The sequence below is a fragment of the Jaculus jaculus genome, chromosome 5 (assembly GCF_020740685.1).
Source record: "Jaculus jaculus isolate mJacJac1 chromosome 5, mJacJac1.mat.Y.cur, whole genome shotgun sequence".
Classification (NCBI taxonomy): domain Eukaryota; kingdom Metazoa; phylum Chordata; class Mammalia; order Rodentia; family Dipodidae; genus Jaculus; species Jaculus jaculus.
Genome location: NC_059106.1, coordinates 121,523,041 through 121,667,219, shown reverse-complemented (window position 1 = coordinate 121,667,219; position 144,179 = coordinate 121,523,041). Strand labels below are relative to the sequence as shown.

The 144,179-nt window shown below is 37.4% G+C and overlaps 1 pseudogene; it reads left to right on the top strand.

Moving 5' to 3' along the window:
- Positions 1–56,667: 56,667 nt before the first annotated feature.
- Positions 56,668–58,041, top strand: LOC101601651 (annotated as a pseudogene).
- The last annotated feature ends 86,138 nt before the right edge of the window (positions 58,042–144,179 follow it).

Here is a 144,179-nt window from a genome sequence, read left to right as displayed (position 1 = left end):
AACACATATTTGGGTAAAACACATGTGAGAAGTAAATTGTAATTTAAGTTATGACATATGACAGAGGTGATGAAATATAGCTTGTTCTATGGTGATAACGAAAGGAGTGAGAGTGCCTGTTGATTGCTGTAGAAATGAATCAGGAGTTATCAGAAATGCAAATCAACACCCTAGGAACTGTCACATCAGCTATGCTTTGTCTAGCAGCATAACCAAGATTTCAGTGAGGGGAAAGTAGGTAACACATTCAATTTCCCCTGGCTAGTTTTAACCTTACTTGCTAACATATCTGCATTGTATTTTAAAAGAAACTTTACAGTTATCTGCAAAAGAGAAGAAAAATGAAAAATTTCTGGATAAAAATTTAAGCAACAAATCAGTGTATGAAAACAAAGACCACAGTATGAAAAGCAAAGAAATTAATAATGATTATATTTCATATTCAATGCTCATCCCCTTTCTGAAGATGAGGAGTAAGGCACAGAAAATTTCACTCTACTAAGTTCATTTAACTATTAGAGGGTCAAGATGCTTTATCATGCATGATGTTTTGCTGACTTCTGAAGACTAACATAATTTGTGGCTTAACCTACATTATATAAATTCATACTGGAAGTGTTAACATGTAAAAAAGTGATGAAAGAAAATAGCAGTTGTGTCCCATTTGAGTCATGTGTTACGATGTTACCGGACTAATTTTCCTGTTGAGTCTCATTCTTGAAATATATTTAAACATTGATGATAGTCTAAATTCACAGTGTTATATTACATTAAGGTGATGTACAAAACACAGTCATATCTTGCTAACTACTTACAAAGGAATTCTAGCCAATGGTGCCTAATGTATTCTGCATGCTCAGTGAAACTGTATGTAAACATTCCATCAGCAGAACTAATGGAAGGACCATTGCACAAAAACATATTGTTTACTTTTATGTTTAAAATGAAAGACAATTTTGAGGTACTGCATTACAAACAATATTTGAAAAAAAATCCTATAAATGTGTTGTAAAGTAATGAAAAAAAACTCTTGAAATATTTGAACTCATCAAGATGGATAACAATATTGGGTGTAAAAATTGAATTTCAAAGATAATGAACTTATAAGATATGGTAATCAGGTCAAAAAATTTGATATTTATCTATCACTCAATGTTTGGAGAGATAGAGAGAAGAAACTCATCTAGGTCAGCTTTTGGGCATGGAGCTCATGTTTGCAATCTCAGTACTTGGGAGACTGTACAGGAGGATGGACTCACATTTGGGGCCAGCCTGAGCTATTGAGTGAGAACCTGTTATAATTAGCCATCTTTCCCCTGTACAAATACTTATTAACTTCTTCAAATCAAGAGAAACAATTCAGTTTAAACTTCATTGGTTTAAATAGTGCAGATAGCTTTAGACTTTATGACTAATTCTATACACACCTGACGAAGTACATGAAATTGTCATTTCTAGTATAAATCAAAAATAATAAAAATGTTCATTCTGGGGGAAATGAATGTAGTGGATGTTATTTCTTTATAGCCTTTATATTTCTAACTGGCCTCAAGTACTCTTTATTTCATGCCACCTGTCTGGCAGCCTAGAAAAAACTAGGAAGGAGAATGAGAAAATAAATGTGCACTGCATCTGGTATTTGTGTCCATTTCCTAGAATAGATGGAGCTGGGTTAATACATTTTTCTCTTTTTGTTATTAAGAACTCAGAATGAGGTCTTTCTATAAGAGGCCAGACATTCTACAAAGAAAAAGCTATTTCTTCCAGCAAGACACTTGAGAGGATGCAGAAAGCATATAAGGAGTGAATACCTGATTAAAGCTAAAAATGAATCAAGTCAACTTTGAGCAAATTGAGAAAAATGTATGAAAGTAAAGAACTAAGGATGAAGACCTGCTCTCCCCATTTATCTGTTGTCTAATTCAAAACTGTTGAAGTCTAAAAGCCTTAAGAGATTACAGAATTTGTGTATTGCATTCCATAAGTCTTATTTTACATATTTTATTATTTCCCAATGTAAAAAGAAAAGAGATTTATCATTTTTAAGTTGTGAAAGTGCATAAAAGATGAAGAGTAGAAGAAGATGAAAACAAAAGGAAGAGCAGGAGGGTGAGAAAGAAAGAGAATACCACCAGTATTCCAAAGGATAAGTATGGTTTTGTCTTCAACCTTTTTTTTTTTTAATCTGGACAGTTTTAAAATTTTCAATTGCCTCAGTTTATCTGTACTACTATAATAAAAATCCTGAGGCTGGATAGTTAAATAGAAAGGAAAATTATTCCTCACATCCCTGAAGGCTGTAGATAAAAAAAAATAATCACCTACATTAAAAAAAAAAAATCTTTTGAAGGCTCTGTTATGTTTTCCCACAACTACTAGAAAAGAAAAAAAAAAAAAAGAAAACTCTTCAAAAGTTCTGTGAATCACCTTGTAAAGTGTTAAACCCCATTTACAAAAGAGAAGCCATCATGATCTAATCACATTCTATAACCGCATCCAGTAATACTTTCATATTGATCACATATGGAATTTGTAGGTTAAAATTCCAGCCATCATACCTAAGAAGTTTGAAGTTTCTACCTTCAGTTTTAATAAGAACACCACACTAATTCAAAAATCTAAATTGCAGGGACCCTTCACAGTGTTCTTGAAAAAAATCTGCTAAAGAATGGCTAACTCCTTTAATATCAGTAAAAATCCAATGCATTTCATTACTGTGAAGTTTTAATCAATGCAAATTTCTGATGTTAAATTTAAATAATTTTCCATGTCACAAACTATAATTTGCATTTTATGAGAGAATGATTGAATGTTTATGTTTCAAAAATCTGACATCTTAGTTCAATAACCCTCCCTCTACCTTATTTTTTTTTAAATCGGCTCTACCTTGACTCTATATATCTGAGTTATGTAAAGTTCATATACAGATTTTAAATGTGAAATAATGAAATAGGGTACTTTATTAGATGTTCTCTTTTTTGAAAAGATATTTGCTTTATTTATTTTCAAGCAGAGAGAGGAAAAAAAGAGACAGAGAAAATGGTGTGTCAGAGCCTCTAGCCACTGCAGAAAAACTCCAGATACATGTACCACTTTGTGCACCTGGCTTTATATGGGTACTGGAGAATCAAACGCAGGTCATTAAGTCTTGCAGACCTTAACCTCTGAACAATCTTTCCAGCTCTAGATCTGTTTTCTTATATAACTATATATAACTATATATATAACTATATATATATATATATATATATATATATATATATATATATATAATTTCTTATATAATTATACAGAAATCATCAGGGGCTAGAAAATATTTAATAAAGATATAAAGATAAAAATCATATTTGAATATTTCATATTATGTTCTACATTGACATTATCAAGGAAATATCCCATGTGACTTCATTTGCTTCCTACATTAACCCCACAAACAGATTATACATACATATATATATATATATTGTGGTGGTTTGATTCAGGTGTCCCCCATAAACTTAGGTGTTCTGAATGCTAGGTTCCCAGCTGATGGATATTTGGGAATTAATGCTCCTGGAGGGAGTGTATTGTTGGGGGCAGGCTTATGGGCTTTATAGCCAGTTTCCCCATGCCAGTGTTTGGCACACCCTCCTGTTGCTGTGGTCCACCTTCTGTTGGCAAGGGGGTGATGTCCACCCTCTGCTCATGCCATCGTTTTTCCCTGCCATCGTGGAGCTTCCCCTCTAGCCTGTAAGCCAAAATAAATCTCTTTTTCCCAGAAGCTACTCTTGGTTGGGTGATTTCTAACAGCAATGCAAACCAGACTGCAACAGTAAAGTGGTACCAAGAGAGGGGTTGCTGCTAGACACCTGACTGTGTGGCTTTGGCCTTTTGGAGCTGATTTTCAAGAGGAAAGTGGAAGGACTTGAAACCTTGGCCTAAGTGATGCCTTGCAGTGCTGTAAGTACAGCTTGATGGACAATTATGGTCAGAGCTACAAGACCTGAATGCAGTAAGAACTATGGACTGTGAGGTTTGGCTTATGAGGGTGAGAAAGAGCTTTGCTTGGACTGGGCTAGCAGTTTGTGTGAGAAGCTTGCTCTTATGCCCATGTCCTGAGAAGTTGTGCAGGGTTGCTTTGTGTAGAAATGAACTGGTGTGTGCAGAGGGATATGGCACAGAAAGAAAAATCTTTGGGTGAACTGTTGTCCATTCAGCTGCAACTGATAGATTACGACCTTTGAGACTGGGCCAGCTGACCTGCGCTGGGGCAACAAGAAGAATGTAGACTCTTTTGAAGGGGCCTGAGTGCTCAAGGAGTGTCCTGTTCTTCAAAGTCTGCTTTATTCCCCCCCTGGATTAACAAATTGGCATCCTACCTGGTATCCTGGAGTATAAGAAATGCTGGAAAGAGGGTCATTGAGTTTGCAACACGGTCTTGTGTTTTGGAAATGGCCATGGGCAGTGTGAAGCGGGTTTGCTGGTTGCCTGCATAGAGACCCCATGGGGCCATGAGGATGAACTGTAGCTTGCAGTGGAGACCCAGTGGAGATGCCAGGATCATGAGATGGCTGCCGAGGAGCTGCCGGCCCTGATGAAGTTTCCCAGGACTGTGAGTAGCCTAGTTGGAGGGGCGGAATTGGAATGCCAGAGACTTGTTGCTGGTTAGAATTATCGGACTTGAAGATTTGTCACTGGCTAGAGTTGCTAGACTTGAAGCTACAGAGTTTGATGTTTGCCCTGGTTGTTTAAATCTTGTAATGGTTGAATGTTTCTTTGCTATGCCCAATGCCATCTATTGCAGTGTGAATATTCTGTGCCATTATGGTTTTTTTGAGGTTATTTTTTGGTATTATGGCTCAGTCAAACGATCTTGGACTATGGGGATGTATGAACATAAATGGGATTGATAAAAACTATGGGGACTTTTAAAGTCAGACTGAATGCATTGTATTTTACATCATGTATGGATATCAGTTTATGGGGCCAGGGGCGGAATGTGGTGGTTTGATTCAGGTGTCCCCCATAAACTTAGGTGTTCTGAATGCTAGGTTCCCAGCTGATGGATATTTGGGAATTAATGCCTCCTGGAGGGAGTGTATTGTTGGGGGCGGGCTTATGGGCTTTATAGCTAGTTTCCCCATGCCAGTGTTTGGCACACCCTCCTGTTGCTATGGTCCACCTTTTGTTGGCCAGGGGGTGATGTCCACCCTCTGCTCATGCCATCGTTTTTCCCTGCCATCGTGGAGCTTCCCCTCTAGCCTGTAAGCCAAAATAAATCTCTTTTTCCCAGAAGCTACTCTTGGTTGGGTGATTTCTAACAGCAATGCGAACCAGACTGCAACATATATATATACATTCAGAGAAAAAAATAGTCAATTCCTATCATTAAAGTTATTTAGGTAGAGACAAGTCTAGTAATGCAAGGTGAACTATTTTCCTCTCATCTATATCTGCCAATGATATGTGAGAAGGAAAGAGCAGTGCTATTCACAAAATAACCTATGTCTGGCTTAAACAGAAGATATTCACTAAGGTAGTAGATTTGAAACAAGCAAGTGAGTAAATTTAAATACAGACCTTCTGAGATTACATAATGCAAAGAACATTAAGGAAAAGAAATGGAGAAAAGAGAAGAGAGTCTCAGAGAAATGTAAACAAACACTACTAAAGATGAACATGCTAGGGGTAGAAAACATTAGAACATTTGAAGCAATAATGGCTGACGACCTTCCCAATTTATTGAAATTGTTAGTCTATATATCCAGGAAGCTCAACAAAATCCAAATGGGAGAAACAACAAGAGATTCAAATAGGGATGCATCACACACCAAACATCAGTGATACATATATAATTTTTCAAATATCAAGGAAAATAGGATCCCAACTAGGAGTTCAGGGATTAGTCTTCATATTGCTTCATATTGCTTGTGAAAAGTTTTAAAATTGTCCACAAATAATCTTATATTCAGCAAGCTAGTTTTCAAAATAAAGGCAAGTCTTGTAGCTATAGTTGTCTTCACACAAACATTCTTGTGGAATTTCTTCATGAGGAATGGAAAAACATCAAAACATGATTCAATGCACATATCTAAATAAAACACTGGTAATGGTCATTGTGATATAAATAAGATGTTTCTTTCTGCTTTGTTCTTATAGCTGAATCAAATATTAATTATAAGTTTTTTGGTTTTTTTTTTTTTTTTTTGGTTTTCGAGGTAGGGTCTCACTCTACCTCAGGCTGACCTGGAATTCACTATGGAGTTTTAGGGTGGCCTCGAGCTCATGGCAATCCTCCTACCTCTGCCTCCTGAGTGCTGGGATTAAAGGCATGAACATGAACCACCATGCCCAGCTTATAAAAAATTATTTTTATAGAATCTATGATTGTTTTTTATACCATCACGAAATATATTTGTAAAATCTTTACCATTAAGGAGATTAATCGATATTAGCTTCCTTAAAGGGCATAAAATAAAATTAGTAAGCATTACAATGCATCATTGAGGTGCAACATGTATGAATAGAACATGAATAAAATAATACAAATAACATAAAAGTTAATTGGTCTACAAGAGTTAGTATTTCTATGTGTAACTTGATAATCATCATAAAATAGACATAACATGTATAGAACACTTTAGCTATGACAAAACATATTTATTTCCTGTTTCTATCTTCTTTCTGACTCCATCAATGGATATGAGCGCTTTTATTATTATTTCAGTAGGTGAATCTGAATCTGGCTTTCCAAAGCTCATTTCTAGACCATGATGCTCTGTCTCCCAGTACAACTGAACCTTCAGACTCCTGAATCTGCCTCTGCATCCTAGTTCCAGGTAACTTTCCCGTTAATCCTCAACACTGCTAATTCCATTCTATTTTTAATCTACAACTTTATTTACAATAACTTTGCAAGCGCTGCATATTGGAAAACTCTATACTAAAACTTATAGTATATATATAGGATCCTTGTCAAGATATCAAGATTTCTAAAACTGTATTTCTACTCTTTCAGAAACGTTCAAGTTTTCAATGAGAAAACTAAGCTACTTAGCAAATAAGCCCCCTCCTATGATTCCACAACCTTGGAAAGGGTTTGGTAGTATGCAAATCTCTAAGACAGTGAGCCCCCAAAATGTATTCCCTAAAGATCATTCCAGAGTTGTTCTAGGAACAACCTGAGCTTGCTAGTAGCATACTGCTACTAGCAGTTACCTTTTTTGTTCATTTTTATTTATTTATTTGTTTGAGAGGGAGAGAGAGAGAGAATGGGAGCGCCAGGGAATCCTGCCACTGCAAATGAACTCCAGATGCGTTCCCCACCTTGTGCATCTGGCTAATGTGGGTTCTGGGGAACTGAGCCTTGAACCGGGGTCCTTAGGCTTCACAGGCAAGCGCTTAACCTCTAAGCCATTTCTCCAGCCCAGCAGTTACCTTTTAGATCATCTTCCTTTTGTACTTGAGAATAACTTTATTTGCAAGGCATTGGTTGGACAAACAAAAAGAATTATGTAATTTCTACTCAAAACTTCTCAATGTTAGAGAAGAGGGTAAGAAATATTTATCTGTTAAATTGAATAAATCAGTTTTTTCACTAAAAAGGGATGTGTTGGGCTGGAGAGATTACTTAGTGGTTAAGGCACTTGCCTTCTAAGCCAAAGGACCCAGGTTGGATTCCCCAGTACCCACGTAAGCCATATGTATAAGGTGGCACATGTGCCTAGAATTAAGTGGCTAGAGGCCCTGGAAACCCATTCCTCCCTCTCTCTCTCTCTCTCTCTCTCCATCTTTCTCTCTCTTTCTCATAAGTAAATGGGTAATATTTACATAAATAAGTAATGGTGTTTGTGTGTGCAGCATGAGTTGTATGGTGTATGATATGATGCATACGTTGCATGCAGTTGATGCACATGGCCATCTTCATGCATGCATGGAGGCTGAAGGGAAACATCAAGTGTCCTCTTCTATCACTCATCTATATTTCCTTGAGATGATGTCTCTCACTCAATCCACAGCTGTCAGTTTTAGTCCTCAATCCTCAGTGATTCTCTGGTCTCTACCCCTCACAGGAATGGAGTTACACATATTTCTGTTTACACCCAGCTTTTTGTTAAGGTAAGTGTTATGGGTCAAACTTGGGGGGTACCAACTCCTCTAAGGTTCTCATGTGTGTATGGTAAGTGCTCCTATCTTCTGGACTAACTTGCCAGCTCCTCTCACAACCATTTGCCATTTGTCCCTAGCAACACAGAAAATTTAGTGCAAGTGTATTTGTGACCCTCCCCACACAAAATAATCCTGTGTACTTATTTATGAAGGCATGCTCTATATTCATTGTTACCATCTGACCATGTTACTGTAGTCAAATTATGTTCAACATCAGTCATAGAAATTTATCCATAACATCACAGAAATATTAATTGTCTCATCAGGAATCAAACTTGCTGCACTAAGTTGGTTTGGGTGCTTAATTTTTTGTACTTCCTTCAATAAACATATTAATTTAATAACAACAATAATACAAAGATTTATAGGCATTGTTAAGTGGCTATTTCCTGTAGAGTTTTGTGGGTTTTTTTTCACCCTGTTTTCTCAACTGGTTAATTGTGCTTTATTTTCTAATAAGGAACTAGCTCATAAGCTGGGGCATCCCTGAGTTGAATACTGGGAATTTCTGGGCTGTTTTGTTTATCTGTCTTCCCAGGAGGACCTGTAAAAACTAGAATATCTTGTCCAGTAGTAAATAAGCAAAGAAGGCCCAACAAGGAACAGGAAAAAAATTAAGCCTGCTCTCAAGATAGAGCCTCAGCCTTAGGTGAACAAGTGTGGGTCTGAAGAGGCCACAGTTTGCTTCTCTCTGCTTAATGTGTTTTTACTGCAAAAACGGGTAATTTTCCCTCAGACTAATGCAAAAAGGTGTGTACAGGCAAGTAGATGAAAAATATAGTTTCACAGCAAGCTCTCTGTGTGTGTATGCATATGCAGATATATTTTAAATATAGGGCATAATGGTAGAAGTATATAAAATACAGAATCACTGGAAGCATGGTGGGTTCATACACAGGCATGTGAAAAATATGGCATCCATCTAGACAAGGTGGTGAACACCTTTAATTTCAGCACTTGAGAGGTAGAGGTAGGGGTATCACTGTGAGTTTGAGACTAGCCTGAGACTATATAGTGACTAGGCCAACCTGGGCTACAGCAGGGCACTACCTTGAAAAATCAAATATATATGTGGCATCCTATCAAGCAGTGTCACTGATTCTTGTTTTGTTTCCTGACCTAAATGCGTTTTGTGTTTGAATATGTCATGTACTATCAGGAAAATGACAATGGATGTAGGTTCCAGAATATTATTATGTACTTTGTCAGCCATTAAGATGCAAATTACAAAAGTAGGTAGTTGGAATTGTAAAAGATTCATCTGGGCACACATACACACACACACACAAAAAAAAAAAAAAAAAAAAAAAAACAAACAAAAAAAAACCTTAAAATAGCTCAATAGCTCACAGCACATTACAGCATTAAAGAAAAAAAAAATTCTGGTGTGTAACTCAGTGGTGGAGTGCTTCCTAACCATGAGCAAGACCATAGGTTCATACTCAGAACTGTAGGAAGAAAAGGAAAATATAAAGTGTTCTTAAGACAAAGGCAAAAATACCCCGAAAGCAAAATGGGCAAAGAAGAGAGTCTTCAAGGGAAGTAAAACCATTTATGTCACTAGTAATAAAAGAAACACCTTAAAACTCTCTAGGATGTGACTGAACAATCCCAGTGTGGTGAAGTTCCCTGAAAGAGCAGAAGTCCAGGCTCCACATAGGCAGTCAATGACAGTGCACTTGGTACTGTCCAAAACAGTAGAAATCTGCACAGAGCTTACTTCAACATTTAGAATTGGCTGAATAAATGGTTCCACCTTAGGAAGAATTAAAAACCATGCTTTTTAAAGGGTAGTGAATGATGTGATCAGTTAAATTGCAATGAAAGACAGGTAGTAATGCATACAGTGAATGAGAATAAAACTGTATAATTTTTCTGTGTGTGGATAAGTATATATGTATGATATGTGTGCATATAAATACATGCATGTGTGAAGGTCAGAGGACAATCTTGAGGTGTTTGTTCTCTTCTTCCTCTTTCTTTAAGTTGAGACAGGGTCTTTTGTTTTGCTATTGAATGTGTCAATCTAGCTTGCTCCTTCCCTCTCTCTCTCTCTAATTCTATCTCTCTCAAATAAATACATAATAATAAAATATTTTAAAAATTAAGTCAGTCGTGGTGGCACACGCCTTTACTTCCAGGACTTGGGGGGCAGAGGAAAGAGGATTGCCATGAGTTTGAGGCTACCCTGAGACTATGTAGTGAATTACAAGTTAGGCTGGGCTAGAGCAAGACCCTACCTCCAAAGTAAAGGAAAAAAAACAAAAATGAGGCAGGCTTTTGCTCTAGCTCAGGCTGACCTGGAACTCATTCTGTAGCCCAGGCTGGCCTTGAACTCACAAAGATCCTCCTACCTCAGTCTTCCAAGTGCTGAGATTAAAGGTTCCTGCAACCATGCCTAGCTAAAAATAAAATTTTAAAGTCAAGAGAGGGCTGGGAACCAAAGGATCCAGGTTGCATTCATCCAGAATCCATGTAAGCCAGGTGCTCAAAGGTGAGGCAAGCACAAGGTTGTACATGCCCACTAGGTGGTGCCAGAGTCTGAAATTCAATTATAAGGCTGAGGCCCTGGATGGCCAATTCTCTCTCTCTCTCTCTCTCTCTCTCTCTCTCTCTCTCTCTCTCTCTCAAATAGAATTAGTAAATAAATAAATAAATAAATATTTAAAAGGAAAAAAATAGGGCTGGAGAGATGGTTTATGGTTAAGGCCTGCAAAGCCTAAGGACATGGGTTTGGTTCCCCAGTACCAGGATGCACATAGTGGTACATGCATCTGCAATTCATTTTCAGTGGCTACAGGGAATGGCACAACCATATTCATTCTCTATCTCCTTGGAAATAAATAAAATATATTTTTTAAAGAAGAATAATAATTTTTAAAAAACAAGAAGAAAACTATATAAGTGGGCAGGGGGGTGCATGTCTTTAATCTCACCACTGGGTAGACTGAAGTAATAGGATTGTTTTTGTAAGTTTGAGGCCACCCTGGGTTAGAGTGAGACCTTACTTTGGAAAAAGAAAAGAAGCTGGGTGTGGTGGCTGAGGTTGGAGGATTGCTGTGACTTCAAAGCCACCCTGAACTACATAGTGAATTCCAGTAGATCAGCCTGGTTTAGAGTGAGAGCCTACCTCAAAATAAACTTTTTTTTTTGAGCATGTAAAGAACCAGGCTTGATGGCACATATCTATATTCTCAGCAGTCTAGAGGCAGAGGCAAGAGTAACAAGTTGAAAGTCATCCTTGGCTACATGACCAGTTTGAGGCCAGCCTGGGATCACAGGACCTTGCCTCAGGAAAGAAAGAAGACGTACAAGTCTAAGGAGCAGCCCAAAACATGGCAGAAGGAGTTCGAGTGGAAACACTGTGCATCTTAAAGCTATAGAGGAGGCTGTCTAAGGCTGAGAACTGAGAACTGCAAGGTGGCCTTATATACTCTTAAAACCTCTTGTCCCTTGTGAGTCATACACACTTAAATATTTCACATTAGTTTGTTCTTTGGGTCACATGAACATCAGGTGGTCCCTGTCATGACAGAAATAGTAATGTTCCCTTGTGTTTGGCAAGGCAACACAGTGATGCTCTCTAGTAGTTTCTGTATTTCATTTGCAGAGGAATAACATGGAGCACTTTTCAAAGACAATCGTTTAGAGCCCTAGTATATTACAGCTGGAAGGAATCTGGCCACTGGTTATATTTTGCTGCATTGCCCTGGCAAGGAATCCAGTATGATTGTGTTTGTGGTATCCAGCCTGCCCCTTTCTCAGGAGTAATAAAAGTCACCTACCAGGTCATAAGGGTTACAGTGTACTCACCAAGGCTTGTTCCAGTTCCAGATTGCACATCTGATTTGCTGCTTTGTTGTCCTCACAGGCAGTGGGAAGAAGTATAGCAATTGAATCTCTGTGGGGGTATTGTTAGATGAGGATGATAACATGAGATTGGAAGAAATTAGAAGCTTGAAGAATAAACCTCGAAATCAGAATCAGTCTACAATCAATGTTTTCCAAAACTCCATGTATGGGGTGTTTAAATTTTGATGCATCTTAGAAAACAGGTTGATGACATTGGAATCACACTTTGATAGCTGTATTAGAATGTAAGATGCAGTTAAAAATCTGAAAAAGAATTACCGAAGAGATTTTAAACACAAAGTAAATACGTATTCGTCACATTTTTTTGTGTGTTCACATGCCCCTCTATGAAAATTCATGATCCTTTTGAAATAAAAATATTCCATCTAGTAAATGAGTACTAATATACTACTCTAGAACAGAAAGCAAAATTTCTGAGCATCAAATTATTTATGCCATAAATAATTTAATATCTACATCTGATTTAATTATCAGCCATGGTCAATTAGCTAGTTTAGTCACAATGTGTAAATAATGGATAATTCCTAGGCTCTAGATAAAATTTTAAGAATTACTGAAACATCAAAAGAATTAATAAGCGGATCCATTTTCTCAACTATTCTGATAATAGAATAAAACATTATTATGATCATGTCGAGTAGATATTTTTATTTTTCAGTAGTTTATTTATTTATTTGAGAGGGGGAAAGAAAGACAAAGAGGCAGATAGAATGAGAGAGAATGGGTGCATCAAAGCCTCTAGCTGCTGCAAATGAACCTTGTACACCTGGCATTATGTTGGTGCTGGAGAATTGATCTCAGGTCCTTAGGCTTTGCAGGCAAGCCCCTTGACCAGTGAGTCATCTCTCCAGTCCAATATTTTTATTTTTAATTTTGTAACTTGAATTGAGCATAAATATTACTCATGGAATTTTCTTCCACATTTTTGAAAATATTAAGATTTCAGTAGTTTCATTTGTTTAAGTTTTAGTTGTAACTATCTTTAAATTTTAAAATGGCAGCTAATATCTGGATCCCATGTGCAAAACACTGTTCAGAGAGATTTTTCTTATGCATCCATTAAATTACTATATCAGACTTTATATAGAAGTGATCATAAGAAAGGAATGATAAATACTATCAACCAACTGGCTCATGATCACTCTAAGGAAATGTTAATAAGTCAATTTGGAAATTTCTTTATCATCCAGGTGGAAACTGGGGGAAGAGAGTTCTGCTGCGCTTAATGTCAGTCTCTGACCTCTGACTCACTCTAGTGCTAATTTCCACATTCCTTCAGGCCTAGAAAAAAATAGCCATTCAGCAACCGGAACAAGTAATGTTTGAGAAGTTAGTAAGGCATAAATTAGAATTCTGGCTTCATCACTCAGTCACTCTGAGATTTAAGTAGAAAAGTTTCCCTCTGCCTAAATTATTCTGTGAGTGGCAATGAGGTCAAATCTGCAATCTGAAAATTATATGATTTCACAGGAAATTCTTCATGGTATAGAATCTGTAATGCCTCTCTCTTCCTTTTTTGCTCTCCCTCTTTCTCCACCTGTCTGCCTACTTTTATCTATCTATCATATATATATATATATATATATATATATATATATATATATATATATATATATTTTGACATTCTTTGTAATTTAACTTTTTCCTCATATAGTAGAAAAAAAACTATTCTTGATTTGCTCTTTAAGTTTTGCAATTATCAGAAAATTATCAAACATGTTTATTTGGTCTGTTAAGACAGGGTAGATCTGGTTGACATTTTAAGTTGTTTTGATTTGTTTTATATATATATACATATATATATATATATATATATATATATAATATCCCTATATTTTTTTCTCTTCTTTGCTGTGTGAGTTGTCCTTTTAAAATGAATACTTAATCTCATCCTGAATAAAATCAGTGGGAGATTATTAAATGCTCACTTGAACCACAGCTTTGAAACAGAATGTAGCTAATTTGGTAGTTTGTTGTTTTTTTTTAATCTGTGCCACTCCTGAGGGAGTTTTATCACCAACAAATTAATATTTCTGTGGAACCATTTTGTCAATGCTAAATAAATATATTTTGTGTATTTTCAATATAACATTAGCTAAGGGAAGATTTCTCAGTCATTCCATATAATAACTGGTGTCTGAATAAACTATTCCCAAGATCCTAAAGGAGAGAAACTGTGTTTCTCCCTCCAGCATTACTGAGCCTCAGAGGATTTCTTCCTAAGGAAGCCTTGGTTCCTGCTGAGAATGCCTGCCTTTCCATAGAACAAAATTGAAGGCTTCCAAAGAGATACATTGTACACTACATTGAATTCTTCCATCATTAGGTAGAAATTTACATCGTGATTTTGCTAAGATAGTAAGTAGAATACCAAATACCATATACTAAGCGAGAACAGTTCCTTGGACAATGTCATATTTCAGAGCTCTTACTGAGGTAAACTCAATTAAAAAATTATACCCCCACACATGAATATTGGTGAAGGCAGAAAAGCATAAAAAGTGTAGGCCTTAATCCTTGTTTCTAACAAATGTTCTTGTGACGTTTGTTTTTTTCCAAATGGGCTGTGGTGAATGCTAACAACCTGGTCAGTTGCTACCTGTAACTAGAGACCTAATTTGACTTTATTACATGCAATTAAAATGATTCATGTCAAAGAAGTCAGAAAGACATTCTTTAAAAAAAATAATTGTTCATTTATTTATTTGTTTGAGAGTGACAGAGAGAGAGAGAGAATGGGCACATGCCAAGGCCACCAGCCACTGCAAAGAAACTCCAGATGTGTGTGCCATCTCGTGCATCTGGCTAATGTGGGTCCTGGGGAGTTGAGTCTCAAACTGGGGTTCTTAGGCTTCACAGGCAAGTGCTTAACCACTAAGCCATCTCTCCAGCCCAGAAAGGCATTCTTAAGTGCACAAAAGAATTCCCAAACATGGGCTTCAGATTAAGAAATATTGGGTATAAATCTTTCCTTACTAAGTACTTTCTAAATGTCTAAACTTAGCAACTTTTTCAACCTAAATAAGTCTCACCTTCTTGGGAATATAATGGGCTTGGTGACACCATAGTGTTGTTGTACAGATTCATTAGATGCGATACCATTAGCATAGTGTGCTTTCAGAATAAATATTAAATGGAATTCACTCTTTAGTCATGGAAGAGTGAGAACTATATATCTCCCTAAAGTTATAGCATTCAAACTGGGCCAGCATGGGAATGCAATTATATTAAGAAATGTGTCTGAGAGAGTGTGTGAGAATAGTCACAAAGGCCAAGTGAAAGCAAGGTATGTGCTAGATTTATATAACAACTCAATTCAGTTAGACAGAAGAATTCATGACTAGAATATTGTTAAAAATGCTGTTCTATGGCTGGAGAGATGGTTTAGTGGTTAAGGAATTTGCCTGCAAAACCAAAGGACCCAGGTTTGATTCCCCAGGACTCACATAAGCAGGCTGTTCAAGTTGACACATGCATCTCGAGTTCCTAGCAGTGTCTGGAGACCCTGGCACACCCATCCATTTATCTTTCTTTCTCTCTCTCTTTCTCAAATAAAAAAATACAATAAGGGCTGGAGGGATGGCTTAGCAGTTAATGAATTTGCCTGCAAAGCCAAAGGACCCTGGTTCAATACCCCAGGACCCAGGTGAGCCAGATGCACAAGGGGGCACACATGTCTGGAGTTCATTTTCAGTGGCTGAAGGCCCTGGTGCACCCATTCTCTCTCTTTCCCCCTTTTTCTCTGTCAAATAAATAAATAAAATTAAAATATTAAAATATAAAATAAGCCAGATGTGGTGGCACACATCTTTAATCCAAGCACTTGGAAGCAGAGGTAGGAGGATTGCCATGAGTTCAAGATCACCCTGAGACTACAGAGTGAATTATAGGTCAGCCTGAGCTAGAGTGAAACCCTACCTCAGAAAAATAAATAAATAAAAATTAAATTAAATTAGAGTTAAAAAAATGCTGTTCTATCAATTATTATTATAGCATATTAAAAATATCCACTGTGATTATATATTTGTCCAGTTTTCATTCTAGTTTGTTTTTTTTTCTTACTATGTTTTTATTATTTTTGTACTCAGTGACTACATTCAACTTGGTAGGTTTGTTAGCCTCCTTCCTGACCACTCCCCTCTGCAGGGGCCCTCCTTGTTGTGGAATATGGGTTGTGCTTTGTGGGGTTAGCCGTCAGTTATGTGTTAGAGGCAATGTCTTTGTGTATCATGACCCAAAGTGTAGCTCTGATGTTCTTTCCATCCCTCTTCCACAAATTTATCTGAGCCATGTTGGGTTCGTTTTAGGTCTGCTTCAGTGATGAGGTCTAGGGAGCCTCAGTGTCTCTGGATATCTGGTTTGGTAGGAGTTGATTGTTCTCTCTATCTCCTTCACTGTTGTGCTGGTACCAAGTTAACCAAGAAAACAGCACTCTTGCTTGTTTCCACAATTATTCTTAGTTTCAGCTATGGCCCTTTTGAGGTATGATGGGGTGGTTCTCTCCTCAGGATCTGTGTCAATTTGAAAAAAGAAGGAAATTCTCCAATGTAGAGTAAAGTTAGCACTAGATAAATGATATAACCCTTATTTTTTTTAAAGAAAGAATGTAATATGTGCAGGCCCTCTTCTAACCCACTCTTGGTGGCAGCTTGATGATGGAGAGCAGGCTTATTTTTGGATATAATTCTGACTTGTTTCCCAGATTCAGCATGGGTTCTATTAAAACAGAGCAGATCAATTAGCCAAATCAAGAGCAGTTGTTTCCCCACTATGGCTGTGTGCCACTATTGCACTTGTGTGAGCATCTTGTCAGGTTGTTTTCTGCAGAGTAGCTTATATCATGAGTTGCCTGGACAGATATTGGTTATGTTCCCCCAGTAGCTCATGTAGCACCTTCTAGCCCTAGATATGCTGTATGTGGATTGACTGCCTTCCAGCTTCAAGCCATGCCACTCTGTTATGTGCCAGCAGCATATGGTGTCTTCAGCAGTAGAATCTTACCGCTAACCTTTGGTGGTCATCAAGTACTCTGACAGAATTCTGTCTTCTTTTGGGAAACCTTGTAGGTCTCTATGATCAAGAGTTCATTTTGGATGATAGCCACATGCTAGGAGTTACAGAACAGTGCCCAAAGAGCAAAAGAAGGAAAAAAAAAAAGTAATATGAAAGAGATAGAGAGAAGAGGGAGAGTAAGAGAGAGAGAACAAGAGAAACTGAAACAGATTAAGGCCAGTCTTCATTGTACCCTCTCCAGGGCCTGTGAGTCAGGTATTTCCTCTAAGGGCCTGGTGAGGGTTCAACCATTTGGTCTGTCACTTAGGGTATAGAATTTTAGGGTACCATTGCAATTTGGGTCTAGTTTTGTGTCCCCCAATCCCCACCCGTATCCTTTCTTGCCTCCCCACCCACCCTATTGTCTTGTCCTTGAGATACTTGCTAGGTATGTCAGCATCTCAGGTAGATTCAGGTTAGGAGCTATAAATGAGTGAAATTATGCAGCGATTATCTTTCTGGGATTGGGTGAGTTCACTGAGAATGATCTGTTCAGGGTTTGACCATTTTTATTTAAATTTCATTGTATCGTTTTTCCTTACTGCTGTGTAGAATTCTATTGTGTAGATATACCACATCTTACGTATCCATTCATCTAATAATGGACATTTGGGTTGATTCCAGCATTTAGCTATTATGAATTGAGCAGCTATAAACATGGTTGAGCAAATCTCTCTGAGTTGAGCCATGGAGCTTTTAGGGTATTAACTGGGTCTGTCAGTAACTCTATAGTCAAGATATTAGGAGTCTCCATATAGCTTTCTACAGTAGTTGTACTATCTTACATTCCACCCCCATCACTGGATGAGGGTTCCTATTTCTCCACATCCTTGCCAGCATTTATTTTCATTTGAATTTTTTTTTTTTTAATTTTGCTATCCTTACTGGGGTAAGGTGGAATTTCATAGTTGTTCCATTTGCATTTCCTTGGAGATTAAGGATGATGAACATTTTCTTAAGTGTGTGTTTGCCATTTCTATTTCTTCCTCTGAGCACTGCCTTTTAGTTCTTTGCCCCATTTTGTGAGTAGGTTGTTGGACTTTTTATTGTTTAGGTTTTCGAGTTCTTTGTAGATTCTAGAGAATAGGCCTCAGTCAGTTGGATATTCAGCAAATATTTTCTCCCATTCTGTGGGCAATCTATTAATTCTGCTTACTATATGTTTGTCTGTGAACAAGCTTTTGAGCTTCATGTGATTCCATTGGTTTACTGATTATTTAAGATTCTATGCTACTGGGTTTTTGTTCAGGAAGTCTTTTCCCATTCCTATATCATGGAATGTTCCCCCTAATTTTTCTTCCAGTAATAGCTGAGTTTCTGGTATTATATTGAGGTCTTTGATCCATTTGGACTTGATTGTTGTGCATGGCAAGATGTGTGCACCAAGTTTCAATTTTCTGCATATGGCTATACAATTTGTCCAGCAACATTTATTGAAGATGCTGTCTTTTTTCCCGCTTATACTGTTGGGGCCTTTGTGAAATTTCAAGTGGTTATAGTTACTTGACCCAAAGCACAGATCCTCAATTCTATTCTATTTGTCTATATTCCTCTTTTTATGCCAGTACCATGCTGTTTTTATTACTATGGCTTTATAATATGGCTTTAGATAAGGTATAGTGATGTCTCCAGAGGTGTTTCTTTTGCTGAAAATTTAGTTTGTATATTTTGTGTGCATGCTATAGGTACATTTTAAAGTTTGTATATGTGTTCTCATACTGTGATAAATAATTAGCTTGATATTATCTTTCATAATAGAAATTGACTTCAGTTATATGTACTGAACTATAAATACCTTATTTCATGCAAGTTTGTTGAAATTGAATGTTGTGTATTCTAAAACAGGTTAAAATTAAACTAGACATCCTCATGGAAAATATATCTGGAATATGTTCAAATATCTGAAAATAAACTTTAAAATCTTAAATCATGTCTAAGCTATAATCATAAACTTAAATTAAAATGTTTTCAAAGAGCTTAGTATATCCTATCATTATATATGATTATATGATAGTTACTGAGTTGTTTTTAAACCAAGTATGCTCCTGTTTATTGGCCAAGAATATTTGGAAATTTTAAAAGGGTATTAATTAGAAGAGAAACAATGAAAAATTTAAGAATGCAATAAACAAAATATGTGCATGTCTTTATTTGCAGGTCTGATTTATTTTACTAAACATAATAATCTCAGATCCATACATTTCCTGCAAACAACATAAATTCATTCTTCTCTATGGCTGCTGAATTAAATTCCATGTACATACATACCATATTTTATTTATTCATTTTTTTATGTTTTATGTTTATTATCATTATTATTATCATCAAGATGTTTCATATGGATACATCAGGTTTCAGTTCCCTCTTTTCCCTCATACTTGCCCCCTTTCTGTTGGGAACACTCCTCAGTGGGGTTGTAGGTATTCACCATAGGGTTGTAGTTATGCCTTGTAGAAGCAGTAGTCAGTTATTTCTTTTGTGGGGGAGGAGGGTGAATGCCTCTAGGCATATTGTCTCAACCTGTGGATCTTACAATCTGTCTGCCTCCCTTCCACAAAATTCCCTGAGCCATGGTGGGTGAGTTTTAAGTCTACTTTCATGAGGAGCTCTTAGGACTCTCTGGATCTCTACTTTGATAAGTGCTACATATCCTCATGGTCTGTCTCCTCCACCGTGGTGCTGATTATCAGGAACAGCATGGAAGCAGCACTCTTGCTGTTCTGCCCAATTCCTCTGTGGATTTTGCTGTGGCTTGGCTCAAGTGTGCGGGGAAGTTTCTCTCCTCTGGTTTTGCTACCTTTCTGTGCTCCCTATATGCACACCCTCCAGCTCAGGGTACCTGGAAATTCTGTGCATGTCTTTTATAATGACAACTATAATGCGTTCTGATTCCCTAAAATTAAATTTACCCTATCCTTAGGTTTAACTTAAATGGTTGGAATTTTTGAGTTCTCAATTCTCCCTAAATGACTCTTTAGATTCAGCATTACCTGAATCAGTGTCTTAGCATATCACCTTATAAAAATTGCTAAGAAAAAGAACAAGATTTTGTAGAGAAAAAGAAGTTTCTGAGACAGGAACATATTTAGGGAGCTCACACATCCTGATTTTCAGACATTGTAATCTAATTACACAGTACTGCCACCAGATTATTATATAGGTCAATAGCTCTGAAAACTGGACTGTAGAAAATGATCTATATATGGTTTGTTGACTTCAAAGTCATTGTTAAGGTAATTTGTTGTTGAAAAGACAGTGTACTCAGTGAATGGTACTTGGACAATGGGATGTTCATGCAGATTTCAAAGAAATGACATAATATATAAAAAGAAAAATTATGCTTAAAATTATAGATAATTCAGTTTGAAAATAATAGTTCAATTCTAGATAAGCCTTAAGTCAAATAAAATATGTTAATTGGAATTAAAATACAAATTTGAAATGTAATATAAATTGTATGATCATATTTGGAAAAAAAATTAAAGAAAAGTGACTTGAAGGAAGCTTACCTTAAGGCAAAGATGTTTTCTTTTTATATTAAATTAAGAAACAAAGTATCTGAGAAATATAGTATGACATCTCATATGTATTTCTCAGATACATCTGTCATGATTGATACTAAATAGCAGGAATATGGAATGGAGACATCTTTTTAGATAAAACAAGTTCAATCTTTCAATTTTATAAGAATTTATATAGGTACATAAAACATTTTAGATCTTCTTCCCTTTGGTTGCTCTTTAAAAGAAATGTATATGATGTTTATTGTATAGCTGGTAGAAATCCACTTAACCTTTGTCAACTGCAGTTTCTCCTGTAAAATTAACATAGAATCTTTAAGCTTTATAAGTTCACACCAGAGAAAAATATGACTGTAATATAGAAAGTCTTGAAAGTCTCAGAGGAATGGTAAGTACATAAACACTAACCATTTGTACAAAGTTATCTAGTGAAAGAATCAAAACTGTCTAGGGGAAAAGTGGGGCCACCAAGAGGGGAAGAAAGTAGAAGGCAGGAAGAATAATCTCAACAATCAATATGCATTGTACAAAAATGCCTTTGTTCAACACACCGTGTCCAGTGACTATACATAATGAAACTTTATGCAAATAAATTAAATTTTCTTCAGGAAAATAACATATGAATGCAGATTATAAGCATTTGATTTTGTTCAGAGTACAATAAATAAATACATGTCAAAGTTACCCCTTTTTTCTCAATCGCTGGAGCCAAAAAAAAAAAAAAAGTTAACCTTGTAAAATGGTTTAAGATTCTTATTAAGGTTAAATTTTCACAGGGAATTATGATTATTTTTAACATTATATATCTACATTTTAATAACTCTGTATACTTGGAGATGGGGCAATATTTCAGTCAGTTTGTTTATAGGGAAAGTATATGGACCTGAGTTCAATCCTCATAACCTACCTAAAAAGCCAGGTATGGTGGAGCACACTTTTAATCCTAGCCTGGGCGTGGGAGACAGGGACTTTCTGGCCATCTAATCAATCCTACATGGAGATCTTCAGGCCAGTGATAATAAGTCTCTTAAAATGATATACAGCAGCTGAGGAATGAGATCTGAGGTTTTACTCTGGCCTCTGTCCACATGTGCATGAAAATATACCTGCACACATGAACATATACATCCACATACACACAGTGCATTCACATATACAAAAGAATAGCTGTAAATATACATATGACTATACTTTTAGAATCATTAATAAGTGTAAACTAAAAATCGATTATAAAGTTTATAAAAGACATCTTAAAATTGTATGGAAGCAAGTTAACAGAGTTCATATCTAGTTTAAATTTTTACCTTTTATAGGTCATAACTCAATCTCTGACAGCTCTTAAGTACTCAGAAATCATCTGTAAATATATGAACAAAAGTCTGAATGAACTATCATATTTTTGTATAATAGCCTTGTGGCAAGTTTAAATTTCCAAAACTGTCACACAGAGAATGTGTACTCAATGTGTCTAAAATAGACCCCTAGACTTCCTACTTATGGTTAGACTCATTTAATGACTGTGTGGCTTGTAGCTATGTAAATAGGAACTGAATATATACACTAGAGGAATAAGGACATAGGTGCAAAATAAATTTGATATGGTCCCAATAGGTTAAGAAAAAAATATATGCCATATAGCAATATGCTTACAAACAGTAACACTGCTAACATCCAATACTATTCCAACTGAGTTTCCAAGCAATAGTTGTAAGTGTAGCTAACTCTTTCAACATAGAAATGATGGAATATGGCTTATTTATTTGTTGGTTTATGCATAAAATTCACTTAATTCTTATACAAGTCCTGTTCATAACACAAGCTTTCATTTGAGCAACTATAGCACCATGAAAAAGTATGGGAGGTGGAGCAGGTGAGAAAGTTTAGCACTTAAGGAACTTACCTGTGAAGCCTAAGGACTCATGCTTGAATTTTCAGGTCCCACATTAGCCAGACTTATAGTGACACAAGTGCACAAGTTCACACATGCACATAAGGGGCAACATATGTCTGGAGTTTGACTGCAGTGGCTAGAGGCACTGGCACACTAATTTCTCTATCTTTCTCTCCCTCTCATAAGAAGGCCAGTGGTTTGGGCTTAACTCAGAAAAAATATGTGAGGCCAAATTCTATAAACACATCAGGAAACACAATCTCTACATTTCCAGTAAGTGATGTAGAGAATAAAATATTTCTGGGAAAATATTTCATATGTATATTTATAGCTATTCGTTTGTATATGTAAATGCACTGTGTGTATGTGGATATATATGATCATGTGTGCAGGTATATTCTCTAAATATTTTCCCCATAATTCTTTCTATAAAATCAAAACCACAAAAATAGTTGATTCTTTTAATCTAAAACTAGCATGCATTATAAATGACATTTACATATTCACTGGTAATATTAAAATTCAATGTGTGGGAGATTATTTTATTAGTTATGTATATACTCAGTATGTAAACAGCCATATTGGTACCATCCTTAGCCTCCTCCCTGTCCTCCCCACTCCAAAAGGATTTGTTTTAGGTTTACTTCAGTGATGAGTTCTTGGGAACCTTTGTGTCTTTGGATATCTGGTTTGGTAGGAGTTGAGGGTTCTCTATGTCAATCTCCTTCACCCTGGTACCAGGTTTACAAAGAAAGCAGCACTCTTGCTCATTTCCCCAGTTACTCAATGGTTTTAGTTGATGCCCTGGTGAGGTGTGATGGGTGAAATCTCTCCTCAGGTTCTGTGTGAGAGATTTTGATGTAGACTTCACACTGCACTTCCTTTCATTTCAGTTTTTCAAAAAATATGGTTTGCATACATAATTGAAATTCATCACTATGCAGTATATATTTGTACATATATATGTATGTGTATATATGTATACACACACAGACACACAGACACATATATACAGACATAAATTCACTACCCACTTTCATTTTTATCATGTGGTTTAAACACTTTAAAATGTATTTATACATAGTTATAGCATTTTAGTAGAACTTCCACCCAAAGTCCAAAAACAATGATTTTCATAATATTCCACAAAATAGTAAACATTTCCCTAAAATATATCAACTAAAATATGTAAACACATATTTTATCACATATGTTTTTCCTTGAACATAATTATATAATCTGCTAATATGTAGAGGGAATTAGAAGATGCTCAACTTACTAGACAGAATCTCCCACCTCAATTCATGAAGCTTAGGACATAAGATATCAGAGTTGTGGCCTTTTTTCTGATGGAAAAGATAGAAAAGATTCTGACTTACATAATCATTGCTTCTTGTGCTCATAAATTCATTTTTTAAATATAGAAATTCAAATAAATCCTTCCACCACTAATCTTCATAAGAACTAGTAAAATCTGAAAATGTTTTCTATTCTTCTTATTAAGTTCATGCACTTGAAAGTGTATGTTAGAGAATGAAATGCCACTGCAGCTACAATTGACTGCAAATAAAACATGATCTCATCTCTGGGGATCTCATGCAATGGAAGAGATTATATGCCACAAACTTGAAGTTGTTCTGCTAAGAATAAAGTACTTCTCAACAGGATAGGAAAAGAGACAACCCTGGCTCTTAAAATGTTTATGTTTGATGCAAGCCACAATATTTCAAAACAGTTTTTTCAATGAATGGCATATGCTACCTTAGCACTTTCATTAACTATTTAAGTTAGCTACATGATTAAACCAAACCTTCATTAAAATAGGAGGTACTTTTTCAAATTACATGGGCTGGGGCTATAACTCAGTTGGTAGTGTACTTGCTTGGCATTTATAAAGTCCTGGACTCCACCCTAGTACCTCAAATACCTGACATAGTGACACCCACAAAATACACACAAACACAGTCCCAACACTTGGGAGGTGGTACAAGGAGGATGAGAAATTAAAGGACTTCCCTAACTACAAAGGAAGGAGTTCAAGGATGGCCTGGGCTAAAGGAGACCCTTTGTCAAAAACAAAGCAAAACAAATCAAAATGACAGGCTTTGGTCACGATGGTGATAATTGTTGCATGGTCTCACTCATCTGTGGATCCTAACCTGAATCTGTCTAAAATGCTGACATACCTAATAAGCATCTCGAACACCAGATAATAGGGAGAATAGGGCAGGAGGAGAGGGTGAGGGTGGAGGTGAGTGTGGGGACATAAAACTGGATCTTAATGGCAATGGTACCACAAAATTCTACATTCTAAGACAGACTAAATGAATAAACCTTCATCAGGTCCTTAGAGGGAACACCTGAATCACAGGGTCCTAGAGAAGGTATGGTGAAGACTAACCTTAATTTTCTCCTTTCTCTCTCTCTCTCTCTCTCTCTCTCTCTCTCTCTCTCTCTCTCTCTCTCTCTCACTCTTCTCTCTATCTCGTTTATATTACATATTTTTTCTTCTTTCTTTTCCTTGGCTCTGGCCTGTAATTCCCAGTACCAGCATGTGGATAACATCCACAATAAGCTATTGATCAGAGAGACCTACAAGGTTTCCCAAAAGAAGACATATTTCTGTCAGAGTGCTTGCTGACCACCAAAGGTTAGTGGTAAGACTCTACTGCCGAAGACAACATATGAGGTTGGTACAGAACATGGAGTGACCTGACTGGAATCTGGAAGAGAGTCAATCCCCAGACAGTGAGCTTATCTAGTATGAGAAGGTGCTACATGTGTGACTGGGGAAAATGACCAACATCTGTCCAAGTAACTATTGGTCTAAGCTACTCAGCAGCAAACAACCTGACGTGATGCTCACACAATCATGGGTTACAAGAAGGCCTACACGTATTAAATTCTCTCTAAAATAATAGTGGCTATCCCATTTATCTGGTGCTGATTTCACTTTCTGTTGGAGAATTTTCTTCTCTTTTTAGGATGAATGCAGATCCAGAAGACAAAATCAGCCCATCATATTTCAACAGGGCCCCAGCTGAAACCAAGAGTAATTGGAGACATGATCAAAATTTCTGCTTCATTGCTGAACCTAGTACCACCATAAGAGTGAAGGAAATAGACACAGAGAACATTCTACTCCTACCAAACCAAATATCCAGAGACACAGAGGCTCCTAAGACCTCATCACTGAATTAGAGCTAAGATGAACCCAACATGGCTCAGGAAAATTTGTGGAAGAGGGGGAGGGAAGATTGTTAGAGCCACATATAGGGTCATTATGCACAGAGACATTACCTCTTACCCATAACTGGTGGCTAACCCCATAATGCATGACCTTTGTTCCCTAATGAGGAAGGTCCTTTTGGAGGTGGGAAGACAAGTAGGAGGCTAATGATGATACCAACATGATTATACATACACTGCATACATAACTAATAAAATAAATAAATAAATAAAATGGTTCATCAAAAAACAACATTCCAACAAATTACAAATAATATAAACTATGTCTTTACATTTCTGTTCATGTTTATATAAGCTGTATTCTAACATCTCTCTTCCTACATGTATACATGTATATTTTTTTTCTATTTTTGAAATGCAATGAAAGCATAGTGACAGTAACAAATATATAGAAACATTGATGTGAGGGGGACACACACGTGTACTCCCAGCATTAGGGAGCTGGTGGACTATAAAGTTTACAAAAGTCAGACAGAATGTACAGCTCAGTCATCTTTTAATAGATATGATCTCTAAATTACAAAAAAAAAGTTAACAAATGGTATTCTCTCTGTACTGAAATGAAATAAACAATAGAATAAGCAGACAAACAATTGGAGAAAAATATAACTTACTTCTATATTAAGAGTTTGATAGCAAGCATATATAAAAGACTTAAATAACAAAACTCAAATAAAATCTTATTAAAGAATGGGAAATGGCCGGGCGTGGTGGCACATGCCTTTAATCCCAGCACTCAGGAGGCAGAGGTGGGAGGATCGTCGAGAGTTCGAGGCCACCCTGAGACTACATAGTGAATTCCGGGTCAGCCTGAGCCAGAGTGAGACCCTACCTCGAAAAACCAAAAAAAAAAAAAAAAAAAAGAATGGGAAATGGCTTCAATAGACATACATTTCAAAAGGTGACATACAAATGGCCACTACATGGTCAATGAAAAGAATGCATAACATCACTAGTTGTCAGGACACACAAAGAAATCACAACAAGTTATTAACTCAACCCAATTAGAATATCTAAAGTCAAAACAATAAGAACTTTGAGAGCAACCCAGAGTCTAAGATGTTCCAGTGATCATCTCCCCACAGAGAAACCAAGTAAAACGATTATCCATGCACCAATCAACACTTACACTTACTAGTTTTAATATAAGAATTAGAAAAGATACATTGATATAGGTGGGGGAACAGGGATCCCTATGTCATCCTTCCCCACTTCAAGAAGCAGTGTGAAGATCTTCACAACTTCTGGGAGGAGATAATTAAGTCCTTTCATTAGATTTAAGCTTAATACCAGGCTGGTTATAGTGAAACCTCATTCCAAACAGGGCCCCATCATTCCTGGCAAAAGGTAAATACTTGCAGATTAAGCCTCTGGACCTTTCTGGTCAGGTAGCAAAGTTATTGTTCTACCATCTATTCTTCAACCTGGATATCAGAATGACAGAATCCCAAGTAGGGAGTATGATAAGAAAGAAAACAGAGCACTTTGCTTCAGAGTTCAATTTCAGCTCACAAAAAAAGCTAGGCCTGGACCCAAGCACCACACATGGATCTTTATACTCAGATTAGAGCTTGCAAAAAGAGCCTCTATGTTTGCCCTAATATTAACAAAAAAGCCAACATAATTGTACAGCATACATGAGCCTGACCCACTGTCTAAATCTATGGAGGAATCTACAGCTGTGTGATGCTAATGTGATTTGGCATGCAGTCAGCTTGGATTTACAAATGACTGCTTCCACCATCCTTCCAAACATGGGCAGAAAACAAGGAGCCATGCTCAAGCCAGTGTGCAGGAGGGGTGGAAAATGAGCTTTGAATTCTATGCCAGACTTGTAAACCTAGTATCAAGCAAATACAATTTCTGCTCCCAGAATAGTATCTCCAAAGAGACCTTACCATAACAAGGTTACAAATGGGGATCATCAGCTCCTGCCAATTGAACTTGTTTCCTGTTCAGCATAACCTGAGGCTAGATGTAAAGGTCTCAGGCCACAATTCCACCTTAGTAGCTCGGAGACCACAATAATGCATTCTTTGGCCCTTGCCTTCAATTGTACAATTTATTCAATGATTTGAAGATTTGGGTTGTCAGCTACCTTTGTAATCTTGGTGACCATGGGAATGCCCGACAGCATTCTTTTAATAACTCCAAGCAAGGCAATATGGAGAATATTCTCCTTGGGGGAAATGAAAAGAGAGATATGCATCATGTCTTTCATTAGTAACCTGGGGCTGGATGACAAACCATGAATGTGGATGAGGGTTTTGCACCTATTTTGGCATGTATTCAAGTTATTCTGGTCTATGCCTGTTATAACTTAAATACTAATGACCTGAACATACTCACATGTTAAATACAAAGTCTGAAAGTGGGTACATTATTCTAAGAGTTTGTGGAAGATTTAGAACATATAACTGGGTGAAGTAATTATGAGTACAATTATTGCAAATATATTGTTCCTGAACAAAATTCATCTTTCTGTTCATATTAAGAAGTATCTCTGCCACACATCCTGCCACCATGATAGTCAACACAAGTGCATAGGGTCAAGTAAATATGAACTAAGCTTCTGAAAACATGAGCCAAAAGAGATACTTCCACCCCCAAACTTGTCCTTCAGTTCGTTTGGCAAGAGTGACATAAACGTAAATGATGTAATGCAATCATGGGTTAGATGTAAATCTGGACTGGAGTACACTCTAATGCTGACATGAAGGACACACCAATAGCTGATTCACAGTAAATCTGAATTCACGGTGCCATCTAGAGTTAAAATGGTAAAATTCTTCAGAGAGTTGGAGAAAATAAACAAGCTGTTTATAAGAATAATCAGAAGCAAAAAAAAAAAAAAAAGAGTCAAAATGTGGAGTTTAAAAGAAGCATACAATGCTTAAATATTTAGATGACAACATAAGGCAACAAGCATGATGTGATTATCTTCATCAGGTAAGCCATACCCTCATCTAATGAATATCACGGTGTTAGAAACTGATCATGTGACAGGTGACACCTAAAAGCTCTTGGAATAAGGTTTCAAATAGCATTTTTTTTTAATTTAATTTATTAGTTTTCTTTTCAGCAAATACAGCCAGTTTGGTACCATTGTTTAGGCTCATCTGTGATCTACCCCCTCCCATTGGACCCTCCTTATTGATGTAAAAGGGTCGTGCATTGTGGAGTTAGCCCACAGTTATTGGTACGATAAATGTCTCTGTATATCATGACCCAACATGTGACTCTGACATTCTTTCTGCCCCCTCTTCCACAAAATTTCCCTGAGCCATGTTGGGTTCACTTGTGGTCTGCTTCAATGCTGAGGTGTTGGGGGCCTCTGAGGCTCTGGCTCTCTGATTTGGTAGGAGTTGATTTTTCTCTGTGTTGGTCTCCTTCCCCTTTGTGCTGGTATCTGGTTCAAAGGAAAACATCACCCTTGCTTGTTTGGCCTATTGTCCTTACTTTCAGTTGGGCCCCTTTTGAGGTATGTTGGGGCAGCTCTCTCCTTAGGATCTGCATCTCTCTGAAAAAGAGAAGGAGATTCTCCAATGGAGAGTAAGTTAGTACCCGGAAAATTGAGATAACACTTACTTTTTTGATAGAGAGTTTGATAGGTGTAGGCCCCTTTGTAGCCCATCATTGATGGTAGCTTGATATTGGAGAGTGGGCTTTTGTTTGGGTATGGTTCTGACTTGTTTCCCAGCTCCAGCTATGGGTCTAGTACCACAGAGGGGAGCAGTTAGCCAAATCAAGAGCAGTTAGTTCCCCACCATGGCTGTGTGCCACTATTGCACTTGTGTGGGCATCACATCAGGTTATTTGTTGCTAATTAGGTTAGACAATGAGTTGCTTGGACAGATATCGGTCATTTCCCCCAGTCGCCCATGGAGCACCTTCTGGCACTGGACACACTGACTGTCTGGGGACTGACTCTCTCCTGGCTTCCAGCCAAGCCATTCCATTTTATGTGTCAGTTGTGTATGGAGTTTTCAGCAATAGGGTCTTACCACTGGCCTTCGGTGGGTCATCAAGTACTCTGACAGAAGTCTGTCATTGTTTTGGGAAACTTTGCAGGTTTCTCTGATCAAAAGCTCATTGTGGATGGTAGCCCCAAGCTGGTAGTGGGGGTTACAGGTCAGTGCCCACTAAGAAATTGAGGAAAAACATCACTAATATACAAGAGTTGGAGAGGGGAGAGATAGAGGGGAGAGGGGGAGAGGGAGGGAGGGAAGATGTAGAAGATTTAGGTTAGTCTTGATCCTACACTCTCCAGTGTCTTGTGGTTCAGGTGTTTCCTGTAAGGGTCTAGTGAAGGTTCAGCCATTTGGTCTGTCTTTTAGGAAGTAGAATTTTATGGTATCATTGCTGTTTGGGTCCAGATTACTGTTTTCCATTATTGCCCTTCGATGTCCTCCCTGCCCTCCCCATCCATCCTATTGTCTAGTCCATGAGGTGCTTGCTGGGTATGTAAGGTATCTTGGCTAGATTCAGGTTAGGTGTTATAGATGAGTGAGACTATGCTTCAATTTTTTTTTTCTGTGATTTGGTAAGTTCACTGAGAATGATCTGTTCCAGGTTCAACCATTTTTCCTCAAATTTCTATGTGTCGTTTTTTCTTACTGCTGTATAGAATTCCATTGTGTAGATATACCACATCTTCGTTATCCATTCTTCTAATGATGGACATCTGGGTTGATTCCAGCTTTTAGCTATTACGAATTGAGCCACTACAAACATGGTTGAGCAAAACTCTCTGGCCTGTGGTTTTAAGGTTTTAGGGTAGATGCCCAGTAAGGTAATAACTGGGTCTGTTGGTATCTCTATAGTCAACTTTTTCAGGAGTCTCCATATTGCTTTCCAAAGTGGTTGTACCATCCTACATTCCCACCAACATGAGTGTTCCTTCCTCTCCACATCCTTGCCAGCATTTATTTTTGTTTGATTTTTTGATGTTTGCTATCGTTTTGGGGGTAAGGTGGAATCTCATATTTGTTTTAATTTGCATTTCCCTGATTATTTGGAATGATGAACATTTCCTTAAGTGTGTGTTTGCCATTCGAATTTTGTCATCTGTGAACTGCCTGTTCATCTCTTTGTCCCATTTCATGAGTGGGGCATTTGACTTCTTACTGTGTAGATTTTTGAGTTCTTTGTAGATTCTAGAGATTAGGCCTCTGTCACAAATATTTTCTCTCATTCTGTGGGTATTCTTTTGGCTTTGCTTATTATATGCTTGTCTGTAAAGAAACTCTTCAGCTTCTTATGATCCCATTGGTTGAGTGACTGTTTAAGAACTTGAGCCACTGGGGTTTTGTTCAGGAAGTCTTTTTCCATTCCTATATCATGGAGAGTACTTCCTAAATTTTCTTCCAGTAGTATTTGAGTTTTTTTTTTTTATTATTATTATTTGTTAGTTTTCTTTTAAGCAAATACAGGCAGTTTGGTACCATTATTTAGGCTCATCTGTGATCTACCCCCTCCCATTGGACCCTCCTTGTTGATGTAAATGGGTCGTGCATTGTGGAGTTAACCCACAGTTATTGGTATGATAAATGTCTCTGTATATCATGACCCAACATATGACTCTGACATTCTTTCCGCCCCCTCTTCCGCAATAAGATAGGAGAAGAAAATAAAAGGGATACAATTTGGAAAGGAAGAAGTTAAGTTAGCTCTATTTGCTGATGACATGATTGTATATTTAAGAGACCCGAGAGACATTGTTATTATTTCAGAATGGCTTGTTAAAGCCAAAAGATTATTGTTAAGCCCCATGGTACAAACAAGGCAAAAATCAATAATAAACTCATGGTGGGGGGATGTTTCAAAACTTACTGCATGAATAAATTTCTGAGCCACAAAGAAAAACTTAGAAAACAAGGAGTAAGGAAACCATGATCAATAGCAGTAGAATGAGGCCTAGGAAAAAAATATATGCATCAATAAGTACCTTAAGTAGGATTGATTAAATTAGGGAATTAAAAGGCATGGGTTTTCTGAACAGATTAAGAAATAATAATAATAATAAAAATAATAATTAATAAGCCAAAAGCACACTACTTATAAGAAGATCAGTCCACTCAAAATAAAGGCCTATAGTGAAATGAAAGGCTGGAATAAAATATTCCATGAAAATGAAATCCAAAAGAAAGTGGTAGTAGCCATAATTACATGAAATAGAATTTAAATCAAAGGCTGCAGACTGAGAAGCTTGTGGTCTCTGACACAATCCTTACTCCTGTCCAGTGCCCAGCTCCAGGAAAAGATACAAAAGCAGGGGATTTTCCAACCTTATCAGCCTCCCTAAAAAATCAAGAAATCTGAAGCAAAGGATCTGATGAAAGGAACACAGGTAGGACCAGCTGAGCAGTTCCACTACAACTCCAGGCTTTCTGCACTCTTCCATCTTACAACAGAGAGAACTGTGATCCTCCAGAGAATGCATTTAGCTCCTTGTTGCTGGGCATCCAGCATAACTGATCAGAGTACCAGATGAATAACACAACACAGAGGGATGGAGGTGGACACTCAGCATAGGTGAGATTGGAATCTACCACAAAAGGGAATGAGGCTCATTGACATAAAAGCAGGGACATAGGTCTTCTCTGGAAGTGTTAATCTTTCTTTCCATGTCAGGGCAGGTGATGGGTTACATATTTGTGGTTGGCTTTACCATTCTCAATTAAGCTGTATTTTGGGGTTGACTGTTGTTGCATTTGATGCTTTCAGATTCATAGGGCCTTCTTTTTCTTCTGTCATTATTGGGGGCAGAATCTGATTCAGACAGGCTGATCTGGAATCCATTTCAGAGCAGAAATCTCAGCCTCACAGCTGAAAGAATTAAGGGTGTAGAGCAACAAACACCCTTAGGGATTTTTGGCTTTATAAGGTTATCTATTTGTTTCAATCCCACACTTGCATAAACTGTGCTGGTTTTTACTGAATGTGTATATTGCTCATTTGAATTTTAGAATTTTCCAGTAAATTTCTCCACCCAGCCCATTAGAATAGTTGAATAGCAGGAAAACTCAACACCTAGGATTATTTATTTGGTTGGATTGGAATACAAGAGCAACACATAGTACCTTAAATGCCTATTCTGAAGGTACATAAAGTTGTATTTCCAAATCTAAAATATTAGAAAATCTAAATATCAAATCAAGTCAGAATGCAAAATTTGTAACATCATAATACAGGGAAGACAAAGAATCAAGATAATACAATCCCACAAAAAGTTATAAATACATTATAAAGGATCCTAATGAGACTGTTTTAGATGAAATACCTGACAAAGATTATAAAAAAATGCTATTATATATCCTAAAAGAAATCAAAGAAGAAAACAAACTCCTCTAGGAATTCCAGCCAAACGCAGAAAACCAGCTTACTGAAATAAAGAGATTATTATAAGACATGAGTAAGGAAATAGAAACACTAAAGAAAAACCAGACAGAAATTCTAGAACTTAAAAACACAGTCAGTACAATACAAAGCTCTGTGGAAAGTCTCAACCAGTATAATGGATGAGGGAGAGAACAGAATATCTAAATTAGAAGATCAGGTGGCAGATCTAATACAGTCCAACGAAGAGAAAGACAAACTAGAGGGAAGATGTGAATGTGAATTTCAAGATAAGGGGACATTATGAGAAGATCAAATGTAAGAATTGAGGGTATAGTAGAAGAAGAATTTCAATCCAGAGGCTTAGTAGGCATTTTCCACAAAATCATAGAAGAAAAAATTCCCCAAATTGGGAAATAAATGCCAATGAACATATAAGAAACTTTTAGAACACCAAAAAGACAGAACCAGGGAAGAACCTCTCTTTTCCATGTTATAATTAAACTCCAAAGCACACAATACACAATAATTGAAAGCAATTAGAGAGAAAAAGCAAGTCACCTATAAAGGAAAGCCCACCAGGATTATAGCAAATTACACAACACAAACTTTAAAAGCCAGAAGGGCTTGAAATGATGTATATAAGGTTATGAGTAATAACTGTCAAACAAGATTACTTTATTCTGCAAAGCTATTTATCCAAATTGAAAGAGAAATAAGAACATTTTACAACAAAAACAGGCTAAAGGAATTAATGATAACCAAGCCAGCACTACAGAAAATACTTGAAGCAATCTTTTATGTTAAAGAGAAAGTAAAGCACACATATGAGGTAATAGGAAAAATAAATACTCAAACAACAATTAAAATAAGAGAGTAAAGGAAAATAGGAAACACTACAAATCAAGATAAACAGCAAGAATAAACAAATACCTTTCAATAATAACTCTTAATATCAGTGGCCTCAATGCCCCAATCAAAGGCTCAGGCTTGCAGACTAGATTAAAAGGCAGGATCCTGCTCTTTGTTGCCTCCAGAAAACTTATCTTTCCATAAAAGATAGGCACTGTCTTAGGGTAAAAGGATGGAACATGGTATTTCAAGCAAATCAACCTCAGAAACAAGCAAGGATTGCTCTCCAAATATCTGACAGAATAGACTTCAAACCAACATCAGTGAGGAAAGTTAAAGAAGGCCACTTTATACTGATTAAAGCATTACCCAACAGGCGGGAAATACAATCCTAAATGTATATGCACCTAACATGGGGGTCCCAATTTCATCAAGCAACCACTATTAGACTTAATGTCATAGATAACAGCAAACACAATTGTAGTGGGTGACTTCAATATTGCACTGTCATCAATTGGCAGGTCATCCCAACAAAAAGTAAACAGAAAGACATGATATCATGGAACAAATGGACCTAACAGATAGCTATGGAACACTCCATCCAAATACTGCAGAATACACATTTTTCTTAGCAGCACATATAACATTTTCCCAAATAGACCATATTTTAGGACACAAACGAAATCTTAACAAACAAAGGAAAATTGAAATAATCCTTTGTACTCTATCTGACCACAATGGGATTAAACTACAAATGAGCAACAAGAAAAACTACAGAGCATATAGAAATTCATGGAGACTAAACAGTATACTATTGAATAATGAGTGGATCATTGAAAAAATGAAAAAGGAAATGAATAAATTCATAGAATCAAATGATAATGAGAACACAACATACCAAAACCTTTGGGACACAATGAATGTAGTCCTAAGAGGGAAATTTATAGCTCTGAGTACCCATCCTATATTGAGAAATTAGAGATCTCACAAGTAAAAACTTTACTGCTTCACCCTAAGGCCTTGGAAACAGAAGAACAAAGCAAACCAAATACCAGTAGATGGGGATAAATGATAAAGGTGAGGGATCATAAACAATATTGATAAATCCTTACCAATTCTAACCAGAAGAAAGAGAAGAGACAAAATTAATAAAATTGGAAATGAACAGGCACCATTGCAACAGACACCAAAGAAATTCAGAAAGTCACACGAATAAATCTCCCTCATGAATGTAGATTCAAAAATTATCAACAAAAAATTGCCAAGTAGAATACAAGAATATATCAGAGAGATTATTCTACCCAACCAAGTATACTTTATCCCAGGGATGGAGGAATGGCTCAACATATGCAAATCAATAAATGTAATACACTACATAAATGGACTGAAGGACAAAAATCACAGGATCATCACATTAGATGCAGAAAAGTCATCCAGCAAAATCCAACATTGCTTCATGGTAAAACTCCTTCAGAAACTGGAATATAAGGATCATATCTCAACATAATAAAAGCTATTTATGACAAAACTACAGACAACATAATACTAAATACTGAAAAACTTGAAGCATTTCCACTAAATTCAGGGAAAAGATAAGGGTGTCCACTGTCCCCATATTTATTTAATATAGTACTGGAAGTCTTAGCTATATCAATGAGGCAAGAGACACTCATAAAAGGGATACAAACTGGAAAGGAAGAGATTAAATTATCATTATTTGCAGATGATATGATTGTATCCATAAAAGGCTCTACCAGCAAACTATTAGAGCTGATAAGTACTTTTAACATCATAGCAGGATACAAAATTAACACACAGAAATCAGTAGCTTTCCTATATGCCAACAACAAACATGCAGAGGATGAAATCAAGGAATCTCTTCCATTCACAATTGCCTTAAGAAGAAGGGAAGAAAGAAAGAAAGAAAGAAAGAGAGAGAGAGAGAGAGAGAGAGAGAGAGAGAGAGAAAGGAAGGAAGGAAGGAAGGAAGGAAGGAAGGAAGGAAGGAAGGAAGGAAGGAAGGAAGGAAGGAAGGATGGATGGAAGGAAGGAAGGAAGGAAGGAAGGAAGGAAGGAAGGAAGGAAGGAAGGAAAGAAGAGAAGAGAAGAGAAGAGAAGAGAAGAGAAGAGAAGAGAAGAGAAGAGAAAAGAAAAGAAAAGAAAAGAAAAGAAAAGAAAAGAAAAGAAAAGAAAAGAAAAGAAAAGAAAAGAACAAAACTTGGAATAATTCTGACCATGGAGGTGAAGGAGTTCTACAATGAGAACTTTAGAACACTCAAATGAGATATTATTGAAGACACTAGGAAATGGAAAGGCATCCCATGTTCTTGGATTGGAAGAATCAATATTGAGAAAATATCAATCTTACCAAAAGCATCTACACATTTAATGCAGTCCCCATTAAAATTTTAATGACATTTTTCACATAAATAGGAAAAAAAATCCTAAGATTCATTTGGAAACACAAAATTCCTAGAATAGCCAAAACAATTTAGAGCAACAAAAATAAGGCTATTGGTATCACCATACCTGATTTGAGCTATATTACAAATCCATAATATGAAAAACAGCATGGTAATGGCACAAAGACAGACACATAGATCAATGGAACAGAATAGGAGACCAAGATGTTAATCCAGGCAGCTACAGCCGTCTGATTTTTGACAAAACAAAGCAACATTGAGAGCTGGAAAAGTTGTTAATGTGCTTGCCTGATAAGCCTAATGACCTGGGTTTATTCCTCAATACTCATGTAAAGCTACATGCAAACAAAATATACAAAATCTTTGATACAAGCAACTTAACATTGTTGTGTCATGAATTAATAGAAAATCTGAAGATCAATAATTCTCTAAAATTCATCAATAGTATGAGTAAACAGTGGATCCTGCAAGCTAAAAAGCGAACAAGGTGGAAAAATGTACCCACCAGTACAATGATGTCACATAAGCTATGGGGGTAATCAACTGCTATCTGTTTGTATATGAGGCCCTCTCAATGGGAAAGCACTCATGCCTGGTACTGAGAAACCAAGTCAAAAGCCTATGGTTTGGAACATCACACTTCCTAGTGTGAACTATTCACTGTTCATTGGCTAAAAGAAGAGGTTATTTTTATAAAACTCTTTCTTATGTGTATGTTTATGTCTGTTATCAACTCTCATTGTTAGTAAGAGAATCTGCTTTTCGTTTTTTAAAAAAAATATTTTATTTATATATTTATTTGAGAGAGAGAGAGAGAAAGAAAGAGGCAGATAAACAGAGAGAGAATGGGCATTCCAGGGCCTTCAGCTACTGCAAACAAACTCCAGAAGGCTGCCTTGTGCATCTGTCTTTATGTGAGATCTGGGGAATCAAAGCTGGGTCCTTAGGCTTTGCAGGCAATTGCCATAACCTCTAAGCCATCCCTTCAGCCCGAGAATCTGCATTTTACAGATTGTGGTGAATAACAGGGAGAACTAAGACTCATTACAATGTCAAAAGAAGGAAGGCCAGTGTGTAGCACTGGATGCATCATATTGATACACCTTCTTGCCATACCTCAGGAAACATTACAGAGTAAATTATAGATAAAATGTGAGTGCAGGTATCACTTCTAGCCAGATGATAAGGAGGTAAACACTGGGAGATAGTGATAGACACTGAGAAGGCTCAAAGCTCATCAATACAGAAATTAAGAGGCTTCTCAAAGCTCAACACTAAAAGAGACTTATAACACACCTCTCAAGGAACATTGTGAAAGAAGGCACAGAAGAATATAAAAGACACAGTATAGGAAGGGGTACTGTGAGCCACTGCCCTCCTTATATCAACTGACTGGTGCATTTATGACTCTACTGTGGTTAACTGTGCCCCCACTGAAAAAGGTTCCTCAGTAGAATGGGAGTAGTAAGAGGAGGCATGGGAAGATGGCCAATTATCTGTATGTTCATAAAGTTCTCAATAAAAAACATTGTAAAAATCTAAATGCATTAATGTTTTCAGAGCATTTCATTTGCAGTGGCTGGAATCCCTGGCACACCTATTCTCTCTCTCTCTCTCTCTCTCTCTCTCTCTCTCTCTCTCTCTCTCTTTCTCTCTCTCTCTCACTGTCTTTTTCTCTCTCTTACCCCATTGTCTTTCTAATAAACAAGTAAAAATATTTATAATTTTTAAAATAAAAATACCCACATATGGCATGAAAGTTTTAATTTATGGCAATAGTATTCAAACCATGTGGAGGGCAGATTCGTGCTAAGGAGCAAAACAGCCAAGACACTACCTGTATTCATTCAACCCAAACCTGGAATTATGTTGGTATCTTTGTGTTAATTGTAGCAACAATGTGACTACTATAACAGAAAAAAAGTAAATGAAGAAAACGATATACACAGATGTAGCAAAAGAGTAATGTGGATAGATAATGTTATTGCACTGAAGCATACTGACAAACTCTTAAGGAAATGGAGAGCAATAGAGGTACATATGCCATGAAAATTGTCACTGCTTAATAAAGATTCTGGCTAAGGTCATGTCTCTCCAAAGATCATCTGTTAATTCAATGTAATTTTAAATAAATTTTCAACACATTTTGTAATTGGAATATTCACACAGAAACACAGTGAGAAAAGATGACTAATTGGCAGGAAATAGGTACAAAGTCAAATCAGATATAACTATGAACAATAATTCTATTAAGTTCGTGCAGTGGTCAGAAAGGTCTAGATAAATTTAGTAATGAACAGCATAAAAAGTCCAAAAGCAGACAAATGGATATAAATGAATGAGAAAAAGACAGAAGAAGAACTGCAGAAGACACTGGCAAAGGAATATGTCAAAGGTGTCAGAACAAGAGCTGTCAAAAGGAGTCAAAGAGGGCTGGAGAGATGGCTTAGCGGTTAAGCGCTTGCCTGTGAAGACTAAGGACCCCGGTTCGAGGCTCGGTTCCCCAGGTCCCACGTTAGCCAGATGCACAAGGGGGTGCACGTGTCTGGAGTTCGTTTGCAGAGGCTGGAAGCCCTGGTGCACCCATTCTCTCTCTCTCCCTCTATCTGTCTTTCTCTCTGTGTCTATCACTCTCAAATAAATAAATTTTAAAAAAAATTTTAAAAAAAGGAGTCAAAGAAACCACAGTTCTAATTCTCATATTACCAAAAACCTAAGAAAAAGAAAGTAAAAACAATTATACTTTGGTTAAAGAGAAAAAAACAAATACATAAACCTTTTTATTTATTTATTTTTATTAGTTTTGTATTCAGCAAATACTGGCAGTTCGGTACCATTATTAGGCTCATCTGTGACCTACCCCCTCCCCACTGGCCCCTCCTTGTGGAGGAATATGAGTCTTACATTGTGGAGTTAGCCCACAGTTATTGGTACGATAAATGTCTCTGCATATCATGACCCAACATGTGGCTCTGACATTCTTTCCGCCCCCTTCTGCAAAATTTCCCTGAGCCATGTTGGGTTCATTTTTGGTCTGCTTCAGTGATGAGGTGTTGGGGGCCTCTAAGGCTCTGGCTCTCAGATTTGGTAGGAGTTGATTTTTCTCTGTGTTGGTTTCCTTCCCCCTTGTGCTGGTATCTGGTTCATCAGGAAAACAGCACCCTTGATTGTTTTGCCAATTTTCATTAGTTTCAGCCAGGGCCCTTTTGAGGTATGATGGGGTGGCTCCTTAGGATCTGCATCTATCTGAAAAGGAGAAGCAGATTTTCCAACAGAGAGTAAGTTAGCACCAGGACAAATGAGATAACCCTTATTTTTTTTATAGAGAGTTTAATAGGTGTAGGCCCTCTTGTGGGCCATGATTGATGGTACCTTGATATTGGAGAGTGGGCTTATGTTTGGATATGGTTCTGACTTGTTTCCCAGCTCCAGCTATGGGTCTAGTACCACAGAGGGGATCTGTTAGCCAAATCAAGAGCATTTGGTTCCCCACCATGGCTGTGTGGCACTATTGCACTTGTGTGGGCATCACATCAGGTTATTTGCTGCTATGTGGGTTAGACCATGAGTTCCTTGGACAGATATTGGTCATTTCCCCCAGTCGCCCATGAAGCACCTTCTGGCAGTAGACACACTGTCTAGGGACTGAATCTCTCTTGGCTTCCAGGCATGCCGTTCCATTTTATGTGTCAGCTGCATATGGTGTCTTCAGCAATAGGGTCTTACCAGTAACCTTTGGTGGGTCATCAAGTACTCTGACAGAAATCTGTCATTCTTTTAGGAAACCTTGTACGTTTCTCTGATCATAAGCTCACTGTGGATGATAGCCCCATGCTGGTATTGGGAGTTACAGGTCAGTGCCCACTAAGAAAATGAAAAAAAAAAAAAAAGATAACTAATATACAAGAGTTAGAGAGACAAGAGGGAGATGGACAGGGAGAGGGAGGGAGGGAAGGTGTAGAAGATTTAGGTTAGACTTGATTCTACCCTCTCCAGTTTCTTATGTTTCAGGTGTTTCCTTTAAGGGCCTGGTAAAAGTTCAGCAATTTGGTCAGCTTTTTAGGTAGTAGAATTTAATAGTACCATTGCCATTTGGGTCTAGATTAGTATTTCTCACCCCTTCAATTCCCTCCCCTCCCTCCCCATCCATCCTATTACCTAGTCCATGAGATGCTGGCTAGGTATGTAAGGTATCTTGGGTAGATTCAGGTTAGGTGTTGTAGATGAGTGAGTCTATGTGGTGATTTTTTTTCTGTGATTGGGTAAGTTCACTGAGAATGATCTGTTCCAGGTTCAACCATTTTTCCTCAAATTTCTTTGTGTCATTTTTTTTTTTCTTACTGTTGTATAGATTCCATTGTGTAGATATACCACATCTTAGTTATCCATTCTTCTAGTGATGGACATCTGGATTGATTCCAGCTCTTAGCTATTATGAATTGAGCCACTACAAACATGGTTGAGCAAATCTGTCTGTTCTGTGGTTTGAAGGATTTAGGGTAGACGCCCAGTAAGGGAATAACTGGGTCTGTTGGTATCTCTATAGTCAGCTTTTTTAGGAGTCTCGATATTGCTTTCCAAAGTGGTTGTACCACCCTACATTGCCACCAACACTGGATGAGTGTTCCCTATTCTCGACATTCTCACCAGCATTTATTTTCATTTGATTTTTTGATGTTTGCTATCGTTTTTGGGGTAAGGTGGAATCTCATAGTTGTTTTAATTTGCATTTCCCTGATTATTTGGAATGATGAACATTTCCTTAAGTGTATGTTTGCCATTCGAATTTTGTCCCCTGTGAACTGCCTGTTCAGCTCCTTGCCCCATTTTGTGAGTGGGGTGTTTGACTTTTTACTGTTTAGATTTTTGAGTTCTCTGTAGATTCTAGAGATTAGGCCTCTATCAGTTGGATAACCCACAAATATTTTCTCCCATTCTATGGGTAATCTGTTGGCTTTGCTTATTGTATGCATGTCTGTAAAGAAACTCTTCAGCTTTAAGATAATGAGCTAATGGGGTTTTGTTCAAGAAGTGTTTTGCCATTCCTATATCATGGAAAGTACTTCCTAAACAATCTTCCAGTAGAGTTCGAATTTCTGGTCTTATATTGAGGTCTTTGATCCATTTGGATTTGAGTATAGTGCATGTTGAAATGTGTGGATCAAGTTTCAATTTTCTACATGTGGTTATCCAGTTTGTCCAGCACCATTTGTTGCAGATGCTGTCTTTTTTCCACTTTATATTGTTCAGGCCTTTGTCGAATATCAAGTAGCTATAGTTGCTTGACCCAAAGTCTGGGTCCTCAAGTCTATTCCATTGGTCTATACTCCTGTTTTTATGCCAGTACCATGTTTTTTTTTTTTTTTTTTTTTTTATTACTATGGCTTTGCAATATAGATTTAGATTAGCTATGGTGATGCCTCCAGAGGTATTTATTTTGCTGAGGATATGTTTGGATATGGGAGGCCTTTTGCCTTTCCATATGAAATTTTGAGATCATTCTTTCTATCTTTATGAAGAACACTATAGGGATTTTAATTGGAATTGCATTAAATCTGTATATTGCGTTTGATAGGATTGTCATCTTCACAATGTTAATTCTGCCTGTCCAGGAGCATGGGGGGTCTTTCCATTTTCTCAAGTCCTCCTCTATTTCTTTTTTGAGTGTTTTCATGTTTTTATTGTATAGATCTTTCACTTCCTTGGTTAACATTATTCCAAGGCATTTTTGTTGTTGTTGTTGTTGCTATTGAAAATGGGACTATGTCCCTTATTTCTTTCTCTGTATCTTTGTCATTTGCATATAGAAAGGCTACTGAATTTTGTCCATTGATTGTTTATCCTGATACTTTGCTATAGGAGGGAATCAACTTCAGGAGTTTTGGGATGGAGTCTCTTGGGTCTCTTACATATACAATCATGTCATCAGAGAATAGTGCTAACGTAACTTCTTCCTTTCCAAGTTGTATCCCTTTTATTTAGTTCTCCTGTCTTATTGCTTGAGCTAAGACTTCCAGTCCTACATTGAAAAGCAGAGGTGAGAGAGGACAACCCTGTCGTGTTCCTGATCTTAATGGGAATTCCTCCAGTCTCTCTCCATGAAGTATTATTTGAGCCTTTGGAGCTTTGTATATTACCTTTATTATGTTAAGATATGAATCAACCATGCCATTTCTCTTCAATGTTTTGATCATGAAATGATGTTGTATCTTGTCAAAGGCCTTTTCGGCATCTATTGAAATTATCATGTGGTTTTTATGTTTAACCTTGTTTATGTGGTGTATTACATTGACAGATTTCAGTATGTTGAACCAGCTCTGTTTTCCTGTGAAGAATCCCACTTGGTCAAGGTGGATAATACTTTTTATGTGTTGTTGGATTAGGTTTGGGAGGATTTTGTTCAGGATCTTTGCATCAAAGTTCATTAGGGAAATAGGCCAGTACTTTTATTTTTTTGTGGCATCTCTGCCTGGTTTTGTAATTAGTGTGATACTAGCTTCATAAAAGGAGTTGGGTAGGTTTCCCTGTTCTCCAATTGTGTGGCACAGTTTAAGGAAGATTGGTTTAATTTTTCCATGAAAGTTTGATAGAATTCAGCTAAGAAGCCATCTGGTCCTGGACTTTTCTTTTGGGGGAGGTTTTTTATTATGTTTTCAATCTCCATGAGTGCGATGGGTTCATTGAGGTGATTAATCTTCTCTGAGGTTAGCTTTGATAGATGGTAAGCATTCAGGAATTCTTCCATCTCCTCTATATTATCTGGTTTTGTGGAATAGAGGTTTTTGAAATAAGTCCTGATGATTCTCCCAATTTCACTGGTGTCTGTTGTGATTTCTCCTTTTTCATTTTGATATTTGTTAATTTGAAACTTCTACTTTTTTTTTTTTTTTTTTTGCTTGATCAAATTGGCCAGGGGTTTTCGATCTTGTTTATGTTTTCAAAGAACCAGCTCTTTGTTTTGTTAATTGTCTTAATTGTTTCCTTGGTTTCCAATTCATTAATTACTGCTCTGATTTTAATTATATATTTCCTTCTGGAGCTCTTTGGGTTGGATTTTTCTTGTATTTCCCAGTGCCTTTATGTAGATAGTTAGGTTATTGATTTAGGATCTTTCTGTCTTTTTTTGTTTGTTTGTTTGTTTTTTTATTAACATTTTCCATGATTATAAAATATATCCCATAGTAATTCCCTCCCTCCCCACCCCCACACTTTCCCATTTGAAATTCCATTCTCCATCATATTACCACCCCATTACAATCATTGTAATTACATATATACAATATCAACGTATTAAGTATCTTCTTCTCTTCCTTTCTTTACCCTTTATGTCTCCATTTTATCTTACTGGCCTCTGATACTAAGTATTTTCCTTCTCACGCAGAAACCCAATCATCTGTAGCTAGGATCCACATATGAGAGAGAACATGTGACACTTGGCTTTCTGGGCATGGTTACCTCACTTAGTATAATACTTTCCAGGTACATCCATTTTTCTGCAAATTTCATAACTTCATTTTTCTTTACTGCTGAGTAGAACTCCATTGTATAAATGTGCCACATCTTCATTATCCACTCATCTGTTGAGGGACATCTAGGCTGGTTCCATTTCCCAGATATTATAAATTGAGCAGCAATAAACATGGTTGAGCACGTACTTCTAAGGAAATGAGATGAGTCCTTTGGATATATGCCTAGGAGTGCTATAGCTGGGTCATATGGTAGATCAATCTCTAGCTGCTTTAGGAACCTCCACACTGTTTTCCACAATGGCTGGACCAGATGGCATTCCCACCAGCAGTGTAGAAGGGTTCCTTTTTTTCCACATCCCCGCCAACATTTATGATCATTTGTTTTCATGATGGTGGCCAATCTGACAGGAGTGAGATGGAATCTCAATGTAAGTTTTAATCTGCATTTCCCTGATGACTACTGACGTAGAACATTTTTTTAGATGCTTATATTCCATTCGTATTTCTTCCTTTGAGAACTTTCTATTTAGCTCCATAGGCCATTTTTTGATTGGCTTATTTGATTCCTTATTATTTAACTTTTTGAGTTCTTTGTATATACTAGATATTAATCCTCTATCAGATATATAGCTGGCGAAGATTTTTTCCCATTCTGTAGGTTGCCTCTTTGCTTTTCTCACTGTATCCTTTGCAGTGCAAAACCTTTGTTATTTCATGAGGACCCAGTGATTAATCTGTGGTTTTATTGCCTGAGCAATTGGGGTTGTATTCAGAAAGTCTTTGCCAAGACCAACATGTTGAAGGGTTTCCCCTACTTTTTCCTCTAGCAGTTTCAGAGTTTCAGATCTGATGTTAAGGTCTTTAATCCACTTGGACTTAATTCTTGTACATGGCGAGAGAGAAGAATCAATTTTCATCCGTCTGCAGATATATATCCAGTTTTCAAAACACCATTTGCTGAAGAGGCTGTCTTTTCTCCAATGAGTATTTTTGGCATTTTTATCAAATATCAGGTGGCTATAGCTACTTGGGCTTACATCTGGGTCCTCTATTCTGTTCCACTGATCTACATGTCTGTTTTTGTGCCAGTACCATGCTGTTTTTGTTACTATGGCTCTGTAGTATAGGTTAAAGTCAGGTATGGTGATACCACCAGCCTCATTTTGTTGCTCAGTATTATTTTAGATATTCGAGGTTTTTGTGATTCCAAATGAATTTTTGAACTTTTTTTCTATTTCCATGAAGAATGCCTTTGGAATTTTGATAGGGATTACATTAAATGTGTAGATTGCTTTAGGTAAGATTGCCATTTTCACAATATTGATTCTTCCAATCCAGGAACAAGGGATGTTTCTCCACTTTCTAGTGTCTTCTGCAGTTTCTCGCTTGAGTGTTTTAAAGTTCTCATTGTAGAGATTCTTTACTTCCTTGGTTAGGTTTATTCCAAGGTACTTTATTTATTTATTTTTTGATGCAGTTGTGAACGGGAGTGATTCTCTGATTTAATCCTCTGTGTGTTTGTTGTCAGCATATATGAAGGCTACTGATTTCTGTGTATTTATTTTGTATCCTGCTACATTGCTGTAGGTCTTGATCTGCTCTAACAAATTGCTAGTAGAGTCTTAAGGGTCCTTTATGTATAGAATCATGTCATCTGCAAATAATGATAACTTGATCTCTTCCTTTCCAATTTGTATCCCTTTTATGTGTGTCTCTTGCCTTATTGCTATGGCTAAGACTTCCAAGACTATATTAAATAAAAGTGGGGATAGTGGACATCCTTGTCTTGTTCCTGATTTTAGTGGAAAAGCTTCCAGTTTTTCCCCATTTAGTAATATGTTGGCTGTAGGTTTGTCATAAATAGCCTTTATTATATTGAGATATATTCCTTCTATTTCCAATGTCTGTAGGACTTTTATCATGAAGGGATATGGATTTTGTCAAATGTTTTCTCTGCATCTAATGACATGATCATGTGATTTTTGTCCTTCAACCCGTTTATGTAATGTTTTACATTTATAGATTTGTGTATGTTGACCCATCCCTGCATCTCTGGAATAATGCCTACTTGGTCAGGGTGAATGATATTTTTGATATATTCTTGTATTCTGTTTGCCAATATTTTGTTGAGAATTTTTACATCTATGTTCATGAGGGAGATTGGTGTGTAATTTTCTTTTTTTGTTCTATCTTTGCCTGGTTTTGGTATCAGGGTGATGCTGACCTCATAGAAGGAGTTTGGTAGAATTCCTTCTTTTTCTATTTCCTGGAAAATCTTAAGAAGCAATGGTGTTAGCTCTTCCTTAAAAGTCTGGTAAAATTCAGCAGTGAATCCATCTGGGCCTGGGCTTTTTTTAGTTGGGAGTTTATTGATAACTGTTTGGATCTCCATGTTTGTTCTATTTAAGTGATTAATGTCATTTTGATTTAATTTAGGTAGGTCATATAGATCAAGGAAATCATCCATTTCTTTCAGATTTTCATACTTTGTGGAGTATATGCTTTTATAGTATGTCCCTATGATTTTTTGAATTTCTCTGGAATCTGTTGTGATGTTACCTTGTTCATCTCTGATTTTATTAATTTGTATCTCTTCTCTCTTTCTTTTGGTCAGATTTGCTAAGGGTTTATCAATCTTACTTATCCTTTCAAAGAACCAACTCTTTGTTTCATTGATTCTTTGGATTGTTCTTTTTGTTTCTATTTCATTAATTTCTGCCCTAATCTTTACTATTTCTTCCCGTCTACTGATTTTTGGTTTGCCTTGTTCTTATTTTCCCAAGGCTTTAAGGTGTAGCATTAGGTCATTTACTTGCGACCTTTCTAATTTCTTAATATAGGCACTTAAGGCTATAAATTTACCTCTTAGATCTGCCTTCATTGTGTCCCAGAGATTTTGGTATGTTGTGTTCTCATTATTGTTTGACTCTATACATTTTTTGATTTCCTTCTTCATTTCTTCATTGACCCATTCATCATTTAGTAGTGTATTGTTTAGTTTCCATGATTTTCTGTATGATCTCTAGCTTTCCTTGCTATTGATTTGTAGTTTGATTCCATTGTGGAAAGATAGAATGTAAGGAATAATTTCAACTTTCCTGAATTTGTTAAGATTTCCTTTGTGTCCTAATATATGGTATATTTTAGAGAATGTTCCATATGCTACTGAAAGGAATGTATATTCTGCAGCCTTTGGATGAAATGTCCTGTATATATCTGTTATGTCCATTCCTTCTATGACCTCATTTAGTACAGATGCCACTCTGTTTATTTTTTTCCCTGGATGACCTGTCAATTGATGAGAGTGGGGTGTTAAAGTCACCCACCACCACTATGTTTGGTGTTATCTGTGACCTTAGTTCTAATAGTGTTTGTTTGATGAATTTGCCAGCCCTCATGTTAGGTGCATATATGTTTAGAATTGTAATATCCTCCTGTTGGAGTGTGCCCTTAATCAATATAAAGTGACCTTCCTTATCTTTCTTGACTAACGTTGGACTAAAGTCTACCCTGTCCAATATTAGGATAGCAACCCCTGCTTGTTTTCTTGGCCCATTTGCTTGAAACACCGTCTTCTAACCTTTCACCCTAAGATAATGTCTATCCTTTGTAGAAAGGTGAGTTTCTTGGAGACAACAAATTGTAGGATCCTGCTTTTTAACAAAGTCTGCAAATCTATGTCTTTTGGTTGGGGCATTGAGGCTATTGATATTAAGAGATATTATTGAAAGGTGTGTATTTATGTTTGCCATTTTTTTGTTTTTTGTGGTTCTGGTTCTACCTGTGCTCTTTTCTGTTAACTAGTATTTGAGTATTGCTTGTTTTTTCTACGTTCCTTATATATGTGCTTTTTCTTTTCTTCAGCATGGAGGATTCTATCAAGTATTTTCTGTAGAGCTGGTTTTGTCTTCAAATACTCCTTTAACCTGCTTTTGTCATGGAATGTCCTTATTTCTCCATCTATTTGAGTGGATAACTTTGCAGGATAAAGAAACCGTGGTTGACAGTTGTTATCTTTCAGAACTTGGAATATATCACCCCAAGCCCTTCTGGCTTTAAAAGTTTGTGTTGAATAATCTGCTGTAATCCTGATGGGCTTACTTTTGTAGGTAACTTGATTTTTCTCTCTAACTGCTTTCAATATTTTTTCTTTGGTATGTGTGTTTGGAAGTTTGATTATAATATGGCGAGGAGAGGTTCTTTCAAGATTTTGTCTGGCTGGGGTTCTAAAGGCTTCCTGTATCTGTATTGGCACCTCTTTCCCAATTTTGGGGAAATTTTCTTCTATTATTTTGTTGAAGACACCTACTATGCCTTTGGATTGGAATTCTTCTCCTTCTATTATGCCCTGAATTCTAATATTTGATCTTTTCATAGTGTCCTGAATATCTTGAAATTCCCACTCATACTTTTCTATAAGTTTATCTTTTCTTTGTTGGCCTGTATTAGATCTGCCACCTGGTCTTCTAGCTTACATATTCTATCCTCTCCTTCATCCATTCTACTGGTGAGATTTTCTACAGAGTTTTTTATTTCATTAACTGTGTTCTTCATTGCTAGTAATTCTGACTGTTTTTTCTTTATTATTTCTATTTCCTTATTTATGTCTTGTATTGCCTTCTTTATTTAATGAAATTGGTGTCCTGCATCTTCTTTGAATCCTTTGATTTCCTCTTTAAGTTCCTCTTTGACTCCTTTGATTTGTTCTCTGACTTTTTTGAACATATTTACAATCATGCTTTTGAAATCTTTTTCAGGCATTTCCTCTAACTCATTCTCACTGGAGGTCATTTCTGATGCATTAATACTTTTAGGTGGATTTATATCGTCTTGCTTTTTAGTGTTTCTTGTATTATAATGTATATATTTTTGCATCTTGGATTAAGTTAATGCTTGGATTTTCTAGCTATCTGGGTATTCTTAGCTGTATCAGTTGATTTGATGTTATATCTTTTCAGGGTAGGATCTTAAGGTGTTAGATGTGGCTCTTAAGACTCTGAGAGTATCTACAAAGGTGCTCCTAGGGGTTGAATTTCCCTGCTATGGGAGTATTCAAATAGGCTGAGTGGAATAAAACATAGCTAGATTCTAAAAGTTAACTAAACACTGTACCCATTCAGTCAAAAACAGCCCCAAGTATGTATACCAGAGTAGTTATTATAACAACCAGATCCTCTATCAACATAGAGGTTACGATTTCTGGTCCGTTGAGGGATCCCAGTCAGCTTGTGACCAAGTGAGACCCTTCCCTGGTGCAAACCCAGTTACCTTGGATGATTTTGGTCTCAGTCAAGTTGCTGCCTGGGTTGTTGGGCTGTTGTTGTGGTTTCTGGAGCTGGGCACTGGGTTTTCCTGCAGGGCAAGCCAAGCCTGGCAACTGTGGCCCTGCAGATCAGCACCCCCGCTGCTGGCACCGCTGCTGCGAAAGCTGCCTCTGCTGGGTCTGTCAGCAGCTCCAGCTGCTGCTGCTGGGCCCACTGCTACTGTTGCCTCTGCTGCTGCTGCTGCTGTAGCTGCCACTTCTGGAGCCACTGCTGTTGCTGAAGCTGATGTTGCTGTGTCTGCTGTTGTTACCCCTCTGGGTCTGCTGCTGTTGGGGCCACTGGTACTGGTTCCGGAGCTGCTGATGTTGCTGCCGAACTCTGCTCCTTCTTGGGTCCCGCTGTCGGCTCAAGTTGGCGTGGCTGGGTCCCGGACTGCTGTTCTGTTCACTGGAGCTGAGCTCAGACAGTGGGGAGGTGATGGAGCCACAGCTGCTCTGGTTCGCTCGCTGCTCCCCGTGTTCTACCTCATGGTCTGCTCCTCTGTTGCTCACTGCCGCTCTCCCTTCATGTTTCCTGAGTTGCGGAGAGCGCGGTGTGAGTGTAAGTTCCCGCACCTGGCTTTTCCTGCAGGTGGAGCCGAGTCTGGTGGCTTTCTGGTGCGATCCACCACCGCCAAGGTTGGCGGAGCTGCTGGGGCCGCTTTTGCCGGCCTGTGTGGGCTCTGGATACTCTGGATCTCTCCTACTTCTCCGCTGCTGCTTCAATTGCCTATACACCTCACTTTTTAGTAAAAGTGTGTATTTTGCTGAGTTTTTTTGGTCTTCCTTCCCCCCAGGCTGCTTTGGTGTGGTACCTACACCACCATCTTAACCGGAAGTCCCTTTTTCTGTCTTTTTTTTATGAAGGCATTGAGTGCTGTGAATTTTCCCCTGAGGATGGCCTTCATTGTGTCCCATAAGTTTTGGTATGATGTGTTCTCATTGTCATTCAATTCCAGGAATTTTGCAATTTCATTTTTTATTTCATCCACTTTCCATTTTTTGGTTTAAAAGTGAGCTGTTCAGTTTCCAGGTACCATTGAGATTCTTGGTTTGTCTTTTGTTGTTGATTTCTAGCAATATAGCATTGTGATGTGATATCATGCAGGGAATTATTATCTTCTTAAATATGTGGAGGCAGTCTTTGTGACCCAGTATATGGTCTATTGTAGAGAATGTACCATGGGCTGCTGAGAAGTCTGGATTTGGGATGGAAAGTTCTGTAGATGTCCATTAGATCTATGTTCTCTATGGTTTTGTTGAGCTCTCTTACTTCCCTGTTGAGTTTCTGTTTGGATGATCTGTCTGTTACTGATAATGGTGTATTGAAGTCCCCAGCTATGATGGTGTTGGTGGTTATTTCTGTTTCATTGTCACGTAGGTATTGTTTTATGAACTGTGTTGCCCCTGTGTTTGGTGCATACAGATTTAGGATTGTTATATCCTCTTGATGGATCATTCCCTTGATAAGTAGGAAGAGGCCTTCTTTGTCTATTTTGATTATTTTTGGTTTTGAAGTCTTTTGTATCTGATATTAATATGGCTACACCTACTTGTTTCTTATTCCCATTTGCTTGAGGAGGTGAACTTCGATGCTTGGCTTATGAACTTTCTAAGGGGAGGGAAAGACTGCAGAGAACTTTGTTGGAACTGGGCTATTGGCATAAGGGCTGATTGTGTCCTGCTTCCCAGGCCCAGAGAGTTTGATCAAGGTTAAATTTGTAATGGACTGATGTACTTGGCTAGAGATATTGGACTGAGAGACTTAAGATTTTAAGCTGGAAAATTTTAAGCAAGTTAAATTTACTTGCACAGAGACTGGCTTTAGATTGCTAAAGCTGCTATTATCAAACACATTAGCAATCTTAAAGGACCATGGAAAGGATGCCTGAGGAAAGACTATCAAAGAAATGCAAACACTTTTGGAAAGAGTTGATTGGAGAAGGAACCTGCTTTTCAAGGCTATTTGTTTCATCCCTGAATTAAGAATATGGCTGTGTCCTACACACCTGGTATTGGTTTCAGAAGCATGAAAAATGCAAGGAGTATTCGTGAATTGTACATGCTTCCAGGAGCTGTCACTGAGATGTGGCATGAGGTAGGGCCCGATGCCCTGATAGGCTGAAAAAGCCTTTGGAAAATGTGAGGAGTGGTCATGAATTGCACATGGTTCCAGGAGCTGCTGCTGAGATGCAGCATGAGGCAGGGCATGATGATAGGCTGATAGAGCCTTTGGAAGATGGACCTTGGTTTGCCTTAAGACCTCAAGAAGTTTTGGATATACCAGGACTGTGCAAGGGCTACTGTTGGCCTGGGATGGAAGTGTTCCCTGGCTACTCTGCTCAGCTGGAGGGACGGAATTGGAAAATCTGGAGACTTTCAGTCTCTGGTTATGTTGAACTTGAACTGCAGAAGTTTGATGCTTGTTTGACGGTGGTTGAGTTTGCATTGTTTTAGTCTTTCCTTGCTATGCCTTATACCAGTTGAAAATGTTTACTCTGTGCCTTTATAAGTTAGAAATGTTTAACTTGTTTGATTTTACAGGTCTTAATATCTTAAATTGGTCAAGACTGTGGGGACCTTTAAAAGTGAACTGTGTACAATTTACAATGTGTAATAGTTATAAATGTATTGGGGGCCAGGGGTGGAATGTGGTGGTTTCAATAGAATTGATGGCCCCCAATATATTCAGTTCTTTATTGTTTGTAGTTTTCCTCTGCTGGCTACCTGGCTGGAGGCAATGTCTCTGGGTGATCTTAAGTTGTGGTGGTGGGTTTCTGATTTCAATTTACAGATATGAAAACTGTGCTTAGCTGGAGTTCTTGAAGTGTGCTGTGGCTTTTGACCTTAAACTTGTACTTCTCTCTCTCTCTGCTTAGACCTGTGAAGGCAGGCCAGTTTCTTCTGCCATTATGGAACTTCCCCTGGATCTGTAAGCTTCAATAAATCCTTTCCTCGATAACTGTGCCTGGTCTGAAAGTTGATCTCAGCGAACCTTAATCTGTCCACCACACCCACAATTCCCTTATGTTCTGTTTACAGGAACTTTTGAACTTACTGAAATTTTTGAACTCTTGAACAGTTTCTTCCATCTTGTCTTCCAGATCAGAGTTTCTATCCTCCACTTCACTGACTCTATTCTTGAGAGCCTATAGAGAGTTTTGGACTTGTTCAATTAAGTTTGCATTTTATACTACTTTTCTATGTATCATTTCCATCCCTCTGTCAAGCTCCCTTTTCACATCATTTTCTGATTTTTTTTATGATTCTTGGAATTCATCCTTGAATTTCTTTATGTCTTCATTTAGTATGGCCAGCTGATATTTAAGGTCTTTTTATTTTCATCTTCCTCAATCTTTTAACTCTCCTTGAACTACTTTCAATTTCTTATCAATTTATTCTAGCTTAGTGGTGGTAGCATCCACACAATTATCAGTCCTTTGTTGCTTTCCTGTAAGTTCTAGCAGTAGGTTGATTAGGGTTGCACTGCTCATAGCTTCAGTTAAATATTCTGATCCTAATGACTCTTCTATGTTTTGGTTAGATGTATTCATTGTAGGACTGGGTGATCTAACTGGATTTTCTTGCATTTGATTTTCATGTTATTTCTTTTGCGCTGTGGTCTGCCTATGACAGTGGATGGGCAGGTAGGTGGATGGATCAGCCTGGGCCCTAGCGCAATGGAAATCTGAGGCAGCCTGGGGTAGTTGCCAAGCAGCCTGGGCTTTGGCTCCCACTTGCCAAAGCTGCCTAACTACAGGGGCGCCAAATTTGCCTGACTTCTCAAGTGGTAATGTGCCAAAGCTGCCTAGGTTTGAGCTTGGAGGGGGACTGAAGTACCAACACTGAAGCAGCACAATCTCTGGCTGGAAACACTTGGACCCGGAAACAGTCTGCGCTCCCCGCCACAGGACAATGGAGGATGGCCGGCAAGGCAGACAGGTCGGGGATGACACCTGAGCTAGTGCAAGCAAGAGAGGCAGTCTGGGCTTGTGTGGCAGTTGCCATGGGACTGGGCTCACTGAACATGCAGCGGCAAGTTTGAAAAGCAGTTTAAGCTTCCTCATACAGGATTCGATCTGCGCACGATCAGTGCACAATTGGTGCACAATCAAAGTGCTGCAGTGGGCATGGAGGCTATTTGTTTGAGGGGTGGGCTACCTGCCAGCAAGGGGATCCATGATTCCATGTTTTTTTTCCCCCCCTCTGTGCCCTCCCACTGACAAGAAGACCCAGAAAACCCTTAGTGTCTTGCCTTTCTTTCCCCAGGATTTGCAGCACAGCTATGCAGTCGCCATCTTGGCCAGAATTCTTCCTACATAAATCTTTTAAAGTGGTATACAGATAAAAGACATATGGGACAGACATTTGATATACTTAGGAGATATACTAGGAGAGTTGATTTTTAGAAAAAGTGACCATTGGTGACCTTTTTTGAGATGTATTTTGGAAAGCTGATTTATCTTTTTTTAATATTTTTATTTGTTATTTATTTAGAAGCAGAAGGAAGAGAGAAAGAAAAAAAAAATGGGCACGACAGGGCCACTTACCCCTGGAAATAAATTCTAGATTCAAGTGCCACTCTGTGCATCTGGCTCTACGTGGGTACAGAATTGAACCAAGGCAATCAGATTTTTGCAAGCAAGCATCTTTAAACAGTCAGCCATCTCTCCAGGCTGGAAAGCTGATTTCCTAACACAAACAAGCACACATGTAAAAACAATCACATATGCTATTAAGTGTTCATTTATTTTGACATTTAACATCATAAAATGAATAGTTTCTATGTATCTAATAGTATTTAAAAATGATTTTAAGTACCCGAAACCTTCCTAACCCATAGGAACTGATTGAATCCATCATGAAACCACAGTGATTGCCATAACCTCATTGATAAGGTCCCCCAGGATAAGAAGGGTTGGGGCTTGGGGTGAGAGGTAATAGTATATAATCTGTTATATATATTAATTATTAAACATGTTTAATTATAAACATTAATTATTGAACATGTTCAGGTACATGACTAAATTGATACAGGATCTCAGCCTTTCCAGAAATAACAGTTGTAAAAATTTCATATATTTGCTGTAAGCTTCCCAAAAAACCTTAATTTATTCATGATTTAAAATGATACTAAGAATTTGTTTCCTCATGAGACAGACATTCTTTACCAAAAGCACCAACATTAAGAACTTTTGAGTTTCAGTCAATGAAAAGTCAGTAAGCAAGCACTTCTCAGAGGAGACTTGATTTTTAAATGATCTGTAGCCTCAGAACTTTGTTCAAATTCATATGTCAAAATAATTGCCAATTACTGCATGACATGAACTGCTGTTGTGTAGAAGATAAGTCTGAGATAAATCATTAGGGCATGAATTAAGGTTGTGACAATGGTGAAATACAAAGGAGAAGCCAGGTTCAATGATGTTAGAAAAACAGGATTCTTTTCCTCCTAAAAATCAGCAAGTTAAACCTTCCTGACCCTTGCATGCTCCATCAAGAGATCTGACAATCCCTCCAGCATGATTATCCTTTTCCATGGACTGTTGAAGTACTAAAGGACCACTGAGATCAAGTAAATTACTATTCCCCAATAAGTCTTTGATTTTCAGTGCATAGGCCATTTTTATTTATTTTTTTCTCCTTCAGGGAACAAAAGTCCAATGGAATTACTTTGTCAAGGCTATCACCATCCTTCCATTCATCTAGCCATGTAGAATACATTCTTATTGGCTAATTAACAATTTGGACATGATTTTCATGTCCTACAATCATCACCAAGGAATGTGGTACAAGTCTAGGTCTTTTATTATTTTTTTAATTAATTAATTAATTATTATTATTCATTATTTATTTTTGGTTTTTCGAGGTAGGGTCTCACTCTAGCTTAGGCTGACCTGGAATTTACTATGTAGTCTCAGAGTGGCCTCAAGCTCATGGTGATCCTCCTACCCCTGCCTCCTGAGTGCTGCGATTAAAGGTGTATCCCACCACACCCAGCTATCTTTTATTATTTTTTGTAGTTTATTTCTAAAAGTGTCTGTAAAAATCTTTCAAGGTAGATATTCTTATAACTTGTGATTTCTTAGTGTAATAAATGCTGTTAATGTGTTTTATTTTACACATAATTTTGTATTTTTATTATTTAAAAAAGTAACTGCTTGCAATTGTATAACATTAGAAGAACATTACATAAATACTAAATGTCATGTCAGAGGAATTTACCAAAATCATATTGAACTTGTTTCTTTCCTCAACAGGGCTGGTATTTACTTAGGTTGCCTTCTTAAGAGCTATGTCATTTTCTTGCCTTTTATACAGAAAGACATCTAATATATTTAACTTCTTAATAATTAATATAATTTCCTATTGTAACTGCTATAAATAAAAAGGCAACAAATAAAACATTTATATATATATATAAATATAATATATATTATATAAATATATATAAGAAACATTATATATATATATATATTATATATATATTATATATATATATATAATATGTATATATATATATTAGATATAATGTTTCTTATTTTTATCATCAAAATGTAGAACTGCTATTTTCGGTACATGTACAATATTCACAACTGTAAACTTACATTTCCAATTCTCATCTATGAATCTATGCAAGAGTACATACCATGCTAGATATATACCCATCTTAAAATCATCATTTATTTTGGGTGTGTGCAGCACAAAGTGAATAGGCCAGACCCCTATTTCCTAGCTCCTCCCAGCTCCCTGGAATGGGTTCCCAGCACCGAATGTTGTGCTGGCAGGTATGGTTCAGAGTGAGTAGGTCAGATCTTTGTTTCCTGGTTCTTGCCTCTTCTCCGGTCTGGGTTCCCTGCATGAGATGGTGTGTGGGTGGGCTGGCACTGTGCAGAGTGAGTGGGCCAAACCCCTATTCCCTGGATCCTCCCTGTTACCTGGTTTTGGTAAATCCTATTGTGCCTTGCTTAGGGAGGGCTGGTTTCTGTGTGGTTTGTGGAATTAGGCCTTTTGCTCTGATATCCCCAGTGACCACTGGGTATCAATATCCCTTTTAACCTGAGTCAGTGGAATCATGGTTCCAAGGAAGAAAAAAAAAAAAAAAAACAACTTTCTTCCTCTTCAATAAAATAGTCTTCCTAAAATGGGTAGACAAAAATACAAAAAAGTCAACAAAAGTCAGAAAATGGAGAGTTCTCCACCAAAGATTCTTAGTCCTACAATGGAAACCTCCAATGAAATCACAGAGAAATCAATAGAAATTCATTAGCAAAATGATAATACAGCAAGCAATGGGACCTAGATCCAAAGAATCACTGAACTGGAAGTAAACCATCAAAGAACGAAAATCATATCAATAAAATTGAACAGAATTGGCTCTTAAAGCATTCAGCTTTGAAAGTTGGTGTAACTTGATTGCAGAAAACATTGGAATACTCAAAAGAGTTAGGAATGAATTGATTGTGAGTCAAGAAATAAAAGATCTTGGTTTATGGGAAAACAGGTCTAGGGAACCAGGCAAGAGATAAGAAGTCAGATCATCCTTTGATTGCTGCACTGTGTAGTGCTGTGTTTTCTGAAGTTTCCTCCAAATAGGAAGAAGACCTCTGAAGAGATATTCGAGCATCTGCAGAACATAGTGGAAAGAGTTTTTTTGGGGAGAATTATGTTCACTGAGGGGAAGTTGTTCAGCTGCCTTTAGAGTTTGTGAAACAGCTGTGTTTAAAGATACAGTCTGAAAGACCAGAGTCTTTTTGTGACAAGGACTTGGACACACTCAGTGGTTTTGCAATGTATCTTCCCAACTTAACCAGACTTCAGACCTACCACTTTGCAGAGCACCGGCCAATTCTGTGCATAGAAATCAATCCAAAATGTGGGTTTATTCCTTTCTCTAGTGATGTTGCCCATGAGATGAAGCATAGGGTGTGTCATTACTATATGCACCAGCACCTCAAGGTGGCAAGTGGAAAGTGGAAGAAGATAAGTAAATACTGTCCCCTCAATCTCTGCTTGGGAAACAAACAGCATAGGCACTTGCCTTGAAGAGTCTGCTGCAGGAGATGCAGAATAACTTGAGGATATTTAAGAATGGTGAGCTGATCTATGGTTGTGGTGATGCCCAGAGCCCTGCGGCTGACTTGAAGGACCTCAATCATCACCTGCAGTCCTTCTGCTTCCCTTCTAATGGCCTGGCCAGTGGGCCTCAGTGTACTAGGGCTGTGATCCAGGAGCTGGTACATGTTATCACATGAGTGCTGCTGAGCAGCTCAGAAAAAGGCCGAGTGGGTACCCTGAGGCCAAGGCTCCGAGGCCCATGTGTCTGTGAAGCCAGCCCTTTCAGCAGGAGTCTGAACCACCAAGGAAAAAACACCTCAGAGCACTCAGGGTTACTGAAGGGCTGTCTTCTATGCAAAACCCTCCAGGTGCAGATGTTGGACCTGATGGACATTGAAGGCCTCTACCCTCTGTACAACTGTGTTGAGCGATACCTGGAGGAGTTTCCTGAGGAGAGGAAAACATTACAAATATATGGGCCTTATGATGAAGTCTTTTACCAGAAGCTGTTGGATCTGTCCACTGAGGGCGATGGGACGGTGGCTTTCACATTAACAAAGGTGCAGCAGTAACGAGTAGCCATCACTGCCATGGTCTGCTCCATCATGATTGCACTCTCTCCTTGTCTACAGGATGCAAGCTTTGATCAAAGGCCTATGTCCCCTCATCGAGGTCCTGGCTGGCCTTCTCTGTGTCTGTGCTAGGCTGCGACCTCAAGCACTATGAGAGCATTCCTCACCAACATGAACTGGACAGTAAGATTATGAACTATTAATCAAAGACTGTGCATGCCAAAGATGATGTTGTGAGGCCTACTTGGTTCAAGGAATGTGAAGCCTGCACATTAGATCTCCATAAGGTCTAACATTTTCCTCCTGCAGTGTCTTTGAAACTTGAATGTGAAGGTTGAATGACAGAGCAATTTTCTGTTGTTTTGGGTGATTTGGCTATGAATGTTTTTGCTTTTAACCCCTGTTGAGATGAAATTGCCTCTTGGAAACAAGGAATTGAAGAGCACTAGAAACATCTTCCATGATATGAGTGCTGTGTCTCAGGAAGTCGCCATGTTCTTAAAATGGAAATGTCCGTTAAGCCCTGGGGGAAAGTTCCTTGGTAGTTCTTCCTTCCAACCAGGGCTTACATCTAATTCTCTAATGCAAAAAGCCTTATTTTTAAGACCCAACATTTGGATCTGCCATCAGACTGTTGACAAAGAAACTTGAATGGTCACGAGCATCTTATAGTTTGGATTTTTTTTTTTTTTTTGATGTTTGATAGTATTTTATTTTCCTCTCATGTCTCCTTTTTTTAAAATTTTTTATTAACATTTTCCATGATTATAAAAAAATATCCCATGGTAATACACTCCCTCCTCACCCCACTTTCCCCTTTGACAATCCATTCTCCATCATATTACCTCCCCATCTCAATCATTGTACTTACATATATACAATACCAACCTATTAAGTACCCTCCTCCCTTCCTTTCTCTTCCTTTTATCTCTCCATTTTAACTTACAGGCCTCTGCTACTAAGTATTTTCCTTCTCACGCAGAGGCCCAATCACTTGTAGCTAGGATCCACATATGAGGGAGAATATGTGGCACTTGGCTTTCTGGGCCTGGGTTACCTCACTTAGTATAGTCCTTTCCAGATCCATCCATTTTTCTGCAAATTTCATAACCTCATTTTTCTTTACCACTGAGAGGAACTCCATTGTATAAATGTGCCACATCTTCATTATCCACTCATCAGTTGAGGGACATCTAGGCTGGTTCGATTTCCCAGCTATTATAAATTGAGCAGCAATAAACATGGTGGAGCACGTACTTCTAAGGAAGTGAAATGAGTCCTTAGGATATATGTCTAGGAGTGCTATAGCTGGGTCATATGGTAGATCAATCTTTAGCTGTTTTAGGAACCTCTACACTGATTTCCACCATGGCTGGGCCAGATTGCATTCCCACCAACAGTGTAGAAGTGTTCCTCTTTTTCCACATCCCTAACAACATTTATGATCATTTGTTTACATGATGGTGGCCAATCTGACAGGAGTGAGATGGAATCTCAATGTAGTTTTAATCTGCATTTCCCTGATGACTAGTGATGTAGAACATTGTTTTAGATGCTTATATGCCATTCGTATTTCTTCCTTTGAGAATGCTCTATTTAGCTCCATACCCATTTTTTTGATTGGCTTGTATGATTCCTTATTATTTAATTTGTTGAGTTCTTTATATATCATAGATATTAATCTTCTATCAGATATATAGCTGGCAAAGATTTTTTTTTTCCCATTAGCAGGTTGCCTCTTTGCTTTTTTCACTGGGTCCTTTGCAGTACAAAAGCTTTGAATTTCATGAGGTCCCAGTGATTAATCTGTGGTTTTATTGCCTGAGCAATTGGGGTTGTATACAGAAAGTCTTTCCCAAGACCAATATGTAGAAGGGTTTCCCATACTTTTTCCTCTGGCATTTTCAGAGTTTCCGGTCTGATGTTAAGGTCTTTAATCCATTTGGACTTAATTCTTGTACATGGCGAGAGAGAAGAATCTATTTTCATCCTTCTTCAGATATATATCCAGTTTTCCCAACACCATTTGCTAAAGAGTCTGTCTTTTCTCCAATGAGTATTTTTGGCATTTTTATCAAATATCAGGTGGCTATAGCTACCTGGGCTTACCTCTGTATCCTCCATTCTGTTCCACTGATTTACACGTCTCTTTTTGTGCCAGTAAAATGCTGTTTTTGTTACTATGGCTCTGTAGTATAGGTTAAAATCAGGTATGGTGATACCACCAGCATTATTTTTGTTGCTCAGTATTATTATAGATATTCGAGGTTTTTGTGATTCCAAATGAATTTTTGAACTTTTTTTCTATTTCCATGAAGAATGCCTTTGGAATTTTGATAGGGATTACATTAAATGTGTAGATTGCTTTAGGTAAGATTGCCATTTTCACAATATTGATTCTTCCAATCCAGGAACAAGGGATGTTTCTCCACTTTCTAGTGTCTTCTGCAATTTCTCGCTTGAGTGTTTTAAAGTTCTCATTGTAGAGATCCTTTACTTCCTTGGTTAGGTTTATTCCATGGTACTTTATTTTATTTTATTTTTTTTTGATGCAATTTTGAATGGGAGTGATTCTCTGATTTCATCCTCTGTGTGTTTGTTGTTAGCATAAATGAAGGCTACTGATTTCTGTGTATTTATTTTGTATCCTGCTACATGGCTGTAGAATTTTATCAGCTGTAACAATTTGCTAGTTGAGTCTTGAGGGTCCTTTATGTATAGAATCATGTCATCTGCAAATAATTATAACTTGATCTCTTCCTTTCCAATTTGTATCCCTTTTATGTGTGTCTCTTGCCTTATTGCTATGGCTAAGACTTCCAAAACTATGTTAAATAAAAATGGGTACAATGGACACCCTTGTCTTTTTCCTGATTTTAAAGCTTCCAGTTTTTCCCCATTTAGTAACATGTTGGCTGTAGGCTTGTCATAAATAGCTTTCATTATATTGAGATATGTTCCTTCTATTCCCGTTCTTTGTAGGACTTTTATCCTGAAGGGATGTGGATTTTGTCAAATGCTTTCTCTGCATCTAATGAGATTATCATATGATTTTTGTCCTTCAGTTCCTTTATATAATGTATTACATTTATCGAATTGCGTACATTGAACTATACCTGCATCTCTGGGATAAAGCCTTCTTGGTCAGGGTGAATGATCTTTTGGATATATTCTTGTATTCTGTTTGCCAATATTTTGTTGAGAATTTTTGCATCTATGATCATGAGGGAGATTGGTCTGTAATTTTCTTTTTCTGTTCTATCTTTGCCTGGTTTTTGTATCAGGTTGATGCTGGCCTCATAGAAGGAGTTTGGTAGAATTCCTTCTTTTTCTATTTCCTGGAAAATCTTAAGAAGCAATGGTGTTAGCTCTTCCTTAGGTGTGTGGTAAAATTCAGCAGTGAATCCATCTGGGCCTGGGCTTATTTTAGTTGGGAGATTATTGGTAACTGTTTGGATCACCACGTTTGTTATAGGTGTACTTAAGTGATTAATCTCATTTGATTTAGTTTAGGTAGGTCATATAAAGCAAGGAAATCATCCATTTCTTTCAGATTTTCATACTTTGTGGAGTATATGCCTTTATAGTATGTCCCTATGATTTTTTGAATTTCTGTTGTGATGTTACCTTTTTCATCTCTGATTTTATTAATTTGTGTCTCTTCTGTCTTTTTTTTCGGTCAGATTTGCTAAGGGTTTATCAATATTTTTTATCCTTTCAAAGAACCAACTCTTTGTTTCATTAATTCTTGTGTTTTTGTTTGTTTGTTTGTTTCTATTTCATTAATTTTTGCCCTAATCTTTATTATTTCTTCCCATCTACTGATTTTTGGTTTTCCTTGTTCTTCTTTTTCCAAGGCTTTAAGGTAACACATTAGGTCGTTTACTTGCAACCTTTCTAATTTCTTCATGTAGCCACTTTAGGCTATAAATTTACCTCTTAGAACTGCCTTCATTGTGCCCCAGAGATTTTGGTATGCTGTGTTCTCATTATCGTTTGACTCTATAAATTTTTTGATTTCCTTCTTGATTTCTTCATTGACCCATTCACCATTTAGTAGTGTATTGCTTAGTTTCCATGATTTTGTGTATGCTCTATAGCCTTTCTTGCTACTGATTTGTAGTTTAATTCCATTGTAGTCAGAGAGAAGGCAAGGAATTATTTCAATTTTCTTGAATTTGTTAAGATTTGCTTTGTGTCCTAATATAAGGTCTATTTTAGAGAATGTTCCATGTGCTGCTGAAAAGAATATATGTTCCAGGTGACTCTCTGTTTATTTTTTCACAGGATGACCTCTCAATTGATGAGAATGGGGTGTTAAAGACACCCATTAGCACTGTGTTTGGTGCTATCTGTGACCTTAGTTCTAATAGTGTTTGTCTGATGAATTAGGGAGCCCCCATGTTAGGTGCAGATATGTTTAGGATTCTAGTGTCCACCTGTTGGAGTGTACCGTTAGTCAATATAAAGTGACCTTTCTTATCTTTCTTGACCAATGTTGGACTGAAGTCTACCTTGTCAGATATTAGGATAGCAACCCCTGATTGTTTTCTAGGCCCATTTGCTTAAAACACCATTTTCCAACTTTTCACCCTAAGATAATGTCTATCATTTGTAGAAAGACGAGTTTCTTAGAGAGAACCAATTGTAGGATCCTACTTATTAACCCTGTCTACAAACCTATGTCTTTTGTTTGGGGCATTGAGACCATTGATATTAAGAGATATTATTGAACAGTGTGTATTTAGGCTTGCCTTTTTCTTTTTTTCTGGGGTTCCAGTTCTACCATTGCTTTTTTGTGTTAACTAGTATTTGAGTATTGCTTATTTTTTCCAGGTTCCTCATATGTGTGCTTTTCTTTTTCTTGAGCATGGAGGATCCTATCAAGTATTTTCTGTAGAGCTGGTTTTGTCTTCAAATACTCCGTTAACCTGCTTTTGTCATGGAAGTTCCTTATTTCTCCGTCTATTTGATTGGATAGCTTTTCAGGATAAAGTAACCTTGGTTGACAGTTGTTATCTTTCAGAACTTGGAATACATCACTCCAAGCCCTTCTGGCTTTTAAAGTTTGTGTTGAATAATCTGCTGTAATCCTGATGGGCTTGCCTTTGTAGGTAACTTTATTTTTCTCTCTACCTGCTTTCAATATTTTTTCCTTGGTTTGTGTTTTTGGTTGTTTGATTATAATATGATGAGGAGAGGTTCTTTCCAGGTTTTGTCTGGCTGGGGTGCTAAAGGTTTCCTTTATCTGCATTTTCACCTCTTTCCCAATTTGGGGGAAGTTTTCTTCTATGATTTTCTTGAAGATGCCTAATATGCTTTGTGGTGGAATTCTTCTCCTACTATGCCCTGAATTCTTATGTTTGATCTTTTCATAGTGTCCTGAATATCTTGAAATTCTCACTCATACTTTTCTATAAGGTTGTCTTTCTCTTTGTTGCATTGTATTAGATCTGCCACCTGGTCTTCTAGCTTAGATATTCTGTCCTCTCCTTCATCCATTCTACCATTCTACTGGTGAAATTTTCTACACATTATTTTTTTTTTTTATTTCATTAACTGTGTTCTTCATTGCTACTAATGCTGACTGGTTTTTCTTTATTATTTTTATTTCTTTATTTATGTCTTGTATTGCCTTCTTTGTTTCATTAAATTGGTGTCCTGCATCTTCTTTGATTTCCTCTTTGATACATTTGATTTCTTCTTTGATTCCTTTGATTTGTTCTTTGACTTCTTTGTACATGTTTACAATCATTCTTTTGAAATCATTCTCGGGCATTTCCTCTAACTTGTTCTCACTGGAGGTCATTTCTGATGAATTAATACATTTAGGTGGATTTATATCGTCTTGCTTTTTAGTGTTTCTTGTATTATAATGTATATATTTTTGCATCTTGGATTAAGGTAATGCTTGGATTTTCTAGCTAGCTGGGTATTCTTAGCTGTATCAATTGATTTGATGTTATATATCATCAGGGTAGGAGCTTAATGTGTTAAGTGTGGCTTCTAAGACTCTCAGAGTATCTACAAAGGTGTTCCTAGGGGTTGAGTTTCCCTGATATGGGAGTATTCAAGTAGGCTGAGTGAAATAAAATACAGGTAGATTCTAAAAGTTAACTAAACACTGTACACATTCAATCAAAAATAGCACTGAGTATTTATGCAAGAGTAGTTATTGTAACAACCAGATCCTCTATCAACAAAGAGGTTACGATTTCTGGTCTGTTGAGGGATCCAAGTCAGCTTGTGTCCAAGTAAGAACCTTCCCTGGTACAATCCCAGTACCTTTTTGGATGATTTTGGTCTCAGTCTAGTTGCTGGCTGGATCGTTGGGCTGCTGTTCTGATTTCTTGAGCTGGGCACTGGCTTTTCCTGTGGGGCAAACCGAGCCTGGCAACTGTGGCCCTGCAGATCAGCATCCCCACTGCTAGAACTGCCACTGCTGCTCCTGAAGCTGCTGCTGGATCTGGCACTGCTGCTGCTAAAGTTGCCACTGTGGGTCTGTCACCTCTGCTGGGTCCACTGCTTCCCCTGCTGCTGCTGCTGTTGCTTTAGCTGAAACTGCTGGCTTGTGCAGGCTCTGGATCTCTTCTACTATTCCACTGCCGTTTCCTATACACCTCACTTTTTAGTAAAAGTGTGTATTTTGCTGAGGTTTTTTGGTCTTGTTCCTCCCTCCCCCCCCCAGGCTGCTTTGGCATGGTACCTAAGCCACCATCTTAAACAGAAGTCCAGATTTTTGAGAAATACTACTGGAACTTTCCCAGCTGTTACTGATCATTGTTTCAATGCAAGCTGCACACCAGCACAGGGGTTTTTTTTGGGGGGGGGGGAATCCCTGTTGCAGAGAGTGGTCAGGGTTATCATGGATCTAAGTTCTGAGTGGTCTAGACTCTGGGTACCTGTGGAGGTACCACAGCCCATAGCTCTGTAGAGGGGGCAACAGGGAGCACAAGATTCAGGTCAGGACAGACACCACTCACATGAGCATTGACTTTGGTTTTGCTTTGTGACTTTTTTCTTTGACTCTAGAGGGAGGTTCTTCTTTACCTGAAACTGCTACTGTAGAAGCTGGAAGCAGGAGCTATTGCTCGCCAGGCTCATTGGGTGTGCTCTGCAGCCCAGTGTTGTCCTGCCTTGTTGCTGTCTTGGGGGGATTGAGGAACAAGGTTTCCCTTCTTCCCAAGCCACACTCTCCCATCTGGTTTGCCTTGAGGAATGTTGGGTATCTGGCCCAGGGCCACTGTTCCCATCTGGGCTGCTGAAGGCTCCTAGATAGCGCCTAGAGGATTCTTATTGGGGTCACCAAAAATGTGCCTGGCTGCTATGAAATCTTTGGGAATCTTGGCTTCATTTTTTTTTCACTCTATGGTAGGTTATACAGGCTGATTATAAATATCATTGTTTTGAGGGACTAATGAAGGCTTATTGTAACATATAATATTAGCAAAACCATAGAATTGTATGAAAATGTTACATGAAAAATGAGGAAAATATTTTGCTGATTGTAAACTTTTGTGGAAAATTTTGTGATAATTTGAGAATTATGCTTGTTTGAATCAAGCCAAAAAAAAAGGAAGATCTCAACTATCAGTTGGTTAAGCTTAAAGAAGGCTTGACCAAATGCAGCATCAAGAAAATCATACTTGAACTGAAATTAAACCTCAAAAAAGGGATGGACACAATGCAAAATAACACAAGAGAAGAAAAAAGAATCATATAGAAAAATAAAAATCCTCTCTAAAACCCCTCAACAACAGAGTTACTCATGTGGAAGACAGATCCTTTGAGCTGGAAGACAAAACAGAAGAAACTGATCAGAAGGCCAAAAACTTTACTAAGTTCAAAAAAATTATGTGAACAGAATATGAAGGAACTTTGGAACACCCTCCAAAAACCAAAAATCTGGGATGGAGAAATGGCTTAGTGGTTAAGCACTTGCCTGTGAAGCCTAAGGACCCCGGTTCGAGGCTTGACTCCCCAGGACCCACGTTGGCCAGATGCACAAGAGGGTGCACACATCTGGAATTCGTTTGCAGTGGCTGAAGGTCCTGGCATGCCCATTCTCTCTTCCTCTCTCTATCTGCCTCTTTTTCTGTCTGTCACTCTCAAATAAATAAATAAAAATATTTTAAAAAACCCAAACATCTGAATCATGGGCATACTAGAAGGAGTGAAAATACAGACCAGAAACATAGAGAACACTTTAAACAAAATTATTGAAGAAAATATTCCATATCTTGTAAAAAAAAAAAAAAAAGAGGCCCATCCAGATACAAGAAGCCCATAGAACACCAAAAAGACAGGACCAACAAAGAAACTCTCTAAGGGGCATGAAAATTAAAGCCCTTAACAATGAAAACAAGAGAGTGTTAAAAGCAGCAAGAGAGAAACAACTCACAACATACAAAAGCAACCACATCAGAATTACATCAGATTTCTCAATGGAAGCCTTGCAAGCCATAATAGCCAGGAATGGAACACTTCAAAGTCTAAAGAATCTATGGTTTCCAACCCAAGCTACTCTATCCAGCAAAAGTACCCCTCATAATAGATGGTGAAAGGAAAACTTTCCATGAAAAAAGTCAACTCTATGATTACATGAACACAAAGCCAAACTTAAAGAAAATACTTGAGAGAATACGTCATATAGAATAGTCAAACAACCAATCTCGAGTACAAATAAGAAGATCACAATAACCAAAATTAGGCCAGGCTCAACAAAGTACAAAAGACAACAATGCATCAAACTCCATAAAACACACCATCATCACATGACTTAATTCAAACCTCACAGTAATAACCTTAAATATTAATAGACTTAACTTACCCATCAAAAGACACAGGTCATCATCATGGATCAAAAAACTGGACTCTTCTATCTGCTGTCTTCAATAAATCCATCTCACCACCAAAGATAGATGCCTCCTGAGGGTAAAAGGTTGGAAAATGATATTCTAAGCAACTGGGAATAAAAAAGCAGGAAGTGTTACTATATTAATATCTGATAAAATAGACTTCAAGCCAAAAGTAATCAAAAAGGACAAAGAAGACCATTTCTTAGTTATCAAAATATATATGCACCAAACACAGGTGCACCACAGTTTATAAAACAAAATCTACTTGACAATAAAATAGAAATAAACAGCAACACCATCATAGTAAGAGACTTCAATACTCCATTATCACCAATAGACAGATCATCCAAGCAGAAAATCAACAGGAAAATAATAGATCGCAACAACATTATACATAAAGTAGATCTATGTACATTTATAGAACTTTAAACCAACTATCCAGAAGACACATTCTCAGCAGCCCATGGAACCATCTCCAAAATTGACTATATATTAGGCCATAAAGAGTGCCTCCAGGGCTGGAGAGATGGCTTAGTGGTTAAGCGCTTGCCTGTGAAGCCTAAGGACCCGGGTTTGAGGCTCGGTTCCCCAGGTCCCACGTTAGCCAGATGCACAAGGGGGCGCTTGCGTCTGGAGTTCGTTTGCAGTGGCTGGAAGCCCTGGCGCGCCCATTCTCTCTCTCTCCCTCTATCTGTCCTTCTCTCTGTGTCTGTCGCTCTCAAATAAATAAATAAATAAAAAAAATTAAAAAAAAGAGTGCCTCCATAAAGTCAGGAAAACTGAAGTAACTTCCTGCATCATGTCAGATCACAATGCTTTAAAGCTAAAACTTAACAAGAGACACATCGAGAACTCCACCAGCTCCTAGACAGTAAACAACACCCTTTCTAACAAGGAGCAGGTCATAGAAGAAATCAGAAAATAATTTGTGAAAGTCCTAAAATTGAATGAAAATAAAAACACATCAAACCAAAATATGTAGGACGCAGTGAAGGCTGTCTTAGGGGAAAATTCATAGCACTAAATTTCTTCATTACAAAAACAGAGAGATCCCAAATTAATAACCTGACTGTCCACGTAAAGGATCTGGACAAAAAAGAAAAAAAAAAACAACAACAACAACTCAAAGAGCTCCAGATGGAAAGAAATAACAACAGTAGAGCAGAAATCAATGAATGAGAAAGTAAGGAAACAATTTAAAAATCAATAAACCAAAAAGCTTGTCCTTTGTGAAAATAAACAAAACAACACTGATAAACTCCTGGCCAATTTGATCAAGCAAAAGAAAAAAAAAAAAAAAGAGAGAGAGAGAGAGAGGAGTATCAAATTAACAAAATTATAAATGAAATAGAAGAGATCACAGCAGTCATCAATGAAAGTGGAACAATCATCAGGGCATACTTCCAAAACCTGTACTCCACAAAATTAAATAATCTGAACAAAATGGATGAAACCCTAGACACATGCTACTTATTAAAACTAAACTCAGAGCAGATTAATCTGTTAAACCTATCACATCCATGGAGATTAAAATGGTAATCAACCCCCCTCCAAAAAAAAAAAAAAAAGAAAAGTCCAGGACTGGATGTCTTCTCAGCCAAATTCTATCAATCCTTCATTGAAGAATTGAAACTAATATTTCTCTAAATTGTTTTACTTAATTAGAGACCAGAGATTCCTACCGACTCCTTTTATGAAGCTAGCATCACCCTAACACCAAAACCAGGCAGAGATACAACATGGAAAGAAAACAATAAGTGTATATCCCTGATGAACTTAGATGAAAAAATCCTGCATGAAATCCATGCCAACCAAATTTAGTAATACATCAAAAGCATTATCCACCTGATTGAGTAAGCTTCATGCAGGGATGATTCAACATATGAAAATCAGTCAACATAATAAACCACATATATAAACATACCTATAAGAACTACATGATCATCTCTATATCATACTAATAACTGGGGGCTAACTCCACAATGCACGACCCATTTTCAATAATAAGGAGGGTCTAATGGGAGGGGGTAGATCACAGATGAGCCTAAATAATGGTACCAAACTGCCTGTATTTACTGAAAAGAAAACTAATAAATTAAATTTAAAAAAAAAAAAAAAAAGCATTTGATAAAATACACCATATCATGATCAAAACACATGAAAGAATAGGCATGGAAGGTGTATATATCAACACAATAAAGACTATGTATAAAGCGCTTGAAGTCCAAATAATACTTAATGGGACAAATTTGAGGAATTCCCACTGATAATGGGAACAATAGAGGGGTGACCTCTCTCACCACTGTTCTTCAATATAGTACTATAAGTACTAGCAACAAACACCAAGACAGTAGAAAAAAAATAAAAGGGATTCGAATTGGAAAGGAAGAAATCAAGTTAGCCCTATTTTCAGATGACATGATCCTATATGTAAGTGATGTGAAATTCTCCTCAAAACTTCTAAAGGTGAATAATTCTTTAAGTGGCAGGAAAGACCTCCCATGCTCTGGATAGGTAGAATTATATTGTGAAAATGAGAATATTAAAAAAAGCAATATACAGATTTACTGCAATACCAATAAAAATGCCAGCATCATTCTTCACAGACATTGAAAATATGATCTCAAAATTCATATGGAATGGAAGAAAGCCTTGGATATACAAATATATCCTCATCAGGAAAAAAAAAAAAAAAACACCTTTGGTGGTATCACCATACCCAATCTATAGCTATATTACAAAGATATAGTGACAGAAACAGCATGGTACTAGAAGAAAAAAATAAATAAAGATAAACCAGTGTAACAGAATTAAAGACCTAGACCTTAGGTCAAGTAACTACAGCTGCTTGATCTTTGACAAAGTTGCCAATTATGAAGACTAGAGAAGAGACAGCATTGTCAACAAATGGTGTTGGGCAAATTGGATGACCATAAGTAGAAAGATGACATTAGACCCACTCATTTTGTCATACACAAAAATCAAGTCCAAATGGATTAAAGGCCTCATTATAAGACCTCAAACTCTTCAACAACTGGAATTAAAAAAAAATAGGAGGCAGGCTCCATGATATAGGACTGGGAAAACACTTCCTGAACAAAACTCCAGTAGCCCAGTAATTTAAACAGTCACTCAACCAATGAGAACACATGAAGATAAAAAGACTTAACACAAACATACCATAAGCAGAGCCAGTAGATTACCCACTCAAGGAGAGAAAATTTTCACCAGATATACCACTGACAGAAGCCTAGCATCTAGAATCTACCAATAAATAAAATAATAATAATAATAATAAAAATAATAGTAATAATAAAAATCAAACAACCCACTCCAAAAGTGGGACAGAGTACTAAAGTGGGATTTCTCAGAGGAAAAATTAAAAATTGCTAATGCACACTTCAAAGCATGTCCATATTGCTTTCCAAAGTGGTTGTACCACCTTACATTCCAAACAACAATGTATGAGTGCTCCTATTTCTCCACAACCTCAGCAGTATTTATTGTCATTTGATTTTTTTTTTTTTTTTGATGTTTGATATCCCTATTGGGGTAAGGTGGAATCTCATAATTGTTTTAATTTGCATTTCCCTGATGATTAAGGATGATGAACATTTTCTTAAATGTGTGTTTGGCATGTGTATTTCTTTCCCCGTGAACTGCCTGCCCAGCTCTTTGCCCTATTGTGTGAGTGGGTTGTTTGACTTTTTATTGCTTAGGTTTTTGAGTATTTTGTAGATTCTAGAGACTAGGTCCTTGTTACTTGGATATTCAGCGGATATTTTCTCCCATTCTGTGGGTAATCTATTGGCTTTGCTAATACTATGCCTGTCTCTAAAGAAACTCTTCAGGTTCATGTGATTCTATTGGTTGAGTGACTGTTTAAGATCATGTGTTACTGGGGTTTTGTCCAGGAATATTTTTTTCATTCCTATATCATGGAAAGTTCCCCCTATATTTTCTCCTGGTAGTAGCTGAGTTTCTGTTATTGTATTGTGGTCTTTGATCCATTTGGATTTGAGTGCTGTGCATGGTGAGATTTGTGCATCAAGTTTCAATTTCCTGCATATAGTTATCCAGTTTGTCCAGCACCATTTGTTGAAGGTGCTTTCTTTTCTCCAGCCTATATTGTTAGGGCCTTTGTCACATATCAAGTAGCTGTACTTGGTTAACCCAAATCTAGGTCCTCAATTCTATTCCATTGGTCTATAGTCCTGTTTACATGCCAGTACCATGCTGTTTTTATTACTATGACTTTGCAATATAGCTTTGGATCAGGTATGGTGATGCCTCCAGAGGTATTTCTTTTGCTGAGCATATGCTTGGATACCTGAGACCTTCTGCCTTTCCATATGAAATTTGAGATCATTTTTTTCTATCTCTTTGAATAACAAGTTTGGGATTTTAATTGGAGTGGAATTCAATCTGTATATTGCCTTTGATAAGATTGCCATCTTCACAATGTTAATTCTGCTTATCCAGTATCGTGGGAGGTCTTTCCATTTTCTCAAGACCTCCTCAATTTGTTTTCTGAGTGTTTTTATGTTTTCATTGTATAGATCTTTCACTTTCTTAGTTAATGTTATACCAAGATAATTTTGTTGTTGTTGTTGTTGCTATTAAAAATGGGACCATGTTCCTTATTTCTTTCTCTGTATCTTTCTCATCTGCATACAGAAAGGCTACTGATTTTTGTGCATTGATTTTGTATCCTGCTACTTTGCTATAGGAGTTAATCACCTTCAAGAGTTTTGGGATGCAGTGTCTCTGGTCTCTTATGTATACAATCATGTCGTCAGCAAATAGAGCTAACTTAACTGCTTCCTTTCCAAATTGTATCCCTTTCATTTCTTCCTTATGTCTTATTGCTTGAGCTATGACTTCCAGTACTATATTGAAGAGCAGAGGTGAGAGTGGGCAACCCTGTCTTGTTCCTGATCTCAATGGGAATTCCTCCCATCTCTCTCCACTAAGTATCATTTGGCCCTTAGAAGCTTTGTATATTGCCTTTATTATGTTAAGATATGAACCAACCATGCCAATTCTCTGCAATGTTTTGACCATGAAGTGATGTTGCATCTTGTCAAAGGTCTTTTCTGCATCTATTGAAATGTTCATGTGGTTTTTGTGTTTAATCTTGTTTTCTGATGTATTACATTGACAGGTTTCCATATGTTGAACCACCCCTGCATTCCTGGGATGAGTCCCACTTGATCAAGGATGACAATACTTTTGACGTGTTGTTGGATTCAGTTTGCAATGAGCTTGTTCAGGATCTTTGCATCTAAGTTCATCAGGGGTATAGGCTGGTAGTTTTCTTTTCTTGTGGCATCACTGCCTGGTTTTGGAATTAGGGTGATACTAACTTCACAAAAGGAGTTGGGCAGCTTTCCCTGTTCTCCAACTGTGTGGCACAGTTTGAGAAAGATTGGTTTGAGTTCTTCCATGAAGGTTTGTTAAAATTCAGTTGAGAAGCCATCTGGTCCTGGACTCTTCTTTTTGTGGAGGGTTTTTATTTCTTTTTCAGTGTCAGTGAGTGTGGAAGTTTTGTTTAGGAGGTTAATCTGCTCTGAGTTTAGCTTTGAAAGATGATATGTGTCCAGCAATTTATCCATTTCCTCCATTTTATCCAGTTTTTGTGGAATAGAGGTTTTTGAAACAAGTCCTGATGATTCTCCCAATTTCACTTATGTCCATTGTGATCTCACCTTTGTCATTTTGAAAATTGTTAATTTGAAGTGCCTCTTTTTTGCTTGATCAAACTGGCCAATCTTGTTTATTTTTTCAAATAACCAGCTCTTTGTTTTGTCAATTTTCTTAATTGTTTTCTTATTTTCCAATTCATTAATTTCTGCTCTAATCTTAATTATTTATTTCCTTCTGGAGCATTTTGTGTTAGATTATTGCTTTTGCATGCCTTTAGGTACATAGTTAGGTTATTGCTTTTGGATCTCTTTGTCTTTGTTATGAAGGCATTGATTGCTATGGATCTTCCCCTGAGAACCACCTTCATCATGCCCCATATGTTTTGGTACAATGTGTTCTCATTGTCATTCTTTTCTAGAAAATTTCCAATTTCATTTTTTTTATTTCATCCACTATTCATTTATTGTTTAAAAGTGTGCTGTTCAGTTTCCAGGCACAAGCTGACTATAGAGTTACCAACAGACCCAGTTATTCCCTTACTGGGAATGTACCCTAAAAACTTTAAGCCTCAGTCCAGAGAGATTTGATCAACCATATTTATCACAGCTCAATTTGTGATAACTAAGAGCTGGAATCAACCCAGATGTCCATCACTAGAAGAATGAATAACTGAGATGTGGTATATCTATGCAATGACATTCTACACAGCAGTAAGGAAAAATGAAATTTGAAGAAAAATGGTTGAACTTCAAACAGATCATTCTTAGTGAACTTACCCAATCACAGAAAGATAATTGCTGCATAGTCTCACTCATCTACAGAACCTAACATGAATCTACCCAAGATGCCAACATACCCAGCAAGCATCTTGTGGACTAGACAATAGGGTAGGTGGGGAGGGAGAGTAGATCGAGGGAGAGGTGGGGGACACAAATCTAGACCCAATGGCAATTGTACCATAAAATTCTACATCCTAAAAGGCGTACAAAATGGTTGAGCCTTCACCAGGCCCAATTGAGCCACAAGGATAGGGTATGATGGAGATGACCTTAATTTTCTACATCTTCTCTCTCACTCTCTCTCTCCTCTCTAACTCTTTATTAGTTATCTTTCTCTTCCTTCTCTCAGTGGGTACTGACCTGTAACTCCCAATACCAGAAGGTGGCTACCATCCACAGCGAACTTATGATTAGAGAGACCTACAAGGTTTCCTAAAAGAAAGACAGATTTCTGTCAGAGTACTTGATAACCCACTGAGGGTTAGTGGTAAGACCCTACTGCTGAAGACACCATATGCAGTTGACACATAAAATGGAATGACATGGCTGGAAGCTAGAAGAGAGTCAGTCCCCAGACAGTCAGCAAGTCTAGTGCCAGAAGATGCTACATGGGTGACTGGGAAAAAATTACCAATATCTGTCCTAGCAATGCATGGTCTAACCTACTTAGCAGAAAGTAACCTGTAGTGATGCTCACGCAAGTGCAATAGTGGCACACAGCCATGGTGGGAAACCTACTGCTCTTGACTTGGCTAAGTGATCCTCTCAGTGGAACAGCTAGAGCTGGGATCAAGTCAGAACCAAATCCAAACATGAGCCCATCTGCATTATTAAGCTACCACCAATTGTGGGCTACAAGAGAGCCTACAGCTATTAAATTCTCTGTTAAAAAATAATAAGGGTCATCCCATTTGTCTGGTGCTAACTTTACTCTCCATTGGAGAATCTGCTTCTCTTTTTCAGATAGATGCAGATCCTAAGGAGAGAACCACCCCATCATACCTCAAGAGGTCCCCAGTTGAAACTAAGAATAATTGGCGAAATAATCAAAGGTGCTGTTTTATTGGTGAGCCAGGTACCAGTGCAAGGGTGAAGGAGATCAACACAGAGAACAATCAACTCCCACAAAAATCAGATATCCAGAGACACAGAGGCTCCCAATACCTCATCATTGAAGCAGACCCAAAATGAACTCAACATGGCTCAGGGAAATTTGTGGAAGAGAGGCAGAAAGAATGTCAGAGCCATACATTGTGTCAGATACACAGAGGCATTTCTCCTTCCCATAACTGTGGGCTAACTCCACAATGCATGACCCATATACCTCAACAAGGAGAGGCCAGGGAGGGGCTAAATAACAGTACCAACTTGACTGTATTTACTGGGTACAACACTAATTAATAAAAATAGATAAATTTTAAAAAACGTGTCTAACATCCCTAACCATTAGGGCAATGCAAATTAAATCAACTATGAAATTTAACCTTATACCAGTAAGGATGGCAAACATTAAAAAAAATAAATAAATGAAAACAAATGTTTGCAAGGATGTGAAGAAATAGAAACACTCATTCACTTTTGGTGGTACAATCACTATGAATATCAATATGGAGACTCCTGAAAAGGATGGAGATAGAGTTACCAACAGACCCTGTTATTCCCTTACTGGGCCTTTACCTTAAAAGCTCCACACCTCAGTTCAGAGATATTTGCTCAACCATGTGTATAGCTGTTCAGTTAATAATAACTAGGAACTGGAATCAACCCAGGTGCTCATCACTGGATGAATGGATAACCAAGATATGGTATATCTACATGATAGAATTCTACCCAGCAGTAAGAAAATAATGATGCAATGAAATTTGTATAAAAATGGTCAAACATAGAACAGATCATACTAAGTGAACTCACACAATCACAGAAAGACAATTGTTACATGGTCTCACTCATCTGTGGGTCCTAATCTGAATCAGCCTGAGCTGCTGACATACATGAATGACATCTCCAGGCTTAGACAATAAAGAGTATAGGGCTTGGGAAAAAGGGAAGGGGGTGGGAGGAAAGCAACACTGAACCCAAATTGAACTGGTACCATAGAAACCTATATCATGTGAATTAGACTAAAGGGTGGAACCCTCAAGAGGATTTGAGAGGGCACATCTAAATTGAAGGGCCCTGTAGAGGGTGTGATGAAGCCTAACCTTAAGTTTCTCCTGTTTCTCTTTCCTCCCTGTTTTTTTTTTTTTTTTAATCTTTTTCTTTTCCCTTAGCATTGGCCTGTAATACCCTGTACAAGGATGTGGATAACACCAACACTGAGCTGTTCATTGGAGAGACATACAAGATCTCCAAAAAAAAAAACAAGACAGACTTCTGTCAGAGTCCTTGATCACTCACAAGAGGTAAATATTAAGACCCTACTGCTAAAGATACCATTTTCTGTCAGCAGGAACTATGGAGAGACCTGGTTGGAATGGAATCTAGAAGAGAGCCAGTCCCCAGACAATTAGCCCATCTACTACTGGAAGTCACTATTTGTGCTACAGGTGGAATGTGGCCAACATCTGTCTGAGCAACTCAAAGTCTTAGCTACTTAGAAGCCAATAACCTGATGTCATGCTCACACCAGTGTAATATTGGCACACAGCCATGGTGTGTAAACAATTTCTCTTGGATTGGCTAAAAGATCCACTCCGTGGAAACCATATCTGGAACTTGGAAACAAGTCAGAATCATATGCAGATAATGATTTTGCTTTCCATTGTCAAGCTCCCACTAATCTTGGGCTATAAGAGGGTCTACACTGTTTAAATTCTCTCTAAATTAATAATGGTTAAGCCATTTGACCAGTGCTGATATCACATTATGTTGGAGAATGTGCATCTCTTTTTCAGATGGGGTTGGTACTAGAGGAGATAAATGACCCATTGCACTTCACCTTGGCCCCAGCTGAAACTACAGAGGAATTGGAGAAATAAGAAAGAGTGCAGAATCTTATATCAGCACAATGGTGAAGGAGATAAACACTGAGAACACTCAACACCTACCAAAAGAGAGATGTAGAAAGTCTCCTATGTGCCCATCACTGAAGTTGATTTAAAATGCATCCAACATAGCTTAGGGAATTTTATGGAAGAGGTGGAAGAGAGATTGTTAGAGCCACAAGTTGGGACATTTTGCACAGAAATATTCCCTTTCCCTGACTGCTGCCCACACAATGCATGGCCCACAATCCCTGTAGGGTTGACCTGCATCCCTAACAAGGAGGGCCTCTTCAGAAATGGGCCAGGAATGAGGGAAAGTATGGAACCAATATTTGTTGTTTATATACTAAGTATGCCCATACCTAATAAAAATACACTTTTAAAAATCATTTATTTGTGTGTGTGTGTGTGTGTGTGTGTGTGTGTGTATGTGCACGTTCATTCACATGATTGTATAATAATTTAATAATGCAGGGGGAAAACTAAGTATCCTAACTTGTATTTTTTTTTTCTGGTTGATCATATTGTTTACCCATCATATCCATTTTCTTCTCTCTTTCATGTTTTTCAAAGGCCAATATGTGTATATAGAGGACTTTGTAGGTTTAAAAAAATAGCACTTAATGCAATGATTTTCTTGTTGTTTTAATGCAATATTTATTTTCAACCCATTTATTGATTATTTTTATGCATGAACATAATTCATTTTGATGCTAATATCTTCCCATTACTACCTTTTGTTTTCCTTCCCCTATCCCAAGTCCACTGAATCTTTTTTTTTTTCTTTCCACATAGTCTTTCTTCCAGTTTGAAATAAATTATTTTGCCCTCATCCATGATGAAATATTGATGGTTCAAATATGAAGGTCTTAGCCAGGTTATGATAGTCACTGTGAGGTCCTACTTGAAATGTATACTTCATGTTCAGAACACAGCTTTTCAGAGTACACCTCTCCATCCCCTGGCTCTTACAATCTTTTTGCTTCTTCTTCCACAATGCCCCCTGAGCCTTGGAGGTCATGCTAGAGATATGAGATAGTTTATTTTTTCCCCATGAGTACATGGGAGGGACTCATAATGTAGTGAAAGCAGGCCTCAAACTCAGAGCAATCCTCCTGTTTTAGTTTCTTGAGTTCTGTGATTACAGTCATGCTCTAAGAGTCCAGCAAGGCGTTATACAAAAGCAATCTCACTCATCTTCCTAAGTAACTAGCTGCCTTTTGAGCTTATGTCAGGAAGAACAGAAAGTGCTTGTGGACTTTTTGGTACCTGCTGGTCCAGTCAAAGCTATGAACCAGGGTAAAAACATTTAAGAGCTAGGGATAGATGACCCAAGAGCCAAAGTCTGTGTCCTCAATATCAATTTGACATTTTTACTTCCATGTGAAAGAAAAAGTTTTGCTCACAGTGACCTGTACTTCCACTTTACTTGTAAAGTTCTTTCACCAAGGAATTTTGTAGCAAGTGTTCTGTAATAGAATCTGAAGTTATTAATTTCCAATTATACTGTGGTCTTCATTTCACTTTAGCATGGGAGTTGAGAAAGATGGTGCTGAGAATCCTTCCCTGTTTAATTTAAAAAGTGGATAAATTTAATTTGCTTAAATCACATTTCTCCTAGGGAAAGGGCAGAGACAATCTCATCAACGGCAGAGATCAGTTTTTGCAACTGGAATTTGTTCTGTCTAGAAAGGCATTTTCAAAACAGAAATGAGTACAAGGAGGTAGAACAATAGCAGCTACCAATAGGGCTTTATTTTTTTTTCTAAGTTTATTTACCAATTGTGTCTTGTATAAATCATTAGAAACCATTATTTTACTGTACTAAATTAATTCCTTTCCTTCAAAGGAGTAAATTTTATTATACAGTAAATTTTGTACTAACCTCTTTGTAAGTTATGTCTAATGATATTAGTCAAAAATCACAACATGGAATTTCATGATAAAAGTAATTCCATAGTTGACCTTGTCTCATTATCTCAATTGCAGCCACCAAAAGAAATAGCCAGTGAAGAATATTGAGCTGTCTTCCACAAAAACTGTACCTCATACAGGACTATATTATATCCATTGTTGTAACCCTGTAGCCTAACTTGACACTTGTCATCCATCCAGAGCTAATTTTTAAGTATAAGCAATGCATTACTGAGAGTCAGACTGCCTTCACATATAGTATATAACTCAGAGTAATGTCATAGCAATCATGTGACTGCTATTACAAAAACAATTGCTAGCATATGAATAACAAGGAGGGTAGTATGTTTAATATGACACAGTGTTCTTTCCATGTTGCCTTTCAAAATAAATTTTAGAACAAATGAAAAATGTTATCAAGAGACAAAAGCATGACATAGTTAAATAATACTTGTTTTATGGCTGGAGGATTTTAATTCATGTTTTATTTTTTTCAAATTAATAGTATTATTTATTATTATTCTTCAAATTAATAGTATTAATAGGATACTGAGGTTTCTGTTGGAGAAAGGTATGTAGGAGGGCCAGGCGGTCATGTGGAAAGATACAAAGTTACAGTGTCTGGTAAATACTGAAATCCCAAAGAGCAGTCAATATCATGGTAGCATGTATACAGCTCTTGGAGGACAAAATGATCATTTATTGACCAATAATGAAATGAAAACTAAAATAATTTCTTTTAACATTCATTGATGACCTAGTGCTGACATTATTTTTACATCTTGGATAAGTAACATAGATTTATCTGAGCCCTTCTGAGCGAGAGGGAGGCGAAAAAGAGAGAGAGAATGTGTGTGGTCTTGTGGAAGACATGGAATTCTGCCTTTAGGTCTGCTGAAAATACTTTCTTCTCTTTCTGGTCCTTCTCTACTTTCCAAGAATCCTCTTCTTTTCTTCTTAAACTCATCATCATTTTTCTTATGCTAGGGCTGTGATTTGAAATATTTTAAGCATGTATTTCATAAAAATTTAATCTATAGCTTAGGGATGTAGCTCAATTGGTGATGTTTATCTTTGACAATGCCCTGGTCTTAATATATAGAAATGAAAAAAATAAAAATGTTTGGTAGCACATACCTGTAATCCCAGGACCTGGGAAGTAGAGACAGGGGGATCAAAAATTAAAGGTTATCCTCAGCTACATAGTAAGTTCCAGGTTAACCTGGGCTAGGAGAGCTTGTTTCCAAAAAACACAACTATGGGTTGGAGACATAGCTTAGCAGTTATGGCACTTGCCTGCATGCAAAGCCAAAGAACCAAGGTTCTACTACCTAGGATCCACTTAAGCCAGATGCACAAGGTGGTACATGCTTCTGGAATTTGTTTGCAGTGCCGGAAGATCCTGGCATGTCCATTCTCTCTCCCTCTCTCTCTCTCTCTCTCTCTCTCTCTCTCTCTCTCTCTCTCTCTCTCTCTCTCTAACAAATAAATATAAAAAAAATCTAAGACCAAAATAAATATCAGAAAGCCAGAATAAGAGTGAAGCAAGCAAAAACTTTATCAGAGGTGATGCTGTGCAATAAGGTGGTACCAATGGATTCTTTAACTAATATAATCAGCATTTATGCAAAATCTTAAAACATATAAAACAATCCACAAAGAGCTAATGCCAAACTTAAGTTTGCAATGAGATCCAAGCCTGCTTACCTGGCTCACCACATCTTCATTGGGACTACAACAATGCTTCAATTATGAACAGCTGTGTACCTTGGGGCCAGAGTTTTTGCATGTTTCATTATTTACTGTTTTAAAAGACAGGAACTCTTAGCCCAGACTTATCTAGATCTCACCATGAATCCCAGGAAGGTCTCAACATCACAGTGATCCTCCTGTCTTACCATCCAAAATGGTGGATTACTGGTGTGAGCCAGAAACCCTGGCTTTTGCTTTTAATATCATGCTATATGTTGTTTATATCAATTTCTGAGTTTGGCACCACCTCGATGTTATGTCTCACTTCCTTCTACCTAGTCTTACCTGCCTAAGGTTAAAAGAGTAACCAAAGAGAAAACAGCTGAAAGAGTAGCTGTTGATTTGCACGTGAGATTTCAGGTCCAAAGTTTCCTCAGTGAAAATGGGTTGGCTCCTTCTTCCCCCTATCCAACTGCTTGAATAACTCACACCCATACTTCAATTATAAATGGCAGGAAATTCACACTGGCGAACTTCTATCACAAAGTGTTTAGATCCTTTCTTAGGGGAAGAATACATATCAGAGTAGTTGAGTTCTAGTGTCAACACTACTAATAAAATGGAGGTAGAATTTTAGTAACAGCTAAACAGTCTCTTTCCAGATACATCACGAATCTGAGAATGCTATTATTTTGTCCCCTTGGCACTACTGTCTTTTGTCTCCTATTTTATTGTGTCATAAGTCATATATAACTGTTCACATACAAATAACACAAGCACAAAAATAGTGTGTCAGACTGAAAATACAATCTGTGGAGTCTCATTTTTCAGGCTGGAATCTTCCTAATTTAATATTAAGGGAATATCAGAATGACAACATACCCACATACATTTTCTCCTCAAAAATTCTTTTTGGGAAGAGGGGAACAGCGACTTCAAGTGTGGAGCATATTTTAGCAAGCCATGTTCCTTTCCAGGGAATGGCTATAAATTTTATACCTGATACTGGTCAAGAGATGTCCTCACATTCCTTTATGTAATATATATCCCTATGAATGCACTAGGAGATATTTTTTAGATACATGCCAAAGTATAGACATGAGGAGGCCTTGTCTTCTCTCTCAGGCCTTCTCTCTACACACATATACTGTCAGAGACAGCTATAAAGACCACAACTTTAGTTAAAAGACTCCCAAGGTATTTTCTTTGAATATAATTTTTCTCAACCAAACGTTACTTAGCATTTGTTCTAAAACCTCTAAAATTTCAATCCTGGGAACCTTGGCAATATAATACCCATAATTAGAACATGTTTCCTCCATTCATCTTTCTAAGAGTCTTGTCAAAAGAAAATGGTACCCAACATTCTTAAGTAGAACTATAAAAACTTTAGGGACTTTCATTTTCAATGTACCACAGACCAGAAATTACTTCAGTTTCATGGGCAATTTGGGAAGCTTTTATTCTTGGAATTAAATCAGACTGCTATATCACTAACCTAGTGCACAAAATGAGCACATATCCAATAATAAATTTAACATATATGTATCAATATAACAAATATACTAAAGTTAACTTTTTAAATAAATTAGAAGGATATGATCTACACAAGCAGTATATACTTGCATAAGTCAATTAATTTAGACTCTTAGTTTCCCAGGGTTCTAAGAGGTTTAGACATTGGTTATATTTCCCACAGAGGATCATGATAAGTTTAGATAATTTACAGGATTCAGCCAACTATAATTGAACTACTTAATTGTATAATTCTATCTTCAAAGAGGACAATGGGATGGTACAAGGACTATCTATGTCATACTGTCTAAGTTGATAGGGTCATGAATGAAACATTTTCCTGTCTTAGAAAAAAATGTTTGGAGGAGAGCTTATGACTATTGATACTGAAGTATCACAAGAAGTGATTTCTCAGAAATTGCTGCAGTGGTTTATGTTAATATTCAGATTTTAATGAAAGATGGATATTATTTGGGAATGGAAATAGACTGCCTGCATGATCATGAAAAGATTGCAACAAGTATGAGCATCTGCAAGGATTGATCTCCTTGAGTATGCAAAAGACGTCCCTTGCCTCACCACCGAGCTTGCTTCTTTCTATATATTTTTAACTCATAGTAAATTCAATCAACTTTCCTCAGTGGTCCATATAACCTCCTATTTTGTTGTCTGTATATTTTGTAAACTTGTTCTGAGCCTGTCTATGTGAAAGGCTGATAAATAAGTAGTGAAAATATTTTATTTGCTATGTTCTTACTTTCATGAACTAAAAATGTAGTGATGATAAATGACAGGTAAATGGTCAAGGGCAAGTGAAATTAGGCTGCAGCCTCTTTCTCTTTGTATCAGTTCATGCTTGCTGACATTATAGCATCATAGTTAGCAACTCATTGGAAGAACAAGACTGCAAACTCTCAGAGAATTCCATATTTCTCTGAACAGGGCCTTGTTTAGTCAATGTGAACCTAGGTATAAAACTGCCCAGGTTAATCCCAATTTGGTCTTCTGCCTTTATCCCTGGAGGTATAAATTATCAATTATATTCCATGGCAAACCTAAAATATTGATTCACTTTTTCATTAAATTTACAGAAATTTGTAGAATACATACCTGGTGCTGAACACTGCCCTTAAGGTAAGTCCTAGGAAACATACTGAATGCAGACTCAGAGTTTCCATCTGCCCCTTGCTGTCCCAGTGATCTTGACAAGGTCACTGACTTTCTATATCCTATGACTCTTGCCTTGATTATCAATAGTACTCTCCTCACTCTCATAAATGTTACAAATCATAAATTATGCTATAATCCTAAGGGAATTGTGTAATGATGAGTGTTTAGCACATGTGTGCTAAATTAATAAAGAACTGGAGATCTATCATGAGAATACCTCAATATTAACTCCAACCTTTGGGAAAAAAGGACTGGAGTAGAGGAAAAATCAACAACGAATTTCTCAACAGCAGCATAATGAAGTATCCCCTTAGATGGGTTCCATCTTGAAGGTTTAGTTTCCAATGTAAACAAGGGTGCAGAGATGTTTGGGGGAAGTGATTAAATTATCAAATGATTATGACTGGTGGGTTGAAAATTTGAATAGCTCATTGGGGGACAGTGCAATTGTATAAGATAGTGTCTCCCTGGCAGAAGGCTGTTACAGGGGAATGTCCTAATGAATTGAAACAATACTCCTTGCTCTACCCCATTTCTAATCCTTCTTTGGCTTTCCAGGGACCATGAGATGAGTATCTTTTTCAACTTCCTGCTCCTGATTCCATGACGCTCTGCTTTGCCACAAGACTCACAGTACTGAAGCCAGCTGACCATGTAGGGTAACCTCAGAGACTGAACTAAAACTTTCACTTGTATGTAATTTTTTTTCATGTATTTGCTACATCAGTGAAAAAAAGTACTTCATATACTCAGCACCCAGTGATCTCTGTAAGCAACTTTCCTCCAGTGATTAATTGCTTAGCAGGTCTCTGCAGGCAGAGGTTTTATTTCTGTCACAGATAATCCCAGATATGAATGCACACACACACACACACCACACACACACACACGCACACACACGCACTGATTTGAAAGCTATAAGAATCCTTTCTGAAATTTTTATTCTAATGTCAAAAACCTAGATTATTTTATTATTTATGTGTGACAAACTTTTATTAAAATTTTTGATTTTCATATTTGTGATTGACTTACAAATAATGTCTTTCTTTCTTATCCATCAGAATGTATGTTAAAAGTAAAGGTAATTGTACACAGTGAAATTATATTTTGGCAAGTAAATTGCTGACACATAATCTGAGTTTTGTATAAACAGAACTTTCTGTTTTTTTGTTTTGTTTTGTTTTGATTAGTAACTAAAGTTCTGTCCCAACATGTTCATCTGGTTCCCTCTTGGAATGTAATGAGAGCTCCCATAATACAGTGTCATTTATTTTGATCTGAGAAAGAATAAATAGACTAAAATAAATGATATTCGAATGGAATTATTACAAAATTCAGGCTCACTTAATTCTGAGTCTTTATTCAAGTTAATGTGCTTTAAAAAATTAGCTTTATTTTGTAAGGTCCTCTGGATTCACAAGTTGCTTGGCTGCTTTGAGTGAAGTCATTCTCCTGTACATAGATGATTTATATTCTGCCTGCTTCCAAACTAGACTAGAGGCAGCTTGCCACAAAAAGCAAGTGTAAATGTAGTCTGAGAAATGAACAGAGACAAAGATATCATTGTAGATATAAAAATGCCCATAGGAAACTTAAAATGAAACTGAAAAAAAATAAAATTTATGAACAAAGAAGATGACAGCTGTCAGCAACCAATTGGAAATTTATTCAAGACTCCCTAACAGCCAAGATAAAGGGGGAGCAGAATTGATTACATAGCGACTAAGTCTCCCAGGTGTATTCCTGGGGGTATTAATCATGCTCACTTCTAGCAGGTTGCCTATCACAGACAAAGTCGAGGAATGTAGGGTGTCAATCTTGGCTTCAGTGTTCTCTTCAGAGGATGTGACAGTGACAAGTCCATGTATTGTCTCTCAGTAAACCTTAAAGAGAAATGGGAACTTAAATTCTCTAAGTGATAATAATTCAACAAGAAACAATGATCTCTTCTGTCTTTAACAGTGAGTATTCTGGAAAAAAAATAATCACCTGGTTTCTCAAAATATCATTTTATTCATTTCAAATATGTTAGATTATAGCAATTCTGTGGATAGATCTATCACTTTCGAGAACTCTATGGCCCTAAAAATGGCATACAGCTTTTAGTCCCCATAATTTTTATTCTCGTGTTCATTAAACTGTAGGATGAAGGTCAGAATAAAAACTCCACAAAATCATCATAGGCACAGCTATCACTGGGCATTGGAATCAACTTTTCTCAAGAACTTCTAAGTCAAGGCAAGTCCCCAGCACACCTGAAATAGCTTTTATTCTACCAAATCCTAGAGGAATATATCCCAGTGAGCCTTAGCTGCCTTGGACAGACAGGCTTCTGGAGGGCAGCCCTGAGGCCCTGGTCAGCGACTGTGAAGTGTAAAGATGAAGGAGAGTAAGGGATTATCAGAACAGACATGTTGCCAGCCTGCTCCATTTGATGGCTCTCTCCAAGTGTCTTTTTCTCTCATGTGGATTCAACACTGCAATAAGCTGATACACATTAGTTTTTTTTTGTTGTTGTTGTTGTTGTTGTTTTAAGAATCAGTCAGCCATTTCCTATTTTGAGCTTCTGTATCCTGACATTCTAGGCAGAAGCAGATTCTTTGAAAAATGCAGTCTTCTTTCACAATGTATGTATCCTTGGAAAGCTTCATCAGTTTATACTATCACAACATATTTAATAAGGACATTTGTAAGTGCTATAAGGGACTACATGTGGCTTTTTTTTTTTAATTTTTATTTGTCTATTTGAGAGAGACAGACACAGAGAGAAAGACAGATAGAAGGAGAGAGAGAGAATGGGCGCGCCAGGGCTTCCAGCCTCTGCAAACGAACTCCAGACGCGTGCGCCCCCTTGTGCATCTGGCTAACGTGGGACCTGGAGAACCAAGCCTCGAACTGGGGTCCTTAGGCTTCACAGGCAAGCACTTAACCACTAAGCCATCTCTCTAGCCCTACATGTGGCTTTTTGACATTATTATCTCATTGGTTGTTCTCAAAAGCATTGTCAAATCACACTACTTACTGTGTCTCCATTTTACATACTTAGTATTTTTTTTTTTCTTTTTTGGTTTTTCAAGGTAGGGTTTCACTGTATCTCAGGCTGACCTGGAATTTACTATGTAGTCTCAGGGTGGCCTCAAATTCATGTTGATCCTCCTACCTCTGCCTCCTAAATGCTGAGATTAAAGGTGTGCACCACCACAGCCCATACTTAGTCTTTTATCATATGTGTATGTGTGTGAGCACATGTGTGTTTGTATGGGACTTTCACATATGTGTGAGTGCACATACACATGTATGTATTTTTAAGTGAGAATGCCCCAGATTCAGATGCCTTTATCTTTCTCACTCCCTCAGATTTATTTCAATACAGGGTCTCTCATTAAGCACAGAGCTCACTGATGTAGCTAGGCAAGACAGCCAGCAAGAACTGGAATTTGCCTGTCTCTGGCTCCCTGGTCCTGGGATTCCAGTTACATGCCACCATTCCTGGCTTGCAGCAAGTGATTTATGAGTGAACCCTTTCCTCATCTCCTGTAAACTGACAGCCAAGGCAGAATTCTAACGTTACGCTAGGAAATTACCTCAGTGGATGAAAACCATGTTGTTCAGGCCTGAGGACCTGGATTCAGAATAAAACCAAAATAAAAGATGGATGCTCTAGTGCTACCATCTTTTAATCCCAATGTGTCTCTGGCAAAAGAAAGGGGTGTCACTCAGAAGCTCACAGGTCTATAGGCTGGCAAATGCAGCATTGAATAACATGAACAACAGGTAATGTCGCCTGAAAATGTTGTGGAAACCAGAAACATCATCCAAGAGTTGTTCTTGACTTTCATATGTGGACCATGTTCCCACACTCATACACAGGTACATGCACACACACATGCACATGCCATATGCGCACATAAACACACATCCAATTTTTCAAGTTAACAGTTTACTTATTAAGAAAGACTTTCCCTTATATCTTATCTAATGTAGCAACCTTATGTTACTCCATATCCCATAGATCCTTTTAACCAACTCCTAGAATTTATCACACTTGGTATTTGTTCATTTTTCTGTGTTTTCTCCAAAATGGTACATACTTGAGAGGAAATAATTTTATCTGGCATGTGTCCCTGTATCTTTGGGCATTATACTCTAACAATACACAAAACAAGTTGTTGAATAAATAAGTGAATGGATATATGCATAAATAAATTTCTTCTAAGTACAGGCACTTAAAACACTCCTTCCCAGGATCCATTCGATTTTAGTTTATTTTTCTGCTTCAAAAGGCAAACATTAAGCAAATTATGAATGTCTCTTCTGTGCTAGAAAGAGTTTATTTCAAATTGAGAGCAAAAGCATAACATCATTTTCTATAGGTCACCAAAGACACTCTTAATATATTCTCAAACTGAAGGACGACTTTGGAATTTATGTGGCCACTTCATGATATTTAGCTCTTTGATGCTTGAAGTCTTTTAGCTCTATTTGATTCAAAGCATGACTGAAGGCTTAAGAGAAAATGAATTGTGCCAATAAATATTTACTTTCATCTCTTCTGTACGCCTACAGAATTGCTTCCACAAAACTGTTTCTAAGATGGAAATTAGTTGATCATTTGAAATATTTGTAAACAGGTAAGCAAGAAAACATTTCTAAGGTACAATAGTCATTTATCTGCTTTAAAGTACCACGTATGAATTGCTTAAAATGTAGGAATCAAATCTTTATGAGTTCAGATGCTTAAGTTAAAAAAATAAATTAATCTAATGAAGATGGTACAGTACATCTCCCTTCCACTTTTTGAGGAAAGAAAGTGTTTGGGTCATTGTTGCCTTAGAGCTTTAAGCACTTTTTATTCATGGCTTCTATATCACTGAATATATACATGCATGCAGGTGCATGCACACACACACAATTTTCCTCTCAGTAAATTTTACTATGGTTCATGACATAATTCACTCACATCCTTCCTAAGGAAGTCTTCTCCTTTCTCCTTTCCACAGTGTACAAATTCCTCTTCCTACCATCCCTCCCCTTTATAAAACATATTTCTATCACATTTACTGCATACTACTATTTTTATCTAGCTAGCTAACTTGCTGTCTTATTTACACTTAGGGATGAAAACTTGGCTGAATTGTCAGGGGTGGTTATCTCCTTGGGTCTTGCTACCTTCTAAAAAAGAAAAACAGATTTTGGTATGCCTCACTCTCTGGTGCAGGAAAACAGTCATCATTTAGAGGTTTTTTTGTTTTTTTTTTTTTTTTTTTTTTTTGAGGTAGGGTCTCACTCTAGCCCAGGCTGACCTGGAATTCACTCTGTATTCTCAGGGTGTCCTCGAACTCACGGCGATCCTCCTACCTGCCTCCCAAGTTAGCACTTGGATTAAAGGCATGAGCCACCACACCCAGTTATCATTTAGAGTTTTAAGGATGATGTACTATAGAGTTTATTTGGTCCAGTTTGTTTGTTATTCTGTGATTCTCTTGTATCTGGCTGTGTTTCTCTTTTGAAAGGGTGAAAAAGCTTTCTTAAATAATTTTGTTGAATATGTTCTCCATGCCTCTGGCCTGAATGTGTTTCCCTTTTTGTATACTAGTGATCCAGATATTTGGTTGTTTTAGGGTACCCACAATTTTCTCATATTCTGTTCACATGAGCTTTTAAACTCATCAAACTTTTGGGACACCTGAACAATTTTTTCTGTCTTGTCTTTCAGATCTGAGTTCTGTCCTCCACATGATTTAATCTGTTGGTGAGTGCTTTTAGAGAGGGTTTATAAAAGCTCTATTTTTTTTCTTTTTACTGCATTTTTCTGTGTTGTATCTGTCCCTTTGTCAAGTTCCAATTTGAGGTTGTGGTTTGATTTTCTAGATACTTCTTGGAATTCTTTCTTGTATTTGATAATGTCTTCAATGAGGTTAATAAGCTGGTCATTGAGATGCTCCATTTGTTTAACCACCTTCAATTCATATATCTCTGTTTTGAAGTCTCACTGGTTTTCTTCAACTAAATTAAGCCTAGTGGCAAGAGCTGTGTGCTATCAGGTATGGCTCTGGTGTATTTAATTTATGTGATTGCTGATTGTTTTATGCCTTGCTTCCAGCTTAGTGATTTGATTAGTCAGAGTCACATAGCTTATTGTGCTTTCATTTTCAATTCTGTTCCTTTTGTCTCCTCCATGTTTTCAATGGAGACTTCCACTGTGGGACTAGGCAATCTTGGTAGAGATCTCATAGTTTGTTTTACATTTTGTGGCTATTGTTTTTTGCATTAGGGTCTACCCATCTCTAGGTAAAAGTCTTGTTTTATTAAGGAGGAAATAAGAATTTGCCCTTGCAGGATTTTCAGTGAGTGTTCTGTTTGGGGATTGAACCGACTGAAGAGAAATGACATCATATTCACAGATGTGCAGGTTGTGGAGGTGGCAAGTAAAATCAGCCCCAACAGTATGTGAGTATGGGGACTGACACCCAGTCATAGAAGTTTGGATATTCCAGTCTAATGTGTTGTCTCCAAGCTTGAAGAAGTTGTTGGAACCTCCTGTAAGGGGTCCCAAACACGCCTGTAGCTGGCACTTCCTAGTCTATGCCCAGCCAGGCCCCAAACACGTTGGCAATCCTCCCCTTGTCTGAGTTCCCAGGCCCCAATCAAGCCAGTACCTCACCCTATCCCAGTGCCAAAAAACATTCCTGCACCTTACCTACTACCCCAAGCACAGGCCCCAACACCCTGCACCTCACCAAGTCTGAGCTCTGGCACCTCACCTGGTCCCTGGGCACATACCCTAAACATGAATCCCTAAAAGGATTTAGGATGAGGTTTGTTGTCCATTGTACCTGTAAGTCTCAAGAGTCTCCTGTAGAAACAAGCTCATGAGTTCACTCTTAAATAATTTCCTTGTTTGGCCCACATTCCTCATACTATCCTCCAACCTGTGTGTTGAAATCAACTCTCCAAATCAATTTGTATTCAAACTTTTGCTTCAAATTAAGATAAACATCACAGAACACACACACACACACACACACACTTATAGATTCACTTTATGAGAGGACAAACTATTTTCTATTTCTCCTTTTCTATAGTTATTTGGAGATTTTATTTAATAATCCAAATTTACATAAAATACCTTACTATAGAAATGTTATTTTATCTCTAATTGCTTTCCTCTTTGCACATTTCAACTACATTTTTTGTATGCTTTTATTCAATCTTATCCTTTACATAACTGACTTATTTTCTGAAAGCTAGTTCTATTCATTGTTACTTCTAATGTGGTATTAACGATTACAACATCATTCATTTGGACTTTTCTCTTAGTGCTAATATTACTATTTTGTCAGATGTTTTAACTTTGGATCTCCTATCGAACATTTTCAATTGAACTCATACAGTGTTCTTTGAGAAGCTGAGAATAAGTAGTTTATTAAGAAGTCTTTGGGCTGGAGAAATAGTTCATAGGTCATTGCATTTGACTGCAAAGCCTAATGGTCCAGGTTTGATTTCCCAGTACCCATGCCAAACCAGATGCACAAGGTGGCACATACATTTACAGTTCATTTGCAGTGGCTAAATGTGGTGGCATGCCCATTCATGCCTATAATCTTTCTCCCTCTCTTTCTCTGTATCTCTCTTTCTCTCTGTCTCTTTCTCTCCCTCTCTCTTTCTCTCTCTCAAATAAATAATTAAGAATTTTAAAAATAAGAAGTCTTCTTGGGTACAGCATGTGTGACAGGCAGAGTAACAAGTCAGGATTGAGCTGAGGATAAGTCAAGTTCTAGTATAGTTTGAAATGAGTCAGTCAGCTGAAATTCAATGTCTTCTATAAGATCCAGTTGGCCAGCTCTTAATGCTGCCACCTGGGTCAGTAAATGAATATTGTCTAATCAGTAGAGCTTGAATTTGTGCTGATTTTTTTTTTTTTTAGTTTTACAAATTTTTGTGCCATTTTGGTCAATCTATTTCTCTCATTATACACAAGATCAAAGATGAGATTTGTTTGCTTTTCATTATAACATCAAACCTAGCAATTTCAGTACTCTGTATGTGCTCAATAAATTTCTGTTAAATGTACTATTTGAGTAAATTAAATGGAAAAATAAAAAAGAAAACAGTAACAAAGTCATTCTAATTACCAAAGGTTCATTAGATGTCCAGATTCGTATGTGACCACGGATGCTTATCCCAAAAGTCTTTAAATGCAAATGTTTCCAAATATTAGCACACACATGAAGAAGGCCTGCACTGTTCCATGTCTACACAGGAAAGAGGACAGAATATAGTCCCCTGTCTTGAGAGGTTTTCTACCTGAGGGGAAAAAAAAGTATGATTCAGAGCAACCAAGCACCCCAGGAAGCACCTGTCACTGTACCAAAAAGTTCCTGTAGATCCACCACTCTGAGGAATATTAAGTGAGTGGATGGGAAAATGTTCCCATTAGTAGTTTTGGGTTTGTAATGGAGTATTTGAACACTTTATCATTAAGTCTACTTATTGCTAAAGCACATTTTTGCTTTTTTAATTTGTTCCATCTTGTGGAAGGACATTGTGAAATCACCTGAAGGAAATTAACCTTTTAAATTTTGTGCTGTCATAAAAAGAACATCTAATTTATACTAGCTTTTAAGAAATACTTTATTGATGAAATCTGCACAGACAAATTTCCTTCTTCTAAATTTGCATGTTTTTAAAGCAATCACAGATTTTACACATTGCCAAATAAATCTATGTTCCAGCTTACAAAAGTTCAACTATCTTTAATGGAAAATATTTGAAATATATTTATGTTCCAGTAACCTGGAAAATATCTCACATTGTCTATAAAAGACAGGGGATGTCAAAGATTTTGAAATATTTTCCAGGAAGAAATTAACAGTCTGAAAATGTCTTCATTTTGTTCTTGAAAAATATCTTGATTTTCCTCTTTGGGAAAACAACTGAGTGCTCACTTCATGTGTTCTGGCAAACAGGTCTTTGTCCCTGGAGCTCATTTTCTTCCCAAACACTTTATGTCCCTTTTGACGTCTTTCCTCTGCTCCCACGGAAAATGTTCTATTGCCATTGGTGGCAAATTTCACCCCCCATTTAAAAGACCACTTCTCATTGGAATGGTAGTCCCACAAATTAACAAATAAATATCTCCTTCCTCTGATTAACAGCATTCTTTTATCATAAAGATATATTTGACAAATAAAATAAGAAGTTCACTATCATGTCATTAATCATGTATTAGAAAATAACCAGTGTGTGAAATAATTTCTGAAAAGTAAAATGAGACATTCTGACATCATATACTAAAAAAACCTCTTAGTAGCATTTTTAATTTCTAACATTAAAGACCATGAGTCTTCTTGTGATGTCGGATTGACTTACTGAAGTATTTAACCCAATTGGCCAGTTTCACACTGACTTATAAACTATAGAAATTAAGATTTTTGGTTGCATGCAGCGGAAGCCACGTAGGCATACTTTAAATAGTACACTTTGACATATATGCCATAGTTTGTGCTTCTAATCCTTGCCACCATATACTGACAAGGACTGATATGGATACTTCCAGGTACAGCTCTTGATTCTTTCTTATCCATCTCCTCCTTTCTCCTTCTTTATATTTATGATAGTATGTAAAAGTAAATAATACCATATAAAGAATGCCTTGGCTGGGTGTCTTGGCATGCAGCACTTGACAAGCAGAAGTAGGAGGATAACTATGAGTTTGAGACTGAGACTACATAGAGAATTCCAAGTCAGCCTGGGCTATAGTAAGAATCTATTTTTTTTTTTAAAGTATACCTTGCATCCTACTTTTTGTTTCTAACCACTAAGGTTATGCCTGGACATTTCTGGCACCCTGAACCCAGAGCCTTATGTCCCACTTGCCCTGTGGAATATGTCAGAGATGCTCTGTACAACTAAAGAGGGGAAAACAAATTAGACCTGAGAATACTAATGTGAAACCTGGTTTCAATAGGTTCAGAAACTCCAGAATGTGTGACTATGCAAGGAAACAAGTGTGATGATAATTCAAACCCACAGGGGAGAGGAAATAAATAAATAATATAAATATAAATATAAATATAAATATAAATATAAATATAAATATAAATATATATATATATATATATACATACATGAATCACCTTATAAACGTATAAAATATAAAGCTCTCTGGGAAGTAGTAAGATGAAGGAAGGCACCTTCATGTACAATGACCCTGAGACCTCTATAGGAATCTTCTCTTCACTTGGAATGTTATGTTTATTTAAAGAATTGATTTTCTCACTGGTGTAGTCAGGCAAGCAAAGCACTGGCCCAGAGAAAGGTCTGATATCATGGTCATATTGCTTCTCTATCAGGCCCTCTTCTCCTCAATACTGCACTCAGTTCCAGTACAATTCTTGGTCTCTAACTGCCTGCACTATCCTCTCCTACAACATTTCTCACACTGTTTCCTTTGCAATGAGTCTGATTGTCTCCCCCTGGCCTGGTTAGCTTCCACTTACCAATCACCTTCTATATCTGCCTGACTAACAAAACTGCTCCCTGTTCTGGGTGAGTAGCCTGCTGAAGACTAGGGACTCAAGGTTTTTGGTTGGAATCCTGGAGGTGATGTGACAATCTGATTTTGTATGCACTCTACAACATGTCAAACTATATCAGAGTTATTTTTGTTTATTTTTATTTTTATGTACTTATTTGAGAGCTACAGACAAACTGAGAAAGAGGCAGAGAGAAAGAGAGAGAACATCAGGGCCTCCAGCCCCTGCAAACAAACTCCAGATGCTTTTGCCACTTTGTGCATCTGGCTTATGTGGGTCTTGAAGACGCAAGCCTCCAACCAGGGTCCTTAGGCATCTCAGGCAAGCACTTACCTGCTAAGTCATGTCTCCAGCCCCAGAGTGCTTTTTTAAGCTTGTTTGTTTCTTGCCAAAGCTGTTCAGAAGTTATACTATAAGTCTGACACTAGCTGATAGACTAATACATTGCCATGTTGCATTAAAGCCAAAAGAAAATTCATAAGCCAATTCTGTACTTGTAGTAGATAAACTAACAGAAGCAGAAGAGGCACTTGCTTTTCTCCAGTTCCAAATTTTGAACAACAAATAATTAAAAAGAATAGCTAAACTTCTTTTGAAAACACAACAATGAAGTGTTCTTTGTATTTTAACAAAGAAATAAGTTTATGGCTAGAGAGATTGTTCAGTGGCTAAAGACACTTCCTTTTTTCAGTTTTACTTATTTATTTTAGAGAGAGAGAGACAGAAGGAGGAGAAAGAGAGAGAGAGAACGGGCGCTCCAGGGCATCCAGCCACTGCAAACAAACTGCAGACACATGCACTATCTTGTGCATCTGGCTTATGTGGGAACTAAGGAATCCAACCTGGGTCCTTAGGATTCACAGGCAAGCACCTTAACCACAAAGCCATCTGTCTAGTCCCAAAGGTGCATTCTTGCAAAGCCTCATAGCCCCAGTTTGATCCCCCAATACCCATGTAAAACCAGATGCACAAAATGGCACATGCATCTGGAAGTCATTTGCGCTGGCAAGAAAAACCTGCTGTGCCATATTCTCCCTCACTTCTTCTTTCTATTTCTCTATCTCTTAAAGGTAAGTTAAAAACATTTATAATTTTAAATGGGAGATGGCTAAGTGGATAACTCACTTGCCCACTAAGCACAAGTACTTGAATTTGGATCACCAGATTAAATGTTTTTGTTTTTTTAAATAGTCAGATACTGACTGATGTGGGCATCCATAATTCCAGCATGCCTACATAAAGATGAGAGGCAGAAGAAAAAATTACCGGGAAGGTTGTTGGAGAGCTATGCTGGTATACTCAGCAGCAAACAGAATAGCCTATCTCAGGCAAGGTGGAAGGCAAGGACCAACACCCAAGGTTGTCTTCTGACCATCACACGTATACTGTGGCATAAACCATCCCTCCATACACACACACGTGTGTGAAAGTCTAAATTCCAAAAGTGATAAAATGGGAAAGGACCTAGAATAGCATGGATATTGATTGATAACTGATTCATATAATTCCAAATGCCCTGCTTCCCAAAAATAAATCCTATACAAAAATGTTAGCAAGAGCTGGGCATGGTGGCACATAACTTTAATCCCAGCGCTCATGAGGCAGAGGTAGGATTACCACCATGAGTTTGAGGCCACCCTGAGACTACAGAGTGAATTCCACGTCAGCCCGAGCTAGAGTTGAGGCCCTACCTTGAAAAGCCAAATATATATAATTGAGCATTAATAAAACCACATGTGACATCTGGTTATCAATACTAAGAGGCAGAGAGTCAGCAAGTCTGACAGTAGATCTTGGAATGGTAGGCATGTAGATGCATGGGTAATATCCGAGAATGATGTACATTAAACCAACCGAAAGACTATAGCTGTAAACATATTAAAGCTAAAAAAAAAAAAAAAAAGGAGGAAGGGAAAATAACATCATTGATTACTGAATACACTGTGCATGAAATCAAAGCACACCACATAAAACTAGCAAAACAACTAGTAAAAGGTTAAAAAAATAGCAGTGATGGAGGGTGGAAAGATGGCTTAGTGGTTAAGGAGATTGACTACAAAGCCAAAGGAGCCAGGTTCAATTCCCTACTGCCCACATAATGCATATGGTGATGCATGCATCTGGAGTTTGTTTGCAGTGGCTAGAGGCTCTGGAGCACCCATCCTCCCCACCTCCCATCTCTCTCTCCCTAAAATAAATAAAGAAAATATTTAAAAAAATAGAAAAAAATACAGGTGATGGAGAGCCTCCACTTGAACAAAAATAAACCTGACTAAATACCAGAACACAGAGAGAAGAAAACAGAGAAGTATGCAACTACATTGAACACAAAGAAAAACTCAAGTATAGAAATTCAAGATAAAATATTTATAAGTATTATAGTCATAGAAATATGGGTGTTATAGCTAAAATAAAATATTATCTTTGCATTCATAATAAGGTACACTTATTTATTATTTTTAAACACATGTAAATTAACAACACCCAAATGTTGGAGCATGATCAAAAAAGTTGTTATATGATTTTGATCCCTAAATAAAAAAAACTCCATAAATTAGCTAATAGTGGATATTCAGCATATAATATAGTGTACAAAAATATACAAAGTTTTATATCTTTTTTGTAAAATTGAATGCAAACTAAGCAAGCATGTATGCATTACTTGTTATACTAAGCAACAAATTACAAATTTAGCAACTCATGCATTTTTTTTTCATTTCTCTTTATTAATCTTAGTTTCTCTGGGATGGGGATCCAGGATCAGAAACTATCCTTAGGGTTTTACTAGTCTTAATTTGAGGTGTCAGGCAGACTTCTTTTAGGAGTTTAGAGCCGTCTTCTAAGTTCATGTGGTTTCTGGCAGAGTTCTTTGAGGCTGAAGGACTGGGGTCCCTCCTCTCATGCTGGCTATAAGCTGCACCATGTTAAGTACCTGTTGGGTACCGTGGTTCTTGCCATACAGCACTCAAAAGCAATTTCACAGTACAGCAGAAGTGACCTCAAACTGCCAGGAAGGAAAATCTCTGCTTCGGTCTGTTTCTTCCCTCTTCACTACATATAACCGTGAAAGAAGTAACTATCTGAAACACTGCTGCTATATTTTTACTGACTATCAGCAAGTGAAAGAATTTATCTTAAGGCATGGAAACTCACATCTCCAATCCATGCACTTGGGAGGTAGAGACAAGGGGATTGAGAGTTTTAGGTCAACCTAAATTGCTCAATCACATGGTAAGATACAATGCAGATATATCAACCTATAATTTTATTATAACAGTGAAAGAAGTAACTATCTGAAACGCTGCTGCTATATTTTTACTGACTACCAGCAAGTGAAAGAATTTATCTTAAGGCATGGGAACTCACATCTCTAATCCAGGCACTTGGGAGGTAGAGGCAAGGGGATTGAGAGTTTTAGGTCAATCTCCGTTGCTCAATCACATGGTAAGATCCAATGCAGATATATCAACCTACAGTTTTATGTGAGAGAGAGAGAAAGAGAAAGAGTATTGGTGGGCCAGGGCCTCTGGCCACTCTAATCGAACTCTACATGTGTCCTTGAGTGCATGTGTGATCTTGTGCTTGTGTCACCTTTTGCATCTGGCTTATTTGGGTTTGGGGGAGTCAAACATGGGCCCTTAGGATTAACAGGGAAGTGCCTTAACCACTAAGCTATCTCTGCAGCCCTCAATCTATATTTTGAAATATTGTTAAAATTTCTATCTATGTCACTGTAATCTTGTTCCTTGACCCTTTTTCTTTTCCAACTTGCATTTTAAACTGATTTTAAGCTGTTTCTTTAACTTAATAGAAATGTATTATGCAAATGCATGGCTAACTCACTGAAGACAGTTCTAAAATTCTACAATATAATATTTAATCTGCTTCAGATCTAATAAACATTACATGCACATATGTGTACATACAAAAATACACACAAAGAGGAATAATAAACCATGAATTTATATCCCTGGGTCCTCAGAAATAACATTTAGGAACAGGAGACAAAGTGGCTACTTGTAGGAGGTATGTAGCCTCAAAATGAATAATGAACAAGAGAACAAGTGAAAACCAAAACACAGATGATACAGATAAGTAAGCAATATAATTGGTAAAATCCTAAAATTTAGAATGACAAATAATTAAATAAGTTGGCTGGAACTAGAAAAGTAGTATTTCAAGCATCTTAATGAAATAATTCAAGCATCAATCATAAGTAAATGTTAATTGTTAAATAAATGAGATTTTTATATTCACATACACTCTAAAATCACTTTCTGAAAATGAGAAAAGGGAAAACCATTACCTTTATTAGACATTTATTGTGTACCCAGTGTGTTCCTCACATGATGTCCAGAGAAGCTCTTACTTATGTTGCATTTACCTGAATATATTAAAATATTCAGCCAAATCAGGCAAACATATCAAGCAAGTCCAAGTGCTGTGTAGCATAGTCCACCAAATTTAAACATTCCTGAAGAAATAAAAGATGCTCTTAGGATTCAAGAAGTCAAGCCTGGGAGACCTGAAACTTAAAAGGGCGCAGGATTATGCCTCAACATTATAGGAGTGATTAAGGGCAAACTTTGACCAATGTTAAATAGAAATTGAAACATTCCCTCCTGTGAGGAGGAAGGAAGCTCAAGAGATTCATAAAGTCAACAAGTCCAGAAAAAGGTTGTAAAACCCTACCCTAAAGCTATATGAAGAGAAAACAACAGCTTGAGAAGGAAACTTTTCTGATTGAGCTGCCTGCAAGTCCCATGATGTGCTGAACACAGAATGGTCTGTCTGTGTGTTGCACATTGAGCTCCAGAGATGCAGTTTCCATGAATCATCACCTGTGCTGAGGTAGGCTTTTCAGTGACACAGCTGTGTTTGTGTTGAAGCACGGATGGGGAGGTTGTTATCCAGGATGGGATAAAACTTTTGGATAGGTCAGCTGCTTTGGGGTCTCCACACTCTGTAAGTAAACCCATACCTTGGGGCTGAAGGACAAACGCTGTGGGAGTAATCCCAACATAGGGGACTCTACCTAATCAGATATGGGGAAGTCATCATCCAGGATGAGATGAGACTTCTCAGTGATGTGGCTGCTTTGGGATATAAATGCTCCTGTAAGCAACCCCTCACCCTGCTGTGTAAGTAACCCCCAAAAACTCATCAATTCACCCAAACTTATTGTGATGGCATCATATTTTGTCTGTCATTTAAGCCCTATGTGAGGTGAAGAAATGTGTTTCCTTCTCCTCAGGGATAAAGTTTCTTGTAACATAAATTTATAGGTTAACCTAAAATAATAACAGTTTTTAAAAACCATTCATACTAGGCTGGACAGATGGCTTAGCAGTTATGGCGCTTGCCTTGCTAAAGACCTATGTCTAGTCTTCTCCGATATCCCACATAAGCCAGGTACACAAAGGTTAGGCAAGCTCAAGGTCACACATGCCCATTAATTGACACAAGTCTTTGGAGTTCAGTTGCAGTGGCTGAAGCCCTGGTGCGCTAATCTCAGTTTCTCTTTCTCCCTCTGCCTCTCACAGAAAAAAAAGAAAGAAAGAAAGAAAGTTCATATCATGAACAACAAAGACAGACTGGGGCCATGTGTAATGTGTAATTTGAGCCAAATACCATAATGGACAGAAAATGCTAGCCAAGGCATTATAAATGAGAAGATTCTAAAAAGTGACATATAGACTGCAAAAAGGATGAAAAGTATCTGGAAATGTTATATTTTCTTAAATTTTAGCGTACTTTTACTTTTAATATCTTTGATATCTTTGGTGGGGGAAAATCAAAAGGTGCAAAGCCTAAAAGGCAATAAAATATATGCGACCAATGTTCAATTGGTTCATAAAACAACAAAAGAGTGAAGAAAGCCATAAGTGAATTTGGGAAACATATATCTTTATATATTCTTTTAAGAATTTTGTAGCTTAAAATCAGTTTGAAATGTAAGTTAAAAAAGAAAGCAAGAATCATGATTGCAACCACGTAGAGATTTTAACAATACCTCAAAATATAGATTGATAGGTAGTATACATAAGACAAAATGAAACAACACCCTTTTGGAGGAAATTTGACACCTCTTCATACACAAAGGACACAGGATGCTGGAGGAATTGATGTGGATGTGGCATAATGGAATCAGTAGGCTGTCTGGGTATCTCAGAATGTGATTGATGAAAGAGCAGCTTTTAGAATAGTGAAGCTATCAACCTTTCCCATACCACAGTTGACCTCTGTGTTGGAGCCAAGATGGGGACAGTGCATTTGGGCACAGAAATAAAAATATCCAGTCGGTGCCTCAGGAAGATATTTACTTTTGAAAGTTTGACTTGTCTTCACACTCAGCAGACAAGCAACCAGAGAGCTTGTGTTAGCCAGCTTCACAATGCCGTGACAAACAGTTGAGAGAACTCAACCTAGGAAAGGAAAACCTTTGCTTCAGCTTGTCGTTTTGGCATTTCAAGTCCATGGTCACTTGGTCCTGCTGCCTTGGGACCTGTGATGAGGTAGCACATCATGGAAGGAGGAGGAACATAGTGTAAAAACTTGCTCCTCTTAGGGTGGTTGGGAGTCAAAGAGAGAAACAGAACAAGGGCAAGGACCCAGTAAACTTTACAAGTGTTTATGATGATGCCCTAACTACTTCCCACTAAGCCCAATGCCATAAAGATTACAGCACCTCCCAGTGGTATCAGAGATTTCTGAAGAAGCCTTCAACATGACAGGGCACAGGGGATAATCTACATTCAACTACAACAGAGTTACATTTTTGCAGCAAAAACCATAATCCTTGGAAAATTAAAATATTCTGAAACAAGGTTCATAGAGTATAAAAGGAAACCTTGGATAAAATGTTAAGGAACAAATAAAAAATCAGCAAACATTTAACAAGAAACAGATTATGAAATATATATGGAACTCAAGAGAAAATCAGGACTATAAAATTCTGAGGGATTTATCTGATAGAGATAAAATATATGGTTTCAATAGAACATATACTTCTAGGGATAATGAAACATCATTGTTACAAACAAAAGAGGTTAATATGAAGGAGAACCAATAAAAGTCCTTACATATTGTGAATATTTGGGAAAAAGTGTACATAGACAAGTATCTGAGTCACAGAGATATGTAGAGCATATTGATCAGGAAGGAAAATAAATAAGACTGTCTTAAAGTCTCTCTGGATTTGTTATTACTAATAGGGATTACAAAAATAAAAGTTTCAATACAACATTAATCCACAAACTCCAACATATGCCAGTGGTAATTCCAGAAATACAGGAGAGAACAGAGGTGTGGGAGGGAGGAATACTGAGGGTAGGAAGAGGGATAGGTGGGACAGAGACAGACAGAGGCAGAGACAGAGAAATAGAAGTGGGGTGATCACAGAATAATATTGACAAAAAATGTCCCCAACTGTAAACTGACCTAAATTTTCAAAAGGGAAGGATGCACAAAATTCCAAAAAGGAGGAAAGTATAAAGTCTGAACCCTGAAAAGTACATATTACACTTAACAATACTAATACAAAAGTAAGTTCTCAGTACTTGGCAGGTGGATTTTAATAGATTATAATATAATTATATTATAACATAATATAACACTGGTTGCTGGAAGACTATGAAGCACTTTCTTTGATGATAAAATATATGACTTTGATCTAGAATTCCTTTTTCCTAAATTATGAGGTAGTTATAAGGAAAAAATAAAGGTTCCATTGGACACTCAGAGAATTTACCATTCAAGTAACACAGCTTATAGACATATTCTCAAATATACACCACCTTACAAAGGGAGGAGAAGTCAACAAGAAAAGGGAAACTGTGGCAATTAATGGGATAAAGATTAACATAATTTATTTTCAACATAAATAATTATTAGTAAATGATATCAATTTTTTAATAATTATTAAATAATACATTTATAGAACATTCTAATGGGAAGTACAGTTGTGAATATAAAGGAGATAAGGCAAATAAAAGTCATATTCATCTTTATTTCCAGTTTCTCCTCATGTACAATTTATGAGATGAAAAGTTAAAGGTATCAAAGATTACTATGGAAATACAACACAAAGTTCATAAAACATTAAAGGATGGTCAAGAAAGGTAGCTTGTTAAGAGTGCCAGGTTCTTGGAGTTAGAGATCTTTAGACCCTTGAACCATTTGCCTGTACGTAGCTTTAAAGTTACCATTTCAGGTGATCATTGCTCAGGCTATGCCATCTGTCTACTGTGTTAGATGCTGATGCCATGCCTCCTTGTGTGATCCCATTCCCTTGATTTATTCTGTAACTCAATCTGTAGATAGTGCTCATTGACTTATCTGTGTCCCTACAATGTCTTATCACAATGAAGGGACTAGAGGACCCTGTTCATCACTGTGCATCTCTAGGAACTAGTTTTGACTGCAGGAGTCATATATACAGTGTTATATGGAGAAATAGAGGGCTAATTTGAATTTGGTATTAGGCCAGTGTAGACAGAAGCAATCCCATCATTAACTAACATGGCAAGGGACTGTGGCTGACAGAGAGTTTTCAAGTGTTATAGGTGCCATTATATTGCATATATTCACATTCTTATCCCCCGTCAGGATGTCCACTGATCTATGCCTCCTTGTTTCTCCTGCTCTTCATCTATGGGAACTATCTGCTGGCAATCTTCCAACATCCTTCATCCAAACAACTTTTACTCAGCTACCTCTAGAATCTGTTCACTATCCCAGGATGGCACTGTCTCACTAAAAATAATACTCGCTTTCACCTGTTTTTCTCCTTGTGTTATCCAATATTACTATTATACTATATTATACTATATAATATACTATTATACTATATTCCAATGGGAACTCTCTGTCTCAATCTAACATATATCTGTCATGTATTAGTCATCTATGTCTCAGTCATCTCTCCGTCTATCCGCCTATCTGTCTCTTACCTATGGAATGTAAACTCTGTGAGGACAGATGCCTGGTCCTTCTCCTACCCCCTGAGTCTGTATCCTTGCCTACAAGTCAATAAAGATGAACATTATTTGAACAAATATATAAATAAATGAGATATAAGCAACAATACATACCCAGTTACTTTAAGAATATCCCATACTAATCTCATTGATTCTCTTATCACATTAAATGGCTATGCCCCACCATGGTCTCATGGGTTTTAAATACTTGGTTCCCCAATGGTGGCAGTTTGGCAAAGGGGGCCTTGCTGGAGGAGGTGTGTCACCAGGGTCTGACTGTGAGGTTTATGAGCCCAACTTGCCACCTCACTGAGACTACCTCATCCAGATGTGTGACAGATTCTCAACCTGCCATGCTTTTCGTGCCATGAAGAAGCCACTCCTCTGAATGGTAAGCCTGGAATTAATCTTTTCTTCTCAGAAGCTGCTTCTGGTTTGCTGGGTTTTTTTTCTCATTAAGTTTATACTTTTTATGGACACATCATGTGTTGGTGCCACAGTTTCCTTCTTTTCTGTCTCCATTTCACTGAAGGTCCACCTCAGTGGGATTGCAGGTATTCCTAATGGGGTTGTGGGTTATGAATTGTGAGAGCAGCAGTCAGTCACTGTGAGAAGAGGGCAATGCCTCTGGATATTTTCTCCCACCCTGTGCCTCTTAAAATCTTTCTACCCCCTTGTCCACAAAATTTCCTGAGCCCTGGTAGGTGTGTTTTAACTCTACTTCAGTGTTGATATCTCAGGAGCTTGGTTTGATGATTTGCGCCAGTATAGAGAAGGTAACTATAACAGTAGATAAATGATGGTGAGTGAAAGATAGTAACCTTTGGTGACCTGCATCTTGTATCACACCTGGAAAACAAATTGAGAAGGAAAAACTTGGCTTGGCCAAAACACATTGCAGATCCAAAGAAAACTGTAAAGGAAGAGCAAGCACAGTGAGCAGAAAATATATTACCTTGAATTTGCATCATTCCAGTAGGCACTATGAGTCGACATTTAGAACCCTGCTGAGAACTGAAGCAGGCTGAAAGAGGCAGGCAGAATCAGCAAGCCTGTAGTGTGGACTTTAGATGGAATCACCCGTTTCCTGCAGAGACCTAAGATCAGCCAGAGACTTCAACTGCCCTGGTGTTGGTGCTTTAACTGAGGTATCACTCCTCATCCATCTTCCACCTTTAGCAGAAGGCAATAGAATACTGAAAGGAAGGCTATAGAATTCCTGCAGAAGACGCGTGTTCCATTTCTGACTCTTTCCATAAGTAGTGTTCTGCTACACACTATCTCTGGACATGAATGCCTTTGTTCATGTAGTGACAGATAATGGTTTAAAGCATGTTTGTTGCTGTATGTTAAATAATTTATTTCAGAAAATGGGAAGATAAGTATGTGAAGGAGAATTCAAATCAATTTTATGCAGGTTAAAGACTCCTTAACTGTATCTACTATAATTTTACTAAAGACAATATTCATATAAGTATAATTTTGTATAAAAATGAAAGCACCATATTCTATACAGAATAATTACATTCATAATAATAATGATTCTATATTGCACCCATGGACATTTGTCTCTCATGCCTGCCAAGGCTCAGAAAACATTTTGGGAAAGGGGGTAGAAAGAATGTAAGAGCCAGAGGATGGAGAAAATACTTTGCAATGTTATCTTCTGTACATAAAGTGGCCATCAATGTTCCTGCAAGTTTCCTTTTTCTTTATTGATGAGTCAAATTCCACTGTGTTTATGTACATTTTCATTATCCATTCTTTTGAGCACCTAGGCTTATTCCATTTCCTAGCTATTGTGAACAAACAACTCATGAACTGACCTGATGAAAACTCATGATGTGTCTTAGGCTCAGACTCCCATTAGCTTTGACTGTCTCAGTCTGGATATGAGCTGTGAGTATAGCCAGTTCAGGGAGGAGTAGGAACGCATCCCCCCGACCCTGATTTAAATCACATTTTCCCTGATGTGCGTTCAGTTAGCATTTATTCAAACACTGCTGGATGGTGCACACACAGGAACATGATATTTCATTCAATCATGCATTACATCTTTGGTTTCTGTTTTCTATTTCTTGAAGTTTTCATTGTAGAGGTCTTTCACATCCTTGGTTAGATTTCTTTCTAGGTAATTATATTGTATATGGAATATTTTTGCTTGATTTCCTTCTATGCAAGTTCATTATGGGTGAAAGTTATTGAGTTTTGTGTGTCATTTCTTGTATCATGCAACTTTACTGAAAATATTGGTTATATCCAGGAATTTCCTGCTACATTCTATGTGATCTTTAGATATAGAGTCATGTTGTCTGCATTCAGAGATAAAAAGTGTATGTTTGTCTTTGCATGGAGTTTGCATTTTATTATTTACTGGAAAGTAATAGTTATTTTATTTTATTTTCATATTCTTGCATCTTCAACATCTAAAAATCTGGACAGTCTATCTTAATAACTAGAATAAACTGCACTATCTCCCACAGAAATTACAGGACATTATCAAGCTTCCTGTATTATACCTGGCAAATTATCAAGAGCTGTGATACATAGTGTATCCTACAAGGAACTTTGAGAAGTTTGTGTATCTCATTCCAGAAACTAAAAATAAAAATATAGTTGCTTTCACAAAGAAGAGAAAATATATGCCTTCTTCCTTTATGATCTGTACTTGCACAGTGTTGACTACTTGCATAAATTTAAGAGAACTGGCATTGCTAGAGTGAGAGGGAAGAAAATAAAGGAGGAGAAGTAATGGATTGGTAAGTGAGGCTATACATGAAACATGAAAAATCTATGATATTTAAGGGTAATACTGAACTATGAGCAACCTCCCAGGAGCTTATCCTGTGGTGTGAAGACCTAAGACATGGAGAGCTGCCTTCTCCATGGATTAACCACCTCCCTGTGTGACTTGAAGACAGAGAAAGCAGAAGAAAGTCCAGTGACATCCCCCCAAAAGACCATGTCAACATAAGAACTGTAGTGAGTTCAGAAATAGGATAGAGGATGTTGCTATGGTACAGATCTTTGGAAGTTGTTCTATTTAATTTTTTTTTTATATGATGGTCTTCAAACATTTTCTCTTTGAGGGATCTTGAAAGGATGACATATATCCAGAAAAAGAAAAATCATAGTACCTTTCACTTATCAGGTACTCAAAAAATACTACATAATCTTCCTTCTGAATTAGAAGCACACTTATCTAAAGCATTAGTTCTTGCAAAATTGTGTGCCTTACTTCTTTGCCTTTAGGCTGTATTTTATTTTTATTTTTACAGCATGTTTTTTGTTTGTTTGTTTTTTCGAGGTAGGGTCTTACTCTCCCAGGCTGACATGGAATTCACTATGTACTCTCAGGGTGGCCTCGAACTCATGGTGATCCTCCTACCTCTGCCTCCCAAGTCCTGAGATTAAAGGCGTGCACCACCATGCCTGCCTTTTGCAGCATTTTTAAGTTGAGAACTTTAATATATGAGCATTCATGAATTTGATCATGTCTTCATCACATTATTCTCTTTGTCCCCTCTCCTCTATACCCCAACCCTTGAGGAACCTCCACTTTCAACATTGTCTTTGGTTTGTTGGGTTGTCTCATTCCCTTTGTCCTCTTCCTGTAGTAAAGTTCTGAGGAGTCATGAATGCACCTACTGGTTCATGTCAGAAGGACAGTGCTCCCAAGAGTCCTAAGTACCCTATGACTCTTGCATTCTTTCCAATCCCTCTTCTGCAATGCTCCCCGAACCTTGAAAAGGGTGATAGAAATATGCTTTAGTGTTGAGCTCTCAGTAGCCCCTTATCTTTTACTTTGAAGAGTTTTGTGTGTCCTCAATGTCTGTTGCCATTTCAATAGAGAAGTTTCTCTGGCTAGCAGTGAGATTATCATTTGTATTCATTCTGCCACTTCCTCTGCAATTTTCTCTGAGCCCTGGCAGGCATGATAGATGTGACCCACCCAATGTTAAGCACTGGGATTTCTCTTCTTGTCATTTTGGTGAGTCTTGGGTCTCCCTGCTATTCATCTACATTTGTAAAAGGAAGATTCTTTAACCAAAATTGAGATCAGTATTAACCAAAGATCACAATGTATATATATTTAGAAGGCACTTTGATGGGAAAAACATCTTGGTTTAGCCAATGACAGTATAAGCTTCCCTCTGAGGTCTATGTATGACCTTCCATATCGAAGGCTTTCGAACTCATTCTCAATATCAGATGTGAATTTCTTCCTACTCAGTAGGGCCTCAGATACAATCAGAAAGTAGGTGAATACCCCCATGACTTATGTGTCACTATTGATTTTGTGGCTTGTAGGAGCCACTGATTGTCCAGATTCTAGATGTCTTTTCTACCCTAGCAGCTGACAGCTGGCCAGAAGAAAGCTGACTTCTTTCTCAATTTCAGCTTGAATTCTCAATGTCCTGTGACTTTAGCTATAAGGTCTCATCATCTAACTATGATGAGTAATCAAGCCCATGAAATGGCCTTCATTGTTTTGGAGGCCTCATGAGTCTCCCTGACTAGTAGTACACTTTGGGGTACTGGAGGAGGGTGAGAAATTTCTGACATTGATCTTTACCTATAATACATAGTGTTGGGATGAAGCTTTCTCCATCTATCTGTGCAAGGTACTTCCACCCAAGCATGCACTCTCACTCTTTCCTTTAAAAAAATCATATCTAGCCAGGCATGGTTGTGGACTCCTTTAATCCCACACCAGGGAGGCAGAGGTAGGAGGATCGCATGAGTTTGAGGCCACCCTGAGACTACACAGTGAATTCCAGATCAGCCTGGGCCAGAGTGAGACCCTACTTTGAAAAACCAAAAAAAAAAAAAAAAAAAAATCATATCTATTAATTATTCAATGAAGCATGTTTCTATAGTGCTTATTCATACCATTTTTATGTTGCTCTTCTTCTCCCTCCATACCTTTCTCCTACTTAATTTTTTAAAATTATTATTTATTGGGCTGGAGAGATGGCTTAGCGGTTAAGCGCTCGCCTGTGAAGCCTAAGGACCCTGGTTCGAGGCTCGGTTCCCCAGGTCCCACGTTAGCCAGATGCACAAGGGAGTGCACGCGTCTGGAGTTTGTTTGCAGAGGCTGGAAGCCCTGGCACGCCCATTCTCTCTCTCTCCCTCTATCTAGCTTTCTCTCTGTCTCTGTCGCTCTCAAATAAATAAATAAAATATTTTTTAAAAATTATTATTTATTTACACTTGCATGCCCAGAACATTTTTGCTACATATGAATTTCTTTTTTGTTTGTTTGTTTATTTTATTTGAGGAGTGACAGACAGAGAGAGAAAGAAGCAGATAGATAGAGAGATGCCAGGGCCTCCAGCGGCTGAAAATGAACTCCAGATGCATGCGCCCCCTTGTGCATCTGGCTAACGTGGGTCCTGGGGAATCAAGCCTCAAACCAGAGTCCTTAGGCTTCACAGGCAAGCGCTTAACTGCTAAGCCATTTCTCCAGCCCTACATATGAATTTCTATCTGGTTTTCTGTGAGGCTTTTTGAGGATGGCTGGAGAATTAAACCAGGGCTGGCAAGCTTTGCAAGGAAGCCCTTTTAACCTCAGAGCCACCTTACTAGTCCCATTTTGTTGTTGTTAATGAAGATATTGGTGTTATTTCTTTGTTTTTTGTTTTTGTTTGCTTATTTGTTTTGTATGGCTTTGATTTTATTTTTAAAAAATTGGTTTTTGCCAACCAGGAATCTCTCTCACTAATGCTAACAATGCTAAAATTCACTACTCACATATAGAAACTCTTTCCTTTATTTCATTTCTTTCTTTTGATACTCTAGGCTTTTTTGCCCCCCTCAGTGCAAAGAGTGATCTGAGGATGGAGAATTGTACTGTAACTGCTCCATACATGGCCAAGATGACCCTTTGTTTTTAGATCACTGATAAAGTACTTTGCCTTATCTCGAGAAGTCTGTCTATTTTGATCACCTTTAGGAAAGGTCTTAGGGACTCATTTCTAACCTTTTCAGAATATAGATTTAGCAAGACAGTGGTATTTCCTTTAACATAGTTTATGTGCCCCATAACTTGGTAGGCCTGGGACGTAATAGCTCATTAAGACCTGCAGCTGATAGGGTTGTGATGGGATGTACAGCTGGGTTCTGAATGCAGACAAGTCAGAACTCATAAGCCCACAGTAGTACCATCTCACTCTCCTGGCCCTTGGCAATACCCCAACTATCTTAATAAAATGTGCCATTCTTTGTCCACTACAAGTACTTATGATGTGACAATCAATAGTGAGTTTTCTGCATGGATTGCTAATGCTTTAAATTTCTTTTCTGTTGGTGTGCCCACGAGCTTTCAGTAATAGAAAGTATTTTTTTTTCCATTTTCTGAAGTACATAAAATCATAGTGGGCCATAACCCCCTCCTGTCTACTAAATGTATTGAAAAAATTTGACTTGGGCACCCTGGATTGATAGTATCATATTTACCCAATTTTTTTTTTTAAAGAATGATGGCTCCAGAAGAGAAACATGAGCATTTTATGTTCATTGACACATCCATATATTTCATAAGCTTGTGTTTAATGAGGCTTGGTGGATTGTTGTCCATGGCAACATATTTTCACATTGAATATATATCTCTTCACATAAAGGCTATACACAGACACATAAGCTCATGAGTGAGACTAGTGTATTTAAAAACACATCCATCTTAGTAAGTGTCCCATTTCATCATCAGCTATGTGCTAAATGTGCAGACTTCACTTTGCTTTAAAAACTTACACAGAGTAGAAATCTTATTTGGCATCTTCAACCTTTTATTTTTTCTTTTTCCTCCCATGACACTTGCCTACAGCTCAGAGAAATGGTTCCTCGGGAGATCCAGAGGCCAGGGACACAATTGTGCTGAAGACAAAAATTAGGCATGGTTTATTTTCCTTCCTGAGGAAGCTCCTTCACAGAAAATACATCGTTAGTTTGGCCATGACACCTGAAAGCACAAGCTGTGGTCTGAAGCCCTAGTTGTGTGGGTGATGCACTAAAGTTGAAGGCATCTACTTGTCTCAGTTTTCTTATCTATAAAACAGGTTGACATGAGGTGATTTTAAGTATCAAATGGCAGAGAGGTCTGAAAATGTTAGCAATATGTAGTGTTTTACCAATGTGTCCTCAAGTCATTGTATTATCTAACTGTTACATATTGTATTAGTCAGGGTTCTCTAGAGGAACAGAACTGCTAGAATGAATTATTTTAAAAAAGGGATTTATTCGATCAGCTTATAGTAGTCCAATAGCTATTGCGGGCCTGAGAATCACTGAACCTGGTAGCTTCTCAGTCCTTGTAGCCAAATGCCTCAACAGTCCCGACTGGCACTACAGATGGTGCCAGAAAGCCTGGAGGCTTCCTGAGGAGCCACTGGGTTTCAATACACACGGGTCTTCAGCTGATGCTGGTCTTTAGTCGACACTGGTCTTCAATCCATGCTGGAAGGTAGTGAGCAGCTCTGGCAGCCAACTGGAAGGGAGGAAGGAAGGAAGGAAGTAAAGAACTCTTTTTACCCAGAGCTTTCTTATATCAAGTCCCCCTCTGAGAGGGGCCACCCACTCTGGGGAAAGGGCTCACCCTGGGGGAAAGACTTCCTCCTTTAGTTGATCCTTCCTAGAAGCAACCTGTGGATTGCTAAACAGATCAAGTTGACAACACTTAACTATCACACATATGTTTCATTGTAAAAAAAAAAAAAATGTGTTAAAGACATAAAATTATACTAGTTATTCTGTTTACCTGTGAACCATCTATATTCCCCTTACCATCATCTTTTACTAAATAGTCAAAGTAAATGATAATATAGCTTGTTATGATTGTTGTCATGAGAATCTGAAACTTAAAGACCCAATCACAGTTTGTCACCAGTTTGTGGTTCTGGGAGTTTTCACATCTTTCTACTTTTGCTCTCAATTCTGAGTAAAGAAGTGGATCATCCTCTCCTGCTGCCACCTGGATGTGACTACTGGTTTACAAGACAGACAGATTTTGAGACATATTATCAGAAAGACATCAGTTTCTCTTTAATCAGAGCCCTGTTTGTTTCCTATGAACCATAGATACTTCTTGTCTCAATCTTCAGAAATAAGCCACAATGTGGTATGTCTGAGGGACTTTCACCTTGAACAAATGTACAAAATGTTAGCTTTGTTCTTAACAGTGATGATGATGAAGAAAAATGCCATCATCCATGGTCAATTTCACACTACATTTATTTCTTTATTATTTTCTGACAAAAATATTGGGATGTATAGAATTTTTGTTTCCATGGTAAACATAATGACTGATTGGGCATTTTACAACACTACCTTCCACCATTTATTACTACTTATGTTCCATTGACTGCTTATAGTTAACCTGAAATGTTCATTTATACTGAAAGAAAACCAGGGACTGTATTTTGAGTTTATCACATAGCATCTGTCCTTGGAAGATCCATATGGTAAATTACATATGTCACTCAAACAAACCATTCTATTGTCTGAAACAGATCAATAGACATATTCTGAGAAACTTAGGGTTGGCTACAACTACCCACTGAGAAGAAAGCTACAGAAGGGTTCCAGAGAAAGTCTCGAGAGGGTATTATTTATGTCTTAGATGATACTTGTTTTTAGACTTGGTATTAATATATGAAATAATATATGGAAAAAGAGTCATAGAAACAATAGAAATTATTTTTGTTCTCTTCAATTCTATTAAAATAACATATATATTCATTTAAGATATAATTTTATCTATTTGACCCAGTCTGCATCAAATATTTCCACAACTTCATCAAATATTTGAAGTTGATTTCTACAAGAAATTGAAATGTTTTTCCTGCTTCCTTATCAGTACAAATCCTTACAAACATGATTCCTCCAATTTAATTAAATGCTAAGGATAATTTGTACTGTTCCTTGTAATGAAGAGGGTCTCATCTACTCATCGATAATGTGAAAACCAATACTAAAATGAGCTTCTATATTCTAAGCTATGATTTTCAACATTGACCTCAGCATAATCTTATTTTATCTTGAGTGTTGTGAGAAAAGTATTTCAACCTCCATCTTATAGAGATGTTCAATAATGCAAAAGAACTTATTTATAGAAAGAAAAGTTATGTGCAGGCCCACATATTAGAACTTTCTCCATATTTTGAAGCAAGTGAAGATCAGGATGGAGTGCAGGAGAAATTGTTGAACTATGTGGCTCCTACAAACTAGGGTGGCCCTTCAGTTTGCAAACCCAGGAATTAGTTTATTTTCCAGCCTTTGGTGGTGTGCTATGGTGGGTGCAATAACCTAAAATGACCCCACTGTATCCATGTACATCCCTCATACTTTACTGGATCATTAAAATCATCCTCATCACAAACCACATTTAGGTGGTCCTAATGAACATTTATATAGCACTTGCAATGAAACAAAGCACTGTTGTAAGAACATACGATGGCAAGCTGAATAGTGGAATTCATTTTTCTGTACTGGGCATGTGGATGTTTCTCTATGTGTTTAGGGGACCCAGCACCTGTGATTATGCAGAGGATACTGAGATAGATTATTCTCATTTATCCAAGTGAACAGTAAATATATTTCAAGTGTGCTTTAAAGAAGGTAGAGGGTTATTGATCATGAGAAAATAGAAGCAACATGAATAGAAAAACATGCTTTTCTTTCCTTTAAAGATAGAACAGAGGGCAGAAACCTAGTGGTGCAATTCTCTCTATTAGTAAGGCAAGCGGATAGATGCTCCCAGAGATCCCCAAGAGGGAGCAGCACTACTGTCCGTTTTCTCCAGGCCTTTGCTGCTTGTACACTGATAGCTTTTAACCTTCAGAACTCAGAGACTGAGAAAAGGAAGGAGGTTTTTGGTTTGAGATTCATAATTTAAGATTTTCATAGTAAATATAAGACATTTGAATATTTACATTGATTAATTTAATTTCCATCTAATGTGAAGCCAGAGTGTTCCTAACCAGTACATAATGCAGACTTTTTGTTAAATTGTGGGTTCTGTTTGCACATATGTTAATCATTTGTTTATCATCTATTCTGTGGTGCTTCCAAAAGCACTTCATGCAAATTCATTGTTTTACAAATATTATGTTCTCATCTTTTGGGCATTTTGCTCTTTGTATTTATCATTTTATTTTATTTTTTTGTTTGTTTGTTTGTTTTTCGAGGTAGGGTCTCACTCTGGTCCAGGCTGACCTGGAATTAACTCTGTAGTCTCAGGGTGGCCTTGAACTCATGGCGATCCTCCTACCTCTGCCTCCCGAGTGCTGGGATTAAAGGCGTGTGCCACCATGCCAGGTTTGTATTTATCATTTTAAATAACAACATAACTTTATAAGCAACAGCTAAACTATTAATATATTTTATCAATACTGAAAAACATGAGATAAATATATTATTTTAAAAAGCTTTTATAGTGTTCACGATTTAGTACTGGGATATAATGTTTGAACTAATTTGTTCTTAAAGAAGAGAGACACCTTAAGTTTGTTGCTATTTTAAAAATAATCTTGCAGTAGGCAATGTGTATTAGTGCTCATTTCATTGGAGAAAGAAAAAAAATAGTATAAGCTTTTAAAAATTAATTTGTTATTTAGGTAGGAAAACATATAAATATATCATAGTAACATTGAATATTTTCTTCTTTGCCATCTTTATTTCTTTCTCTTCTTTATTACATCTTGGGATCCATTCCTCTTTTTTTCCACTTAACTGCTATTTCTGCAAGAGTTCCTGCTTTTTTAGTGGTCCTGTGTCAAGAACTTAGTGTCTGCTTTTGCTAAAATGTATTGACTCCTCATTAGGACCTAAAGATGCCCACTGTGTAGACACAGGTAGGATAAAGGTTGATATCTCGGCCTTCATGTGTATTTATCTTCTTTTATAACATTGTGGGTTAGATTCCTGCTCAGCACTGTGGTAGGCATGTCAGTCACTATGGAATGTGACTTTATATTATAAAGTTGATCCCCCTATATTTCCCTATTTCTGTGAATCTAGAACATTACAATAGGGTATTGTAAGATGGTCAACTGCCAGCTTTCTTATCTTATTTCAGACGCACTAGAAATCACCAATAATAGTCCTGAATATTTTGAGAGCAGCAAAGCTGGAAGACGATTGCCCCACGATAACACAACAACCCCAGGTGATAGTAATTAATTATGTCAGGATGGGAAAGGAAACTATCCCCCCTAAGGAAGTATTGTCATCTTGGTGGAAGTTGACTGCCCCTTCAAACAAGAATCACTTCTGTGAAGTCAGGAACAGAAATAACACCAAGATTAACTAGACAACATTTTGTCATGAAGATTGCTTGATTCATTAGCCAGTTACCTGGCAGCTCAATTCTTCCTCTATTTCTCTGAAGACAGGAATAGAACATTTGTTCACTCTGATCTTTCTAGGAAAATTCCTTCCCTGTTTCTCTCTATTATTTGTTTTATTTCCTTAAGATAGGAACTTCAAAAGTTTAACTTCCAACCTAGGAGTTCAGTACAGGTCCTGAATATTTCCGGTTCAAGTCACCAGAAAGAAAGAGCTGCTCCAATGTGAATTTGTTCAAAAGGGTTTTGTACAATGCTCATTTGAAGTTTCTTTTGTGATTCATTTTTATTTTTGAGGTAGGGTCTCATTCTATTTCATGCTGACCTAGAATGCACTATGTAGTGTCAGGGTGACCTTGACCTCACAGCAAACCTCCTAACTCTGCCTTACAAGTGCTGGGATTTGGTATGGGGTCTGGTGTCACACAAGTAAGACCATCAACTCTCGGACTGTGAGACAAGGTTTTATTGGGTGAAAAAGAAAGAAAAGAAAAAGAAAGCCTGGTGTATCAGGTCTGTACCCCATATTCTCAGAATGTAGCCTTGAACTGTTCAGAGTGTCAGTTTTTATTGGCAATAACTGTATGATGTTAGAAGAAAAAAAAAAGGATGGGAGTTAAACTGTAAATCACAATTTAAATGTGACAATTACAGTCTTAAAAGTTAAAAAAGATCTTGTAAACAGATCTGTTGGTCAGTTATAAGATGCCACCTATGGGGTACAAGGTAGGCCTTTGACCAAGATTCCCTCATATCTTAAGGAGTTTGCTCCACAATGCAGTCTCCAGGAAATGTGATTCATCCCAGCAGAGCCTCTTGTTTACTTGCCATTAGCAGAGCCTCCTGTTTGTCTACCATTAGCAGAGCCTCCTACAAGGAAGTGACTTCTATATTTCCTTAGGCTAGATATAAAAAAAATAGAGAAGTATATTATTTTGGCTCTCATTACAGTTTAAAAGTGCATGCCACCATGCCTGGCTCAACTGCAAGATTTGATGTGTATTCATTGCTATTTTCTGTTGTTTATTATTTCATGTATAACACATATATATATTATATATATATATATATTATGTGTTATACATACATACATACATACATATTCTATAGCTGGGTGCCAGTAGATTTTATATAAGCTGAATGTTTTTATTTATGGATTTATTTGTGATCAAGTTTCTTTACCTTATGTTGAGTTGTAAATCTACAGACTACAGTCTGTTTTAATGCAATTCATGCCTCTGAATTCATTGATATTTTTTCCTTTTTTCTTTAAAAAAATTATTTCTATATAGCTTAAAACTCTATTAGTTTCTCCAAAATGCTATTTTCCAATATGAAATGTTAAATAAAATCTCAATGAAAGAATTAATAGAGCATGTCAGTAGATAAGTCAAGTCATTTACTGGCTCTTTTATAGAAGTGGAAGCAAAAGATGAAAGAAAGAACCAAGTTGTCCTGATGCCATTGGACAACAATGTAACTGATCATGTATGTAAGTCATGTAACTTAACATTTTACCTATTAAGACTCAAAGTTTACACATTCAAGCATCACTCATAAACTATAAGTTGGATCTAAGATATATAATAGTACAATTAAAAAGTAATATACCTCAACTCAAGAAATGTCTTACTTCATTCATAAAACACAGTAACCATTTTGGCTTTGTTAATAATAATCTACTGAAGTAAGAAAGACTGTCAGATTAAACTGCTAAAAAATAAATTTAAGTTCAAAGCAACTACTTCACTTACAATAAAGAAACTCAGACAAATCTTGATAAACATAATAGGAATGTTGTTCTTAAAACTGCTTTTGCTTGCAGAATATATGGAGTAATATGAAGTTCAACAAAAATTCCAAAACTTAAACACAATTATTGTATTTAATATGAATTTGTGCTTTTCAAATGCAAAAAGAGTTAAATAACACACACACACACACACACACACACACACACACACACATCGATATGCTTCTGACTTGTTCCCCAGCTCCAGCTATGTGTCCCACACCACTGAGGGGAACAGTTAGCCAAATCAAGAGCAGTTGGTTCCCCACCATGGCTGTGTGCCACTGTTGCACTTGTGTGGGCATCACAATAGGTTATTTGCTGCTAAGGAGGTTAGACCATGAGTTGCTTGGACAGATATTGGTCATTTTCCCCCAGTCGCCCATGTAGCACCTTCTGGCACTAGATGCACTGACTGTCTGGGGACTGACTCTTGTCTAGCTTCCAGCCATGCCATTCCATTTCATGTGTCAACTGCATATGGCTTCTTCAGCAGTAGGGTCTTACCACTAACCTTTGGTGGGTCATCAAATACTCTGACAGAAATCTGTCTGTCTTTTAGGAAACCTTGTAGGTCTCTCTGATCAAAAGTTCATTGTGGATGATAGCCCCATGCTGATACTGGGAGTTACAGGTCAGTGCCCACTAAGAAAATGAGAAAAAAGATAACTAATATACAAGAGTTAGAGAGAAGAGAGAAAGAGAGGGGTTGAGAGAGAAGTTGTAGGAGATTAAGGTTAGCCTTGATCCTACCCTCTCCAGTGTCTGTAGTAGTGAGTTGCAGACATCAATCTACTATAAGGTTAACTGTATCTCTTTAACACATTTACATCTTCTTGGGTAACTATCATGTTCATCCATAACCCAAAATCTATGTGGACACAGTGAGACAAATAGTTAACAACATTAAAATGTTGCATCCAAAATATTATCAAATATGATAAATATTTTTTGTGTTTCCTTTTTTAACTCAATAATATCTCCCTTACGTTTTCATATCATTGATATTTTATACAAAGATGAGAGAAATATATATTATAGGTTTCCTACTATGCTAGCTACACTGCTATGAAGTTTATTGGTGCTGGGGATCAAAGTCAGGGTCTTACACATGGTATATAAGTTTTCAAACACTGAGTAGGAGCCCCAGCTTTCTGGTATGTCTTAATGTGTAAATTTGAAACAACTTCTGCAAGGATGCTTCAAAGGTGATGCTGTCTGCACTGTAGTGTTTTGGCAGGAATAATACAATGCCCTTCTCTCACTGTAATATGAAGTTGTAGCACTGAACCATAGTATCTTGTAGTGCTATGTATTCCCATCATTGAAATGCCTATTTATCCTCATCATTAATAATATTTGGGGATATTTCTTGTAGACTATATGAGTATTATTTTCCTCAATAGTTTTTGTTGTTGTTTTTGTATTGTTTGGCTTTTGTTCTGATTACTTAACACACATGCACACACACCTACACACATAAACATACTAATATATGCTATTTAGATTTTGATGATTGCAAAATTAAAATAATTTGGTATCTTAAATTATCCTCTAACTTTAATAAAATCTAATAAATGGGTTTTAAAATGCTGAAATAATTTAAGAGATCTTTATAGTGCTTTATGGAAAAATACACATCTTGAAAATAAAACATATCTCTATCATAAACTTTTATACAGAGACCAAGTAAAAACCAGGACAGTTTATTCTTGCATAAAAAGAAACAGGGAGAAACACACACATACACACAAATTCTCCAGTGTAACTAGCTGCTTTTTTAAGGGAAAATTCTTTTATGAATGATGTTAGCCTCAGAAATATGAAATATTTCAAATAATCATTGATGGGGAATTGCAATTATTTTGGATAACTCAGAGTGACCACCCAAGCAAGAAGTGCTGCAAACTAAGTGAGAGAACTTATATGCATCCATAAATGTTGCAATCTATTGCAAATGTTTCAGAAAATTCTCTCCAGTGAATATCTACAGACTTATTATGTTTAAAACCTTTGCTCTGAAGCATTCATGTAGGCTGACTTTTCAATTTCAAGGGATTTCAGTACAGTTCCTTGCAATTTATCATGTGAAAGGAATTAACAAGAAAGAAAATGGAAGCACATTCACACTTGCCAAGGCATTTCCCTTCAGATGGAGAAAAAGCTACTGAATGAATAATACAAGAAAGATGATTTTGGTGCTTCAAAAACAGAAAGATTACTTAAAGTCCCAGTTAGTGAAGCCAGCCTTCTGGCTGCTATAGAATATGAATGAGCACCAGTTACACAATGGAAAGCTGCTATAATCCAGCTCACTATCGCACAGGTCCAGGCATGCTAAGGATCCCAGTGTCTTCACCAAGCACTGTGATATGCTAAGTATATAAAGGGCAGATCCAAATAAAGCATGTTCCTCATTTTCTCAGTTTTCCTAGCCAAAAAAAAAAAAAAATATATATATATATATATACAGTTTTAGGTAAATATAAGTGCATAGTAATTGCACACCTATTCAAAATTTGACATGTACCAGCTGTTTAGGATGGATGTCTATTTCTCTTCTTTTGACTCACTCCCTTGCTGTGCTCATTGAGTCACCTGTTTGATCTATGTTCCAATGAATTCTATCAGCCTTGAAGCTCTCCAAAATCCAGGCTTAGATATTGTGGTGATTTGAATAAAAGTCCCCCAGTAGATTCAGAAGTTTATTGGAACTAATTGCATTTCTGGCCACCTGGCTGGAGGAGGTGACACTGGATGGATCTTCAGGACCAGCTCTTAGGTGTGGTGTTGGATTTTAGATTCCAACCTAAAGATATACAAAGTGCTTGGAATTCCTAAAGTGTGCTTGATTGTGGTGTGATTTTAGAGATTTGGTTTGTGGCTTCTCTCTCTCTCTGCTTAGACCTGTAAAAGAGGCCAATTTCTTCTGCCATTATGGAACTTCCCCTGGATCTGTAAGCTTCAATAAATATCCCTTCCTCCATAACTGTGCCTGTTTTGGAAGTTCATCTCAGACAGACCTGTGGCTTTCTACTAAGGATAAATAATTTCTAGCCAACATTTTGATAGAATAGGCAATAGATATCTCAGACATGCACCCAAACTAACTTCCCTTTGTGCCCCTCCAGTGTGCTTTTATTTGCTGGATCCAGAAGCATTATCCATCTCTCCCCTTATAGACTTGCACATAACAAATTCTGACAAAAAGGAAGCAGACAGAAGTTTTGTGAAGTATATAATATAAACTATAATGCAATACTTTGTCAAAATTATCTCTATACACCTGTAATACCATGGGTTTTTTAGATTCTAATACCCAGACATCAAAGAAATGTTCCCGTCCATTGGATGTGCTTGAAGAAATTTATGTCAAGATTTGCACCCTCCCAATTCAGAACTGCATTAGAGATTTGGAGTAATGACACCTCAGAGGAAGAACACCTACATGTGCAAATTCCTCAACCTTAAGCAATTATGGGGAGTCAGAGAGATAATAGCAATCAAGATTTAATACCAGCAGTAGTGGTAATAGTCTGCCCTGGATCAGAGAATAAAAGGTAATGGATAATATGTACAACAATGAAATATGCCTATAAGAGCATGGCCAAACACAAGAAGAGCTGGGCCAGCCAGACAAGAAGTACTGCACATCCAATTGCTAATTATCCAAGAAAAAGGAAGTGGGAAAGGTTCAACTGGAGCTACATTCCTGTGGTCCTTGTGTATGTTCTAACGTGTACAAGTCTACATAAATTGCTTAGTCAAAGCATGTGTGCTATTTTCTATCATGGGTGTTTATCTCTTCTCGCTTAGTTTTTGAATTTTATTTTATTTATTTGAGAGTGAGAGAAAGAAAAAGAAAGAGAGGGAGATAGAGAGAGAGAAAATGGGTGCACCAGAGCCTCCAGCCACTGCAAATGAACTCCAGATGCATGTGCCACCTTGGGCATCTGGAAGGTTCATTAGGCTTCACAGGCAAGCACTTAACCATTAAGCAATCTCTCTAGCACTTCTCACTTAATTTTTATTTACTTTTTGCGTTGCTATTCTTTGTGTATTATTTGTTTGTTTTTCTGTTGATTTTGAGGAAATGTTATCCTCTGTGTCCCAGGCTGCCTTCATATTCTCCATCATGAGGCTTGAGAGATTGCTCAGTGGTAAAAGGTGCTTGCTTGCAAAACCTAATGGCCTGAGTTTGAGTCTTCTGTATGCACATAAAGCTAGATGCAAAAATTAGTGCATGAATCTGGATTTGGTTGCAGTGGCAAGAGGACCTGGCTTGCCCATTTATCCCTGCCCCTCCCCTTGCCTCTCTCTGCTTGCAAATAATAAATCAAATATTTACAAATATCATGCTTTTTCTCAGAGCTGTCCTGAATTCTAGTATTGCAGGTAAACATATACACACCTGGCATTAAGTGTTTTTTGTAATGAACAAAGACCTTCTGTATTATGCAGTTTGCTTTTAGATTTTCCAAATGGCATTATTAGGTTTATTCATGTGACATTATCACAAAACCAGTGAGAGATATTATAAATAAGACATCACACATGAACATAAAGCCCACTCTTAATTACCTCGACTTGTTCATGTCATTTGTCCAATGAAAATAGTCTGCCCTGTCCTGTTATTGCAAAGAACAGAGTACCGAGGGCTGAGTCAGACTGACCAGGTAAGCTACACTCTCAAGTGAATTCAAAAGCCCCTGCCATTGCCAAATTAAACACTAGGGTTTACAGGTAAGAATTTTAAGTAGTTCAATGTAGAGTTTTTAATATCTACTAAGATTTTATTAAAAATAAAAATTATGGGGAACAGAAAAGATTAAAACCCAAATAAGTCAGCCCTTGGCTCAATTTATGTTTCATATTTATGGACCCATCTGCCATAGCCTCAGGTTAAAAAAACACTCATTTTAATTGTGAAAAACATATCCATCATGTTTGCCTGAAATAAATCACTTCCCTGGAAAAAGAAGTACAAACATGTGTGGTTGTACAACCAAGTGAGGAAAAAGGCAGAAACAGTAGCTGTTTTTTCTAACCTGGGCAGCTCTGCAATTTAATGAAGATGAAATCTCAAATCAGAATTCTCCAAAGATAGCTTTCTAAATTATTGGAAGAATAAAACCATGAAAATTGGTATTCTCAAACAGATTGTTCAAATTTTCAGATTGACACATCATTTCAATAGTATACAGTTTGCAGGCAGCATTTGAATTTGGTAAGAAAGCTAAAGTATATCATAAATTCACTGAGATTTCTTCCTTTAAGACTAACAATTTTTGTTAGTTTCTGAAATAGACCGAGGCATAATGTAAACATTTTGACAGAAAATTGGTGTTGGTGACTATGGCATAAAACTATCTGAGGACAAATGTACTGTGACTTGGAACATAAGATACAATTTTCTTTGCATAGAGGCAAAATGAAGAGATGATAGAGTTCACAAACCTATTCTCCTCCTGAAATTGCATTCCACTCTGCTTCTCACTGAGCATCTTTCACAAAGAAAAACTTGTCATTCCAAACAATCCCATTGACATCGCTTTGCAAGTAATCACAATTCCAGATTTTGCCTTTTGTCTTGTTTTATATTTTTTCTACCTATAAGAATATTAAAAAGACATTCCTGCTTCTCTTGTGTTTACAACTTTAGAGAAGGAAGTTGAGGTATCAAACTGTACATCGGGCCTGGCTCTCCCATTTCCTCCTGGACTCTAGCTGCTTTGCTTCCTTCTCATCTCTCTCTCTCTCTCTCTCTCTCTCTTTCATGCTCTCATTTAGTATTTTGAGGGAGGGTCTCGCTGTAGCACAGACTGACATGGAATTCACTATATAAGCTCAGGGTGGTCTTTAAATCACAGCTATCCTCCTACCTTGGCCTCTTCAGTGCTGGGATTAAAGGCATGTATCACCATGCCTGGCTCATCTCTTAAATAAATGTTTCCAATTGCTTACTGCCAAGCATAGTGTCAGCAGGGTGATGATAAAATTTGAGGTTCAAGTTCATTTTTCTAAATCCTTAGCTTATGAGTACTGTCCCACATACTTACTTGGTCCTCAGTCACCATAGAATTTCTCTACTCTCTATTCTAAATAACTAAACTATATCCAATTTCCAAACCATAGCAGTATTTGGTTCCATCTTTATCTCTTAGGCCACCCATTCTCTTTCAAGTGACCTTACTCTCAATGTATCTAGGATTAAATGTGATATGAGTCTAGAATCTTCCCCAAATATTATCCCACAAGCAAAGCTTGCCTGACCTCTTTTGTGGAAAGTTTTATGTTCTTCCAAATGCCCCTGTAGTGCTTGGAGTATGAAATTCCCCCAATAACCTCATGTTTTTGATTTTGTTTTATGTTTAATCCCCAGTCAGTGCAGGCTTTTGTAGGTAGAGCCTTGTAGGAGATGTGTGTCTTTAGGGTGGGCCTTGGTGTGTGTTATAGCCTACCTTTGCTTCTTGCACTCAGCTGGCCCTCCATCTCTCTCAATGTCCCCATACTGTTCTGGAGATGCGATGCACGGATATCTGTTCTTGTCATGCTTTCCCTGTTGATGAAGTTTCCCTTAAACACTGTAAGCCAGAAATATCCCCTTTCCTTCCATGAGCTGGAGGGTGTTTTGCCTCAGCAACAAGATGGTAACTTCCAGTACCCATAAATGACTTTTTGTACCTCCCAAGTTATATGACAGTCTCCTTTGCTTTCTATTAATTTATGTGTGTCTGATAAGGGTATTCTGTGCAAAGAACATTATGTCAAGGACTCTTTGTTGTAAAATGAGAATTGATATTCTTCACTAAATGTAATCATAAGCTTTGGGAAGTCTATGATATATGAGGCCCTACTACATATGAATACAATGTAAAAATAGAACTGACAATTACCATCAAAGCAAACAAGGAATTTAACTTATGTAAGATAATTGATCTCCTTTCAACCTTTCAGTAAAGTTTATCTGAGGAAAATCCAAGAATAAGCATATATTTAAGGGCAGTTGTTTAAAGTACTCACTAAGATTTTTTTTTTTCCAAAAAGCATACAAAATACATTAAAATGGGAAAAGGTACAAAAGATGGGAGTATTATCAATTACAAAATGTTTACATAGTAAAGTACCAAATAAAATTATTTTAAATATCATAAACAGTCTGCTTTATTTAGGATCTTAGTAGCATTTTCTATTTAATATTTGTTGCAAGTTAACACAACTTAAAAACACCCAGGCTGAGATAAGAAAAAGAACTGCATATTCTCATTGACTCAGTCATAGAATGCCTTTTTGTCTGTTTGTAACCTTGGTGTTTTCAAAATGTGTGGCATATGGTGAAGAGGTTCAAAGCAAATGCATTCTTCCCGAGGTCTTTTGAATACCTTTGCATACAAAAACAATCAAAATAAGAAATGATGTTTTACCAAGCACTGATGTGAACTTCCGGTGTCCTTTAGTATTACTCAGGAAAATTAACAAGCGGGTTCAAAAGCAGAGTCTGCATGGATAGGCTTCAGCTTAAAGCAAAGTTAATGCAAGGTCATTTAAGAGGCCTCAGGGCACTTGAGTTTTTTTTTTTTTTTTTTTTTTTAATAAGCTGCCAGACAAAGCCAGAAAATAATAAGAAATCAGACAAATGACAGTAAGCATAGAAAAAGTCATATCTAAAACGTCAGACCTTTGGGTGAAAATGTTATATAATTTAGGAAAACATGAATATTTGAGACTACACCAAGTAAAAGATTAATTATTGGTTGATTGATTCTCACTACTTGCTCTAAAACACCAAATTAATGGGTAATTTAATGATCAAGTATTTCAGAATGTAATAAAATTATTAAGCTGTAAGGATATTCAAATTTCTCTAATCCAATTCCTTCATGTTGTGATGATAGAAAGAGAAGTCTAATAAATGGAAGTGGCTGATCATGGGGACATTATTAATCTCTTACCAGAGTGTGGAAGTTGGACTCCTTTCCTAAGAGAGCTGCTCAGAATTCTTTTTGGCATGTGAATATTGAAGCTGCTACTCTGTACTCCCATTAGCTCTTGGGACCAAAGGGCATCAATTTCTTCTCTTCAGTAAGTGCAGCTAGCATGGACTTCTGGTGAATTCGGGGTAAATTTTGTCTTTAGTTTACAGCTGGAGGTGCACTGGAATGTTACAAAAGGATTTGCCCCTTGGTGGGAGGCACAGATGGAATGGAAAGAGTCATTTCACTGAATATGTGATTTAAGTCTTTAATATTTATTTGCTTATGGTGCTACCCAAAGAATTCTAAATTCTCTCAGTCTCTCTCTTTCTCATTCTCTCATACACACACTTTTAGTTATTTATTTTTTGTCTTTACCCAGGAAAGCCAGCTGTAATACAATGACAAGTATAAGGTGATACGATCTTTTTACATGCCTACCTGGAGCCAGTCATAAGTTTAAATGCCTCCTTTATTAGCTCACGGATTCTACAGTGCGAGTAGAATTATTATGTCCACTTTCTGGATGAGAAAGCTGTGTTAGCAATGTTACAAGGTACAGTACAGTAGTGAGCAGCATAGAGCTGATGATGCACATAAGTTTTAATCCTGCCTTCAGACTTCCTAACTAGGTGATCTTGAAGACGTGACAGCACTGTGCAAGGTCTTTCACATCTAAAATGAGTGCAACAGCAGAAAGAAAATCATATCATTGTTATGAGGATTGAGAGGAAACATATGGATCACTTCAGACAGCACATGGGATATAATAATCACTGATACATTTTGACTAACTGCATAAATGCATGGTATTATCCAAGATCATGGTGTCACTAAGTGATAGATCTAAAATAAGCTCCAAGACCTATCTTGAAGAGCCCTAGATTTTACCTATCACGATCTGTTCGTTAAAGATACCCATTTATCTCTCTCCTGAAATTTATGTTTTTATACTGTCATGGTTTGATTCAGGTGTCCCCATAAATTTAGGTGTTCCGAATGCTAGGTTCCTAGCTGATGGAGATTTGGGGATTAATACTTCTTGGAGACAGTGTATTGCTGGGGTTGGGCTTATGAGTATTACAGCCAGCATCCTCTTGCCAATATTTGGCACACTCTCCTGTTGCTATTTTCACCTTATGTTAGCCAGTAGATGATATCCATCCTCTGCTCATGCCATCATTTCCCCTGTCCTCATGGAGCATTCCTTCGAGTCTGTAAGCCAAAATACACCTTTTTCCCCCAAAAGCTGTTCTTGGTTGGGTGACTTCTGCCAGCAATGGGAATCTGACTGCAACAAATACATAAGCAACTTTAGTGAGAAATTAATTCTTTCAACCTTCTCTATATTACATACTAAATACTTAGAGCTAAATTAGTTTTAATAGGATTTATAAAACATTTTTCTCATTCCTTTGGAGTTATTCAAATTTAACAATTACAAAGAATTTTCATATGCCTTTCACCAAAATTCCCTAAATGGAGTTATCTAGCAACATGTAACTCCAATATAACATAGTAGTTAGTTGATAAGATCACCTTCCTGAAGTTTCCCTGTGTAAAACAGAATTATGGTAACCTGCTCATAGAGACCTGGTACAAAATAACTGGGTAGAATTTCTTAAAAGTGATGAAAATCACAGAAATGCTGAGTAACTGTTCTAGAAAAAAATAAACCAATGATCCAAGAAAACTAAATGCAATGAGTATTCCTGAATTGGGCTTTGTGTTATAAATAGGACAGGAAGTAATCTGTGTGTGCAAGATTAGATTGTCTTTTTATTTTCCTCTATTTGAAAGAGAATCCATTTGAAGAACACGTAAATTATGACAGTGATGCTTTCCTGATTTTATAACTCCTCTATGGGCATGTAAATATGTATGAATCTATAGGAGTCTAAACACAGGTATTTCTTTTAGATAACATTAAGGAATGAATGGATGCCATGTGTTATATGGTCCAGCCAGAGACCTGGCTTCAAAAGAAAATGCTCCATGCTTAGTGAGTAGGAATCAGTTCTGGAGTACATTTCCCATCTCTCAAAACAGTGTAGTTTCCACTACATCCAGTTGCAGAAATCATCCTGGCCTTAAAATCATAGCATTTGTTTCCTATGGTTGCTTTAATGAACAATAAATAACATTAGCTTCAGTCAATTTACATTTATCAACTTTCAGTTCTGAACAACAAATGAACATGCCCATGGTCAGTTCACTGGGTTCATGTATGGTTTGAAAGGCCATTATGCTCCTTCAGGATTTCTAGGGAAGCATCTCAATTGTAGCTTTGTCCAGTTTCTAAAGCTGTATTCCTAACATTTCTGGGTTCAAGAACCTCTTCCTCCATCTCCAAAACCAGAATATTTTTGTATTCAGACTTTTCTGTGTACAATACCACATCAGCTTCCTTTCATCTACTGTTTGTAACATCACTTTGGCTCCCTTTCATCTGCCTCCAGTCAGCTTCTGTCTCACACTTATAAGGGTGTTTGTGACTCCATTTATGGCTAGCTTGAATCCAGGGTGACAGCTCACCATTACATAAAGAGCACAGGATATTTGTCCAAAACCTAAGACCTACCTCTTTGTTTGCATCTCTCTTTCTCTTGATATCTCTCTGTCTCTGTCTCTGTCTCTGTCTCTGTCTCTCTCTCATTTGTATTTGTGTGAAAGAGAGAGGTGGGGGAGATGGAGGAGGTTAGTATTCAAAGAGATCTATATTATGCTGGACTGAAATTTCCCTTTATATCTTCAAGTCGGCATTGATTTTTATTCATGTTCAAACTGAACTTAATAGCTGAGAACCAGTTTTGCATCTAACATGTTTTCTCAGATTCTGGCAATATGCTTACATGCCCTTTAGGAGAGCTTCTTTGGGAACAGATACAAGTTTAATATTTGTATATCTCTAGTAAAGCAGGCTGAATATCTGTTCCTAAAGATATGTATGCCCCAATTCCTGAGACCTAAGCAGATTGCCTTCTATGGCAAAAGTGAATTCATCAATGTGATTAAGGGTCTTGATATGGGAAGATAATTCTGGATATTTTTGGAGGTGGTTTCTAAGTACAATGTTGTTACAAAAGGAAGACAATGGAAAACAATAACACATAAAGGAAAAATAATGTGATAACTACTATGTGACATGATATGCCATTTGCAAGGAAAATGGAGATCCACCAGATGCTAGAGGGGAAAGAGAAAAAGTAACCCTTCAATGGAGACTCTTAGGGGAGCATAGCCTACTTAGCTGTGTAAGACTCACTTGATGCTGTTTAGACCCCTAAAACTGCAAGAAAATAAATGTGTGTTGATTCAAGCTATGCCTGTTTCCCAGCTAAGAAGACTTAAGGTAATATATTTTTTTCATTTTTATGTATTTATTTGCAGCTATGTGTGTGTGTGTGTGTGTGTGTGTGCGCGCGCCAGAGTCTGTTGTCATTGTGAATGAATACCATCCAACTTGATTTGGGTGACTGGAAAATTGAAGCCAGGCCTGTAGGCTTTACAAGCAATTGCATTTAGCCTCAGAATCATTTCCTCAACCTCATATTTTTTAATATTTTGTTTTTATTTATTTATTTGAGAGAGAAATAGGCAGATATATAGAGAGAGACAGAGACAGAGAGAAAGAGTGAGTGCACCAGGGCCCTTGGCTGCTGCAAATGAACTCCAGATGTGTACACCCCTTATGCATCTGGCTTATGTGGGTCATGGGGAACTGAACCTAGATCTTTTGGCTTTGCAGGCAAACACCTTAACTGTGTAACCGCTAAGCCATCTCTCCAGCCCAAGATATTGTTTTTAATTGTGTTATTTATTTAGTTTGCTGTAGCTGGGTGGATAGGTGGGTCTGAGAGAGAAAAAGTGTGTGTGTTTGCCTATGCTTGTCATAGCATGCATGTGGAAGTCAGCAAATTTCTGTTTGGCCCTTGCCTTCTACTTTGTTTAAGGCAGGGTCTTTCATTTCAATGCTCTATTCACAAACTTCTGGGAAATTCTCCCATCTACACCATTTTTTTTTAATTTATTTATTTGAGAGCGACAGACACAGAGAGAAAGACAGATAGAGGGAGAGAGAGGGAATGGGCGCGCCAGGGCTTCTGGCCTCTGCAAACGAACTCCAGACGCGTGCGCCCCCTTGTGTATCTGGCTAACGTGGGACCTGGGGAACTGAGCCTCGAACCGGGGTCCTTAGGCTTCACAGGCAAGCGCTTAACCGCTAAGCCATCTCTCCAGCCCCATCTACACCATTTTTGATGCAGGTAAGCTAGGATTACAAAAGCTCACCACAGACGCCAGCTTTTACATCCAGTCTCTGGTTCTGACTCAGGTACTTACACTTGCATAAGCATATGGATTAAACATCCCCCATGAGTTCATGTGCTTTGAATATTTGGTCCCGGGCTTGTGGCAATTTGCAAAGTTATTAGACCTTTGGGAGGTGGACCCTTGCTGGAAGAGGTGTATCACTGGGGACAGGCTTTGAGGTAATATAGACCAGCTCCATGCCCTTTATTCATATTATCTCCTTTCTTCTGATGTAGAGATGTGACCCAGGCTTCCTGCTCAGGCTCGTCATGTGTTCTATGCCCTAATGAAACTTCATGTCCAAGCCATTAGTCAAAATAAACCTTTTATTCCTTCCATAAGCTGTTTCTGGTGACATGTTTCATCCCAGCATCAAGGTAACAGATACACATGGCAAGAACTTTATTCACTGAGCCACCTTCCAAAATTAAGATGTTTTGTTTGTTTAGTTCTTAACCTCTATCCAAGTCTGATTGATTGCATTTTTAAAGTCCATATCTGGGCCTTGAAGAGGACATGACGTCTTTTCCTTACTTAGGACTTTTACACTTGAGATATAAACTTCCTTGAGAGGATGTTTCAGTGGCAGGCAGATGGGTTCTTTTCTGAGGCAGCACACACAGAGCTGTTTTGGTATCTAAAGTGTGGTGGTATTCAGAGGTAGAGATATATTACCTTAAATGACAAATGCATTCTGCCTGAGTTTTGGACGAAAAGGCATATCACCAAAGGCAGTGCCACTTTTAGACTGTTTTCCCACCTATTAGCTTCAGGAATACAATGTTCATGTAATATATTTAGCGTTATGGGGGAAATATTGGAATCCACAGAGGCAGATTGAGAAATAGTATCTACTGACCCACACTGAACTCTTTAATTTGTGGCATTTAGTGAAAAACATGTAAATGATCCAAAAGAAGCTAAGTATTGTCTAAGGTGGTGTATTTCTTTCTGCTGGAAAGTTCACGCAAGTGTTAAACAAAACTGAAGATGGAAAGGTTGAAGCAATTAAGCCCTTACCCTGTAGCCCTTCTTCTTCTTCTTTTTTTTTTCTTCTGTAGGTCTTGTGCTGGAATTCAATTAAAACGAAGACTTTTTTTCCTTGCCTGAAATTACCATTGACTTATTGAGTTTGACAATATTCAACAATGCCTTAATGTTTGTCCAAGTGAAAGAAATTGCTCCTCTGTCATAGAGATAAATGAGGCGAATTCATCAAGGACCCAACTCAATAAGAATATTGATGACATTCTGCTTGGATGCGTATACCCTTCAGTCATGAGAGGCTTGCCAGATTCCCAATGTGCAATGTTGTTATTCTTTATAAAAAATAAAACTGAAAAATGCATCTGAAGTCCCCATTCTATGATTGCCTCAATTATTTTTCAGGTCATGCTACATTCTTCATTGCAGGGTTATATTAAGTTGCAGCTGAAATAAGCAAGGATGTAAATAAGTAAACAAGCAAATGAATGGGTGGGTTGAATCCCACTTTTTTATTTGCTTGTTTTAACCAATTAATAATAATTTATATAGTATAGCTGTACTATTAAACTACATTCAGTATTGCCTTCATACTCTCAGTAAAATGTCCAAACATTTTCCTTTTCACTTATATATGTGTATGCATACATGTATACTTAAACACAGTGAACACATATAAAACCATAAACTACTCCCTAAAGCAAGCTTGCATTTCATTTGCTTTCTAACTTGCCTGCTTCTTTACTTTCTCTCTGTACTCATATGTATCGTCACTCTGGTAAGTAAAACATGATAACTTCTTTGATACTCCAATACATATTTCTGTACTCATGCATTATAAATATATAAAAATATGACAATATTTTTGAATTATGGCATAAAGCTTAAAACATGCTACACAAAATTTACTTCATATGGGTTTTCTCAATAGCTATTAGTATTTCTTCCCAGTAAATGTAATAAAATGTTTCCATTATTTCTAATATATTTATTCAATGGTGTTTATATGCCATGATTTATATAAGCAATTATTCCTTGATTTTTTTCTCTAATTTCTTTCTGTATGGATAACAATTCAAGAAAGTCTTTTGTTCTTAAATATTCAGTAACTGATTCTTTGCTTTATATAAAATATACTTCCAAAATTAACATATTGCTTGATCAAAAAGTATATGAACTTCAAATTTTAAGGTTACTTAGCAATAATATTTCTAACAACACATCTATACAGGTGCCAATATTGGACTTTCTCCACCTCTCCATCAATTTATTGTACTTCACGCATAATCTTCCATTTTGACTATATAATCGATTTCTTGTTACTAACTTGTATTGCAACATCACATAACCACATTTACACTTGACATTATTACATTTCTGGAAATCACAGTTTCTTTGATGCGTGTTTCAAAGGACACACCAATCACAACGAAGACAACAGTAGTAGGTACTTGTGAGTGAATCTGCAAGGAAACAGCACTATTCTCCTCAGATTAGAGGACGGTCTACTTCCTTCCTGAATCCTATGGAGGCACACTCAGCGTGACACAAGAATCTTGGCAGTTGTTTGGTTCTTCAGATTTAAGCAGTACTGGGAGTTTGGAATCATCATTTTTTGAGAGAGTCCAGCTGGACAGCTCTCATTTTGTGAATCTATGTATGATTCGTTATTCCCCCATTGATCTTCCATCATTTTATAAAAGCTATATCTAGAAAAAAAATCTTTCTTCAGCGGGAATTCATTTAGGCAAAGTAATGACTGATATTTAGCATATATGTAGAATTCTTTTCTTCCTTATATATCATTGTTTATCTAAACTGTCCCTTGTTGGAGGGAGGGATAAAGTCTCAACCGTGTCATAGCTATGTACTTTCACAGGATATTTCCATTACAAAATGTTAAAAACAAATAATAAAATAAAAACACATTTATTTTGTTGGCAATACTGGTATATTAAAATAACCACTCATCAGTTGTTTCCCAAAGAGGAAATAAGAAATACTCCACCGTGCATGCTACACTCCCTCTGAGACAAAGGGGACCTGGCAGAGAAGGGCCTAAGAATCTACTTCTGTGCCCAGCAGCACAGGATCCATTCCCATACAGGACAGCCAGTGCTTCAAATGCTTTTCTCTTCTTCTTACCAACTGTGTGGATTTCCAGCTTCAGTCAGCTGTCAGTTACAAGGAGAAAAGAGACACTAATTACCTATTAGATACCCACCTCCCAGGGCTGCATTGAGAATGACTTCTCTTTTCTGACTGAGAAGGCAGCATTTTGGTGTCTTGCAGTCACCACAGTCTGTGAGTACTTCATTCCTGCTGTGAGACTCTAGTTAAAATAAAGATTCCCTTGAACCTTAATTGACTTGTTCCCTAATCTTTTCATATGAACATTTCTTTCATTTTACAATTGGTTTCTTAAAGGTATTGTGCACAGTTTTTGGAAAAGTAAACCAAATTATTTGGAAAACAAACAAAATCATGAAGGTTGTTAAAAAATGATGCAAACATCCTTTTTAAGAGAGCCTGCATGGATCTCAGTTTGAACCTACAGATTTTAAAATGTGATTTCCATGTTCTTTATATATGCACTATGATTTTAGAAATATACCTAATCTTAGGGCTTCCAAAAGAGAGAAAAAAGTCTTTAGATTTTCCCTCTAGTCTCCACATCTACTCACTGCCTTAGACATGATTGGTTAGATTTCCTTAGATTTGATACCGTATGTTTCTCAGCAATGAGTATGTGGACAATATATGGTTCTCTACTTGGAAAGTTTGGAGAAACACAAATACAATAGCATCACCCTACTGTATCTCCTGCCCTATAGACACACCTCAGGTTAATCAAAATTTCTACATATGATCTCAAAAATGTAAAAATAAATAAATGTACAAAGAGCCATCAACTTTCAAGATGTGGTGTTATCACCATAGCAGCTCAGTAAACCTTGATATGAAGCCATGTATCAGAGTGATTCAGGGAGTATGGTTCATAGATTTGTCTTTATATAAAGGACCATGAAGCCTTTGTGACTCAGCAGAACAACTTTTAAACTTGAAAACAAAGGTTGCTGGTCATAAACCCAGTTTCTCTGCTGTCAAGTGTATATCTCAAAATTTTCTCTAGGATTGAGGCCAAATGCCATTCCACTTTCAGGAAAAGACAATTTTCACATTTTCTGTTAAATAAAAGTTATACACAAAGATAGAAAGGAAGGATGACTCAGTCCAGGAAGCAAAGATCAGTGAGTCGGATTTGGGATTAATCTGTACCCAAATAGTTTGTCTCCTTATGCAAGTTATTAAAAACATTTTTCTACAAAACTGGGAAAAATATTACTATATTGGGGCTTACTATGAGAGAAAAGGACAGAATGGATAGCATTACGATTTTTTTTAATAGACAATGGATCAAAATCTGACATAAGACAATCAGGTTTGCAAAAGGTATTAAGAGGAAACAGAATTTGCCAAAGCAATAGAAGGGAAAAGGCATGGCATAGGTCAGTCCGCTGTGTTGTGTATAAGGGACAGATGATCCTGTACAAGCATGCTTCATGCATGGCAAAGGGGACTTTAGTATAAGAAATGGACACTGGTGAACATTTATGAGCTATAGAAATAGTAAGGAACCAATCATAAAGAAATCTACTTGGCTGAATTAAGAAGCAAGTATGTATCAGGGGCAGGGACAGGTCTCATATTAACATGACCCTATATAAGAAAAAGTAATTAAACACCTGCCAAGCTCAGGGGACGGAAACTAGCTCAGAGTGATGCCAATTACATCAGAATGTTCCTGCATGCTATGTGACCCTTTTCTATCATTCCTCCCTCAGAACATTTGTCCCTAATCAGCCAAGATTTAGGATGGCTTCATTATATTATTATTATTAATTATTCTAGAATAGAATATTTATGTTACATGAAAGCATCAAATAAATTCCACCTTCCGTGAATGGCACTCTGAGAGAATCTTTTGGGCTGTGAAAGTTTTGTCTCTTTGCCACAGCCACTATGTTATATGTTAAAAAACTGTCATTTATGATTTTCTATTTTTCTGCATGGATGTCATGTTTTACAACAAAAATAGAAATCTAATTAATTTAATAATATCAACTTAATTAGCATTACTGACAAAATATTTCCTGTGTGGATATTTCATTAATTTACTAATTAACATCCACTCTACAAAATGATCATAATAATACTTAGTGAGCATTTATCACTTGCCATGTGCTATACCAGATACTTTCTGGTGACTTATCATGGCAATTCCAGGCAATAATCTTAACATATGATGGTAAAATGATGAAATCTTCTTACTATTATTTTATATTCCACTAATTCAGTGAGTTAAATACTCAAACAACTTTGAAAATAGAATTCTGCATGAGATATAAAAGCACAATGAAATAAGCAGGGCATGGTGGTGCATGCCTTTAATACCAGCACTTGAGAGGCAGAGGTAGGAGGATCACCATGAGTGCAAGGCCTCCCTGAGACTCCATAGTGAAGAACTGTGTGTGTGTGTGTGTGTGTGTATGTGTGTGTGTGTGTGTGTGTGTGTGTGTGTTGAAATATTGGGAAAAGAACCCCAAAATTCCTGTATCATTTTGAAACTGGAAAGTGGCAAAAAGGATGTCCTCGGTCTTAAATTTCCAGTGGTTACTGGCTTTATAAATCATATTAAATTTACTTCAAGAGAGTTTTCTGTTTGTAACTCACAATTCAAAATGATTGAAACAAATTCTAAGATATTTTCTGATTGCTTAGAATGGGTGAGTTTCAATTGTTCATAATAAGAGTAAACAATTGGCTTTATGGTACATCTGTCCTGAGAAAAACTTTGCCCTTCAGTGCAATTCCCACTGGTTAGATACCATTCAGGACTTCTGTCTCTCCTGATCTTTTAGAGTCAGAGATAGCGAGAGACACAGAGAGGAGAGATAGAGAATTGACTGCCATGCCAGGGTCTCAGCCACTTGCAATTGAACTCGAGGCATTTATGCCACCTAGTGGGCATGTGCTACCTTGCACTTGACTCACCTTTGTGCCTCTGGCTTAAGTGAGAACTTGAAAGAGATTGAACCTGGGACCTTAGGCCTAAAGGCAAGAGTTTTAACCACTAAGCCACCACTTCAGTCCTACCATACTCTTTTATGATTCATTTTAATTTTATTTTGAGATACAGTAAACTCTTGTGTTATGGCCTAATATTTCAAAGTTATTCCTTTGAACATCATAGAAAAGGTGAGGCATCTCATTGGAAAACCTATTGATTATCAACAACCCAAACAAGGGCTGGCTCTACAGCTTTCATGTATAACAGAACAGATAAATAATTCTGTTCTTTTTGTTTTTGTAAATTTTATTTTTATTTGGGGGTACAAAGTCTGATATAGTCCTGTTGCCCAATATAGCCTCTGAATTTATAAACCTGAGAATAATCTTGAGGTCACAATGCTTGCATTTCCATCTGAAATGCTGGTGTGGCAGGTATGTATTGCCACACCCAGCTGAACACTTCACTTTTTTATAAATGAATTGGTCTCATACTTTCTACACAGTTGCTGTGAAGGCAGGTCAGTGGTGGGTTTTGAATGTTTGCCTGCCTGTGGTTTTATGATGTCTTTATCTCCAATACTTAACACTTAGTGGACTATGAATAAATATTTCTACAATCATCTAAGAAATACATGGATGGGCAAACATAAATGAAATATTGAGTGAATGAATAAATGCATTATTTAGCTGCATTTATCCTTTAACCCATCTTTCTCAGTATCAACAAGGTCCAGCATGCAAATCCTCAATAGATTCTTTAAAAACTCATTCAATTTTGCATCATAGACCTGCTCTGGTGATGTGTCATAATGATACGGGTGATATTTTGGGGGAAGGTAACATGCCATAACTGATTTATTCATACAATCCTAAATAATATTCCTACATCTAAGTGAACTCAACTCTTTTCCTCTTGAAGTATGGAGAAAATACACTTTGAATTTGAATATTAATTTATTATATATGGACATATTTTGTAAGTAAACATCACATGTTGGTGTCATCCTTTCCCTCCTCCCTGCCCCTTTACTGAAGGGCCTTCTTCATTGGGGATGCAGATCAACCTCATGGGTATTGTGGGTTATGCACTATGGGGCAGCAGTCAGTTAAAGGGGAGATGGAATTACTCTGTGCAAAATGTCCAGACCAGTGACAATCTTTATTTCCCCTCTTCTGCAAAATTCCCTAAGCCATGCTGGGAGCATTTTAAGTCTACTTAAGTGATGGGCACTTAGGAACATGTAGATGGATAGTTTGGTAGCTGTTAGGTGTCCTCAGTATCTTTCTTCATCACTCTTTTGCTGATATCAGCTTAAATAAGAGAGCAGCATTCTTGCTCATTTCCCCAATTTCTCTGTGGTTTCAGCTGGAGCCGGGGTGGGGCACACTTGGTCATCTATTAACTCAGGTCCAGCTCCCATCTAGAAAAGAGAAGCAGATTATCCAACAGAGAATGAAGTGAGCACCAGTTAAATGGGATAACCATTATTAATTTAGATAGAAATTAAAAGGGTTGAGACAGTTTTATAGTCTAAGGTTAGTGGGAGTTTGACAATGGAAAACATAATCATTATCTGAATATAATTCTGACTTGTTTACCAGTTCCAGATGTGGTTTCCTTTCCACTGAGTGGATCTGTTAGACAATCCAAGAGCAGCTGGTTACCCACCATAACTGGGTGCCACTATTGCACTTGTGTGAACATCACATCAGGTTGTTTTCTTCTGAGTTGCTTAGATTTGAGTTGCTTGGACAGATGTTGGCCACTTTCCCCTAATATCTCATGTAACTAGGGACAAGATGGGCTAATTATCTGGGCTAATTCTCCTTTGGATTCTCACCAGGTCTCTACATGGTCCATGCTGACAGCATTTGGTGTCTTCAGCAATAGGGTCTTACCATTACCTGGTGGGTAATCAAGTGCTCTGAAAGAAATCTCCTAATTTTGAACAATTCTAGATGTTTCCCATATATATATATATATATATATATATATATATATATATATATATATATATATAATGTATATTTTTTTTTTAGGAAGAATAGTGTTTCTTCAATTCTTCTCTGTGCTCTCATGGAATAAGACCTATATTTGAATAATTAAGCATAAGCTTAAGTTTATTTATCATCTATAGTATTCTGGCTTTATTACATTTCTAATGAAATTTAAATGGTTTAATAGAAATGTTCATAAAATTAAAAATTTTTATGCTTATCCTTGCATAAATACTTAAAATACATACATATTTATATGATACTATATAAATATTTTAAAACATACATTATTGGTAAATGGTTCGATTCTAGCTGGGGGAAAATACATACATTAAGTCAACAATGTCACATTGTGAGGTAATACTTGTGATAAACAATCTCAAGATTATGATAAAAATAAAACAGACTATTTCATTGACAAATAGACAACCAGTTGAAAATCTTTCACAGAGAGTGTCTAAGATATGGCATTCCTTTAGTACTCAAGTAGTATTCTATTTTACATTCTGTTCTGACTGATTGCAAAGATGACTGAAACAACCCCTATTATAGTCTGTGTGCTCCTTTGCAGCATGGTTTTGTACTTTGCTCCTCTGAGAGATTGAGTCTTGTTCTGCAATCTGAATTTCACCATGTGACTTGCTTTGACAAGTGGGACAGAAATAAATATGATTAAAAGTAGTATATTATAAAGCATATCTGCCTGTTGGATGTTCTTTCTTACTGTTTTTGAAACCAAGTGTGGTGGTTTGATGTGAATGCATGTAATCCAAAGACTCAGTTATTTAAGATTGTAACTTGGGAGTCCAGATGCCTGGCTGGAGGAGGTGTCAGTGGGGGTGGAACCTGGGATCCAGCCCAAAGGTATGCTTGGAGTGGATCTGATTTCAGCCCGATGGTATGCAGAAAGATATGAGCTTTAGTAGGGCCCCTGCTTGCTTGCTGCTTTTTCTTTTTCTTGTTTGCTGGCTGGTAGTGATTTCTCTCTCTGCTTGGATTTATGAATGGGATACAGCTTCTTCTACCATTGATGGAAGTCTCCCTGGATTCTGTAAGCTTGAACTAAATCCCTCCTCTCATAAAACTGTGTTTGGCTGGAGGCTTGTCCTAGTATCATGCAATTGTAGACTACACCAAGAAAAATGCCAGTGTTCAAAACTGGATAGTTTGCCAGATGATGAACGAATTATACTCAGTTATTCTTGCCACCCTGACCAGATCTTGATGTCAACCTGATACGTGCATGAGATACATCATGGTGGGATAGCTTGACTTCTCACCTGAGTACAGATACCTCAGGAAAGCCAGAAGAGTCCCAATGTAGCCCAGAACACAAGCATCATTCAACCAAGAGCTAAATCATAATCTATATAAATGGCCTATATTTTAAGCCAATAAGTAAATAACAAAAACTAACTGATATGAATGGAATAGGTTCACAAAGCCCAAATGACTATACAGGTCAAATCACATACTTAACTGAAAAAAAATCTATGGAGCTCAAATACTTATACCTTTATTTCAAATAAACACTTTTCAAATTCTTATTGTAAGCCAGAAAATGTTTAGTAAAATATAGACAGCTTACAATATTCTACTTACATTAACATATTCAAAGATATCCATTTTTATGTTTCCAAGTATATTTCAAAATGATTTTTCCATCACTGGGCATAATAATGATCTATATATGATCCCAGAGAAAATATTTAAGACATACCTGGCTGTGGAAGAGGGGAGGTAAAAATTGGTGATGTTACTTGTCTCCCCCCAGAACAAGAGTTCCATTTCATGTTTACATTGCCTAAACATAAAAGCCTATGGTTGAAATCATTTCTATCTTCACTGGACACAGTGATCTGTAAAAGTGAAAAATAAGAAAAATGCCAGTGTTCAAAACAGACTATGCTCAGCAAAGTGTCATTGCCATTGTTCATGAGTTATATCAAGGGAGATAGGCCAGGAATGTGATCCTTATAATCTCCTGTCCCTTAGGTTCAGTTCATGAAAGCCACTGGTGATGTATGGAACACATAGGAAATGAAAACTCTTCTGCTGCTTTAGCTGCAGGAAGGTTATTGCACTCATGTTTGGTTCCTTGACATACTGTAGTCACCTCTGTAGACAATCAGCAGAAATCCTCCCTGTGACATCTAGCAAGCTCAGCCCATGATGTGTGGCCTCCCTTACTTTGAAGGATCCACCCACACTGCTTCTAGGTACAGATGGGGTCCCGGATAGTGCTGTCTCTGGACTTTCACTAGACCCTTACAGGAAACACCTGAAACACAAGACACTAGAGAGGGCAGTATCAAGACTAACCTAAATCTTCTACATCTTCCCTCCCTCCCTCTCCCCCTCTCCCCCCTCTCTCTCCTCTCTAACTCTTGTATATTAGTTATGTTTTTCCTCAATTTCTTAGTAGGCACTGACCTGTAACCTCCACTTCCAGCTTGGCTACCATCCACAATGAGCTTTTGGTCAGAGAAACCTACAAGGTTTCCCAAAACAATGACAGACTTCTGTCAGAGTATCTTTTGGATTTGAAAAGCAGATTTCTGGCCTTCATGCCCTCAGCACTCTTGACAGTTACATCAATTTCATCTTTCATATGTTAAATATCTATCTATAAAAGCACCTAGTATTTATGTTTCTTGAAATGCTTCTACTGTCATCATCTGTTACTTTAACTGGTTTATAGGAATAGTCACAATGGCTCTAAATTCTCCAGCTCAGATAGAATAGAAGGCAGAAATTGTCTCAACACCAGTGGAAAATAGGACACATGGCAGGTTATAATATCATGGCATACAATTACTTATATATTCCCTATACTTCCTAATAATAAAGACTCAATTAAAAGTGAGGGATATACATAGCAAAAGATTGTCCAATTAGAATTTTGTTATTAAGTATATATTTTTTTTTTTACTTTGTATATTGTTCTGCCTCTTACTATACCAAAGAGAAAGTATCTGGGTTGTTGTTACATAATTTATCAACATGTATTCTCTACTGATTCTCACATAGACTGACTTTAAGATTTCAGATAAGAAATATGATAATTTCAGGAAAATGAAAATGTATAGGTTTATTATGCAATTGAGAAAAATTACAAGGTTTTAAAATACAGGGTGGACCAACCTCTAGCTTAAATGGGCCAACATGTCTTTATTTCTACATTGCCGTTGCTACTAAAAGTGGCTCTATGATGTTGAGGTTATTGCTTAATATTCTTGTGAATATTGAAAGCACAGAGATGAAGCTTAGAAGTGTTTCTTTGATAAAGAAAGAGAACTTTAGGGCCTGAGGGATGGCTTAGTGGCTAAGGCATTTGCCTGCAAAGCCAAAGGACCCAGGTTCAATTCCCCAGGAAACAGGTTAGCCAAATGCACAAGGAGGTGCATGCATCTGGAGTTCATTTGCAGTGGCTGAAGGCCCTGGTGTGCCCATTCTTTTTTTCTCTCTCTCTCTCTCTCTCTCTCTCTCTCTCTCTCTCTCTCCCTCTTTCTCAGTCAAATAAATAAAAATAAAATATTTTTAAAAAGAAAGAGAACTTTAAATGTGAGAGAAAAGGTGCTCCAGCCACGTGTTCAAAGCTAAATGGTACAGTGTAGACTTCTGCAGAAGGAAAATTCTATCATTCACATGCTCATAACTGGATCCTTGACCTTTCAGTCTGGCTTGCCAACCCTGCCAAATTAATGTTCTGAAAGGGTAGAGACTTTCAATGACTCGTTTTCAGGAGATGCGATGGTTTTCTGCTGAGCATATACTAAGCCTACCCATCAGCCTAGTACTCAAATGGAAATTAATGGATTCAGGTTCTATGATCTCAGCCATTTCCCCACATTCAAAGATGGTAATTTTATTAATTAGTTCATTCATTAATATTTTCAATCATCCAATAAACTTTCATCAAGTACCTTCAATGTGACAGTGACTCTGTTAAACAATATGAAGCAAGGTAAATGAAATATAGAGTCTGCCTTAATAAAGACTCATAAGACATAATAGAAGGCAGAAATACAAGGAGCAGGTCATCAAATGGTGTGACAGAGGCAATGATGCAAGTGTACACAGAAGTACTAAGGACCAAACAGAAATTACCTAATAAACAGTGACAACAAGAGAGGGGAGGCTGTCCTAAGACTCATGTGTTTTAGCAAAGAACAAAGCAGATAAACCTCTTAACTAACTGTGACTCAATGTATTTAAACACAGAGAAATGAAGATTATGGAATAAAAAATACTTTGCACTGATAACTGTGCCACCTATGCCAATAACATGGGAGGAACATGTTTGCATCTATCCACAATGTTAGAATTTATTGAACAACAATATGTTCAGAAGCTAATTACTGTCATCAACTAGTTCACTGAATGCTTTTTATTTTTAAATCAGGGGCTTGTTATGAAGTCCACCATGGCCTTGCACTCACAATCCTCTTGCCTTGGGTTCTGTACTGTTGGGATTACAGGATTGAGATACTTTTCATTTCGTTTGCTTCTTAAGGTCATTGGCAAAGACAGGTGTTTTATTTCATTCCAATCATATCTATTTTAATAACTCTCAGAGCATGTACAAAACTCAATAAAGTAATTTATGCATGGTTACAGAAGGCCAACAAGTGTTACAGACTTCAGATTTCAAAAGAACTGTACTGAAAATCAAGGAGAGTTGATACAGAAATAAGGGAGTTCTTTAAAGGGAAACAAACATAATTTTCTAAGTCCAGTCACAGAGCTCTTCGGGGTGTGCAGCTATCAAATGTGGGTCTGGGTAGAAGTAATTTCAAGTGTCTGCTTGAAATGAGTCATGAATAGCTAATGCCTAAGGATAGAGATGGATGTCCAAACCAATGGAAATTTTCATGGAATGACTGGTGACAAGTGTCCAAATGATGGTTATATGTCTGTTATATCTCAGCTTTTGGGAGCTCCTTTTTAGTACCTGGTGAGAGGTTACATCTATTATTATGGATAAACTAATATGATTTGATATATATACAGGTATAACTTTTCACATGAGTGTGTTTTTGGTGTACATACATATGTATTCATATGTGAATGAACACATATTTATGTCCAGGCATGCATGCATGTACATATGTGTGTGAGAGGCTAGAGATCAATGTCTAGTTATTGTAGTTTTTCTTTCTCTATTTTTTTTAGATTGTATTCAATGAATACAGTTAAGGTAGTACCATTGTTAGCCTCCTCCCTGTCCTTCTCCTCCATATGAACCCTCTTTGTTGGGGTATATGGGTTATGTATTGTGAGGTTAGCCATCAGTTATGGGTAGGAGGAAATGTCTCTGTGTATCATGACCCAATGTGTGACTGTGACATTCTTTCTGCCCCCTCCTCCACAAATTTCCCTGAGCCATGTTGGGTTCATTTTAGGTCTGCTTCAGTGATGAGTCTTGGGAGTCTCTCTGTTTCTGGATATCTGATTTGGTTGGAGTTGAGTATTCTCTGTGTCTATCTCCTTCACCCTTGAGCTGGTACCAGCTTCATGAAGAAAGCAGCAGTCTTGCTTGTTTCACCGATTATTCTTAGTTTCAGCGGGGCCTCTCCTTAGGATCTGACTCTATGTGAAAAAGAGAAGCAGATTCTCCAATGGAGAGTAAAGATAGCACCAGATAAATGGGATAACCATTGATTTTTAGAGAGAATTTATTCAGTGTAGGCCCTCTTGTAGCCCATTATTGGTGGTAGCTAGATAATGGAGAGTGGATTTATTTTTGGATATGGTTCTGGCTTGTTTCCCAGATCTAGCTATGGGTTCTGTTTCACTGAGTGGATCAGTTAGCCAAATCAAGAGCAGCTGGTTTCCCACCATGGCTGTGTACTGCTACTGAACTTCTATGAACATCATGACAGGTTACTTGCTACTAAGTAGGTTAGACCATGAGTTGCTTGGACAGATATTGGTCATTTTTCTCCAATTGCCCATTTTTCTCCAATAGCACCTTTTTTTTATAATTTTATTTATTTATTTATTTGAGAGCGACAGACACAGAGAGAAAGACAGGTAGAGGGAGAGAGAGAGAATGGGCACGCCAGGGCTTCCAGCCTCTGCAAATGAACTCCAGACGCGTGGGCCCCCTTGTGCATCTGGCTAACGTGGGACCTGGGGAACCAAGCCTTGAACCGGGGTCCTTAGGCTTCACAGGCAACCGCTTAACCACTAAGCCATCTCTCCAGCCCTCCAATAGCACCTTTTGGCACTATACATGCTAACTGTCTGGGAACTGACTCTCTTATAGTCTCCAAGTATGTCTCTCCATGTTATGTGCCAACAGCTTGTGGTATCTTCAGCATTAGGGACTTACCACTAACTCTTGGTGGGTCATCAAGTACTCTGATAGAAATCTGTCATTATTTGGGAAATGTTGTAGGTCCCTCTGATCAAAAGCTCACTGTGGGGCTGTAAAGATTGCTTAGCTGTTAATGCATTTGCCTGCACAACCAAAGGACCTAAGTTCAATTCCCCAGGACCCACCTAAGCCAGATGCAGAAGAGGGACATGCATCTGGAGTTCATTTGCAGTGGCTAGAGACCCTGGCATTCCAAATCTCTCACTGTTTGTCTTTCATATCCCTCACAATATCTCTCTCTCTCCTTGCAAATAAATAAATAAAATTAAAGAAAAATGCTCATTATGGATGATAGCTACCTTCTGGGAATGGGAGTTACAGGTCTTTGCCCACAAAGAGAAGGAAGAAAAAGATAAGTAATATAAAAAAGTTAGAGAGAAGAGGAAGAGAGAGAGAGAGAGAGAGAGAGAGAGAGAGAGAGAGAGAGAGAGAGAGAGAGAGAGAGAGAGAGAGAGAGAGAGAGAGAGAGAGAGAGAGAGAGAGAGAGAGAGAGAGAGAGAGAGAGAGAGAGAGAGAAGCAGTAGAAGATTAAGGTCAGTCTTTATCATACCCTCTACAGGGCCTTGTGATTCAAGGGTTCCCTCTAACAGTCTGGTGGAGGTTCAGCCATTTAGTCTGTATTTTAGGATGTAGAATTTATGGTACCATTGCCATTTGGACCCAGTTTTGTGTCAGCCACCCCATCCCTCACCCTCTACTCCCTCCCCACCCACCTTATTGCCTGGTCCTCGAGACACTTGCTAGGTATGTTGGCATCTTGGGTAGATTCAGGTTGGGAGCTATAGTTGAGTGAGACTATGCGGAGATTATCTTTCTGTGATTGGGTGAGTTCACTGAGAATGATCTGTTCCAGGTTAGACCATTTTTCTTCAAATTTCAATGTGTCATTTTTCCTTACTGCTGTGTAGAATTCCATCATCCTAGTTATCCATTCATCTAATAATGGACATCTGAGTTGACTCCAGCTCTTAACTATTATAAATTGAGCAGCTATAAACATGGTTGAGCAAATCTCTCTGAACTAAGATGTGGAGAATTTAGGGTACATGTCCAGTAAGGGAATAACTGGGTCTGTTGGTAACTCTATAGTCAGCTTTTATAACTCTATAGTCAGCTTTTATAGGAGTCTCCATATTGTTTTCCAAAATGGATGTACCATCTTACATTCCCACCAACAGTGGATGAGGGTTCCTATTTCTCCACATCCTCGCCAGCATTTATTTTCATTTGATTTTTTTAATGTTGCTATTCTTACTGGGGTAAGTTGGTGTCTCACAGTTGTTTTAATTTGCATTTCCCTGATGATTAGGAATGATGGGCATTACTTAAGTTTGTGTTTGCCATTTGTATTTCTTTCTCTGAGACTTGCCTGTCCAGTTCTTACCTTCATTTTGTGAGTGGGTCAACTTTTTATTGTTTAGGTTTTTGAGTTCTTCATTGATTCTAGAGATTAGGCCTCTGTCCATTGGATATTCAGTAAGTATTTTCTCCCACTCTGTGGGTAATCTATTGGCTCTGCTTATTGTATGTTTGTCTGTGATGAAACTTTTCAGCTTCATGTGATCCCATTGGTTGAGTGGTTGTTTAAGATCCTGTGCTATGTGGTTTTGTTCAGAACGTATTTTCCCTCTGCTATATCATTGAAAGTTCTTCCTATTTTTTTCTTCCGATAGTAGCTGAGTTCCTGGTCTTATATTGAAGTCTTTGATCCACTTGGACTTGATTGTTGTGCATGGTGAGATGTGTGGATCAAGTTTCAATTTCCTGCATATGGTTATCCAGTTTGTCCAGCACCATTTGTGGAAGATGCTGTCATTTTCCAGCCTATATTGTTAAGGACTTTGTTAAATATCAAGTAGCTGTAGTTAGTTTACCCAAAGTCCAGATACTCAATTATATTCCATTAGCCTATATTTCTGTTTTTTGTCACAGACCTTTTCTGCATCTATCCAAGTTATCATGTTGTTTTTGTGTTTAACCTTGTTTATGTGGCATATTGCATTAACATATTTCTGAATGTTGAACCATCTCTGCATTCCTGGGATGAAATACACTTGATCAAGGTGGATAATGCTTTTCATATGTTGTTGGATTTTGTTTGTGAGGATTTTGTTCAGGATCTTTGAATCTAACTTCATCAGGGAAATGGGCCTGTGGTTTTCTTTTCTTGTGGCATCTCTGATTTTGGAATTAGGGTGATACTAGCTTCATAGAAGGAGTTGGGCAGCTTTCCCTGTTCTCCAATTGTGTGGTACAGTTTGGGAAAGATTGGTTTGAGTTCTTCCATGAAGGTTTGATAGAAGTCAGTTGAGAAGCCATCTTATCCTGGACTCTTGTTTTAGGGAGGTTTTTTTTTTTTTTTTTTTACCTTTTCTGCTTTGATAAATATGATAGGTTTGTTTAGGAGATTATTCTGCTCTGAGTTTAGGTTTGGTAGAAGGTATGTGTCTTGTAATCTATCCATTTCCTCCATATTATCCAATTTGGTGGAGTAAGGGGTTC